The following is a 143,866-nucleotide window of genomic DNA, read 5'->3' on the forward strand; positions in this document are numbered from 1 at the left end:
TGATCCTGTCAACCTATGCAGAAAAAGCATTTGACAAAATTCAGCATCGTTTCTTAATAAAAACCCTCAATAAAGTCGGGATAGAAGGAACATACTTAAACATCATAAAAGCCATTTATGAAAAGCCCACAGCTAACATCATCTTCAATGGGGAAAAACTGAGACCTTTTTCCCTGAGATCAGCAACACAACAGGGATGTCCACTCTCAACACTGTTGTTTAACATAGTGTTGGAAGTTCTAACATCAGCACTCAGACAACAAAAGGAAATCAAAGGCATCAAAATTGGCAAAGATGAAGTCAAGCTTTCACTTTTTGCAGATGACATGATATTATGCATGGACAATCTGATAGACTCCACCAAAAGTCTGCTAGAACTGATACATGAATTCAGCAAAGTCGCAGGATACAAAATCAATGTACAGAAATCAGTTGTATTCTTATACACTAATAATGAAGCAACAGAAAGGCAAATAAAGAAACTGATCCCATTCACAATTGCACCAAGAAGCATAAAATACCTAGGAATAAACCTAACCAAAGATGTAAAAATCTGTATGCTGAAAACTATAGAAAGCTTATGAAGGAAATTGAAGAAGATATAAAGAGATGGAAAAACATTCTGTGCTCATGGATTGGAAGAATAAATATTGTTAAAATGTCAATACTACCCAAAGCAATCTACACATTCAATGCAATACCAATCAAAATTGCACCAGCATTCTTCTTGAAGCTAGAACAAGCAACCCTAAAATTTGTATGGAACCACAAAAGACCCCGAATAGCCAAAGTAATTTTGAAGATGAAGACCAAAGCAGGAGGCATCACAATCCTAGACTTTAACCTCTACTACAAAGCTGTAATCATCAAGACAGCATGGTATTGGCACAAAAACAGACACATAGACCAATGGAACAGAATAGAAACCCCAGAACTAGTGCCACAAATCTATGGCCAACTAATCTTCGACAAAGCAGGAAAGAATATCCAATGGGCAAAAAAAAGCAGTCACCAAAAAGAAGCCCCTTTAACTCAGACTTTATTAACAGAAGTCCAGGATCCAACAGGAAATAATACTCCAAACTCTCCAAATTGAACAGGAAACATGTAAAAGTATACGGCCAATTCTGGGGACTAGATTTAGGGGTGGGTATTGACCATGTGGCGTGTTCAGAGGCGTGTAGGAAAGAATATGGTGGAGGTGTGTAAAATAATTATAAATAAAATGGTGAAGGAACTTAATAAAAGTTTCAAGGTGAAGATACCTGGCAATTACACCGATTGGAAGAAATTTGCTATCTGTCTATCTGCAATGAAGGACATATTTTAGGGTTTCTTCACCACAAAGGAAAATCTAACTAAGGCATTCAAAAATGGAAAAGGGAACCCCAGCGAGAAGAGATAAGTTTGATGGAGAGCTTATAGCTGCATGGTTTTAACCACAAGCACAAAGAGGTCTGGTGCTTATGCAGGACAGTACCCAGACGGACTGCTGATGTACTTGGCTGCCTCACTAGTTTATGATTCTGGCCTCAGTCTAAGGGTGCATTATTTATGTGGACTTGAGAGCCAACTTTTTAAATCTTCCCCCTCTCCCCTCAACAGCATCTCCTCTATGAATCTGCTCCGATGCTTCGGTTTCCTGCTCTGAGCAATCACTCATTTGGGGTTTTATTAATTAGGTATTTGCCCCCTTTTGTGTTGTGTCATTTCATGAAGATCAAATGCAACATGAAAAGGGCAATTGCAAATGGTTCAACAAGAGCAGGAACAAAAACATATCAAAGAAAAAGTTGTTTCCCAAACTTCCAGTAAGCAGGAATCTCCCAGAAACTTGACAGATTCCACCCCAAATACTATCACAGAACTGTTGATGGTGCACATGTCCCAAATTCAGCTCAGCTGTTCGGCATGCTTGCCCACAACTCAGGATCTGTTCTTTCTAGCCCACACCTTCAGCTCAGGCCGGAAGGCAGAGTAAGGGCAGAAAACCTTGTTCCAACTCTGTGGTCTCTTGTTTGCTCACAAGAGTCAACAATTCTCATGGCTCTGCCCTTTCTGCAGGAGGCCTGATGTGGGTTTGAGACTGAGAGGAAAATGCCCTTGCTTCATCCTTGTCAGCCTATCATGAGGGCTCAGAGAGGTCTGGGCAGTGAGATCTCTCCTTGTCCCCCCCTGCCCCCTCTCCACGCCATTCTGCATACAGGGCTGGGGACATGGGCCCAACATTCCAGCTCTGTCCTGGGAGGGACCACAGCATTGTGTGACAGCAAAGGCCACAGTCGGCAGGCATGAGGTAAGAAATGATGGTGTGGAGATAGAAGGCAGTGTTGCAGCACATACTGGTAAATTTACAGTAAACAGTCTTGTTCTTATAATTTGAGGCAGTTCTGAGAAATGGACTGACATCAAATGTATATACACAGACTTCCTGGATATGCACACGAACAAAAACCCCACTGGATTATTTAAATAGAAAACAGATGTCACTGAACGAAGCTAAAAAATTCGCTGAACGAAGCTAAAAAAAAAAAAAAAAAGCAGGTTAGTCATACAAATAAAACTTTTGCAAGACTACTTGACCTGGGTCATTTCTTGCTTCTGCCTCTGGAAATCAAAAGCAAAACTTAAACTGTTACCTAAAACCGGTATTAGGGAACCAGTTACCAGTTTCCTACCATTTAAGAAAATTCTAATATTATAACCCACCACTTGAAGAATACACAGTCGCTGCCATCTGACTATACAAGTGACTTTACAACCACACACCCCGGAGCCTCATCCCACATTTGGTGTGAGTGTTCGTGGTTTGCACTTGTGCACAATAACCTTGTACTAATTATCACTTTGGCAATTCATTGGTTTTACTTCTGTGATTTCTGAGTTTTTAATATCTAATAAAGTCATGCAAACTTTGGTGAGTGATGGAGAACATGTGTAAGGACAAGATGTTAAATTGCCTATTTTGTGCCAAGAGGTAGACAAAACTGACTTAATTTAGCCTGAAATGTCTCCAACTCAACACTTCTCTGATGAACCCAGAAGACAAGGCTAGTGGGCTTTTATAGGCATTGCCCTGACAGACCCCTGGTCTGGTCACTACTTATGGTCTCCCATTAGGAATCACTAATCCTCTGAGCCCACCCTGAAGTGAGAGCCTCATGCCACCTGGCTCTCTACGAATCCAGTCAGTCCCAATGGGTTAGCGTGGGCTGGGGCTTACAATACAGAGTGAGCAGGGAGGCACACATGCTGAGATGTCAGTGGGAAAGTCCGACGCTGGAAAACCAGCAGCCCTGTGATGATGAAGACTCCTGATGTCACTACATGGTCATAATCAGCACTATGGCACCGCTCAAATGTGGTAAGACCTGATGTATTGGCAGGAAAGGGCAGAGATGATTCCAGAGGAAGACTAGGGAAAAAGTCCCATTATGTTCATGCAGGAGAACAAAGGTTTGGGAGTTCATACACTGCCCTTTGTTAGCATCTGCACAATTTCCTTGTTGAGATTCAAATTCCTGTCGTCTTGTGAGAGTGTTTCTAGTTGCCAGTGGGTCACACTTACAGGAAAAAGGGACTCTGCAACCACCTCTGAGCACCCTAGCCTAATGGCCTGCCTGCGTCCTGCAATTTCCTCCATCTCTTGGAAAAGAAATCATTGCTTAGTCTCCAGATTAAAGTAGCCTTTAAAGAAAATTCCTCCGTAGAGGAGCTCACTCAGAAAGGATAAAACCTAAAAGTAAAGGTTGGGAATGGGTCAGGTGCTGGCCACCATGTGTGTGTGTGTGTGTGTGTGTGTGTGTGTGTGTTATGTATTTTGGTTGGGGTACTATCTGAGGAGCAGCTTGGGCAGAGCCTTGGAATAGCCTTTCCAGAAGAGTCTATGCCTCTCTCTAATCTTTGTGAGCACCAGGACCCATCTGTTCTGGAACCTGTCAAGACTACAAGCCAGGATTAAGGGGAAGGGTGTTCTAGAAAGGTGGGGGACTTAGATTCCCTGATATAGGGGCTAAGGCACTGGTACACTGTGCAAGAGAGAAATGCAGTGAGGTGGGAGAGAGAGTGGCAGGCAACAGTGGGTGACATAGGGGTTGGGGAGTAAGAGGAATGAGAGAAGGGAGAGAAAAGAAAGAAGATAGAAGGAACTTCCTTGTTCTGGTTTCACTTCTTTAATTTAATCCACATTTACAATGTCAAGATTATGCAATTCAGATTTACCATGTATCTGTTGCACAAGAAACCATTATCACTGTAGGCCATCACTGTAGGTCAATGACCACATTGGAAGATGTGTTTTGGCCACATGTGATCGCTGATGCACTCCGGGAAGTGAAAAATGTTGGAGGAGGGAATTGTTTGGGGCAAGGAGGGAGAGGGCAAGTTAGAAATAGGCCAAATAGATCAATGTCTACAATTTCAGTGGATAATATTCAGACCCAAGATAGCAAGTTAGACTTGCACAGCTCATCTTTTTTGTAAGATGCTGCCCATCTGGGGCACCTGGGTGGCTCATTCCACTGAACGTCCAACGCTTGATTTTTGCTCAGGTCATGATCCCAGGGTGATGGGGTCAAGCCCCACATCAGGCTTTGCACTGAGCATGAAGCCTGCTTAAGATTCCCGCGCTCTGCTCTGCCCCTGTCCTCTCCTCTCCCCTCCCCTCCCCTCCCCTCCCCTCCCTCTCCTCTCCTCTCTTCTTCTCTCCTCTCCGTCTCTCAAATTAAAACAAACAAAAGAGATGCTGCCTCTCCAGTGCTATGGGTCACAGACTATACCAAACAAACCTTCTAGCTGGTGTCTGAGGATTTGAATCTTTAACTCTGCTTTGATCTGTATTTGGCTCTTTTGACCTTCTGAATCTCTCCCCATGTGTTGTTTCGTTTGCTTCACCCTATCCTGGGGAAAACCTTTACTCATAAGAGAAGAACGATATCTCAAGAGTAGTGGGTTGCAGGTGTGTGTTTGGACAGAGGGGAATTTCAGTTCCTTCAGATGACACCAGATAAGATGGTTCTCCACCCCCTCAGAGCACAGAGTTTGCCTCAGAAGCAGCAGCTTTGGTGCTTGTGGTTTCCTTTCACTAAACCAGAAAAGTTATTTTTCAGCCTTGGCAAAAACACCTTGAAACCAAGTTCTTTTCAAGACACAGTTGAACTCAGAATGAATTAGAAGTAAACATGAAAAGCTTTTGTGCAGAAGTTGTTGGTGAGGAAATAAAGGGCGGACAGGATCCTGAGTACAGGGGAAGGTGTCAGGAGACATACTGGGGCAAAGACTCCATGTGCTCACCTCCCAGGTCACATCCAGGGCTTCTCTCCAGTTTGCCTTAACCATAACTGTTCTGTTTTGGTGCACTAAGAGGGTGGGATGTAGCAAGGCAGAGGAAGTGAAGGAGGACCCCAATAAGAACACCCAAATGCAGATCATGGAACACACAACGAGGGACAGGTTTTTGAATCTATTCTTCACACAGCCAACAGTCACACACATCTGACTGTGGCCTGATTAAAACAATCCTGGAGTGATTTTCCATTTTTCGTAGGAGAATATTCAGGATCCAAACTTGATGACAAGTCCCCATATGAATTGAATCTTCTACCTCAAACTCCAGCCTCATTACCACACAGTCTGACTTCCTGTCTCTGGGTTCTAGACCTCCTGGCTTCCTTTGAATATCCGGGAGAATGCCATGCTGTCACTTGCCTTGGAATACCCTGTTTCTTTTTCTTTCAATCCCTCTAGTTTCTACTCACTCTTCAACTTCAGCTCATGTGATGTTAATTCTAAGAACTCTTTTCTGATTACCCCTCTCCCCTCAGTTTAGCTTCTCTCTTACATGCTCCCAAGCTACCTTGCATTCCCCTTAATAACACTCATAATGCTAAAATTTTTGTTCAATGTCAGGTTTGCCTAAGAAAGGAGGTAGTGATGGGGGAAAGATAGTGATGGTAAAAATATTATTCTCTTAAAAGATAGAACGATAATTCCTCTGGAATGGCATAAACTGTTCAGAAAAACAAGATGGCTGTCATGTTTGGAAGGAAGAGGGAAGCCCAAAACCTGATACAGCTGGAACCAGGGCAAAGGAGCAGCCGGTGAGCTGGAAAGACAGCCTAAAGTAGCTATTAGCAAATAGAATCCAGCAATACCTTAAGTGGAATGCAAAGAAGGTTTAATATTGGGAAATACTTTCATATAATTTAATGTATTATAAAGCCATGGGGCCATGTAATCTGATAATCCCTTTAGCTATTGAAAGGTAATTTGATAAAATTCAACATCTAATAACTGGTTATTTTTTTAGCATAATAAAATTTTCCATCTGAACCTCAAAACATATTGTTTAATGAGAAACATTGAAGTATTTCCACAAAAGTTAGGAATAAAACAAGGAGGCCTACTGTCATTGTGATTATTTGGCATTCTTCTAGATACCAGCCATGATAAAAGTGAACAAAATTGGAAGTTAAAAAGAAAATCCAAGAGGAAGAGGTAAAATGATCATTTGGGGCCCCATAAAGAACTTCTACAAATCAATATCAAAACGTTTAACAACAGAATTCAAACATGGGCAACAAATATATAAGACAGTAGTCAATAAAGAAAACGACAATTCTTACACATATGAAAAATTTTCATCCACATTCATATTGAGTAACGCATATAAAAATCACATTAAGGGGCACCTGAGTGGCTGACTCAGTTGAGCATCCAACTCTTGATTTTGGCTCAGGTCATGATCTCAGGGTCGTCGGATCAAGCCTTACATCAGGCTCTGTGCTGGGTGTGAAGCCTGCTTAATATTCTCTCTCTCAAGGGGAACCGTCTTGCACTGTTGGTGGGAATGCAAACTGGTGCAGCCGCTCTGGAAAACAGTATGGAGGTTCCTCAAAAAAAATAAAAAATAGAACTACCCTATGACCCAGCAATAGCACTACTTGGAATTTACCCAAGGGATACAGAAGTGCTGATGCAGAGGGGGATGTGTACCCCAATGTTTATAGCAGCGCTTTCAACAATAGCCAAATTATGGAAAGAGCCTAAATGTCCATCAACTAATGAATGGATAAAGAAGATGTGGTTTATATATACAATCGAATGTTACTTGGCAATGAGAAAGAATAAAATCATGCATTTGCAACAACATGGATGGAACTAGAAGGTATTATGCTGAGTGAAATAAGTCAGTCGAAGAAAGACAGATATCATATGTTTTCACTCATGTGTGGATCTTGAGAAGCTTAACAGAAGACCATGGGGGAAGGGAAGGGGAAAAAATACTTACAAACAGGGAGGGAGGGAGGCAAACCACAAGAGGCTCTTAAATATAGAGAACAAACTAAGGGTGGATGGGGGAGTGAGGGAGAGGGAAAATGGGTAATGGGCATTGAGGAGGGCACTTGTTGGGATGAACACTGGGTGTTGTACGTAAGCCAATTTGACAATAAATTATATTAAAAAAATAAAAAAAGATTCTTTCTCTCCCTCTCTGCCCTTCTCCCCCATTTATGCACTCTATCTCTCTAAAAATAAAAATTAAGAAGAAATTTTTAAAAAGAGGACATCACACTAAGATACAATTTTTCACTTATTAGATTGGCAGACAAAATTATGAGCACGGATATGGGGAAATAATAAAATGCTGATGTATGCAATTTGGTTAACATTTTGTTATAGGCAATCCAGTAATATCTATCAAAATTACAAGTACATGTACCAATTGTCTAGCAATGCCACTTCTAAGAATCTATATGGATGACCCAACTCTCTCTTGCTGTATAACAAACCACTCCAAAACTCAGTGCCATAAAACAACAATTTTATTAAGCTCATGATTTCGTGTGCCAGCAATTCAGGAGGAGACAGAGGGCACATGTTTCTCCTCCATGAAGACTGGGACTTCAATTGGTGTGACTGGAATGGCTTCAGGGAGCTGGGATCCAGCTAGATGAGAGCCACATGGTTGTGACTTCTTCATTGTCAACCGTGTTACGAGGTTCTTCTCCATGCTGTGCGTGCTGGGGCTGGAACATCAAAGATAGCTCCTCCACTCCTTTGCCAAGGTGACAGCACTCTTGACCTGGTTGTTTCAATTCCCTAGTTCCTCACACTGAGGTAAAGTCCAGAATTTAAAGGGATTATTGGTCAGCTTTAATCACTGAGAGGGGAGGGAGGTCAAAGAGCAGTCACAGTGGTTGTTCAGAGTGATTGAGATGGTGTGGGGGTGAACTGGTATAGGAGAGAGCAGAATGACCCATGCCTGAGACTTGTCTGTGTCCCATTCCAAGGAACTGAGAACTGTCTTCAAGTCATGGTACTTGATGCTCTGGAAGGGGATGATTGTGATCCATCCTATCAGATCATAGACAAAGCAATGGAATAAAATTCAAAATGGACATCTCTTTGCATTCCCTCACTTGCCAGCATACACCCTTGGTGATGAGATGCTGCTGGTAATCCCATAATCTAATTGAATGCTTCTGTTAATGTCTTTTGTATGACTTAAAATTTATTTAAAAAAAAATTTTTTTTGGTGGTGCCTGGGTGGTTCAGTCATTTGAGTGTCCGACTTCTGCTTAGGTCATGATCTCACTGCTCATGGGTTCGGGCCCCATGTAGGGCTCTGTGCTGACAGCTCAGAGCCTGGAGCCTGCCTCGGATTCTGTCTCCATCTCTCTGCCCCTCCCCTGCTCATGCTCTGTCTCTGTCTCTCTCTCTCTCTTTCTCTCAAAATATAAAATGAAACATTAAAAAATGTTTAGGGAGAGAGAGCAGGGGACAGGGGCAGAGGGAGAAAGAGAGAGAAGAGAGAGAGAGAGAGAGAGAGAGAGAGAGAGAGAGAGAGAATCCCAAGCAGCCTCCACACACAGCACAGAGCCTGAAGGAGGCTTGATCACATGACCCTGGGATCATGACCTGAGCTGAAATCAAGAGTCGGACACTCAACCAACTGAGCCACCCAGGTGTCCCTAAAATTTTTTAATTTAAAAGTTTAGTCATTAATTAAAAAAATTTTTTTTGAATATTTATTTTTGAGGGGGAAGGGGGAGAGAGAGAGGGTCACAGAATCTGAAGCAGGCTCCAGACTCTGAGCTGTCAGCACAGAGCATGACACGGGGCTGGAACCCATGGACCACAAGATCATGACCTGTACTGAAGTGGGATGCTTAACCAACTGAGGCACCCAGGTGCCCCTAGTCATTAATTTTTATACTATGAGACTGACCCTTCTTAAAACTTTGGGCATCAGTTCAAACCAGTTCCTTGGCAGCAAATCCTGTGCTATGTTAAGCTAACAATTCTTCACACTTTTCAATGGACAACCCTCTAAATCTAACCTCTTTTAAAAGATCCAAATTGGGAGTTCTTGTTTGTTTGTTTCTTTGTTTGTATGTTTGTTGTATTGTGTCTTTCCTTTGTTTTGCTTTGCACTCATCACTTCCATGAAACTTTGGAAGTCAGCAACCAACGACAGGTATGGATTGTTCCACACTCCCCACCCCCGCCTTTGCTAGTTCACCTCATGCACTCCCACTGCACTTCTTTATGAGTGTGCTGAGGTTGCTTCAGATCTGCTGTCTCAACAACTTTCAAAGGTACAATCCAGAATTATAACTATAGTTATCATGCTGTACCTTAGACCCCGGGACTTAGTCATCTTATAACTGAAGCCTTTTACCTTTGACCAGTATCTCCCCATCTCCCCGTGAGATCATGACCTGAGCCAAAACCAGGAACCGGATGCTTAACTGACTGGGTCACCCAGGTGCCCCCAAGTGTTTATTATTTTTTTAAATTATATATAAGTGCTTTACTGAATTTTATATATGATTTAGAAAATTGATAGGCTTTGGCTTGATGTATTATATTTACATTACATTTGTTTTACATATAAAACAATAGGAAATAGGTCTCTGTTACTGTTTTGACACAGAATATCTTATTTTTAGAAATAGATTACTGATATTAAGCAGGAGTTACCCACATTGTATTGTTCTTTAGCACACTTAAGGAACTGCATAGAAACGAATCTGGAAGAATACAAAGCAAGGTAATAATAGCGTGTGTAGCAAGGTAGTGATGTTCACCCAAATCCCACGGCTCCACTGCATTTCCCAGCCTTACTGTAGTGAGGCCAGGGTTGTGGGACTATTCCTCATCAGTGGGTTGGGAGAGAAAGCCACATGAGGTTACTGCAAATCTGAGATGAAGGCAATGTAAACTCCATATTCTCTCTCCCCTGCTGTGATGGCTGCCACATAAATAAGAAGAAAGAGCATTTGAACAATTTCAACTTTAACTCTTTGGTTTGTTCTTCCTGAATGTCCACACTCGAATTATTACTGTAGACACGACTAGATCTTTGATCCCCAGAAGTGCGTCCCCTGAAATTACAGACCTGTACAGAAATGAAAAGCCAGGGTGCCAGGAAAGCCATGAGTGGGTTATTTCAAAATGCTCTAAAAGTTAATGACTGCTAACTTCCAGTCTGACTCAGGAAGTGGGCTTCTCTCAGGTTCCTCTTCCTGCAAACTTCCGTCTCTGCACAGCACCCCATTAGAGGTGCCCCTTCCATGCTCTTGTCCTCCCCAGTCCACACTTGCCTTTAGAACAGTCGCTGCCACCAGTGAGAAAGAGGCTTAACTTCCGCAAGGGGCGGGGCTTTGCACTTGGGCAAACTTGAAACAGTGAGGACACAGCCCTGCAGAGAAGGGATCAAATCTGCCGCAGGCAGTCCTGCCTTTCTTTTCTGTCCAGCTGAAATCATTCGAACACTGGTGTTCCACTACTGGCAAGAAAACACGGTCCACCTGATAGCAAGTAACTACTGATTAAAATTTCCTATTTTAACTGTTTATTGTGTGCATTCGGCATAAATGAGAATGTCAGACACAGGCGCATGGTGGGGCTCTTTTGCAGCAGGGAGTCTCTGTGGAGATTGAGAAGAGGAAGAAGATAGACTGCGCTTTTGTTTTATTTTCTTTCTCTTTGAGCTGAGCTGGCAAGTCACAGGTTTTAACAAGGAGTCATCTGGGTTTTTGTTTTTTTGTTTTTGTTGTTTGTTGTTTGGTTGTGGTTTTTTTTTTTTACAGTAAATCAGATAAGCTCACATTCACGAAAAGCTCCTCAGTGTTGATTTCTACTTCCCAGGCTATGCTTGAAAAAAAAAAATTTTAAGAACAATTTTCCTGATTTTAAGGGAAACAATTTAGAGTGACTGCTTTGCCTGAAGTTTGGTCAGTTTACAGGAACTGTAAACATCGTATAGTTTAGTTTACATGTTACTGGCAAACAGAGCTTCCTTAACATAAAGTCAGTGAAAAGAATTTGGACATTCCCATGTGCTCATGAGTTTTCTGTGCCTTGTCACTTTGGTATATGCTGTGAGAAAAAGAGCTCTTTAAGCAAAAGAGAAAAACTATCTGATGAAACAAAGCAATGTATAGGAAAAGGGATAGACCCCAGGGCTTCTTCATGCTGTTGAGGAAAGAAGAAAATGCAAGTAATTGATGGATTGAATGAAATGTATTTCTGGATTCAAAGATAGTATACTTGATTCATGGAGTCTCTTGCAAGGACTGCAAGGCAGAGTGGTGGGGTTGGAGAGAGAGGAGAGGTAGGGAAGAAGGGAGCAAGGTGGGGAAAGGAGAGAAGGAAAGAAAAGACTGAACCTCACATCTGGGGAAGGCAGATTTAGAGAGGAAGATGAGAGAGGGAAAGGGTGAGGCCAAAGAGAGCAGGAGGGGCAGGAGGTCTTGGGAGGATGGAGGAAGTAGAGAAGAGGTAGATGTGGAGACCAGGAGCAGGTAGGTCTTACAAACTAAACCCACTTTTCAACTCACTGGGTGACTTTGGGCAAGGGACTCTATTTCTCTGTAAGACAGATTAATTATCTCCCCCATCAACTATGAGTAAACAAACGAGCCATGGGTATGACAGTGCTCTTGGAATACAAGAGTCTTTCATGATGCAGAACTAATAAACTAAAAACGTAAATATAAATGTAAGTATATAAATGTATAAATATAAATGTATAATATAACATATATTATACACATATACATTGTATATATAATATTTATAAACATATATAATATATATTTATAATAATATTTATATATATAATATATATATTATTGGTCTCTGGCCTCTCTGTCCTTCAGGAACAGCAATGGATCAACAGGAATGCAGTCATTCTGGTAAGAATGTGAATTCTTGTGTGTGTGTGATTATTTTACCATATTTTCTGCCTATTTTATATAAAAATCATTCTACCCTCTCTAAGCAAAGCATAAGCTATCAGATGCTTCTTCATTAGAGAGAAAAATTTTATGCTGCTCATTCCAGTATTTCCCTGGTCCAGCCATTTCACTAGTGGTCAAGAACACACCCCAGCCCAGAGAAGTCAGAGGAACCATCTCTGACCTTGGAACGGAGTCAAGTTACTTAACTGACTGTGAGATGGAACTCACAGTCTTGACTACACATCTCTGATCTTCAGAAAATGTGTACTTTAGACAGCCAGAACTAGGTGATTTGGGCAAGCCTTGCATGACAAGATATGTTTCTTTTCTTTTTTTTAACATTTATTCATTTTTGAGAGAAAGACAGAGCGTGAGCAGGGGTGCAGTGGGCGGGGGCAAAGACTGAAGGAGACACAGAATCCGAAGCAGGCTCCAGGCTCTGAGTTGTCAGCACAAAGTCCGATGCCGGGCTTGAACTCACAGACTGCAAGATCACGACTTGAGCTGAAGTCGGACACTTAACCAGCTGAGCCACCCAGGCACCCCATATGTTTCTAAATCTGTCTCGTCCCCTGAGTATGTTTTTCTAAGATCCAACGTGGCATTCCTAAAGAAACTGAGATGTTTTAAAAATCATTGTTTGTTTTATTTGATAATGGAGTTAGCTTCTGTTTTATCAATACAATGTATTGGAAGATTCTCTTTGCCCATAAGGTGGGAATATCTCCCATTGTTAAAAATATTCCATTGGCATAAGCAGTATATTCATGACACTGTAAACTTGCTCTACAGAACCATGTATGAAGAGCCAACGTGCCAGAGGATCAGAGCTGAGAATCATGCTGGTGGGCAAAACAGGAACCGGCAAAAGTGCTACAGGGAACAGCATCCTCAGGATGCAAGCATTTGAATCGCGGCTGAGTGCCCAGTCCATCACTAAGACTTGCAGTAAACATCAGGGAAGCTGGGGAGGGAGGGAGATGGTCATTATTGACACACCGGATATGTTTTCTGGGAAGGACCACTCTGATTCCTTGTACAAAGAGGTGTGGAGATGCTACTTACTCTCTGCACCAGGACCCCATGTGCTGCTCCTGGTGGCCCAGCTGGGCCGATTCACTGACCAGGACCAGCAGGCTGTGCAGAGGGTGAAGGAGATCTTTGGAGAAGATGCCATGAGACACACAATTGTCCTCTTCACCCACAAGGAAGACCTGGAGGGAGAATCCGTGACAGATTACATCCGCGACACAGATAATAAAGCCCTGTGCAAGGTGGTGGCAGCATGTGGGGGCAGAGTGTGTGCCTTTAACAACTGTGCTACAGGGAGTGAGCGGGATGGCCAAGTGAGGGAGCTAATGGATGTGATTGAGGACCTGGTGTTGGAGAAAAGGGGTGACCCCTACACCAATGGGCTCTACAGCCTAGTAACAGCGTCAGAATGTGGACCTGTGTGGTCAGAGGAAAGGTTCAAGGATTTCAAAAGAGATTTTGTGAAGTACGTGCAAATTCAGAGACGTTACTCAGCTGAAGCAAATGGCCTAAAACAAGGCCTAATCAAAACATTCGTCTTTATTTTATTTTGTATTCATTTGTTCGCCAAATTCCCTGTTCTGTTATTGTGTCCATTGTACAGAGTGTGCAACTTGTTTTACTGCTTTCTCGTTAGAATGTGCAGTTTGTTCTGTAGATTGCTGTTCATTATAGCTGGAATATTGATGACAATTTTGAGAAAGATCACTGGGCTGGAATGCATAACTCGTAGTGTATAGTTACAGGTCAGCAATTATTTACTCACTGCCATATATGGGGTGAATCCAAGTGCTTCCCCTGTAAAATGCAGTGCCTGACATCAGTAAATGTTTGAGATTCTGTAAAGTGTTTAAATCTTGACATTGCTTGGGGTACCTGGGTGGCTCAGTGGATTAAGTGTCTGACTTCAGCTCAGGTCATGATCTCACACTTCATAGATTCAAGCCCCACGTTGGGCTCTGTGCTGACAGATCAGAGCCTGGAGCCTGTTCAGATTCTGAGTCTCACTCTCTCTCTGCCCCTCTCCCACTCATACTCTCTCTACTTTCTCAATATGAATAAGTACACTTTAAAATAAATAAATAAACATTTTCAAAAAACAAAGAAATGAGGGAAGGAAAATGAAGCACACCCAAAACTTCTCCAATAAGAATAAAAGAATGAAAATTAATAAATTCAATTCTCACACCAAACAATACCCATGAAAATGAAGTAAACTAAAAGAAAGTATGGAAATAATAAAGATAAAAACAAAAATTAATGTGGTGGTGAATAAAACATACAGGGCCTAATTAATAAATTAAAACTCTGGTTTGTTGAAAAAAATTAAACTACTCATTATCTTTTTGGATAAGAAAAGGGGAAAGGGACACAAATAAAATTTTCAATATGATAAGAGGTAGTGACAACTAAATCAGAAGAAATTTTTAAAATTTAAGACTTCTTTGCAAATAAATGTCAAGATCTGGATGAAGGGGATAACTTTCCTGGGGAAATACAGATTAGCAAAACCATTTCCACTAGACAGATGAAGGTGAAATAGACCAATTTACATGGACGAGATTGAGAAAGCCATTCAGGGACCATACCACAAAGTAAGTACCAAGGCCAGATGGTTTTGCATGGGAGTTCTTCTGAACCTTCAACATTCAGATAGTCCCAGTGCTCTTTAAATTGTTGCAGAACATTGGAAATGAAGGGAAATTTCCCTAACTGCTTTTTCAAAAGAAGTATAGCATTGATACCTAAGCTTGATAAAGACCATACAAAAAGATGATACTATAAACCAATATCTGTCATGAGTATCAAAACAAAAATACCAAATAAAATACTAGCAAATAGACTCCACCACATTCTTAAACATAAATGAAAAATTGATTTGTTATTGGAAAATCTATTAATGTCATTCACCTTATCAATAGACTTAAGGAAAAATAATCATAAGGTTATTTCCATAGATGATTTGTGAAAGCCTTTGACAAAATTTAACAGCTATTCATGATAAATAATATAATAGCTATTCACTCAAGAAAAGAGTAGACAGGGGCACCTGGGTGGGTCAGTTGGTCTAAACGTCTGACTCAATTTCGGCTCAGGTCATGATCTCACAGTTCTTGGGATTGAGCAGCGCATCTGACTCTTTGGGACAGTGTGGAGCCTGCTTGGGATTCTCTCTTCCTCTCTCTGCCACTCCCCTGCTCACACATGCTCGCTCTCCCTCTCTCTCTCTCTTTCTCAAAATAAATTTTAAAAACTTTTATAAAAAGTGGAGAATACTTGTTTAAAATATTTATACACACACAAATACAAATTTGTGTATACAAATACAAACTACTGTAATCCAGTATCTCCCTTACTTAACTGGGAATCACTGAAGATATATTTAGGAACAAAGCAAGCCATGTCCATCCTTTACTATTCAACATCATGATAGACGTTTTAGCCAATGCAATGAGATAAGAGCAGTCAATTATGGGCATAAGACTAAATAAAAAAGAAGTGATAAACTGTGGTGCATCCATAAGATGGAATCCTAGTCAGCAATGAAAGAGGACAAGCTATGGACACACACCACATGGATGATTCTCAAAGTTTTTATGCTGAGTGAGTGAAGCCAGTCTCCAAAGGGACTTTGTTTTACTTACCTCTAAATTCTCAGCGTACTCTTTTGTTGTTGTTTTGTTTATTTATTTACTTTGAAACAGAGGAAAGGAGAGTGAGCACAAGCAGGGGAGGGGCAGAAAGAGAGGGAGGGAGAGAATCCCAAGCAGGCTCCAAGCTGTCAGTGTAGAGCCCGATGTGGGTCTCCAGCCCACCAATGGTGTGATCATGACCTGAGCTGAAATCAAAAGTCAGTCACTCAACTGACTGAGCCAGCCAGGTGCTCTTAGATTCTCATTGTAGTATTATGGTATAAAATCTACCCTGAAGTAAAACAATCAATGAATGTTAATGAATGGATACATAGATATAAACTCTTAAAGCTGGAGAGAAGTGAATGTGTCGCACATGTCATTCTCCTATTGTATGAACCACCATGTGTAATATCTATCAAGGACTTTCTACCTGCATTCTGCCATGGGGGACAAATGGGCATCACTGCTCTCAAGGTATTTCAATATTTTTTAATGTTTATTTTAGTTTTGAGAGAGAGAGAGAGAGAGACAGAGACAGAGCATGAGTTGGGGAGGGGCAGGGAGAGAGGGAGACACAGAATCTGAAGCAAGCTCCAGGCTCCAAGCCCTCAGCACAGAGCCCATGCAGGGCTCATACTCATGAACTGTGCGATCATCACCTGAGCTGAAGATGGACACTTACTTGACTGAACCCCTCAGGTGCCCCTCTCAGGGTATTTCACGTGGGACTCTCATCTCCCTAGTGCTTCTCAGGAGTAGAACCTTTGGCTTTGCCTCATCTACAGCATTAACCTGAATGCAAAGGTGACAATAATTGAATGTACTTACACAGGAAAGAATCGCTGCAGTTAAAGACATTTTTTTCAGATTAAACCTGTATTTACTTTTTATTGGGAGGTGTGTGTGTCTCTTTGTTTAAATATTTGCTCACAGAAGGTTATAATACAGTAAGATGTTAAATTCATAATGGAACTTTGGCTAAAATTCCAATAATGAAAACAGTAGATGCAAAGTGTATGCACATTCTACAGTGAAACCAAATCTATCTCAATCTGAGTGACTATTTCCTTTTTTTTTTTTGAAAATTATTACTTCTTTTTAAAATTTTCATTCCTTAGTTAGCATATAGTACAATAATTATTTCAGGAATAGAATCCAGTGACTCATCTCCTATATATAACACCCAGTGCTCATCCCAACAAGTGTCTTCCTTAATGCCCTTTACCCATTTAGCCCATACCCCCATCCACAACCCCTCCAGAAACCCTCTGTTTGTTCTCCATATTTAAGAGTCTCTTAGGTTTTGTCCCTCTCCCTGTTTTTATATTATTTTTTGCTTCCCTTCCCTTATGTTCATCTGTTTTATATCTTAAATTCCACATATGAGTGAAGTCATATGATATTTGTCTTTCTCTGGTTGACTAATTTGACTTAGCATAATACCCTCTAATTCCAACCATGTTGCTGCAAATGGCAAGATTTCATTCTTTTTGATCACTGAGCAGCACTCCATTGTGTATATATACATCTTCTTTACCCATTCATCTGTTGGTGGATGGACATTTGGACTCTTTCCATACTTTGTCTATTGTCGATAGTGCTGCTATGAATATTAGGGTGCATGTGTCTGAAATTTATCCCTTGGATAAATACCTAGTAGTGCAATTGCTAGGTCATAGGGTAGTTCTACTTTTAATTTTTTGAGGAACCTCCATACTGTTTTCCAAGTGGCTGCACCAGCTCGCATTCCCACCAGCAGTGCAAAAGGGATCCTCTTTCTCCTCATCCTCACCAACATCTGTTGCCTGAGTTATTAATTTTAGCCATTGTGACTGGTGGTATTTCATTGTGGTTTTGGTTTGCATTTCACTGATAATGAGTAATGTGGAGCATTTTTCCATTTGTTATCCATCTGGATGTCTTCTTTTAAACAATTTTTAACGTATATTTATTTCAGAGAGAGAGCGAGAGAGAGTGTGAGCAGGGGAGGAGCAAAGACAGAGAGGCAGACACAGAATCTGAAGAGGGCTCCTGGTTCTGAACTGTCAGGACAGAGCCTGACACGGGGCTCAAACTCATGAACCATGAAATCATGACCTGAACCAAAGTCGGACGCTTAACCAACTGAGCCATGCAGGCACCCCTTTTTAGATGTCTTCTTTAGAAAAGTGTCTATTCATGTCTTTTTCCCATTTCTTCAGTGAATTATTTCTTTTTTGGGTGTTGAGTTTGATAAGTTCTTTATACGTTTTGGATCCTAACCCTTTATCTGATATGTCATTTACAAATATCCTCACCCATTTTGTCAGTTGACTTTTAGTTTCGCTGATTGTTTCCTTTGCCGTGCAGAAGCTTTTTATCTTGATGAGGCCCCAATAGTTTATTTTTGTTTTTGTTTCCCTGCCTCCAGAGACACATTGAGTAAGAAGTTGCTGCGGCCAAGTTCAAAGAGGTTTTTGCCTGCTTTTTCCTCTAGGATTTTGATGGCTCCCTGTCTTATGTTTAGGTCTTTCATCCGTATTGAGTTTATTTTTGTGTATGATGTATAAAAGTGGTCCAGTTTCCCCAACACCATTTCCTGAGGAGACTGTCCTTATTCCATTGCGTATTCTTTCCTACTTTGTAAAATATTGGTTGGCCGTATGTTTGTGGGTTCATTTCTGGGTTCTCTATCCTATTCCATTAATCTAAGTGTCTGTTTTGTGCCAGTATCATACTGTCTTGATTATTACAGTTTTATAATACATCTTGAAATCTGGAATTGTGATGCCTCCAGCTTTGCTTTTCTTTCTCAAGATTGCTTTGGCTATTCGGGGTCTTTTATGTTTCCATACACATTTTAGGATTGTTTGTTCCAGCTTTGTAAAAATGCTTGTGTTATTTTGTTAGGGATTGCATTGAATATGTAGATTGTTGAGGTACTATCAACATTTTAACAATATTTGTTCTTCCAATGCATGAACATGGAATATTTTTCCATTTTTTGTGTCTTCTTCAATTTCTTTCATAAGCTTTCTATAATTTTCAGTGTATAGATTTATCACCTCTTTGGTTAGATTTATTCCTAGGTATTTTATGGGTTTTGGTGCAATTGTAAATGGGATCGATTCCTTGATTTCTCTTTCTGTTGCTTCATAACTGGTGTATAGATATGCAATCGATTTCTGTGCATTGATTTTATATCCTGTGACTTTTTTTTATGTTTATTTATTTATTTATTATTTTTTTAATATATGAAATTTACTGTCAAATTGGCTTCCATACAACACCCAGTGCTCATCCCAAAAGGTGTCCTCCTCAATACCCATCACCCACCCTACCCTCCCTCCCACCCCCCATCAACCCTCAGTTTGTTCTCAGTTTTTAACAGTCTCTTATGCTTTGGCTCTCTCCCACTCTAACCTCTTTTTTTTTTCCTTTCCCTCCCCCATGGGTTTCTGTTACGTTTCTCAGGATTGAACTGGAGAGTGTGATGCTAAGTGAAATAAGCCATACAGAGAAAGACAGATACCATATGGTTTCACTCTTATGTGGATCCTGAGAAACGTGACTTTTGAATTCATAGATAAGTCCTAAGAATTCTTTGGAGGAATCTTTTGGGTTTTCCATATAGAGTATCATATCATCTGCAAAGAGTGAAAGTTTGATTTCCTCCTTGCCAATTTGGATGCCTTTTATTCCTTTGTGTTGTCTGATTGCTAAGGTTAGGGCTTCCAATACTGTGTTGAATAACACTAGCAATAGTGGACATCCTTGCCCTTCTCCTGACCTTAGGGAGAAAGCTCTCAGTTTTTCACCATTGAGGATGATATCAGCAGTGGGTCTTTTGTATATGGCTTTTATGATCTTGAGGTATGATTCTTCTATCCCTACTTTCTTGAGGGTTCTTATAAAGAAAGGATGCTGTATTGTGTCAAATGTTTTCTCTGCATCTATTGAGAGGGTCATGTGACTGTTTTCCTTTCTTTTATTGATGTGATGTATCACATTGATTGGTTTGTGGATATTGAACAAGGCCTGCATCCCAGGTATAAATCCCATGGATCGTACTGAATAATTATTCTAAAGTATTGTTGGGTCCAGTTGGCTAGTATCTTGTTGGGAATTTTCGCATCCATATTCACCAGGGAAATTGGTCTGTAGTTCTCGTTTTAGTGGGATCTTTGTCTGGTTTGGGAATCAAGATAATGAGTTTGAGTTTGGAAGCTTTCCTTCCATTTCTATTTTTTAGAAAAGCTTCAAAAGAATAAGTGTTAACTCTTCTTTAAATGTTTGGTAGAATTCCCCTGGAAAGCCCTACAGCCCTGGACTCTTGTTTGTAGGGAGATTTTTGATTACTAATTCAATTTCTTTACTGGCTATGGGTCTGTTCAAATTTTCTATTTCTTCTTATTTCAGTCTTGGTAGTTTATATGTTTCTAGGAATTTGTCCATTTCTTCCAGATGGCCCAATTTATTGGCATATAATTGTTCCTAATATTCGCCTATTATTGTTTGTATTTCTGCTGTGTTGGTTGTGATCTCTCCTTTTTCATTCTTGATTTTATTTATTTGCATTTTTTCCTTTTTCTTTTTGATCAAACTGGCTAAAGGTTTATCAATTTTGTTAATTCTTTCAAAGAACCAGCTTCTGGTTTCATTGATCTGTTCTACTGTTTTTTGTTTTTGTTTTTCATAGCATTGATTTCTGCTTTGCTCTTTATTATTTCCCATCTCCTGCTGGTTTGGGGTTTATTTGCTGTTCTCTTTCCAGTTGTTTAAGGTATAAGGTTAGGTTGTGTACCTGAGACCTTTCTTGCTTCTTTAGGAAGGCCTGGATTGCTATATACTTCCCTCTTATAACCACATTTGTTGAGTTTCAGAGGTTTTGGGCTGTGGTGTTATGTTCATTGGCTTCCATGTACTTTTAATCTCCTCTTTAACTTCTTGGTTAAGCCATTCATTCTTTAGCAGGACGTTCTTTACTCTCCAAGTATGTGTTGTCTTTCCAAATTTTTCCTTGTGGTTGATTTCGAGTTTCATAGTGCCGTAGTCTGAAAATATGCACGGTATGATCTCGATCTTTTTGTACTTGTTGAGGGCTGATTTGTGTCCCATATGTGATCTATTCTGGAGCATGTTCCATGTGCACTTGAGAAGAATGTGTATTCTGCTGCTTTGGGATGACATGTTCTGAATATATCTGTTAAGTACACAGGTCCAGTGTGTCATTCAAAGCCACTGTTTCATTGGTTTTCTGCTTAGATGATCTGTTTATTGCTGTAAGTGGGGCGTTGAAGTCCCCTAATCTTATGGTATTATTATCAATGAGTTTCTTTATGGTTGTGATTAATTGGTTTCTATATTTGGGTGCTTTCATGGTGGAGGCACAAACGTTTACAATCGTTAGGTCTTCTTCGTGGATAGACCCCTTAATTACGATATAATGCCCTCCTTCATCTCTTGTTGCTGTCTTTATTTTGAAATCTAGATTGTCTGATATAAGGATGGCTACTCTGGCTTTCTTTTGTAGACCATTAGCATGATAGATGGTTCTCCATCCCCTTACTTTCTATCTGAAGGTTACTTTAGGTCTAAAATAGGTCTTTTGCAAACAGCATAAAGATGGATCTTGTTTTCTTATCCATTCTGTTACCCTATGTCTTTTGATTGGAACATTTAGACCACTGACATTTAGAGTGAGTACTGAAATTTATGAATTTATTGCCATTTTGTTGCCTGTAGAGTTTGAGTTTCTGGGGATGTTCTTTGGTCCTTTCTAGTCTTTGTTGCTTTTGGTCTTTTTTTGTTTTGGTTCATCTTTTCTCCCCTCAGATAATCCCACTTAAAATTTCTTGCAGGGCTGGTTTGGTAGTCGCAAACTTCTTTATTTTTCATTTGTCTGGGAAACTCTTTATCTCTCCTTCTATTTTGAATGACAGTCTTGCTGGATAAAGAATTCCTGGCTGCATATTTTTCTGATTCAGCACATCGAATATATCCTGCCACTCCTTATTGGCCTGCCAAGTTTCTGTGGATAAGTCTGCTGAGAACCACATCTGGCTTCCCATGTAGGTTAAGGACTTTTTTCCCTTGCTGATTTCATAATTCTTTCCTCGTCTGTGTATTTTGTGATTTGATTATGATAAGCCTTGTTGATCTTTGATTTTTGTTGAATCTAATGGGAGTTCTCTGTGCTTCCTGTATTTTGATGTCTGTGTCTTTCCCTAGGTTAGGAAAGTTTTCTGCAATGATTTGTTCACATAAATTTTCTACCCCTTTTTCTCTCTCATCTACTGGGGCCCCTATTATTCAGATGTTTTTCCTCTTTAATAAGTCTCTGAGTTCTCTAAATCTTATATCATACTCTTTTGCCTTCGTTTCCCTCTTTTTTTTTTTCCTGCTTCATTATTCAACAGAAGTTTGGCCTCTACATCGCTGATTTGCTACTCTGCTTCATCCATCCTTGCCGCCGTGGCAACCACTTGAGATGTATCTCAGTTCTAGCATTTTTAATTTAGTACTGACAAATTTTAATTCTTTTATCTCAACAGAAAGGGATTCTATGCTTTTTTAAGCTTCAGCTAGTATTCATACGATCAAGATTCTAAATTTTGGTTCAGACATTTTGCTTATATCCGTGTTAAGTCCCTGGCTGTCATTGTTTCCTGTTCTTTTTTGGGGGTGAATTCCTTTGTTTAGGAAGAAAAGGATTAATAAAAGAAAAACTAAAAATTAAAAACAATACAAAAATATCACATAAAGGATGTTAGGTCCTAAGTGTGTTTTGGTCTGATTGTTGAAAAGAGCTTGATGTAACAGAGGAAAAGGGGAAAGAAAAGAAAAGAAAAAGAAGGGGAAAAAAGTAGGAAACATTTGAAAATATTTTTTATAAAGAATACAATAAAATTGAATAAAATGAAATTATGAAAGTAAAATAGAATAAAAATTTACAAAAGAAGTAAAAAATGCAGTAGAAAATTTTAAGGAAAATATTTTTATAAAAATGGAAAATAAAAATAATTTTTTTCTTTCTATACTCAAGAACAAGAAAGGAAGAGAAAAAAATATTAAATAAATGGATCAGCAAACAGAATGAAATATGAATGAAATTACATCCAGTTTCCCCTAGAAGTTGAACTATGGAGCACTTTATAGTCCAGAGAATACACTAAGCAGGTGGAGAGACTTGTTGTAGTCCTCCAGAGCTTTGTTAGCGCAGTTGGATGGGGCTTGGTGTAATGGCTCTGTTCTCCACTGTATGGCGCTGCTAGGGTTACTGGTGTGGATCATTGTGGCATGTGTATGCGTGAATGCGCATGCATGGGAGAGGTGTAAATGGCGTCACCCAGGTACCCAGTCTCCAGCATCAGAACTCTGTGCTCTCACCCACGGGCAAACATGCAACCGTCCTTTGTCTCCAGCTTCCATCCACTCCCCACTTCTACACTATCCATGACCAAGCAATCAAGTGGCACCTCCCTTCTGAATTTTATCTCAGATAGAGCTGTGTTTCCAAACTCCTCACTTCTGAGGGCCCTGGGGCTTGAACCCACTCTGGTCCTCTGTGGAAGTGTCTTGCCAAGCAATGGCCAGGTGCTGGTGGCTCCTGGGAACGTTTGTGTGGTGGCGCTACTGCAGATGCCCAGAGACTACTACTGCCAACCTGCCCCACAAAATTTTCACGTGATCATGTAGCAGCAGCGTCTCAGAGATTATGGCAAATCACAACATACATGTGGTGCCAGACTTCACCACCCTTAACGCCCTTGTTCCAACACCAGCAAATAGCTGTTCTCTGAAGTCTGCTGGGACTTTTGACTGTGGGTAGGCCACACGGCCTCTACCAAATGTCCTCTTATCAAGGTAACCACCTCTCACCATGTGGCCTGAGGAGACCTCAGACCTCGCTGTCTGCTCCTAGGGATTCGCCCTCCCCACCACAGCATCGCCAAGTATTGAGCTGCAGAGTTTCCAACTCTGTGTTCCCCTGTTTATAGAGTCCCCCTTAATGGTATTGAAACTCTGCTTTATCCTTTCTGTTTCCTGGTCAGTCCCTTATGGGTGTTTCCACTCTTTCTCTTTCTCTCCAGCTGCTTTTGGGGGGAGTATTTTCCTGAACTCTACCCCCTGTATCTGTCCTTCTCTACACAAGCAAAAACAACTCCCTACCCTCCTTGGGTTCTCTCTCCCCAAATCACCTTTCTGTGCCTCGTACCTGCCAAGTTCTGTGGCTCAAGTTATGCAGATTGTTGTATTAATCCTCAGGTACATTTTCTGGGTGTGCAAAAATGCTTTGGTGCTTATCTACCTATATTTCAGGGTCAAGAGAAGCAGAAAACTTCCATGCTACCCTGCCATCTTGGCCCTTCTCCTGAGCGACTATTTCTAAAGGGATTGTGAGCTTCTTTGTGTTGTGCTTCTCTTATCCTCAAGATTAACTAAAAGTACAGTCTAAATCTATGTGTGTTGAGGAAAACTGGGAGAGATATATGTCCCTTCGGGAAAAATGGGTTTGGACATGGAGAAGCCAATTTCAAGATGGCAGAGCAAGGAGAGTTTCCATAAATGACATATGACTACTAGAACATATTGGTACAACATGTAAATGTGCTTTGGGAAATGCTATAATGGATTATGTGAGAAGGACCAAGTAGAAAAGTAGAAAAGGGATAAAGACCCTCCTACTGCTATCCATATATTAAAAGGAATTTTTGCTCTAGGAATACCAGAAAGGCCTCTGCAGCCTTGGTTACACATAATTTCTATCAGTGCATAATGAATGAATCCAAGGAGAATGTGGTGTTTGACTGGCAGAGGGTTTAAGGATGTGGCTGGGAACTTCCAAGGAAAAGGAGGAGAAATATCTTGAGGGTAGACCAAGACTAGTTCCAAAATCATCTTGAACTTTACCAAAAAGTGAAACTCACCCCTGTGTTCTTAGAATAGGTAGCAAAAGTGGATTGCCTGGGAGGCTCAGTCAGTTGAACATCCTACTCTTGGTTTCAGCTCTGGTCATGATCTCATGGTTTGTGGGTTCAACCCTGCATTGGGTTCTGCACTGATGTGTGGAGCCTGCTTTGGATTCTCTTGATCTCTGCCTCTCCCCTGCTAAAGCTCTCTCAAATAAATCAATAAATACATTTTAAAGAAAATAATAAAGAAAATTATAGCAAAGATGTTTTCCAAGAAAAAGAGCACTCCAATTTTATAGAAATATGAGAGAACAGAAAATTTTTATTATAACAACAACAAACAAATAATTCAACTGGGAGGGGGCGGTATGTGCAGTAAGTAATAAAGGTCTGAGGTGATGGAGGTGAAGTGGCAACAGTTAGTTTCACATGAAAAGGAGAGAACTGGTTATTCAGCAAATATGTTGCATTGAAGTCAGTCAAAGAGTTGCTGTAGATATATCTGAATACAGCAAACAGTTCTTTTCTGTGTTGAATCTCTGTCTTTCAACTGCTCTTTCTGGCATTTCACTTAGTTGAGTTCTGAGAGGTGTATTTTCCAAACAACTCTTTGTTCTTCAGTGGGCAGCTTATAAGGAACAATTTGAATCCTTCTGTAAAACTGTTACTAAATAAATTTCCATTCATCTGGAAAGAATTCTATAAGCCTCTCCATCAATAGATTATCCAACACAAAGAACTAATCTTTCTTTTTTTATTTTGTATTTATTTATTTAAATTTATTTATTTTTGAGAGACAGAGAGAGACAGAGCACAAGTGGGGGAGGGACAGAGAGAGAAGGAGACACAGAATCTGAAGCAGGCTCCAGGCTCTGAGCTGTCAGCACAGAGCCCCACGTGGGGCTCGAACTCACAACCATGAGATCATGACCTGATCTGAAGTCGGACACTTAACCGACTAAGCCAGGCAGGCACCCCAAAGAACCAATCTTTCTAAAAAACTGTATGGGGAAGGTGATCACTGTGTCCCAAAGGCAAAAACAAGTGAGTAGAAGTCACAGAGGGAGAGGGTACACCAATCTAGAAAGAATCTAGATTTTATTCAGGATAAATAGGTAAAGTTTGGGGTCATCTTCTTAGAAGAGGATCAATATGTTCTCTGGAGTTCCACAAATTGAGAATTTGTCCCTCCCCTGTTAAGTCAATCAAATATCTACCAATCGCCAACAGTGAACCTGATTATACCCCTTAGTCTTGAGAGTCTGAGAGACAGAAGGAAGAGTGCTCCAAGGTTGGTGAATGAGTTGGGGGATGAGGGGTTGGGGAGGGCCAGCACAAAATGGGTAGGAAATAAGGAGATCTTCTCATTCAAGTTAATCTTCCATAAACAGGTGAAAGAAAAAAAACAAAAGCCTTCTTCAGTGCTCCTATGATAAATTCAAGTAGTCAACATTGACTCTCAATTTGATAACTGGAATTTTGTTGCTTTAGGACATAGAAAACCTCTTTCTCTGCCAATTCTCTCTCCATGTTTTGCTTCATTTCTGTCACTCCAGTTTATCTTCCAGCTTTCTGGCTTTGTCTTCAAACTCCCTTCTTAGCTGCACCCTCTGTCTCTCTAGCTCTGCTCTGTAAAGTTTTTGCATCACTTGTATTTGTTTCTGAATTTCCTCTTCAGCTTTTTGGTACATCTTATTAGTGTAGCATCTTCCTTCATGCTCAGCCACCACTCACTGGACCAGGGCCAGCAGCTGGTTTCTCTGGGCCTCCTGCTCAGCTTCTGTCACCAGATTGTTGAAAATGCAGTAGCGATCACTAAACTTCCCCACCAGCTCTTGGATACCTTCTGGTGTTTCCTTTAAGTATTCATGGAAATTGATGCCATCCAAGTCATCTTTCCGGGTGAATAAGAGAATCATGTATCTCCTAGCTCTGAGTCCAAACATTTGCAGGATCTTTTCCATGGCCTTGTGCTCTTCCTGCATGTACCGGCCCAGCAGGACCACCAGGAGCAGAGCATGAGGCCCTGGGGAGGTCAGGAAGATGCAGGGAGCAATCTCCTTGCAGGTGTCAGCATCCTGTGCCTCGGTGTCAAAAATGACAGGCATATCCATGGCCACAATTTCTCTTCCCTGCCACCTGCTGCTCCCTTTGTTACAGGTCTTGGTGACTGATGCCGCAATGCTGGAATGAAACACTTTCTCTCTGAGGATGCTGTTGCCTGTGACACTTTTCCCTGCTCCAGTCTTACCCACTAAGACAAGTCTCAGCTGTGAAGCTCTTCCATCTTGGTCTCTAAGCCCTGGTACATCAAGAAACAAAAGCCATAGCATTAGGATGGACCTCCAGCTGCTTCCTTATAGGGCCCCCCATTTCACCTCACACACACCCCTCCTCTGTTGCCCCAGGGTCCCCTCCCATAAATGACTGCTGCACTCCCAGGAACTCTATAGAAGGCTTCTAAAGAAGCCTATTCGAAGTCTATAGAAAGCTTGAAGTTCTCTTGCAATACTTGGGGAATGCCCAAGTACTTTCCAGGATTTCCTGGAGCTTCTAACTCTTCCTGGGTAAGAGATTTTTCTGTGGGCTCTAAGTAGCTCACAGAAGAGGAAACAAAATATTGTAGTTTAAGAAGAGAATTCTGAGCTGCTGCTGCTGGTAGTTGTTCCTCATAAGAGCAATGCAGCAAGTAACACAAAATTTGACTTTGGGGCATCTCAGTGGGAGACCCCTGCCACACCATTTTTATTCAAAATGGAAATTTTCTTCTGCCATTAAGAAGCCAGCCAGGGGGGTTACACAGGCCAACACAACCTTGCAGGGTAAAAGGGATGCTTGTGTGGAAAGACAAAGTGTCTTTTTCTATTTCGTGTGTGCAACCACCCTGTCAGGGATTGTGACATGAGAGAGAACAATATAATTTATATTTAAAGTTAAAAACCTTCGCTTAGAATCCAGTGAAGCTTTTATATTCTAAATTAAGTCATTAAAGAATTATAGCCAGAAAATACCGACATTTCTCTAAGGTTATTACAAAATCTCTTGATACACAAAAAATTAAAGAAACGGAGCACCTGGGTGGCTCAGTCGATTGAGCATTGGACTCTTGATATCGGCTCAGGACATGATCCCAGAATTGTTGGGTTGAGTACCACATCAGGCTGCATGCTGAGCAGGAAGTCTGCTTAAGATTATCTCTCTCTTTCTCTCTTTGTCTCCCTCTTCCTCTCTTCTCCGTCTCTGTTTCTTAAAAATATGGAGGGGCACCTGGGTGGGTCTGTCGGTTGAGTGCTGGACTTCTACTCAGGTCATGATCCCGCTATTTATGGGTTCCAGTCTAGCTTTGGGCTCTGTGCTGACATCTCAGAGCCTGGTGCCTGTATCCAATTCTGCGTGTCCCTCTCCTTCTTTTTGCCCTTCCCATGCTCATTCTCTCTCTCTCTCTCTCTCTCTCTCTCTCTCTCTCTCACACACACACACACACACACACAAATGAATAATTTTTTTAATTTTTAATGAGAGAAAAAAAGGATACAGTTGAGTGCATTAGTAGAGTTATACTTTCTTAGCTTCACTAGATTAAGCATATTCTACTTCCTAGGACAGTTGACAGGTAATCCCAGCTCAGCATAACAATTCTCACATTTTTCAGAATAACTGTGCCTTAAGTTAAACAACAAATCATCTATATAGCTCTTCTGCATTTCTTTTCAGTAATTCATTGCATATCTCTTCACTGTCTCTATATGGTCCCCATCTTCAGGATTTATAAAGCACAGAACCACCCTCGACCCAGGTGGCAGATAAGAGTGAATCATATTTGAAAGCCTGTTTCTCCAAGGAGGCAGACCCTGCCAGAACAGCCCTTGAGTGAGGCTGATTCCTGAATGGGAATCCTGTATTATAGCCATCCATCTCTCCGTGAACATAATGCATATGTTATGACACTCACAACATTAGAGACACTACTATAAACTGCATTTATTTGTCAGAGACAGCAACAGCATTGATCCAGTCCCTTAGACCCAAAATCTAGCAACTGCCCTCGATTCTTCCCTTCCCTTCCCTTCCCTTCCCTTGCTCTCCCTTTCCTTTCCATATCAGCACATTCTCTGAGCTCCACCTGCAAATCTGTCTACTTTTCTCTCTCCACTTTGAAGGCCATCACACTAGCTCCCACTACAATCAGAATCCAGACCTCCAGAGTCTCCCAGCTGGTCTCTCTGCTTCCATTTGGTCCCCTTCCATCTACTCTGTCAATTGGAATACTCTTTTTAAAATGCCAATGGAGCAGAGAAGAGATATTGCAGAAGCTCCAGCTCTGGGTTCCACAAAATCTGTAGTTGGTCCCCACCTCCTTCCAAGGATTATTAGCAAAACCATCCCCAATGCAGAGTCCACACATGCTAACCAGATCCCTGGCCTGAGACAGGTAGATTTCCAGAAACCGAGAACACTGAATACAGAATGGCTAAGATTATCAAAGGAAACATGTGGATGGGAGTTCAGATTATTATTTAGTTAGAATCCCTATGCAAGACTCCAACTTTGGGACAGCCTGAGGGCATCTCCCTAGCGAGGAGGAGTAGGGAAATCACGGGAGGAGAACCAGAAAGGCGTTTTACCCAGAGAGAGTGGACAGGGTGGACAGGAAAGAAAAAGCAGAGAGATGAAGAGGAGATCAGATACTGGGGTGGAAACATTTTGCTCCAGCCGGATGAGGGCTGGCTGTCAGCACAAGAGAACCCCTCTACTCGCTGTCCTCCCCCAGCCCAGCCCGGAAGGACTGGATCTCACTGATCTCACCGCAGCTGTTCCTGGGGTCACCGGGGCTGCAGCACGGACCGCTGTTAGAGGTTGCCATTCAATGTGAATTCCTGCCATAGAGAAACATAATGTGTGGTTTTAGGGAGGTGGACGGTACTGGAAGCCTCAACCTCGTGTAGCCAACAGTTTCTTCTCTTCTGCACACTTGCCACTTGGTTTCCCTGCCCTATTTCCCAAGGCTTCTCTGCTCTCCACATTTGGGCTCATCTTCAGATTGTTCCCTTTTCTCCACACAATCATGCACTTCTGGTGGTCTGTTAGCACTCCTTCAGGGTGGCCTTCCCCTGGGATGCTGAGGATTTACTGACAGACCCCTTCCACTCCCCTTAAGAAGCCAGACTTGCCTAAACACGCATTCTTTGCTAATAAATTCCTTTCTTTGTCTTCTCATTTAATGCCCTCTCCCTGCCTTTAAAGACATTTCTTCTGTAGCTCAGTGGAGAGCCCCCCTATTTGCAAGATGAGATGCTGCCTGATTCATGAATCTTCCATAAAACCAATTTTCTTCCTGAATAGTGTTTCCTAACAAAATTACTGGAGAAAACTTTGACAAGGACAGGCTGAAAATGCTAGTTGTTCAGGACAGGCTCCTCTGATGGGAAGTTCTTGCATTCACATGACTCCTGAAACAGAATGCTACAGGCACCAGTGACTGTCACAACAAAGTTTATTGGAATGAGAGGCAAGGCCGACCGATCGGGACCAACACTCTTTATCAGAGTGCGGCTTTGAACAGCCGGGGTACAGAGTTTTTATAGCTGATTACATCGTTTTATCATCACCTGGGAACAAAACAGAGAAATAGTTCCCAGATGAGTTAGAAACAGTTCCCAGATGAGTTAGAAACAGTTCCCGGATGAGGTGATTATTTTAGACTTTCTGCCATTAAGTTGCAACCAGTGGATCTCCTTGACCCTACCTCTGATGCTCTTTTCTTTGAACTTTTGTTTCCTTCATTGGTGAAGCCTAATTTACAAGAGTAAAGCAAGGCTGTTATCTCTTAACTTTCAGTGTCAGAACAAAGCTGTTATTCTTCAAGCTACAGTGTCAACACAAAGCTGTTATCTCTCAAGCTACACGTTAGCCCTACACTACAATTTCACCCTTACAAAGTCATCAAAACAATGTACAACACTGTGAGCAAGACAGACTTCTCTTGTAAGAAGAGTTCTTTGTTTATCCTTTTAGAACAGGGAATAGGAAAGAGCTTTTTGTAAAGGGAGAAGAGAAATCACAGAATTTTTAAAAAGCATCTTTGGACACAAGTTGGTGTTGGTGATGGGTGTTAGGGAAGGGGAGGATAACAGAAATACCGAAACAAAAGTTATCTGGGTGTTTCTTAAGGTCCTTCTTCCAGCTTGTGGGCTCTCTATTCATTCTGGAGTGCTGTGCTGTGTATCCCAGCTCAGATGTCAAATCAAAAGACTGCACTTCTGGACATCCGGATGACCAACAGGCACATGAAAAGATGCTCAACGTCGCTCCTCATCAGGGAAATACAAATCAAAACCACACTCAGATATCACCTCACGCCAGTCAGAGTGGCCAAAATGAACAAATCAGGAGACTATAGATGCTGGCGAGGATGTGGAGAAACGGGAACCCTCTTGCACTGTTGGTGGGAATGCAAATTGGTGCAGCCACTCTGGAAAGCAGTGTGGAGGTTCCTCAGAAAATTAAAAATAGACATACCCTCTGACCCAGCAATAGCACTGCTAGGAATTTACCCAAGGAATACAGGAGTACTGATGCATAGGGGCACCTGTACCCCAATGTTTATAGCAGCATTCTCAACAGTAGCCAAATTATGGAAAGAGCCTAAATGTCCATCAACTGATGAATGGATAAAGAAATTGTGGTTTATATACACAATGGAGTACTACATGGCAATGAGAAAGAACGAAATATGGCCCTTTGTAGCAACGTGGATGGAACTGGAGAGTGTGATGCTAAGTGAAATAAGCCATACAGAGAAAGACAGATACCATATGGTTTCACTCTTATGTGGATCCTGAGAAACTTAACAGAAACCCATGGGGGAGGGGAAGGAAAAAAAAAAGAGGTTAGAGTGGGAGAGAGCCAAAGCATAAGAGACTCTTAAAAACTGAGAACAAACTGAGGGTTGATGAGGGGTGGGAGGGAGGGGAGGGTGGGTGATGGGTATTGAGGAGGGCACCTTTTGGGATGAGCACTGGGTGTTGTATGGAAACCAATTTGACAATAAATTTCATATATTGAAAAAAAAAAAGACTGCACTTCTGACAACACAAAGAAATAAAAGGCATCCAAATTGGCCAAGAGGAGGTCAAACTTACACTCTTCGCAGATGACATGATACTCTATATGGAAAACCCAAAAGATTCCATGAAAAAACTGCTAGAACTGATCGATGAATTCAGCTAAGTTGCAGGATATAAAATCAATGCACAGAAATTGGTTGCATTCCTATACACCAATAATGAAGAACAGAAAGAGAAATCAAGGAATTGATCCCATTTACCATTACACCAAAAACCATAAAATACCTAGGAATAAATCCAACCAAAGAGGTGAAAAATCTGTACACTGAAAACTAGAAAGTTTATGAAAAATGGAAAAAGATTCCATGCTCCTGGATAGGAAGAACAAATATTGTTGAAATGTCAATACTACCCAAAGCTATCTACATATTCAATTCAATACCTATTAAAATAACACCATCATTCCTCACAGAGCTAGAACAAACAATCCTAAAATTTGTATGGAACTAGAAAAGACCCTGAATAGCCAAATGAATCTTGAAAAAGAAAACCAAAGCTGGAGGCATCACACTCCCAGACTTCAAACTGTATTACAAACCTGTAATCATCAAGACAGTATGGTATTGGCACAAAAACAGACACTCAAATCAATGGAACAGAATAAAGAACCCAGAAATGGACCCACAAACGTATGGTCAACTAATCTTTGACAAAGCAGGAAAGAATATCCAATGGAATAAAGATAGCCTTGTCAGCAAGTGATACTGGGAAAACTGGACAGCGACATGCAGAAAAATGAACCTAGACCACTTTCTTACACCATACACAAAAGTAAACTCAAAATGTATGAGACCTAAATGTAAGACAGGAAACCATCAAAATACTCAAGGAGAATGCAGGCAAAAAAAAAAACCAAAAAAACAAAAAAACAAAAAAAAAAAAAAAAAAAAACACCTCTTTGACCTTGGCTGCAGCAACTTTACTCAACACGTCTCTAGAGGCAAGGGAAACAAAAGCAAAAGTGACCTATTAGGACCTCATCAAAATAAAAATCTTCTGCACAGCAAAGGAAACAATCAGCCAAAGTAAAAGGCAACTGACGGAACGGGAGAATATATTTGCAAATGACATATCAGATAAAGGGTTAGTATCCAAAATCTATAAAGAACTTATCAAATTCAACACCCAAAAAACAAATAATCCAGTGAATAAATGGACAAAAGACATGAATAGACACTTCTCCAAAGAAGACATCCAGATGGCCAGCTGACACATGAAAAAAAATGCTCAACATCACTCATCATTGGGAAAATACAAATCAAAACCACAGTGAGACAGCACCTCATACCTGTCAGAATGGCTAACATTAACAAATCAGGCAACAATAGATGTTGGTGAGGATGTGTAGAAAGAGGATCTCTTTTGCACTGCTGGTGGGAATGAAAACTGGTGCAGCCACTCTGGAAAACAGTATAGAGGTTCCTCAAAAAATTAAAAATAGAACTACCCTACGACCCAGCAGTTGCACTACTAGGTATTTAGCCAAGGGATACAGGTGTGCTGTTTTGAAGGGGCACATGCACACCAGTGTTTATAGCAGCACTATTAACAATAGCCAAAGTATGGAAAGAGCCCAAAGTATGGAAAGAGCCCATATCAATGGATGAATGGATAAAGAAGATGTGGTATATATATGCAATGGAGTATTACAAGCAATCAAAAAGAATGAAACCTTGTCATTTGCAACTATGTGGTTGGAGCTAGAGGGTATTCTGCTAGGTGAAATTAGTCAGAGAAAGACCAATATCATATGACTTCACTCATATGGGAACTTTAAGACACAAAAAAGATGAACATAAGGGAAGGGAAGCACAACTAATATAAAAACAGGGACGGGACAAAACATAAGAGACTCTTAAATATGGAGAACAAACAGAGGGTTCCTGGAGGGGTTGTGGGAGGGGAGATGGGCTAAATGGGTAAGGGGCATTAAGAAATCTACTCCGGAAAACATTGTTGTAAATATGCTAACTAAGAGGTAAATTAAAAAATAAATAAATCATTAAAAAGAAAGAAAGTAAGAAAGCATTCACACCTTAGCACATACTAAAACTGTAGCCCATCAAAGCAGAAAGACTATCTTAAAGGGAGTCAGAAAGAACAGACAGATGACATTTGAGGAAGGGATATTTGGAGTTATACTTTTTTTTTATTTAGAGAGATATAGCATGAGCTGGAAGGAGCAAAGAGAAAGAGAACCCCAAGCAGGCTCTGTGCTGTCAATGAAAAGCCCAATGTAGGGCTTGATCCCAAGAACTGTGAGATTATGACCTGAGCACAGAACAAGAGCTGAACGCTTAACTCACTGAGCCACCCTAGCACCCTTGATTTTTTTAAGTAAGCTCTACATCGAACATGGGGCTCGAACCCATGACCCTGAGAGCAGGAGTCAGGCACTATATCAACTGAGCCAGGCAGAGTAACAGAGGAAGCCAAGAAACAGTGGAGGCAGATTTTCAGTGTGCTGAGAGAAAACGACAGCCAACCTGAAATCCTAGACTCAGAATCACTGTCAAAAATAAGGACAAAATACATGCACACATTTCAGGTAACAGAGACTGAGAGTTCTTGCCAACAGCACAGTCTCATTAGAGGAACTTGTAAAGAATGTATCTGAAGCAAAAGGAAAGTAATCCAGATAGTAAGTCACAGAGAAAAAAAAGTAAGTTTAAACGAATGCAAACTATGTAAAATAATACTAATGCTTCATAAAGTTTAAAAGCGGGGGAAATTAGAAAATTAAATATTCAATAATAACAATATATAGATTGGGGTTAAGGGTGGGAATGGAATTAAAATGTTCTAATTTGTAGTATACGAAGAAGATTAAAATATAGATTTCTTGAGATTTTGAGAAGTTAAGAATGTATGTTGTAATCACTGGGCGATTTCAGGAAAAGCATAGATAATTTCCAAACCAGTAGAGAAAAACATAAAATGTGGGGGGAAAAAAACTAAATAATTCAAGTTAAACCACAAAGAGGAAGGGGAAGAAAGAGAAATATGGAACAGGTTGGACACATAGAAAGTAAAAAATAAAACTTCATGCATCCCAATAGGTCACAAGTTTTAATTATGATAAATGCACTAAAGTTTTCAGTTAAAAAAAAATAAAGAGTTTTGGAGGGGACTGAAGAAGAAATTCAAGTCAAAAACGTTAAGTGAGGGAAAACTTGAAAGCAACAGTATAGGTAAACCTACAAGCAAATTCTAAACAAATAAGAACAGAATATCAAACTACATAGAATTTTCGTTCAATAATTATCAAGAGCTTATCATGTGCCAGGCACTGTTCTGGGCAACTGAATACATCAGCAATGAGAGCTGGTAAGGATCCTTGCCTTTCTGAATCATTTAGTGGTCTTTGAAGGAGCAGAAAATGAACAAAAATTTGTAAATTACAAAAGATATGAGATGTTCCTTTGTATAAGAAGGAAAATCACAGAGGAGGGTAAAGAGGGGAGAGAGCAGAGAAGATGAGTTGAATGCACACCACGGTCTTGAAACACCTGCCCTGCTCATGTAACTAGTGTAAGTAGTCCCATTCATCAAGATAAAACACGGTTTTACAATGTTATGCACCACAAAGGGAGGCATCACATGTATGAAGGGAATAATCGAATCAGAAGAGGAAATAGACAAATCTCCATCATGGTGATAGATTTTAACACACATCTCTCATTTCTAGAACAGGAAGATAGAAAAAAATCAAAAAGTAGACAGAAGATTTAGGCAACATGATTAATAAGTCTGATCTAATGAGCATATGTAGACTATTTCAGAAAACTTCCAGCCAGCTGTTTTCAAGTACATAGGAAACATTTATTATCATTACTCTTACATTTATCCAAGAAGAAATGCTTAAAATTTTTATAGTATTAAAATAATATAGACAACATTTCCTCACCACAATGTAATTAAAAGAAAAGTAAATAAAATGTCATATGTTTAGCAATTGGAGAACACAGTTTTAAATAACTGATGGGTCAAAAGAGACAAAACAGAAACTGATCAATATTTGGAATGAAGTGTAATTAAATAACTGCATTTCAAAGTTATGAAAAATTAAAATTTAGCTTTCAGTGTGCCTATTAGGAAAGAGAAAGAATGAAAATTAATTAGCAAAATACATATCTGCTTCTGATTCTGTGTCTCCCTCTCTCTCTGCTGCTCCCCCACTCATGCTCTGTCTCTCCCTCTCTCTCTCTCTCTCTCTCAAAAATAAATAAGCACTTAAAAAAATTTTAGTTTCACTGAAGTGTAAAGCTTCTACTGTCCCTGGCATATGCCACTCCCTGAGAAGAACCTGCACTGTAGACAGGGCTCCTTAGAGCTCTCCACATCCTGCCCTTCTCCTCCTGTCCTTGCCTTGGCTCTGATTGCTCATGGGCTAGGGGAGAAGAAGCAGGAACACTGAAGACCAGTCAGGTGTAGTCTGGCCTTGGTGGGGGTGGGGGATGGTGGCAGCATACTTAGTGGCTCTTTCCCCGCCCAGGAGACCTTTAATGAGTCTTTAGAGAGTCTTCCCTGGGAATCTGCAATCACAAGTCCAACAAACAGCCACTCTCTCCCCTCCCGCCAGTTACTTCAATGTCTGTTCCTGGTGCCTGGACTTCCAGAGCTCTGGTCCACACAGAAGCTGTTGGGATCCCTGCTGGGCCCCTGGGCAAGTCCCCTTCAAACTGGCTTTGGCTGCCTCCCTACTGTGTGGCCCACATTTGATATGAGGAACCTAGCTTTTGCCACCCCCCGCCCCTTAGTGAAAGTTTTGACTGCTTCCAAGACAGCCACCACCGTGTGTACCCTGCTCCCTCCACAGAACACAGCAATAGCCTTCATGTATCCCATGGGACCAGCAGGGAGCAAAGCCAAACTCCAAAGGACACACATCAAGTCTCTTAACATACACCACCCACATCCCTCTGGCAGCATCAAAGTCCTGAGGCCACCTCACTAGCTTTCGGGAAGAGGGAACCTCCATCTTGCTGGACATGGCACGCAGAGAGGAGTCCCTGTGGGGCTTCCCTTATATAGTCACACGGTTTCACCTGGGTCACCTTCTGCACTGGGGAGATGGCTGGCTCAGTTGGAAGAGCATGCAACCCTTGACCTCATGGTCATGAGTTGGAGTCCCACATTGGATGTAGAGATTACTTAAATAAAACCTAAAAAAAAAAAAAGTCCTTTCTTCTTGACCCCTTCAAATATCTATCAAATTAGTTGAAGGAATAAATCTCACAAAACTGGTTTTCGCTTCTTCCTTTGGGCATCCTATGTGGATCTTCTGGCATATAGCTTTTGACTGTGGGGTATTGGCAATTAGAAAGATTCAGCTGAAATTGGAGATATTTATGTTAATATCCACCCACATTTACCCCAAGCCTTTCACATAACCTTCGGACCCAGATTTCAAGTTAATGCAGGTCATTTATATTGGACCCTACCTTTGACATCTGATATTCAACTTGTCACAAACCTAACTGAACGTTGTTGCTCCTGACTCTACCCTTCCCCTGAAAATCTTGCCTGTCACCCTGAACTTTCCTGTTTCTGAACAGAAGCATGATCATCCTACCCATCACCCACATGGACACATCCTACACATCCTTCACAGAAGACTTCACACCTAAATCCTTCCTCAGGTCTTCTTCTATAAATCCTTGTTTAAATGCCCCATCATGAGTCATGACTATCACATATTTCAACAACAGGGATCATGCACACATTAAACGCTGGAAATACCACAATCTTCAGCACTGAAATAGAACCATCTTCAGAGAAAACTGGGACATAAAATATGTTAAGAGAAGTGAGTGAGCAATATTTCAATTGTCAAGTGAAGAGATAATGATTTATTTGATTTACTCGTTTTTTCTCTGGGTATGTGTTACCTTCCAAAATAGAACCTAAGGTTGGGAAAAAAAGAAATTAGCTCACGTAAGCTGCACATTCAAACAGCCCTCGCACAGGTTAATTGTATTAAGAATGCTTCTGCATATCTCTGAGGGAAAATATCCTTTAAATGGTTCCTAAATGAAAAACCTCAAGACAGGGCATGAATACTTTGCTCCCTAAAGATACTATCACACAGATGAGTCACTTACAAGGAAGTACTTTTGAAAATAAGAATTGCATGATGGCAGAGAGTACTTTGGTCTTGCTCTATCATTTGACACATGTTTTCTCATAAGAGGATTTTTCTTCCGTGTTGTTTTTACTGCATTCTGAATACTTCTGATGAATCTTAGAAAGAACAGGTGTTTAGAATCTTATGTTTTCCAGATTCAATCTCTAATCTGTCTCCCTAATATTCACTCATTGGTAAATATTCTCAGTCATGTTCACGGACAAAAAAAAAAAAAAAAGGACGACTGTAAAAATTCTAATAATTTGGATTTGGAGTGTCTGCAATCCTCATGAGTGACAGAAAGTCACCCATCTAACTGAATTTTCTCTATGATTTTAGCAAGACAGAACCTTTCATCTACTCACTGCAAATGTCACACCATGGAAGGGTAAGGAGAGATATTTCTGGTGGAAGAAAACAAACACTACAGGGAATTTTAAGCCATCAACAACAATAAAGACGTTCTGAAAGAGAAGTGGGCATCATAAGATTTATGAATCAGATTCTAGCAAGAAAAAGGTGGTCTTCTCTCATTAGGTACTTGGAGAAAGTTTAGAGAAAGGGCAACTTACAAGCTGTAGACACAGGGAATTTGCAAATCACAAGGGACATTACTAGTATCGGTGAAAAATTACAACCCAACCCTGAGAGAGTGAACAAAGACTGGAACACAGAAGGAGAGTTGGGTACAAAGGCCACCAAGGGAGGAGCTATGACCTTTGGCATAGGACTGCAGCTAGTCAGAGATGGCCCTGCAGAGATAGAGGTGGGAGAATGGATACCCCAGCCTTGCTTTTCTACTTCCACAGGGTCTCTGACTTGGACTTCCCATTGGCCAGCCAGGCAGAAGTCAGAGAGCAAGAGATCCCACTAATGTAGTGCATATATATCAGCCTCATGGGGCAAAGAGCTAAGGTGAAGTGTGATTCTACAGAGGCAAATGAAAAATATGTGGCCCAGATGGGGATTTTTCGAATACAATTGGAGACATCTTAAGTTAGGATGGTACCTAAAAAAAGAAAAGAGAGAAACACAGTAAAAGAAACCTGTGACTTTCAGATCTCCATGAATCACAGTACAATCTTTCCAGAGGAACCAAATACCTCCCTAACATAGGACTTGTGGCCATGCGGTGCAACGACAAATGTGACCAGTGGTTCAGACACTTAACGTGTGCAGGATTTCTGATTTGAATTTTCCTGAGTCTTTGAACTCTATATGCCATTGCCTGATTATGCCAACTTTGTGTGAAGAGGGACAGGTGGGAAGGGGAGGCACTGGGGACTGAGAGCTGGGAAGAGGCTTCATTCTGGTTAGTTCTCGCTGCATAACAAACCATTCTGAAGCTCAGTGGTTAAAAACAAAAACCATCATTTATTTGTTCTCATAAAGCTGCCTTTTGGGCAGGACTCAGCGGGAATGGATCATCTTTGCTTTCTGCAACTTCGTCTGAGATGGCGGGGCAGCCGGAGGGCCCGCTTCTGTGTTGCCTCACTTGCATGGCAGGCAAGTTGGTGTGAGTCACAAATGAAAGGTGAGCTGGGAAGTGGGCCAGTGACTTCAGGCCCTCTGCATGGGGGCCTCTCAAGAGGCAGCCTGGGCTTTCTCACAACATGACAGTCAAGTTCCAAGGGTAAGAACCCCAACAGGGCAAGGAAGCATTGCCCATATGTAACCTTAGAGTCACAAGGTGTTGCTTCAACCATCTGCTATTAATTAAAACAGTCCCAGATCTGCCCAGTTCCAAGGTAGAGGACACAGGCCCCGCAACTCAGTGGCAGGAGTAACAGGGTCAGGTTATAGGAAGAATAAGTAGAAGCTATTGTCACAGCTGTCTATGGAAACTACAATCTACCACTATCGCAAATCATCGTAAATTCAGAAGAAAAAATGAAATGGTCTTTACTACCAAAACATATACCATATTTTTGGAAGCACCCACATAATCATATTTAAAACATGTTCAAATATGCCCTTCTCAGCTTCTTCCCTGATATTTTTTGTTTCTTCAGCATACTTCCTTTTTAGACATTTTATTTTTTCCTCCCGTTCTTCCTGTGATTTATCAGCATATTCCTTTTCTACTAGTTTAATTTCATTATTTAATTGATCGGTGTAGATCTTCTTCAGGTCTTCTTCCCGTTGCTTCAGCCTCTTCTCTGTGTCCTCGTAAATGGCATCGGTAAAGTAAGCCCCTCCATTGCTCTTCACCATCTCCTCTATCAGCTCCACCAGCTCCTGCACTTGAGCTTCCTTCTCGGCCTCTGAGGCTCTGTTGTTGAAGGCACAGTAGCGGTTCCCACACTCGCTGATGATGTTTCTTAGTTTCACATCTGCATCTGCTAAGAAGTCACTCAGGCTCTGCTCCTCCAAGTTATCTTTGCGAGTGAACAATATGATCATGTGCTTCAAGGCTGGCTTCCCAAAGAGAGCCTTGATCAATGCCATGGTCTTCTGCTCTTCATCCGTGTAGCGGCCCAGCTGGAGGACCAAGACAATGGCGTGGGGCCCAGGACAGGAATAGAGGACACACTGGCTGATTTCCCTGCATGTGGTATCCAGGGTCTCCTTGGTGTCAAAGAGCCCTGGGGTGTCAACAACAACAATTTTCCTCCCCTTCCATTCCTGGGATGCTCTTTGACAGCTGGAGGTGACAGCATGGGGAGCAACTCTAGACTCAAAGACTCTACTCCCCAGGATGGTGTTTGCCGTTGCGCTCTTCCCACTTCCAGTTTTCCCCACTAGTACAATCCTCAGAGTGTTGTCCTGAGGGTCTGCCATGTCACTACCAGGAGTCTCTGTGGTGTAAAGCAAAGGAAGGAGAAGAAAAAGAGTCAAAGAAGGTAAATGGAAACCATCACCTCGCTCCTATGACCTATGTGTTCCTCCCTGAAATCCTGCAGTAGTCTACTATCCATGTTGGTCCCATAAAGACAGAAAGATGAGACAATTCAATCACCATGGAAAAACAAAGTAGTTAAAGAGTTCCCCTACAAAAGAGTACCAGGTCCAGATGGATTCATGGGGATCTCACTTAACCTTTCTTAAACTATTCCTGATGGCTTAAAACAGAAGGAAACCTTTCCAATTCTTTCTATGACACAAGTGTGATATTGATCCCAAAGGTTAACAAAGATTTAACCAATAAATAAAGCTACAGACATGTCTCATTTGCGAATACTAATGCAAAAATCCCAAATAAATTGTCAGACACTAAAAAGTAATACCCCACAATTACATGTGATTTATTTCAGAAATACGAGGGTGGTTCAATATGAGAAAATGGATTGTTACAACACATCTCTAGTAGTACACTAAGAAGAAAAATACCTCGATGCAGAAGAGACAATTCCCCAAATTCAACACTGATTTAATAGATACTTCTTTAACGTGATTTTATATAAATATAAGTTAAAAATTTTTGTCACCACTTTTTTCCCTGCAGCTAAAATAGTTGACTATTACATTCATTTGGATGACTGAAGAAAGAAAATTAGCCTGTACAGTCAAAAAAGAAAAGAACGATGAGGGAGGACTAGCTCTACCAGATAGTAAAATATTTTAGCCCCTATAATTAAGGCAGTAGGACGTGTGTGTGAACAGAGACAGAACGGAAAACAAAAACAGACAATTCAGAAATAGACCAAATTGGTGTACTATATTCATGAGTATCCACTTCAATTGTAGTACGTTACATTTATCTTCCGTAAGGCGGCATCTCACAGCAATGGGGAGAAAGATGGACTAATAACCAGCATTGGGATAAGTACAAAACCACACAGAAAAAGACAAAACTGCACCCACGTCTTCATGCCATTCGCATACTAAATACATTAGAAATATAAACACTAAAAATCAATCCACATAAATACTAGAAGAAACTCAGACATATCCTTTGTAACCTAGGGGCGGGGCAACTCTTTCTAAGATTTGAAAGATTGTAAGGAAAAGGATTCATACATCTGACTACATAAAGATCTAAAAGACAGTGGGAGACAATGAACACCACAGACAATTAAAATATGAATGTCAGACTATATCAAAGAGGGTTAATTCTCCTCTTATACAAAGAATACCTAAAAGTAGAAAGACAAATGTCCAATAACTCGATAGAAAATGGAGCAAGACATAGGAATAAACAGTTGAAAGAAAAAAAAGAAATGTCAATGCTCCTCAACTATGTAAAAATATATGAACACTCATTTAAAGTAGAGGAAAATAAATCCAACATAGGAAAATAAAAAAAACTAAATATAACAAATTAAAGTTACACTGAGATACTATCTCTCCACTTACAGATTTGGCAAAAGTCCAAAAATTTGCTGCTATAATCAGTCGGTAAAGGTTTAGAGGAAACAGGTTTTCTCCTCCATGGCTAATGAGAATAGAAAAACAGTCTAAAACCTACAAAGGAGAAATTAGCAATATCACACAAATTACATATACATTTATTATTGGATTGTGAGTCCCAATTTTAGGATTTATGCCTATAGCAGACAAGGACAGGTCATCCCTAAACGTGCAACTTTGGCATACTGACTATTTCATACAAAAGTAACTTAAGATACAGCCTGTGTGGCAAGATTACTAAGACCCTCTTCTGCCCCCTGCAAGCAGGAAACAAATCTCCCGTGTAAAAGGTGCCCTTCCTGTCCCAGGAGGTAAAGAGACACCCTTATGACCAGGGATGGGAGATTTAGAGCCAAGAAGACTGTATAAACAGCCCGCTACTTTCTACAAATTTACTATCCCAGCCCAAAGTCTCTTTAGAATTCCTGCCTAACAGATGCTCCCAAAGTTAACTTTTCCTTGTTTTGTCAATCCCTCACAGATCCATCGTCTCTTTGCCTAAAAACTATAAAAACTGCCTGCCTTGGTCATTTCTCTTGGTTTTAGTTTCATTACTGAGCATCTGTGCACACTGCTTTTTTTTTCTCTTGTTAATCTGCCTCAAGTAAAAGTAATTCTTAGTGCAGCTGGAAGACCTTGAAGGGTAGAGGAAGAAGTTTCCCTTCCTTATATCCCACAGCTACACTGACAAAAACATAGGAAAAGATTAGGCATACGTTTATTCTCCACATCACTATTTGTGATAGCAAAAGACCAAAAATCTACCAAATGCCCAATAGTAGGGGTCTGATTGAATAAACCAAGGTACATACACACAGCGATGTACTATCCAACTGTAGAAAGGAATAAGAAATACCTCTCTATGCCAGGATGGAGAGATCTCCAGGATATTTCATTAAGCAAAAAAAAAGGCAAAGTGAAGAAAGTAATATTTAGTTTACTGTCATTTCTCTAATGGGGAGGAACATGAACTGTAGGTACAAAATACAACATATATTTCATGCACATGAAAAAGCAATGGCAGATCATCTGAACCATCACCAAAGAAGTTACTGACAGAGGGATGGGAGGAATAAGGCCGGGACAGGGTAGAAGCTGGAAACTACTTTGAATATACTTCGATTTCATAGATTTGTCTTGAAGGCATGTACTTCCTTCTTTTTGAGAGTTTGAATTACAGCTCTTTTCCTTTATGAAAGACCTACATGTGTACCTGCTGTTGCTGGCTGACATAAATTCAAAGAGGATTTTTCATTTGTACAAAAAAAAGCTGAACACGAATACAGCATTCCGCATTTGTTTCACAGCCAGTTGAGCTAATGGAGAGGCCGAGTGGGCCGTTGTCCACGCCAGCTGCCAATCACCTTCCCTGGGAACCTCACACAGGGGTTCACCAACCATCCACCAGAACTGTGAGCCAGATGAGCACATGGGCTTTCTCTCAATTGAATGTGTGCATCTGTTAACAAGTTGTGTCTAAAAGTATCAGAAACACATAAGGGAGGTTATTTGGGGGAGATCTGGGAATGCGCACCCTTTTTCCATGTACATTGATGGTAATTGCTTCTCTCCTTTATGTCATTTTGTTTCATAAAAGATTTCATAGGAACGTTCTGCTTGCGGATAGTGAGGAACATCTGTAAATAGCTTCATAATTATAAACAAAAACTATATTTTCAGATAACTAGTAAAAATCAAAAGCAAATGCAATACATAGTATTTGGTGTAATAGACAAACCACACAAAGAATTGGTCCAAGAAACTTGAAAATGCAGTTGCTTCATTGGCTATTGTCCTAATGGGATAGAGTGTAAGGCCAAATAGGGGGAAAAAACGTCAAGAAAATCTTAAATTGCTTTCAGGAATCCTGTCCTATTCTTAGGTTTTTGTGCACATGTGTAGTTTTGAAGCCCAAGGACAAGCCCAGTGGCAATGAGCACGCTTAGTGCCCATACTTTGCTCTTCAAATGCCATTTCCCACCAAAAACATTAGGACTCTTAGGAGAAGGTACTGATTCCATTTCTGGGCCAAGAAATGTGCAAGTGGATCTTAGACTATCTAGTCATACTAGAAAGCGAGGATGCTATCAAAAAGTACTCGAACCGTGAGACGCCTGGCTATCTCAGTCAATACAGCATGCATCTCTTGATCCCACGTTCATGAGTTCTAGCCCCACATTGGGTGCACAGATCACTTTCAAAAAAAAATGTTTGGATCTTACCAAAAGGACTACAGAGCCACTTGAAGAGGCTGACTGGACAGATGGGGTAATTTGAATATTAATGAGAATAATAATTTCAATGGATTAAAATTCATCAAATATGTTGAAGTTCATGAATTCATAACAATACCAACATTCCAAAAGAAGTGAAGTGTTCTCTTTGGGGTATGCTAGGAAATGATGTCATCAGTCTGAACATGGACAAAAAAGAATCAAACATTCCTTTTGTCTTATTAACTACACCTTATGGAAATGAAAGTATGATTCAGGGGAAGTTTCTTTTTATAGGATTATGCCATCCAATCAATGAAGAAAGATTGATAGAATTATAATACTATAATTTGCGACTGTTAATGAAACAAAGTTAGTCTAGGCTATCATTACTGTCTGCTACATTACAGAAAGAGACAGAAGAATATATAAGGTGCCTTCTCATGGACGTTTACAACTGCACCTATGAAATATTGCCACCCAAATAACCAGGCAAGCCTTCATATGATCAAGCCTCTCCTTAAATTTAAACTTATACAAAACACTGAAACTAGAAGAACATGTCATATGACATCTTGAGGATTTAAAGAACAAAATGTACACTGTCCAATTCTATTGGACAAAGGACCAACCGTTTCTTAAACAGAAACATTTTACAAAAAGAAACAGGAAGGTGAAAACTTATTTATCAAATTAAACTTAAGAGATATGAAAGAAATGCACTTGATGAACCATATATGGACCTGATTTCAATTTTAAAATGTATGAGACAATCTGGGGATTGGAATACACCTGATAATGTTTTTTAAATTCTAAATGCTTTTTACATGGATGGAACTGGAGAGTGTGATGCTAAGTGAAATAAGCCATACAGAGAAAGACAGATACCATATGGTTTCACTCTTATGTGGATCCTGAGAAACATAACAGAAACCCATGGGGGAGGGGAAGGAAAAAAAAAAAAAAAAAGAGGTTAGAGTGGGAGAGAGCCAAAGCATTAGAGACTGTTAAAAACTGAGAACAAACTGAGGGTTGATGGGGGGGGAGGGAGGGCAGGGTGGGAGGGAGGGCAGGGTGGGTGATGGGTATTGAGGAGGGCACCTTTTGGGATGAGCACTGGGTGTTGTATGGAAACCAATTTGACAGTAAATTTCATATATTAAAAAAAAAAAAAAAAAAAAAAAAACAAAAGGATCCAACACAAAATATTACAATAAAGATATCTAAATTCCTAAAAAAAAAAAAAAAAAAAATTCTAAATGCTTTTTGAAGTCTGATTATGGTATCTTTTAATGACCTTTATCTTCCAGACATAGATATGTAAGTATTTACTGATAAAGTGACAAAATTTTTAGTATTCTAGTAATTTAATACTTTTTAGTATTCTAATGTTTAAAGTGTATGTATGTATGTATGTATGTATGTATTTAATCTCTACACCCAGCATGGGGCTTGAACTCACAACCCTGAGATCAAGAGTCCCATGCTCTTCCCACTGAGCCAGATAGGCGCCCCCACTCTAATTTTTGAAATGAGGAGATTGATGTGGCTCAGAAATGCTGAGAAAGTTGACCAAGGTCACTGTGCTAATGGGCTTTGGGCAGAGAAGGGATCCAATGCAAAGTATGTCTGACCTCTACACTAATGCATAACCCTTGCATGCTCTGGTCTCTTCTTGGTTCCTTCTCAGGCCCTTGATTCTACATTTCTCTTTACATTGGATCAGAAATAGATCATGGGAGGCCAGGAGAGGTAGATCACTCTCTGTCCAGAAACATGAACTGGTAGCAACCCTGGAATTAAGGAAGGCAACCAAAGGGCTTCACGCACACTTGTTTTCTATAGAATAGCTCATTCTCTCCCCATGACATCCCTCCCTTACCTCCTCTGTTACACTGTCGATCACACCATTTCTCTCTTACATGTTGGAAAGGACACAGCCAGCTGAATTCTAGACTTCTTGTCCCATTTGTGACCTGGGTATCCCGGGGAATTTGATAAAACCACACACACACCATCTGGGATTCAGATTTTCTTTCAGGAAAAAAGAGGGACTGGGACAGACTGGTCTCTAAATTGCCTTCCAGCTCTAAAGACCTGCCTTGAGGACACTAGTTTCCCACTAAGGGAAATGGATGGGGTGTCAGGCACCACTCACTCTGTCATGACAGCAACTGATGGAAGATATGCTGTTCAGCAAGTTTGTCCTGCTAAATAGGAGACATGTGGACATGGGCCACTCAATCCCCTTACTCCCACTCTTCCTCCCCCGGGACCCCTGTGGCAGCATCCTGTTTGCTGGGCTGCTGGCACGGTACTTGGTCCCCTCTCAGACCAGAACCCACACCCATGCACAGCCCTGTGTCCTGCTGCCCCTCCCGGCTCCATTGCCCTAGGCCAGGCTCACCTTCTTTCGAATGAGCTGATGAGTTCCTGAGTGTTCTCCAAAGAAGCTGTTTGAGCTGGTGCTTTAGTTTAACTGAGAGGAAAAAGTGTTTGCACCCTTTAAACCTCTGAGGCAGGAAGCTCAGATTGGGTGGACCTAGTGAAGGAACTCTTCGTCTTTAAAGAGACAGAAATATTACCCTATAATTTGGGGAATGCTTTAGTTTTACCAAGGTGTAAGCTTTTTCTCCATGTGCCTGCTATCACACAAAATTCCCAAAGCTATATTTGTTGTTTGGGGTTATAGTGGTGGATCCCAAAAGCCCTTATAAGTGACACAAATCATGCACACAGAGCCAGGCGTGCTCTCTGATCATCTTCTCTGGATGGAGTGGGAGATGCTGGGTTGATTCTGGGTGAAAGGAACTCAGATATGTGGCTAGATGTGTCCAAATTTAGAGCCTGGGATACTTCCCAGTGATTGCATCATATGGGCTTTCATGATGGTCTTTCATGAAGCTCTCAAGTTACTCATTAAAAATTTAACAGCACTCAGGTACAAAGCCAAAAGAGTCTAAACCATTGAGAACCAAGAGTAAAAGAGGAAGATGTAGCCTGGAAAAAGTCATCCAATGACCACACACCTTCTCTAGTTTTCTTCATATGGTTCTCTCAAGCCCAAAAATATGCATGACCTGACAAGAAAAGATGGACCCAGGGAGGAGAATCATCTTTCCCCTAAACCTTCCTACCTTCCCCTACCCCAGACCCAGGCAGAGATAGACTTTTTCAGATTTAGCCAGTACACCCATTCCAACCTGCTCTGGAAACTATGAGATGAGAGGCAGATGGTCAAAGCTCTCATGGTTGACCAGCTGTTCCAATTATTTGTTGCATCACCATAAAATTATTATGGTTTTGATTATATATTTTTGTTCATTACTTTGAGACATGGGATTAGTCAATGCTGAAGCTTAAATGTGGGTACTAAGAAGACTAAATGTGGCAGGAAGTAATGTATAATGGGGTGACAACCAATGGAAGGAAGTAGCTACATTTTGAAATTACCGTGTTAATGAGTATATTATTGGTCAATATCATTGGACCACTTATTGGTGTTAATGACTTGGAGGGCCCCAGGTAACTGTTTTCCAACTTGCAATAAAGACACAGACCAGGACCAGCTATGTAATTTACAAGGTCTGGCACAAAATAAAAATGCCAGGCCCTTTGTCAAAGAGAATCAAACAAACAAACACACATAAACACACACACACACACATACACACAAACACACACACAAAACTTAAGAATTTCAAGATGACATCACAGGGTCCTTTACATACCCATGAAGTAGGTCTTGATGAGGCTACATACATAGAAGTCTAGAGGGGAGCCAGAACACTATGTCCTACTCAAAATATCTCTACCTCTGCCTAGTTTCATTTCAATCTATATATTCCTTGAGTGAAACGTGTCCAGCCAGAGCCACCTTGGATGTTTTCCTGGTCAGCTAATTGCTTCTCCAGGTATTATCCTCAGGTATGCTGGTAAGTTCCCTAGTGGGAACGGGAGAGTAGTTGACACAGAATTCATGGATGCCACAGGAAATCAGATGTAGGTCTCAAATGGTAACAGCCTTGCGATCATTGGTTAAAGAGGAGCATGTGGCTCTTATCAGTCCCATGCTGAGCCCTAAGTTACGAGTGATCTCCTTCTAGAAGATATTTGATAAAAGTAGTCTTGCCCCATATCTGTATTGCTCACTTAGCCACGCTCCTCATCATTGAGGGCTTCCTTCCACTTCCCTTTTTTATGTTTTCCTTTTATTATTTCAATCTCACACACACAAAGCAATGTGGATATAATGAATTTGTAAAAAGTTGTGGGGTCATTAAAAGACATTCTTTAAATTCTACAGGAGTCTTCTTGTGGGAATCAGGGAGTTTTCTTCTGCTTAGATCTAGATGGCCTCAAAGCTCAACTTATTAAAACATTGCAGAGATAATAACAGGAGATGAAAAAGAATGGTTCCCTACATTGTCCTGGTTCTTCTACATATCATCTCTATAACCTGGTAAATCAGTTTTCTATTGTTGCCATAACAAGCTATCAAAACTTTAGTAGCCTAAAACAATATAAAATTAATCTCCAACAATACTGGAAGACAAGAATATGAAATTAGTCTTATGGACATAAAATCAAGGTCCTGCAGAGCTGGTTCTATCTGGAGGCTCTAGGAGACAATCCATTCCTTGCCTCTTTCATCTTCCAGAAGCTGCCTGCTCTCCTGGGCTTGTGGCCACATCACACCAATCTCTGCTGCCCTCATCACAATGCCTTCGTACCTCTTCCTTAGAAGGACATTTCTGATTACATCTTGGGTCCACTCAGATAATTCAGAATTATCTTATCTCAAAATCATTAACTTAATAACATCTGCAAAATCCTTATGGAATACGGTAACATTCACAGACTCTGGGGATTAGGGTGTGGACACCTGTCTGGGGCCACCATTCAACCTGCCACATTTGGGTAAATTAAACTATCTGCAACTCACTTTCCTAATCATTAAAATGGAGTACTTACTTCAGAAGGTCATTGTGAAACCAGACAAAGTCATACACATGAAGTGGTTCTCAGACCATAGTGATCAACAGGTAGTACTTAGTAGTAATAATACAACCCTCAACGCTAGTCTCATAGATTACCATTCTGAGGCTCATCTACACATCGTAGATGCTGTCTTAGTTGGCGTGGACCGCCATAATACCACAGCCTGGGAGCAGGAACAACAGGAATTAATCTCTCACAGTTCTGGATACTGGGCAGCCCAATCCCAATGTGCCAGCCAACTTGTATCCCTGGGGAGGGCTCACTTCCTGATTTGTGGATGACACAGTCTCACTGTGTCCATACATGATGGAACGAGGAAGCAACTCTCTGCTATCTCTTCTTACAAGGGCACTAATCCCGTCAAGATGACCCCAGATTCATGAACTCATGGAAACCCACTTACCTTATCCCCAAATACCATCATGTTGGGGGTTAGGGATTCTGGAGCCTTCTCTCTTGTTGCCAAAAAAAAAAAAAACTTGTCACTTCTACTTTGTAACAATATCCCTTAAGTGAATTGTTGGATATCACTCAAGGTTTCCTGGTTTCTCCCCACTCACTCCACCCCCAAAGGGCACTGCATGAAAAGGAAGACTCAGCACCTCCACAGCCTGTCTACCAGGATAAGGGATATGGATTATCTACACCCCTGCTCTCACATGCCTTTAATGAAATGGTCTTCTGGATCCACGGATGTGCAAGAAGAGCTGCCTCTTGCAGCCTCACGGCAGTCGTGTCACAAAAGAGGTAGAGGTGTTAGGTGTGACAGTGCACTTGGGGCTGAATCCCTCAAAGGAAACATTGACCAAACCCTCATGAAATAAAGACCATGCCCCCCAAAGAGCCTTTTACTGTCTTCCACGATGTTATATTCGGTTATGAACCACAACCATTCAGTCCTGTTCTCAAACAGGTCTCTGCATCCTCCTAAGGCTTCTCCGAAGATCTGCCAAAAGTGACTACTCAGAATTTGTGTCTTCACCAGAGGGTCACAGTCTTGGAGCTTCAGGGGAAAAACTGTAGGACGTACTCTGAACTACTGTTGCCTCAAAGAGACTCTTCAGAACAGGTTTCCAAGATGGCAGCACTGACTCAATGCACAGACTGTGCCAGTGAGCAAAGCCAGGACTACTGGGACTCTCAGTCTGGAAGCATATGTACCTCATGAAATCAGACGACTGACTCAAGATCCATCAGAGTGAGAAGTAATGACATAGGACTGAGTGAACGGATTCAAGGTGTGCCATTGTGGTTATTTGTTTGGAATATTGATGGCATTCTGTTTGATGTTCTACTTGTATGGCTATTTGTGGAAACATTATTTCTTTCTCCTTAAACGAATTAGTAGACTGTGTATTTGTAAATCCACAACAACCGTCTTTAAACATTACCTCATCTTCACCTACCCTCAAAATTCAGAAAAAAATGCTTCTACTGAGTTTCATTCACTTTCATGATGATAGAACCATTTGCATAGGTTTAATAAAACTCTGTCCTCTTGTTTACAAAGATACCATTGGAAAAATCGATTCTGCAGCAAGGCCATATATACAGGGTGATATCTGAGAGTGACTGTTTTTAATCAAAGACCATCAGACCACTACTAAGGAGCAATTGTTGGTGTTACATGTGGAGCTAATGTCTCCAAAACCTTCATAAGAAAACTAATATGATATCTGGCATCCAGGATCCCAGTCTCTCAGGTATTAAGGAAGTCCACTCCCTGGTAGTCCAGAAACCTAAGCAAATTTTGGAGACCTCAGGAAGAGGGAAATTCACTGAGATTTATGGGTACAGCATGCAAAGTTTATTGGAGAAAGTGTTTGGGCCTTGGTTTCCTACTCCTAGGGTAGAAGAAAGGCAGGGGCTTTGAGAAGTCTGATTCAAAATTCATGTTGAAAATTTCCAAAGGAAGCTTATCCTTTGGAATTGATACTTGCTTAATATGATTAGGATCTAGATTTCCCGAGCAAACTCAAGGACGCTTTTCCGGTTAATTAAGATTCTTGCTGCATTGTATAAATAATCAGGCCATGCAAAGTAAAAACAATCTACTAGGATCAACAACACTTGTTGGAGACTGCTTATGATCACAAAGTAGAGAACGCTATGAAAATGATCCAAAACTTAGAAATAGGGAAGAGAGATTACTGGAGTGTTCTATTGTTCTGTGTGGTGCTGTGCTTGATGATCACCCGTGATATTTTACAACACTTTAAAGGCAGAGAGTGTTTTTGCACATCTCTGCCTTATAGATACTCAGCGAATTTTCTGTCTGGTGGAATATAGAACTCAAAAATTACATTTTGCTACTCTCTTGAACACATCAATCCTTGATTTCAAATGAAGTTTGTGTTTCTGTTTGTTTGTGTTTTTTGTTTTATTCTTTGCTTATTTGTTTTTAACTAGGTTTCACACCCAGCATGGAGCCCAAACTCAAGACCCTAAGGTCAAGCCCTGAGCTGAGATCAAGAGTCAGACGCTAAAGTGATTGAGCCACTCAAAGGAACTTTGATGCAATTATACTATCATACTGGTTCTCTAGTCAAGCCATGAGTTGAGCAAAATCTTTGATGTGTTTATACTTGCCCAAGAGGCATGATTTTGCTTTTTTTCAAAACTGCACTCAGACAAGAAAGAGAGGGAGAAATAGCATGATTCAAGCCTTAGAGGTGGAAATATACTGGACAGAGGCAGAGAACAGCTAACAATTTGGAGTGCAGGAATCATTACCAGCCTTTACTGAGGGCCCACTGTGTCCCAGGCACTGGCCTCTCCCTCATTATCACCTTCGTTCCTTACAAAAGTGTAAACAGATATTAACGGGAACAGTGATATCAAGAAGAATCTCATTCTTGGAAGAGAAGTTGAGACTGATTATAACGACTGTTGAATACCAGGCCAAGGAATGTGGATTCTAAGCCCTAGGCAGTAGAAGATTTCCAAGAAGCAGAGACCTAAGAAAACTATCCCAATGGGTTAACCTGGTAACTGCAACGAGGACTGGAGAGGAAGAGATCAGGGGTACTGTACCCTCACACTGCACACACTGTCCCTCTCTTACCATCCATCCTAGGTTGAATTGTGTCCTTCTAAAGAAGTCCTAACTCCTGGTACCTGAGAATGTGACCTACTTTGGAGCACGGTCTCTGAGATGTCATGTCATGAAGTTAAGGTTGAGTCCTACTCCAATGCTTGGAATCGTTTAATTCACAGTGAGGGAAGTTTACACAGAGATACACAGGGAGAACACCATGTGACAAAAGAGGCAGAGATTGGAGTGAAGCATCTAGAAGGCAAATAACAAAACAGGCCAGCCAGCACCAGAAGCTAAGAAGCAGCAAAGAAGGATCCTTCCCCGGAGACTTCATGGAGAGTATGGCCCTGGGAACGTCTCGGTTTGGCACTTGTAGCCTGTGCCAGTGAGACAGTAGCCATAACAATGAGACAGTAAGTTTCTGCTCTTTAAGCAACAGTTTGTGGTCATTTGCTACAGCAGCTCCTGGGGGAACTAATATAGATTTTAAGGCCAAAAAATACGGTCCTGCTCTGGTAATTGAATAACATGTAGGAGTCGTTTTGAAATTGAGTAATGCATGGAGGCTCGAAGAATTCTAAGGTACATGATAAAAAAAGGCCTAGATTGCCCTTAGAGTATGTCAGTGGTAGGATGAACATCAAGGTCACTTTCTGGTGAGGTCCCAGAGAGGGGTGGGGACCACGCTGCTGGACATTGGAGGGACGATGGCACTTGCTATAAAATGGCAGGGGGCAGGGGGCAGAGGGCAGGGAGGCACAGAAAGGGATTATATGCTTTTTCAATCCCAGATAATATTTATATTATCCAGACTCTAAATTCTGGTTGAAACATTTTGCTTATTTGTCTGAAGCATTTCCTCCTGTTCTTTCTTTTGGAGTGAATTCCTTCATTTCTTCATTTTGGATGAAAAAGAAATAATGAAAAAATAAAGATTAAAAGTTAAAAATTTAAAACAACACAAAAAAAAGTCAAATAATGGACGCTAGTTCCTAGGTGTGTTCTGGTCTGGTTGCTGAAAGAAACTCAGTAGAATAGAGAAAAAAGGGAAAGAAAGGGGGGGAAAGGGAATAAAAAGAAAATGTTTGATAATTAAAAAAATGAATACAATAAAACAGAATAGAGTGAAATGCTGAAAGTAAAATGGAATAAAAAAATTCACAAGAAACTAAAAAATACAGTAGATATAATTTAAAGAAAAATATTTTTTATAAAATTCAAAATATAAAAATAAATTTTTTCTCTTTCTATATTCAAGTATAAGAAAAGAAGAAGAAAAAAGAATGAATGGATGGACTAGCGAACAGAATGAAATATGAGTGAAATTATATCCAGTTTCCACTAGAAGTCAAACTATGAAGAAATCTATAGTCTGTAAACTAAGGTGGTGGAGAGACTCATGTTCCTCTAGAGCTTGGTTGGCACAGTTGGATAGGGCTTGGTGTGATGGCTCCGTTTACACTAGATGGCACTGCTTAGATTACTGGGGTAGATCATTGTGGCGCCTGTATCCATGAATGCACATGGGTGGGAGAGATGTAAACGGTATCACCTACCTACCCAGTCTCTAGAATCAGAACTCTGTGCTCTCACTGACTGGCAATCATGCACCCCTCCTTTGTCCCTGGCTTCTGTCCACTCCCTGCTTCTACACTATCCAGAACCAAGTCAACAGCCTGCCAGGTGGTACCTCCCTTCTGAATTTTATGTCAGATGAGGCTGTGATTCCAAACCCCTCATTTCTGAGGGCCCTGTGGCTTGGACACACTCTGACCCTCTCAGGGAGTGTCTTGCCAAGACTTGCTTGGGTGCTGGCTGCCCTTGCCCCCAGGAAAATTTGCATGACCATGTTGCTGCTGAAGCCCAGAGATTATGGCCAGGTGCCAACATTCCCAGAAAAAAATCATGCAATCTTGTAGCAGCAGCATGTAAGAGATTATGGTAAATCACACCACACATCTGGCATCAGGTTTCACTGCTTCCTAACACCCTTGCTCAACACCAGCAAATGGCTGTTCTCTAGGGTCTGCTGGGACCTTTGCCTGTGGGGAAGCTGCATAGCCTCTACCAAATGTCCTCTTAACTGGGGAACCACCTCTCCCCATGTGGCCAGAGACCCCTCACCCTTGGACTTTGCTGTCTATTCCTGGGGATTTGCCCTTCCCACCAGAACACCACCAGGCATTGAGCTGTATAACTTCAAACCCTGTGCTCCCATGTTTATAGAGTGGCATTGAACTTTCTTCTTTCTCCTTTCTCTCTTTCTTGTTCAGTCCCTTATGTGTGTTTCCACTCTTTCCCTTTCTCTCCAGCTGCTTCCAGGAAGAATTTTTACTGTACTCTCCCCCCTGTCTCAATCTTCTTTCCACAAGCAAAAATAGTTCCCTAACATCTGAGCCTTCTCTCTCCACCAGTTCACCTCTCCATGCTGCATACCTGTGAAGTTCTGTGGCTCAAGTTATGAAGATTGTTGTGTTAATCCTCAGATACATTTTCTAGGTGTTAAAAATGCTTTGGTGCTGACCTAGCTGAAATTCAGGGATGAAAGAAGCAGAAAACTTCCAAAACTCTGCCATCTTGGCCCCTTCTCCTAAGTGACTATTTCTAAAAGGATTGTGAGCTTCTTGGTGTTGTGCTTCTCTAATGCTTGAGATTAATTAAAAGTTCAGTCTACACCGGGACTTCTTGGTAGAACATGGAAATGTGCTTTGGGAAACCTTAGAATGGATAATGTGAAAAGTACCCAGGAGAAAAGTAGAAAAGGAGTAGAGACACCTCTTATTGTTATACGTATATTAAAGACAATTTTTGTTCCAGGAAAACCAGAAAGGTCTCTGAAGCCTTGGTTACACATAACATTTATCAGTGAATAATTAATCAATCCAAGGAAAAGGTAGTGTTTGACTGGCAGAGGGGTTGAGAATGTGGCTGGGAATTTCCAAGGAAAAAGAGGAGAGATGTGCTGAGGGTAAACCAAAACTAGCTCCAAAATCATCTTGAACTTTTACCAAAAAGTAAAATTCAGTGTTCTTAGAAGAAATAACAAAGGGGGTCACCTGAGTGGCTCAGTCCATTGAGCATCTGACTCTTGGTTTCGGCTCAGGTCATGATCTCATAGCTCATAGGTTTGAGCCCTGCATCGGGTTCTGCACTGATGTGTGGAGTCTGCTTGGGATTCTTTCTCTCTCTGCCTCTCCCCTGTTCATGCTCTCTCTCTCTCTTGCTCTCAAAGTAAATAATTAACTAATTTTAAATTAAGTAATAAAAAAACAGGAAAGTTATTTTCCAAGAAAAAGTGGACTCCAATCTTATAGAAATATGAGAGAAGAGAAGATTTTTATTTTAATAACAAGCAAACAATTCAACTGCGAGGCGGTGTAAGTAATGAAGGTCTGAGGTGATGGAGGTGAAGTGGCAACAGTTAGTTTCACATGAAAAGAAGAGAACTGGTTATTCACAAATATATTGCATTGAGGTTAAAGAGTTGCTATACATACATCTGAATACAGCAAACAGTTGTTCTCTTCTGTGTTGAATCTCCGTCTTTCAACTGCTCTTTCTGGCATTTCACTTAGTTGAGTTCTTAGAGGTCTATTTTCCAAAAAACTCTTTGTCCTTCAGTAGACAGCTGATAAGGAACAATTTGAATGCTTCTGTAAAACTCTTACTACATAAATGTCCATTCATCTGGAAAGAATTCTATAAACATCTCCACCGATAGATTACCCAACACGAAGAACAAATCTTTCTAACAAATCATAGGGGGAAGGTGATCACTGTGTCCTAAAGGAAAAATAAGTGAGTAGAAGCAACAGAGGGAGAAGATCCACCAATCTAGAAAGAAACCAGATTTTTCTCGGGATAAATAGACAAAGTTTGGGGCCACCTTTATACCTTCTACTCTGGAGTTCCACAAATTGAGAATTCGTCCCTCCCCTGTTAAGTCAATCAAACATCTACCAATCTCCAACACTGAATCTGATTATACCCCTTAGTCCTGAGAGTCTGAGAGACAGAAGCGAGAGTGCTCCAAGGTTGGCGAATGAGTTCAGGGGTGCGGGGGCTGGGTTGGGGGGGGGGGGTGGCAGACAGTGGGCAGGGCCAGCGGGAAATATGCAGGAAATAGGGAGATCTTTTCATTCAGGTAAATCTTACATAAACAGGTGAGAGAAAACAGGAAAAACTATCTGCAGTGCTTCCATGATCAATTCAAGGTTCCTGCAATGAGTCTCACCTTCATATCTGGCGTTCTGCTGCTTTAGGGCATAGAAAGCCTCTTTCCCTGCCAATTCTCTCCATTTGTTCCTTTCATTTCTGCCGCTCCAGTTTATCCTCCAGCTTCCTGATTTTTTCTCCAAACTCCTCTCTTACCTGCACTCTCTGTCTCTCTAGCTGTGCTCCATAAAATTCTTGCATCTCTTGGATTTGTTTCTGAATCTCCTCTTTGGCCTTTTGGTACATCTTCTTAGTGTAGCATCGTCCTTCATTCTATGCCACAATGCGCTAGACCAGGGCCAGGAGCTGGCTTCTCTGGGCCTCCTGCTCAGCTCCTGTCGCACCATTCTTGTACACGCAGTAGTGATCACGGAACTAGCCCTCCAGCCCTCAGATGCCTTCGGGTGCTTCCTCTAAGTGATCATGGAAATTGATGCCATCCAAGTCATCTTTCCGGGTGAATAAGAGAATCATGTATCTCCTAGCTCTGAGTCCAAATATTTACTGGATCTTTTCCATGGCGTTGTGCTCTTCCTGCATGTACGGGACCAGCTGTCCCATCAGGGGCAGGGTGTGAGGTCCTGGGGAGATCAGGAAGATGTAGCGAGTAAACTCTTTGCAGGTGTCAGCATCCTGTGCCTCGGTGTCAAAAATGCCTGGTGTATCCACGACTCAATTTCTCTTACCTGCCATCTGCTGCTCCCTTTCTTACAGGTCTTGGTGGCATATGTTGTGGCAGTGCTAGAAGGAAACACTTTCTCTCCAAGGGTGCTGTTGCCCATGGCACTTTTCCCTGCTCCGATCTTACCCACTAAGATGAGTCTCAACTGTGAATCTCTGCCATCTTGGTTTCTAAGCCCTGGGACATCAGGAAACAAAAGCCACAGCATTAGGAGGTAATCCCACTGCTTCCTCTCTACAGCCTCCCATTTCCCCTCACACACAACCCTCCTCTGTTGCCCCAGGGTCCCCTCCCATAAGTGACGGCTGCATTCCCAGGAACTCTATAGAAGACCCTTTTGGAGAAACCTATTCAAAGTCTATAGGAAGCCTGAAGTTCTCTTGCAATACTTGGGGAATGCCCAAGTACTTTCCAGGATTTCCTGGAGCTTCTTACTATTACTTTTTGTACCTAAGTAGCCCACAGAAGAGGAAACAAAATATTGTAGTTTACAAAGAGAATTCTGAGCTGCTGCTGCTGCTGGTAGCTATTCCTCATAAGAGCAATGCAGCAAGTAACACAAAATCTGTCTTTGGGGCATCTCAGTAGGAGATTCCCCTCCCCCATTTATATTCAGAATGGAACTTTTCTTCTCCCATTAAGAAGCCAGCTAGGCAGGTTACACAAGCCAACTCATCCTTGTAGGGTACAAAAGGGTACAAAGGGGTACAAAAGGCTACAAAAGGGTACAAAAGCGATCTGTGTGGAAAGACCAAGTGTCTTTTTCTATTTCGTGTGTGCAACCATCCTGTCAGGGGTTGTGACATGAGAGAGAACAATATAATTTAACTTTAAAGTTTAAAAGCTTAGCCTAGAATCCAGTGAAGTTTTTATATTCTAAAATAAGACATTACAGAATTATAGTCATAAATTACTGACATTTCTCCAAAGTTATTATAAAATCCCTTGATACTAAAAAAAATGAAAGAAAAAGAGTACCTGGGTGGCTCAATTGATTGAGTGTTGGACTCTTGATATTCGCTCTGGTCATGATCCCAGAGTCGTGGGATTGAGTCCCACATAGGCTACACGCTGAGCATGGAGTCTCCTTAAGATTCTCTCTCTCTCCCTCTCTCTCTTAATCTCTCTCCCTCTGTCCCTCTCCCTTTCTATCTCTCTCTTAAAAAAATGAGGGGCTCCTGCGTGGCTCCGTCAGTTGAGCATCCAACTTCACCTCAGGTCATGAACTCACAGTTCATAAGTTCGAGCACCAAATCAGGTTCTGTGCTGACATCTCAGAGCCTGGAGCCTGCTTGGGATTCTGTGTCTCTCTCTTTCTCTACCAAACCCCTGCTCTAGCTCTGTCTCTCTCTGACTCAAAAGTAAATAAGTATTAAAAATTTTATTAAAAACTTTTTTTAAAAAATGATCATATGATTCAGTAATGCCACTTCTGGGTATTTATCCCAAGGAAAAAACACTAACTGGAAAAGTTATCTGCATTCCCATGTTTATTGCAGCATTATCTACAATAGCCAGGATATGGAAACAATCTAAGTGTCCAGTGATGGATAAATGGACCGAGAAATCATGGCATATATACACAATTGGATATTAGTCATCCATTAAAAAAAACCCAAATCTTGCCATTTGCAACAGCATGGATGGATGTCAAGGGAATTATGCTCAGTGAAATAAGTCAGACAGAGAAAAACAAGTACTCCACCATCTCCCTTATATATGGAATGTAAAAAAGAAAAAAACAAGACAAGCTCATAGTTACAGAGAACAGGTTGATGGTTCCCAGGTTGAGGGGATTGGTGAAACCTGGGAAGGGATCAAAAGATAAAAGATAAAATAAAATGAATATATGTTATGACAACATACACATATATAGGCTAGTGGGAAATATCAAGACTTATTGGATATATTTTTCAATTGATGATTAAATCTACTGAAAGGAGATGAATTTTATTTTATGTAAATTAAAATTCAATAAAGCTGAAAAATTGCAGCACTTTAGTACAATTGGATGCATTTAGGATAATCCGTCATGGTAGATTTACATGATTTTTTTTAAGTTTATTCATTTATTTTCAGAGAGAGAGAAAGAGAGCATGAGCAGGAAGGGGCAGAGAGAGGGAGAGAAAGAATCTCAAACAGTCTCCAGGTTGTAGGGTGCAGAGCCCAACACAGGGCTTGAACTCACAACCCATCAGATCATCACCTGGGCCAAAATCAAGAGTTTAAATTTAAAATCAAGACATCTAACGCACTGAGCCACCGGGCGCCCCAACATGATTTACAATCATCTAAAACTGGCTACAAGCTGTCATCCTACCTGTGTCCGTGCCCCGTTACGATATGAATTTGTATCTTTTCTCATCCACAGATGGAGTCTATTTCTGCATCTTTTGGAGCTCAAAGCCTCAAAGGTTTTGCAGTTTGCCTTTTGACAATGTCTGCTTCTTTATGCATTTCTTGTCTCTGTTTTATAATTTGACACTTTTTTTCAACCCATGTCCTCCCTCTCATGAATTTAAAAATATCTGTAACACTTTATTAGAAATGACATAGTAAAGAGAAGAAAGGATGATTCCTATGCACCTCACAGCTCAGTTCCCAGAAAGTCTGTAGTCTACAAACAACATTGGCCCAGATCCCAGAACTTTCTCACAAGAACAAGCACGGTTGTTGTCAGTTTACCGGTGCACAGCCACACTTCTTTCTTGTCTTCACCACAATCATTTCCTGCTGCATCTCCTTCTGTTTTTGTCTTCCGGTGACAAAGGGTTGTGAGCACCTCACAGCACACAAGGCTGAGGTGCAAGGTCCATGCCCCCTACCCAGCCCTGCAGTGGAAGCCTGCAGCATTTTGGTACAATTGGATGCAATTAGCGTGATCAGTTGTAGTAGATTTACATGATTTTTCAAAGTTAATCATTTATTTTGAGAGAGAGAAAGAGGGAGAGATACCGTGAGCAGGAAGAGGCAGAGAGAGCAATCTACAAACTGGGAGAAAATTTTTGTGAGTCACATATCAGATAAAGAAAGAACTTGTGTATATACTTGATACACATCTGGCAAAGAATAGAATGTGTCAAGAACTCTGAAAATTCATTAATACAAAGACAGTCCAATTTAAAATAGAAAATACAAACATTTTCAACATAATTAAAGTATGTATACACCAGTGAAACCATCATAACAAGCAAGATAGCGAATGTACCCGTCAGCCAAAAAAGTTCTTCATGCACCGCTCACCTGCCCCTGTCCCTTAGGCACCATTTATGTGCTCTGCACAATATGCACAGCAAACTGTTCCTCATGTGAACATTTGAGTGGCCCGACCTAGATTCAGAGCTTCAGGTCCTTAAGAAGAAGGTTTTCTTACCATCAATGCCACCTTCTGCAACATGGTAATTGTTGATCCCAAACCCCAGAGAATGCAGTCCACCTTAGGAAGAATTTCAGATAATCAAGATACTTCTTAACAGGAAGAAAGAACTTCAGAACAATTGCCTCAGATATTCCATTTTGTATTTTTGTTCATAAACATAGACGAGGCCGAAAATAAATAAATAAAATAAAATAAACATAGATAGACCACTGTTTTAAAAACATACCAGAAATTATGCAACCTTACATCCACATTCACAAATGATTACAAATGCACTCTGGGTTGTTGTTCATGGACTATGTGCACAGCACTTTGGCAAATGATCGCTGCCTCTGGAACATGCATCTTCAGGGCTCATCACTCGCAACGTCTCTGAACCTCCCTCAGCAGAGTCCTCTTCAGAGTTAAAGGCGACAATGGAAGACAAGTCTCTAAAGTGTAGATTCTTTTTGCTTCCAAACACTAGCATGCTTTGGTCACTCAACCCCAATCTTGAAAGACAGATTCAGTCTTTCAAAAATGAAATTCATTCTCAAAAGGCCAAGTTGTGGCCTCTAAGTGTACTCAGAAATTTAGCCCCAGCCACGCCACAAGCTTGCCAGCAAAATCACCCACACAGATGTAAAGATCATGTCCATTCGCTGCTGTGCTCTTGACCGCCTGTCCTCTCCTCGGACACAAGGATGTGGACACTCCTTGGCACAGATTTTTAGCTGGTCAAGTCTTGGGTCTGATTGACCTTGAATAAGTAAGGCCCAGGGCCCAGAGGGACCCTGACCCACCTGAGATATTGGAGGCCCTACTCCACCTCTCTGAATCTCTAGATTCTCTGTGATTTACACATAAATGTCCCTCCCTGGTGGGATGTGGGAACTTCCTGTCAGTTCTCTGCATGAGCAAAGTGCCTGTCACCTGGATTCCCAGTGATACACTCATAGGAAACACACACCTCAGTTACAGGAATTAGGATCGGCAAGATCTTGGGGTTCTTCTCTACTGGAATCTCCTCTCCATCAAAGTCCTCCTGTGTGCAACTATGTGATTAAATAAGAGGGATGTCACAAGGACAGGGAGAGAAGACACTTATTCTTTCCTCCCATCGGCCCTTCAAAATGGCTCCATCCGTGCCACCTGAAGGAAAACTTACACAGGTTCTGCCTTAAGCAAAAAACCTCTCCAATCACTATTGGTCACATTCATGTACTCAAATCATCTAGTGTAATAATCACACTCTCAATTTCACTGAGGGGTGGGGCGCCTGGGTGACTCACTCAGCTGAGCATCTGACTTCAGCTCAGGTCATGATCTCGAGGTCCAAGGGTTTGAGCCCCACGTTGGGCTGTATGCTGACAGTTTGGAGCCTGGAGACTGCTTCAGATTCTGTGTCTCCCTCTCTCTCTGCCCCGACTCTGCTCATGCTCTCTCTCTCACACAAATAAATAAACACTTGAAAAAATTTCAGAAGGAGTTAACATGGCAGAGAAGTAAGGGAATCTGAAGTTCCCTCGTCCCTCAAACACAGAAGTATTGAGGCAAGAAGGCTTGAAATTCCAGGAATCCAGGCTACAGAGTGACAGAAACATCTTCAGGGGCCCATGGGGACAATGTGATGGGCCACAGATGCATGATTTCAAACTGGGAGAGATAAAAAAGGCAGCGTAGGAACGGAGGGGAGGGATCCCCTTCTGCAGAAAGACAAAAGAAAGCGAAAGAGACGTTGCAGAAGTGGAAGGTTGTATTTGGACAAGAGAAAAAACTTGGGTTGGGGAACAGAAAAAAATGGAGAAAGAACCAATTTTTAACTGCAGGGCTTTCTCCGGCCTCTTTGTGTACCTGGGGAGGAGGGAGCCGGCCCGAGCTCTGTAGCCCGCTCCCAGGCACAGTTGGAGAGAGCAATCCCCTCCCTGAGTGCTGTGGGAAGAAGGCAAATAGCCATTCCAAGGACAAAGGACACTGCAGGACCCCCCACCACCCAGAGGCCCTTTGTGACCATACCCTGGAGTGACAGTACGCCAGAACTGGGGCACGTGGAGCAGGATCCTTTAAGACATTGGGGTTTGAATCCCAGCCGACTGCCTGGGAGACCCAGGATCCTGAAGCAGAACAGACTGCCCACTCGTGCTCCTTTGGCACTGTGAGGACGACCTGAACAGAGTGGTCTAGGATGCCTGGTCTGGGGAGGAGAGACTGGGGTGTCACCATTTTACTCCCCATCACCAACAAGGTGGGGCTTCAGGGAACAGACAATGGATCCACAGTGGAGGTGGACCTGCTCACACCAAAGCATGCCCCTCTGCACCTGGTAACTGTGTGTCTAACAGAGCAAGACTCAACACTGACTGAACCAGACAGTCCCTCCTCCAGACCAGCACAGGCACTGGTTACAAGGCACCATCAGGTATTGGTCCAGTAGTTTTGCATTCTCTGATTTGATTCTTGGTCAATTTTTATTTTATGTATATATATATATATATATATATATATACACACACACACATATATATATTTCTTCTTCTTCTTCTTCTTCTTCTTCTTCTTCTTCTTCTTCTCTTCTTCTTTCATCTTTCATCGTTCTTCTTCTTCTTCTTCCTCTTATTTCTTCCCTTCTCTAGGTTGGTTATTCTGGTTGTTGGTTTGTTTAAGCAGACATTTTTAATCTATTCTCTTTATGCCTCTTCTGTATCTCCTTTATTTTCCTCTCTATCTCTCTCTATGGAGTAAGCCATAAAGTTTCTCTGATCTCTGGTCAATTTTTTTTTCTTTTCCTTTTCCCTGCCCCTGTCATTTCTCTCTTTGTATGATATAAGGCCTCCTCCACCACCACCCCCATTAAAATTTTTTTTTTCCAGGCATACTTCAACAAACAAATCAAAGCACTCCTGGTGGAAGGTCGAAACCACCACCACGAATAGGGAGATAAAGTAATCAGAGTCTCAACAACAAAGAGCACAAAGCACACTCCAAAAATACCTCTTGAAGGGCCAGGCCCTGGACAACATTATGACCACCTGTTTTAATATAATAGTCCTCACAGGAGCAAGACCCATAAGAAGCTATACATAAGGGACAGAAAACTAGGCAAAATGATGAAACGGAAGAATTCTCCTCAAAAGAAATTCCAGGAGGAAATGACACCTAGAGAATTGCTCAAAACAGATATAAGCAACATAACTGAGCAAGAATTTAGAATAATAGTCATATTAGTGGGCTTGAAAGAAGCATAGAAGACAGACGAGGATCTATTCCCACAGAGATCAAGGAACTAAGAAATAGTCACAACGAATTAAGAAATGCTGTAATGAGGTGCAAAATAAACTAGATGCAGTGACAGCAAGGATGAAGGAGGCAAAGGGTAGATTAAGTGAAATAGAAGATAAAATTATGGAAAATGATGAAGCCAAGAAAAAGAGAGATAAGAACATACTAGACCCTGAGGGGAGAAATAGACAATGAGAAGATTCAATGAAACATAATAATATTCATAAGAGTTCCAGAAGAAGAAGAAGAAAAGAGAGAGAAAAAGGGAAGAAGGTGTTACTTGAACAAATTATAGCTGTGAACTTCCCTTATCTGGGGAAGGAAATGGACATCCAAATCCAGGAGACAAAGAGAACTCCTTTCAGATTTAACAAGAATAGATCTTCTCCACAGAATATCATAGTGAAACTAGCAAAATACAAACATAAGGAGAAAATTCTGAAAGCATCCAAGGACAAAGGGGCCTTAACTTACAAGAGTAGACACATAAGGGTAGTAGCAGACCTATCCACTGAAACTTGGCAGGCAAGAAGGGAGTGGCAGGAAATATTCAATGTGCTGAATAGGAAAAATATGCAGCCAAGAATCCTTTATCCAGCAAAGCTGTCATTCAGGATAGAAGGAAAGATAAAGGTTATCCCAGACAAACAAAACCTGAAGGAATTCATGAACACTAAACAATTTCTGCAAGAGATCCTTAGGGGGACTCTGTGAGTGGAATGCTGCAAAGACTACAAAGGACCAGAGACATCACCACAAGCATGAAACCTACAGGTAACACAATGACACTAAATCCATATCTTTCAATAATCACTCTGAAGGTAAATGGACTAAATGCCCCAAACAAACACATAACATATCAGAATGGATAAAAAAAAAAACCAAGATCCATCTATATGCTGCTACAAGAAGTCCATTTTAGACCTGAGGACACATTCAGATTGAAAGTGAGGGGATGGAGAACCATCTATCATACTACTGGAAGTCAAAAGAAAGCTGGGGTAGCCATACTTATATCACACGAACTAGATATTAATCTAAAGGCTGCAACAAGACCTGAAGAAGGGCAATATATCATAATTACAGGGTCTATACATCAAGAAGAGCTAACAATTGTAAATGTTTATGCTCCCAACTTGATTGCACCCAAATACATAAATCAGTTAATCACAAACATAAGTGATCTTATCGATAGAAATTCTGTAATTGGAGGAAACTTTAATTCTCCACTTACAACAATGGACAGATCGTCTGGGCAAAAAAAAAATCAATGAAGAAACAATGGCTTTGAATGATACAGTGGACCAGATGGACTTGACAGATATATCCAGAACTTTTCATCCAAAAGCAGCAGAATTCTTTTCGAGTGCACATGGAACATTCTCCAAAATAGATCACATCCTACGTCACAAAACAGCCCTCAACAAAAATAAAAGAACCGAGATCATACCGTGCATATTTTCAGACAACAATGCTATGAAACTTGAAGTCAACCACAAGAAAAAATTTGGAAAGCCTCCAAATGCATGGAGACTAAAGAACATCCTACTAATGAATGAATGGGTCAACCAGGCAATTAAAGAAGAAATTAAAACGTATATGAAAGCAAGTGAAAATGAAAACATGACAGTCCGAATCCTTTGGGATGCCGCAAAGGCAGTTCTAAGAGGAAAATACATTGCAATCCAGGCCTATCTCAAGAAATAAGAAAAATCCCAAATACAAAATCTAATAGCACACCTAAAGGAAGTAGAAGCAGAACAGCAAAGAAACACCAAACCCAGCAGAACAGCAGAAGAGAAATAATAAAGATTAGAGCAGAAATAAAAAATGTAGAACCCCCCCTGCCAAAAAAAAAAAAAAATACAGTAGAACAGATCAATGAATCTAATAGCTAGTTTTTTCTTTTCTGGAAAAAAACAAAGAAAATTGATAAACCCCTAGTCGGGCTTCTCAAAAAGAAAAGAGAGAGGACCCAAATAGATAAAAATCACAAATAAAAGTGGACAGAACACAACTAACATCACAGAAATACAATTATCAGGGAATACTATGAAAAATTACATGCCAACAAACTGGGCAGCCTGGAGGAAATGGACAAATTTCTAGACACCCACACCCTACCAAAACTCAAACAGGAAGAAATAGAAAAGTTGAACACACCCATAACCAGTGAAGAAATTGAATCAGTTATCAAATCTAACAACAGATAAGAGTCCTGGGCCACATGGCTTCCTAGGGGAATTCTACCAGACATTTAAAACAGAGTTAATCCTTATCCTTCTCAAGCTGTTCCAAAAAATAGACATGGAAGAAAGCTTCCGGACTCATTCTGTGAAGCTACCATTACCTTGATTCCCAAACCAGACTCAGACCCCCTAAAAAGGAGAATTACAGACCAATATCCCTGATTAACATAAATGCAAAAATTCCCAACAAAATACTAGCAGATAAAATTCAACAGCATCTCAAAAGAATTATTCACCACGATTAAGTGGGATTCATTTCTGGGCTGCATGGCTGGTTCAATATTCTCAAATCAATTAATGTGACAGAAGAAAGGATAAGAACCATATGATCCTGTCAATAGATGCAGAAAAAGCATTTGACAAAATATAGCATCCTTTCTTAATAAAAGCCCTCAAGAAAGTCGGGATAGAAGGAACCTACCTTAACTTCATAAGAGCCATATATTAAAAGCCCACAGCTAATACCATCCTCGTGGAAACAAAGTAAGAGCTTTCCCCCAACATCAGGAACATGGCAGGGATGTCCACTCTCATGGCTGTTGTTTAACATCATATTGGAAGGCCTAGCCTCAGCAAACAGACAACAAAATGAAATAAAATGGACCCAAATTGGCGAAGAAGTCAAACTTTCACTTTCCGCAGATGACATGATACTCTACATGGAAAACCTGAAAGACTCCACCAAAAAGCTGCTAGAACTGATACATGAATTCAGCACAGTCACAGGATACGAAACCAATGTACAGAAATCAGTTGCCTTTCTATATACCAATAATGAAGCAACAGACTACTTTCTTACACCATACACAAAATTAAACTCAAAATTGATGAAAGACATAAATGTGAGAGAGAAAACCATTAAAACCCTAGAGGAGAAAACAGGCCATAACCTCTTTGACCTGAGCCCCAGCAATTTCTTGCTCGACCCGTCTCCAAAGGCAAGGGAAATAAAAGAAAAAATGAACTCTTGGGACCTCATCAAGATAAAAACCTTCTGCACTGCAAAGGAAACAATCAACAAAACAAAAAGGCAACCAATGCAATGGGAGAAGATATTTAAAAGTGACATACCAAATAAAGGGTTAGTATCCAAAATCTATAAAGAACTTACCAACCTCAACACCCAAAAAACAAATAACCCAGTGAAGAAATGGGCAGACAACATGAATAGACACTTTTCCAAAAAAGACATCCAAATGGCCAACAGACACATGAAAAGATGTTCAACGTCACTCATCATCAGGGAAATACAAATCAAAACCACATGGAGATGCCACCTTACACCGGCCAGAGTGGCTAAAATTAACAACTCAGGAAACAAAAGATGTTGGCGAGGATGTGGAGAAACGGTAACTCTCTTGACTGTTGGTGGGAATGCAAACTGGTGCAGCCGCTCTGGAAAACATTATGGAGGTTCCCCCCAAAATTAAAATGGAACATCCCTACAACCCAGCAATAGCACTACTAAGAATTTATCCAAAGGATACAGGAGGGCTGATTCACAGGGGAACATGTACCCCAATATTTATAGTAGCACTTTCAACAATAGCCAAATTATGGAAAGAGCCCAAATGTCCATCAACAGAAGAATGGGTAAAGATGTGATTTATATATACAATGGAATACTACTTGGCAATGAGAAAGAATGAAATCCTGCGTTTTACAACAACATGGATGGAACTGGAGGGTATTATGCTAAGTGAAATAAGTCAGTCAGAGAAAGAAAGATGCCATATGTTTTCTCTCATATGTGGAGCTTAGGAAACTTAACAAAAGACCATGGGGGAAGGGAAGGGAAGAAATAATTTCAACCAGAGAGGGAGGCAAACCATAAGAGACTCTTAAATACAGAGAACGAACTGAGGGTTGATGGGGGGGTGGGGGGTTGGGGAAAATGCGTGATGGGTTTGAGGAGGGCACTTGTTGGGATGAGGACTGGATGCTGTATGTAAGTGACAAATCATAGGAATCTGCCCCCAAAACCAAGAGGACACTGTATACACTGTATGTTAGCTAACTTGACAATTTATTGACAATAAATTGTCAAGTTAGCTATATATATATGTATATACATATATATATATTTACAAAAACTTTAAAAAAATATTACTGAAGGGTAAATCTTCTACTGTCCCTGGCATCCCTGGCATGTGCCTGCTCCCAGAGAAGAACCTGCAGTGTAGACAGGGCTGCTTAGAGCTCCCCCCACGCTGCCATTCTCCTCCTGCCCTTGCCTTGGCTCTGATTCTTCATGGGCTGGAGGAGAAGAGGCAGAAACACTGAAGATGAGTCAAGTGTAGTCTGGCCCTGGTGGGGGGACAGTGGCAGCATTCTTAGTGGCTCTTTTCCCCATGGAACACTGTTAATAGCCTTCAGCGTCTCCTCTGGGAATCTGAAATCATAAGCCCAACAGAAGGCCACTCTCTCCTCTCCCATCACTTGCTTCAACGTCTGTTCCTAGTGCCGGACTTCCAGAACTCTGATGCACATACAAGCTGCTGGGATCCCTGCTGGGCCCCTGGGCAAGTCCCCTTCAAACTGGCTTTGGGTGCCTCCCTCCCATGTGGCCCCATTTCATATATGAAGAACACATACTTTTGCCCCCCTGTTAGTGAAAGTTCTGACTGCGTCCAAGACCTCCACCACCATGTGTACGCTGCTCCCTCCACAGAGCAAAGCAACAGCCTTCATGTATCCCATGACCACCAGGCAGCAGAGCCAAACTCCGAAGGACACACAACAAGTCTCTTAATGTACACCGCCCACACCCGTCTGGCAGTATCAAACTCCAGAGGCCGCCTCACTAGGTTTCAGGAGAGAGAGAACCTCCATCTCTCTGGACATGGCACGCAGAGACGACTCCCTGTGGGGCCTCCCTTACATAGTCACACGGTTACACCTGGGCCACCTTCTGCCCTGGGGAGACGATTCTGCCGCAGATGAACTCCAAGAATTGACCAATACTAATTTGTCATTGTCCCTATAAATTAAATGTTCTCGTTTAAAAAGTCCTTTCCTCTTGGGATGCCTGGCTGGATCATTTGGAAGAACATGCGACCCTTGATCTCATGGTCATGAGTTGGAGCCCCATGTTGGGTGTAGAGATTACTTAAATGCTAAAACCTAACAGAAAAGGTCCTTTCCTCTTGACCCCTTCAAATATCTATCAAATTAGTTGAAGGACTAAACCGCACAAAACTGGTTCTTGCTTCTTCCTTTGGACATCCTATATGGATCTTCTAGCATATAGCTTTGGACTGCGGGGTATTGGCAATTAGTAAACATTCAACTGATATTAAGGGAGATATTTATGTTACCCCGAACCTTTCATATAGCTTTCTGACCCAGATTTCAAGTTAATACAGGTCATTTACATTGGACCCTAACTTTGACATTTGATATTGAACTTGTCACAAACCTAACTGAACGCTATTGCCCCTGAATCGATCCTTCCCCTGAAAATCTTACCTGTCACCCTGAACTTTCCTGTTTCTAAATATAAGCATGACCATTGTACCCATCACCCACATGGACACATCCTACACATCCTTCACAGTAGACTTCATACCCTAAATCTTTCCTCAGTTCTTCCTCTATAAATCCTAGTGTAAATTCCCCATCATGAGTCGTGACTATCACATATTTCAACAACAGAGATCATGCACACATTAAACGCTGGAAATTCCACAGTCTTCACCACTGAAATAGAACCACATTCAGAGAAAACTGGAATATAAAATACGGTAAGAGAAGTGAGTGAGCAATATTTCGATTGTCAAGTGAAGAGATAATGATTTATTTGATTTACTCGTTTTTTCTCTGGTTATCTCTTACCTTCTGAAATGGAATCTAAGGTTGGGAGAAAAGAAATCAGCTTACATAAGCTGCACATTCAAGTGGCCTGAACACAGGTTAATTGTATTAAGAATGCTTCTACATATCTCTGGGGGAAAATATCTTTTAAACGGTTCTGAAATGAAAAAGGACAGGGTGCGAATACTTTGCTCTCTAATCATACTAGAGTCACTTACAAGGAAGTAGTTTTGAACATAAGAAGTGCATGATGGCAGAGAGTACTTTGGTCTCACTTTGTCATTTGACACATGTTTTCTCATGAGAGGATTTTTTCTTCCGTGTTTTTACTGCATTCTGAATACTTATGATGAATCTTAAAATGAGCGGGTATTTAGAATCTTAAATTTTCCAGACTTAATCTCTAATCCGTCTCCCGAAAAGTCACTGATATGGTAAATACTCTCAGTCATGTTCACAGACAAAACAAAGGACAAATAAAAATTCTAATAATTTGGATTTGGGATGGCTGCAATCCTTGTGAGTGACTGAGAGTCACCCATCTAACTTTGAAGTTTCTCTATTATTTTAGCAAGACAGAACCTTTCATCTACTTACTGCAAATGTCACAGCAGGGAAGGGTAAGGAGAGATTTTTCTGGTGTCAGGAAACGAGCACTAGAGGGAATGAAAAACCATCAACAACAATAAAGATGCTCTGAAAGAGAACTGGGTACCATAAGATTTTTCAATCAGATTCTCACAGGAAAAAGATAGTCTGCTCTCATTAGGTACTTGGAGAAAGTTTAGAGAAGGGGCCTCTTACACACTGTGGACACAGGGAATTTGGAAACCACAGGGACGTTGATAGTATTGATAAGAAAATTGAGTCCCACCTGAAGGGGTGAACAAAGACTGGAATGCAGAAAAAGAGTTGGGTAGAAAGGCCACCAAGAGAGGAGCTGTGACCTTTGGCGTAGGGTTGCAGTTAGTCAGAGATGGCCCTGCAGAGATAGAGGTGGGGGAATGGACACCCCAGCCTTGCTTTTCTACTTCCACAGGGCCTATGACTTGGACTTCCCATTGGCCAGCCAGGCAGAAGTCAGAGAGCAAGAGATCCCACCAATGTAGTGCAACTAGATCAGCCTCAGGGGGCAAAGAGCTAGGGTGAAGTGTGATTCTGCAGAGGCAAATGAAGACTATGTGGCCCAGATGGGATTTTTCAGATACAAGTGGAGACATTTTAAGTTAGGATGGTCCCTAAAAAAGAAAAGAGAGAAACACAATAAGAGAATCCTGTGACTTTCAGATCTTCATGAACCACAGAACAATCTTTCCAGAGAAACCCGATACCTCCCTAACATACTACTTGTGGCCATGCGGTGCAACGACGCATGTGACCAGTGGTTCAGACACTTAACATGTGCAGGATTTCTGATTTGAATTTTCCTGAGTCTTTGAACTCTATATGCCATTGCCTGATTATGCCAACTTTGTGTGAAGAGGGACAGGTGGCAAGGGAGGGAGCGGTGGGGACTGAGAGCTGGGAAGAGGTTTCATTCTGGTTAGTTCTCGCTGCATAACAAACCATTCTGAAGCTCAGTGGTTAAAAACAAAAGCTATCATTTATTTGTTCTCATAAAGCTGCAATTTGGGCAGGACTCAGCGGGAATGAATCATCTTTGCTTTCTGCAACTTCGTCTGAGATGGCGGGGCAGCCGGAGGGCCCGCTTCTGTGTTGCCTCACTTGCATGGCGGGCAAGTTGGTCTGAGTCATAAATGAAAGGTGAGCTGGGAAGTGGGCCAGTGACTTCAGGCCCTCTGCATGGGGGCCTCTCAAGAGGCAGCCTGGGCTTCCTCACAACATGACAGTCAAGTTCCAAGGGCAAGAACCCCAACAGGGCAAGGAAGCATTGTCCACATGTAACCTTAGAGTCACAAGGTGTTGCTTCAACCATCTGCTATTAATTGAAATGGTCCCAGATCTGCCCAGTTCCAAGGTAGAGGACACAGGCCCCACAACTCAGTGGCAGGAGTAACAGGGTCAGGTTATAGGAAGAATGAGTAGAAGCTACTGTCACAGCTATCTATGGAAACTACAATCTACCACTATGGCAAATCATCGTAAATTCAAAAGAAAAAATGAAATGGTCTTTACTACCAGAACATATGCCATATTTGTGAAGCACCCTCATAATCCCATTTGAACCATCTCTAAATAATCCCATCTCAGCTTCTTTCCTGATGTTTTTTATTTGTTCAGCATACTTCATCTTTAGCCATTTTATTTTTTCCTCCCGTTCTTCCTGTGATTTATGAGCATATTCCTTTTCTACTAGTTTAATTTCATTATTTAATTGATCGGTGTAGATCTTCTTCAGGTCTTCTTCCCGTTGCTTCAGCCTCTTCTCCGTGTCCTCGTAAATGGCATCGGTAAAGTAAGCCCCTCCATTGCTCTGCACCATCTTCTCTATCAGCTCCACCAGCTCCTGCACTTGAGCTTCCTTCTCGGCCTCTGAGGCTCTGTTGTTGAAGGCACAGTAGCGGTTCCCACACTCGCTGATGATGTTTCTTAGCTTCACATCTGAATGTGCCAAGAAGTGACTCAGGCTCTTCTCCTCCAAGTTTTCTTTGTGAGTGAACAACACGATCATGTGCTTCAACGCTGGCTTCCCAAAGGCAGCCTTGATCAATGCCACGGTCTTCTGCTCTTCATCCGTGTAGCGGCCCACCTGGAGGACCAAGACGATGGCGTGGGGCCCAGGACAGGAGTAGAGGACACACCGGCTGAATTCCCCACATGTGGTATCCAGCATCTCCTTGTTGTCAAAGAGCCCTGGGGTGTCAACAACAACAAGTTTCCTCCCCTTCCATTCCTTGGATGCTTTTTGACACTTGGGAGTGACAGCATGGGGAGCAATTTTAGACTCAAAGACTCTACTCCCCAGGATGGTGTTGGCCGTTGCGCTCTTCCCACTTCCAGTTTTCCCCACCAGAATAATCCTCAGAGTGTTGTCCTGAGGGTCGGCCATTTCACTACCAGGAGTCTCTGTGGTGTAAAGCAAAGGAAGGAGAAGAAAAAGAGTCAAAGAAGGTAAATGGAAACCATCACCTCGCTCCTATGACCTATGTGTTCCTCCATGAAATCCTGCAGTAGTCTACTATCCATGTTGGTCCCATAAAGACAGAAAGATGAGACAATTCAATCACCATGGAAAAACAACAAAGTAGTTAAACAGTTCCCCTACAAAAGAGTACCAGGTCCACATGGTTTCATGGGGATCTCACTTAACCTTTCTTAAACTATTCCTGATGACTTAAAACAGAAGGAAATCTTTCCAGTTCTTTCTATGACATAAGTATGATATTGATCCCAAAAGCCAACAAAGATTTCACCAATAAATAAAGCTACAGACATGTCTCATTTGTGAATACTAATGCCAAAATCCCAAATAAATTGTCAGACCCTAAAAAGTAATACCCCACAATTAAAGGTGATTTATTTCAGAAATACTAGGGTGGTTCAATATGAGAAAATGGATTCTTAAAACACATTCCATTTAGTAGATTTAAGAAGAAAAATACCTTGATGCAGAACAGACATTTGCCCAAATTCAACACTGTTTTAATAGATACTTCTTTAATGTGATTTTATAGAAATATAAATTTTAAAAAATTTGTCACCAATTTTTTCTCTGCAGCTAAATAGTTGACTATAAATTTCATTTGGATGAATGAAGAAAGGAAATTAGCCTGTACAGTCAAAAAAGAGAAGAACGATGAGGGAGGGCCAGCTCTACCAGATAGTAAAATATTTTAGCCCCTATAATTAAGGCAATAGGACGTGTGTGTAAACAGAGACAGATCAGAAAACAAAAACAGACAATTCAGAAATAGACCAAATTGGTCGACTATATTCATGAGTATCCAGTTCAATTGTATCATGTTACATTTATCGTCCATAAGGCAGCATCTCACAGCAACGGGAGAAAGGTGGACTAATAACCAGCATTGGGATAACTACAAAACCACACAGAAAAAGACAAAACTGCACCCACATCTTCATGCCATTCACATGCTAAATACGTTAGAAATGTAAACACTAAAAATCAATCCACATAAATACTAGAAGAAACTCAGACATATCCTTTGTAACCTAGGGGCAGGGCAACCCTTTCTAAGATTTGAAAGATTGTAAGGAAAAGGATTCATACATCTGACTAGGTAAAGATCCAAAAGACAATGGGAGACAAGGAACACCACAGACAATTAAAATACGAATGTCAGACTATATCAAAGAGGGTTAATTCTCCTCTTATACAAAGAATACCTAAAAATAGAGAGACAAATATCCAACAGCTTGATAGAAAATGGAGCAAGAGATATGAATAAACAGTTCAAAGAAAAAAAAGAAATGTCAATGCTCCTCAACTATGTAAAAATATATGAACACTCACGTAAAGTAGAGAAAAATAAATCCAACATAGGAAAAGAAAAAAACTAAATATAACAAATTAAAATTACACTGAGATACTATTTCTCCACTTATGGATTTGGGAAAAATCGAAAAATTTGCTGGTATAATCTATCAATAAAAGTTTAGAGGAAACAAGTTCTCTTCTCCGTGGCTAATGAGAATAGAAAAACAGTCTAAAACCTTCAGAAGAGAAATTAGCAATATCATATAAATTACATATACATTTATTCTTGGATTGTGAGTCCAGTTTAGGATTTATGCCTGTAGTGGTCAAGGGCAGATCACCCCTAAACCTGCAACTTTGGCATACTGACTATTTCAGATAAAAGTACCTTAAGATACAGCCTGTGTGGGAAGATTACTAAGACCCTAGTCTGTCCCCCTGCAAGCAGGAAACAAATCTCCCGTGTAAAAGGTGCCCTTCCTGTCCCAGGAGGTAAAGAGACACTCTCATGACCAGGGATGGGAGATTTAGAGCCAAGAAGACTGTATAAACAGCCCACTACTTTCTACTAATTTACTACGCCAGCCCAAAGTCTCTTTAGAATTCCTCCCTAACAGATGCTCCCAAAGTTAAGTTTTCCTTGTCTTGTCAATCCCTCACAGATCCATCATCTCTTTGCCTAAAAAGTATAAAAACTGCCTACCTTGGTCATTTCTCTTGGTTTTAGTTTCATTACTGAGCATCTGTGCACACTGCTTTTTTTTTTCTCTTATTAATCTGCCTCAAGTGAATGTAATTCGTAGGGCAGCTGGAAGACCTTGAAGGGTAGAGGAAGAAGTTCCCCTTCCTTATGTCCCAGAGCTACACTGACAAAAACATAGGAAAAGATTAGGCATATGTTTATTCTCTGCGTCACTATTTGTAATAATTAAAGACCAGAATCTACCAAATGCCCACTAGTAGAGGTCTGATTGAATGAACCAAGGTACATACACACAGCGATGTATTATCCAAATGTAGAAAGGTATAAGAAATACCTCTCTATGCTGTGATTCAGAGATCTCCAGGATATTTCATAAAGCAAAAAAATAAAAGGCAAAGTGAAGAAAATAACATTTACTTTACTGTCATTTCTCTAGTGGGGAGGAACATGAACTGCAGGTACAAAATACAACATATATTTCATGCACATGAAAAAGCAATGGCAGATCATCTGAACCATCACCAAAGAAGTTACTAACAGAGGGATGGGAGGAATAAGGCGGGGGACAGGGTAGAGGCTGGGAACTACTTTGAGTATACTTAGATTTCATAGATTTGTCTTGAAAGCATGTATTTCCATCTTTTAGAGAGTTTGAATTACAGCTCTTTTCCTTTATGAAAGACCTACATGTGTACCTGCTGTTGCTGGCTGACATAAATTCAAAGAGGATTTTTCATTTGTACAAAAAAAAAGCTGAACACGAATACAGTGTTCCGCATTTGTTTCACAGCCAGTTGAGCTAACAGAGAGGCCGAGTGGGCCGTTGTCCACGCCAGCTGCCAATCACCTTCCCCGGGAACCTCACACAGGGGTTCACCATCCATCCACCAGAACTGTGAGCCAGATGAGCACGTGGGCTTTCTCTCAATTGAATTTGTGCATCTGTTAACAAGTTGTGTCTAAAAGTATCAGAAACACATAAGGGAGGTTATTTGGGGGAGATCTGGGAATGCGCACCCTTTTTCCATGTACATTGATGGTAATTGCTTCTCTCCTTTATGTCATTTTGTTTCATAAAAGATTTCATAGGAACATTCTGCTTGTGGATAGTGAAGAACATCTGTAAATAGCTTACATAATTATACAACAAAAACTATATTTTCAGATAACTAGTAAAAATCAAAAGCAAATGCAATACATAGTATTTGGTGTAATAGACAAACCACACAAAGAATTGGTCCAAGAAACTTGAAAATGCAGTTGCTTCATTGGCTATTGTCCTAATGGGATAGAGTGTAAGGCCAAATAGGGGGAAAAAACGTCAAGAAAATCTTAAATTGTTTTCAGGAATCCTGTCCTATTCTTAGCTTTTTGTGCACATGTGTAGTTTTGAAGCCCAAGGACAAGCCCAGTGGCAATGAACACTCTTAGTGCCCATACTGTGCCCTTCAAATGCCATTTCCCACCAAACATTAAGAATCTTAGGAGAACGTACCGATTCCAGATCTGGGCCAAGAAACATGCAAGTGGATCCTAGACTATCTAGTCATACTAGTAATCGAGGATTCTATCAAAAACTATTCAGACCGTGGGATGCCTGGCTAGCTCTGTCAATACAGCATGCATCTCTTGATCCCACGTTCATGAGTTCTAGCCCCACATTGGGTGCAGAGATCACTTTCAAAACAAATGTTTGAGGGGAGCCTGGGTGGCTCAGTTGGTTAAGCAGCTGACTTCGGCTTAGGTCATGATGTCACAGTTCGTGAGTTCGAGCCCCACGTCGGGCTCTGTGCTGACAGCTCAGAGCCTGGACCCTGTTTCAGATCCTGTGTCTCCCTCTCTCTGAGCCTCCCTTGTTCATGCTCGGTCTCTCTCTGTCTCAAAAATAAATAAGTGTTAAAAAAAATTAAAAAAAAAATGTTTGGATCTTACCGAAAGGACTACAGGGCCAACTTGAAGAGGCAAGATGGACAGAGATGGGGTAATTTGAGTATCAATGAGAATAATAATTTCAATGGATTAAAATTCATCAAATATGTTGAAGTTCATGAATTCATAACAATACCAACATTCCGAAAGAAGTGAAGTGTTCTCTTTGGGGTATGCTAGGAAATGAAGTCATCGGTCTGAACATGGACAAAAAAGAATCAAGCATTCCTTTTGTCTTATTAACTACACCTTATGGAAATGAAAGTATGATTCAGGGGAACTTTCTTTTTAAAGGATTATGCCATCCAATCAATGAAGAAAGAATGATAGAATTATAATATTATAATTTGCCACCATTAATGAAACAAAGTTAGTCTAGGCTATCATTACTGTCTGCTACATTACAGAAAGAGACAGAAGAATATATAAGGTGCCTTCTCATGGACGTTTACAACTGCACCTATGAAATATTGCCACCCAAATAACCAGGCAAGCCTTCATATGATCAAGCCTCTCCTTAAATTTAAACTTATACAAAACACGGAAACTGGAAGAACATGTCATATGACGTCTTGAGAATTTAATGAGCAAAAAGTACACTGTCAATTCTCTTGGAAAAAGGACCAACCATTTCTTAACCAAAAACATTTTACAAAAAGAAACTGGAAGGTGAAAACTTATTTATCAAATTAAACTTAAGAGATATGAAAGAATCGAAATTTATGAACCGTATTTGGAGCTGATTTCAGTTTTAAATTCTAGGAGACGATCTGGGAATTGGACTACACCTGGTAATTTTTTTAAAATTCTAATTGCTTTTTGAACTCTGATTATGGTATATTTTAATGACCTTTATCTTCCAGACATACATATGTAAATGATTACTGATGAAGTGATAAAATTTTTAGTATTCTACTAAATTAATAGTTTTTAGTATTCTAATGTTTAAAGTTTATGTATGTATGTATGTACGTATGTATGTATTTAATCTCTACACCCAGCATGAGGCTCAAACTCACAACCCTGAGATCAAGAGTCCCATGCTCTTCCCACTGAGCCAGATAGGCGCCGCCACTCTAATTTTTGAAATGAGGAGATTGATGTGGCTCAGAAATGCTGAGAAAGTTGCCCAAGGTCACTGCGCTAATGGGCTTTGGGCAGAGAAGGGATCCAATGCAAATTATGTCTACCGTACCCTCATGCATAACCCTTGCACACTCTGGTCTCTTCTTGGTTCCTTCTCAGGCCCTTGATTCTACATTTCTCTTTACATTGGATCAGAAATAGATCATGGGAGGCCAGGAGAGGTAGATCACTCTCTGTCCAGAAACATGAACTGGTAGCAACCCTGGAATTAGGGAAGGCAACCAAAGGGCTTCACACACATTTGTTTTCTACAGAATAGTTCATTCTCTCCCCATGGCACCCCTTCCTTACCTCCTCTGTTACACTGTCGATCACACCATTTCTCTCTTACATGTTGGAAAGGACACAGCCAGCTGAATTCTAGACTTCTTGTCCCATTTGTGACCTGGGTATCCCGGGGAATTTGATAAAACCACACACACACCATCTGGGATTCAGATTTTCTTTCAGGAAAAAAGAGGGATTGGGACAGACTGGTCTCTAAATTGCCTTCCAGCTCTAAAGACCTGCCTTGAGGGCACTAGTTTCCCACTAAGGGAAATGGATGGGGTGTCAGGCACCACTCACTCTGTCATGACAGCAACTGATGGAAGATATGCTGTTCAGCAAGTTTGTCCTGTTAAATAGGAGACAGGTGGACATAGGCCACTCTCTTTCCTTAGCCCCACCCTACCTTCTACTGAGACTCCTGTGGCAACATCCTCATTGCTGGGCTGCTGGTACAGTACCTGCTCCCTTCTAGGAGCAGAACCCACACCCATGCACACCCCTATTTCCAGCTGCCCCTCATGGCTCCATTGCTCTCAGGCCAGGCTCACCTTCTTTTGAAGGAGCTGAGTTCCCCATTGTTCTCCAAAGAATCTGTTTGAGCTGCTGCTTTTGCTTTCACTGTGAGGAAAATGTGTTTCACCCTTTAAACCTCTGAGGCAGGAAGCTCAGATTGGGTGGAGCTAGTGAAGGAACTATTTGGCTTTAAAGAGACAGAAATATTGCCCCATACTTGGAGGAGTGCTTGAGTTTTACCAAGGTGTAAGCTTTTTCTCCATGTGCCTGCACTCACACCAAATTTTCCAAACCTATATTTGTTGTTTGGGGTTATACTGGTGGATCCCAAAGGCCCTTATTACATGACACAAATCATGCACACAGAGCCAGGCATGGTGTTGGGTCATCTTCCCTGCATGGAGTGGGTGACTCTGGCGTGATTCTAGGAAGAAGAAACTCAAATAGGTGGCTAGATGTGTCCAAATTTAGAGCCTGAGATACTTCCCAGTGATTCTATCATATGGGTTTTCATGATAGTCTTTCATGAAGGTCTCAAGTTACTCATTAAAAATTTACCAGCCTTGAGGTACAAAGCCAAGAGTCTAAACCATTGGGAGCCAAGAGAAAAAAAAGGAAGATGTGGCCTGGAAAAAGTCTTCCAATGACCATACACCTTCTCTAGTTTTCTTCATATGGTTCTTTCAAGCCCTAAAATATGCATGACCTGACAACAAAAGATGCACCCAGGGTGGAGATCAAACTTTCCCCTACAACCTTCCTACTTTCCTCTACCCCAGACCCAGGCACTGGTAGATTTTCCCAGATTTAGCCAGTGCACCCATTCCAACCTGCTCTGGAAACTTTGAGATGATAGGCAGATGGTCAAACCTCTCATGGTTGACCAGCTGTTCCAATTGTCTCCTGCATCATCATAAAATTATAATGTTTTTGATTATATATTTTTGTTCACTACATTGAGACATGGGATTACTTGATGCTCACACTTGAAGGTGGGTACTAAGAGAACTAAATGTGGCAGGAAGTAGTGGCCAATGGGGAGGCAACCCATGGAGGGAAGCAGCTAGATTTGGAAATTATTGTATTAATACTATATTATTGGTCCATATCATTAGACCAGTTATTGGTGCTAATGACTTGGAGGGCCCCAGGTAACTGTTTTCCAACTTGCAATAAAGACAGAGACCGGGCGGGACCAGCTATGTAATTTGCAAAGTCTGGCACAAAAGGAATATGCCAGGCCCTTTGTCAAAAACAAACAAAAAAAATTAAGAATTTCAAGATGACATCAATAGAACAGTAAACCCTTCTAAGTACAGGGCCCTGTGCAACCGCACAGGTCACATACCCATGAACTTGGTCTTGATGAGGCTGAATACATAAAAGTCTAGAGGAGAGCTAGAATCATATTTCCTGCTCAAAATATCTCTACCATTTCCTAGTTTCATTTCAAGCTACATATTCCTTGAGTGAAACTTGTCCTTGGATGTTTTCATGGTCAGCTAATTGCTTCTCCAGGTATTATGCTCAGGTATGCTGTTAAGTTCCCTAGAGGGAACAGGAGACTAGTTGACACAGAATCCATGGATGCCACAAGAAATCAGATGTGAGTCTCAAATGGTAACAGCCTTGTGATCATTGGTCAAAAAGGAGCATGTGGCCCCCATCAGTCCCATACTGAGCCCTAAGTTAGGAGTGATCTCCTTCTACAAGATTCTGGATAGAAGCAGTGTAGCCCCATATCTGTCTTGTTCAATTAGCCACGCTCCTGATCATTGAGGGCTTCCTTCCACTTGCACCTATGCTGTGAGCCACAGGACTCTCCACCGCTTGTCTCCAACTGCAACCCCGGAAACAGAACTTTCCACCCAGGATCTTGCTCCTTCCACATAGTCAGAAGCAGAATGATAAATGTGGACAAAGCCACAGCTTCCTTTTTTATGTTTTCCTTTCATTCTTTCCATTTCACACACACACAGAAATGTGGATATAATGAATTTTCAAAAGGTGTGGGGTCATTAAGAGACATTCTTTGAATTCTATAGGAGTCTTCTTGTGGGGCTCAGGGTGTTTTCTGCTGCTCAGATCTAGATAATCTCACAGCTCAACTTATTAAAATAGTGCAGAAATAATAACAGTAGTTTAAAAGAATTGTTCCCCCATTGTCCTGTTTCTTCTACATATCGTCTTTGTAACCTTGGTGGATCCGTCTCCTATTGCCTCCATAACAAATTCCTAAAACATTAGTAGCTTAAAACAATATAAACTTCATCTTCTACAGTTATGGAGGATAAGAGCATGGAATTAGTCTTATGGAGATAAAACCAAGGTCCTGCAGAGCTGGTTCTTTCTGGAGGCTCCAGGAGAGAATCCATCCCTTGCCTCTTACATCTTCTAGAAGCTGCCAGCTGACCTGGGCTTGTGGCCACATCACACCAATCTCTGCTGCCTTCATCACATTGCCTTCTTGCCTCTCCTTAGAAGGACCTTTCTGATTACATCGGGGGCCCACCCAGGTAATCTGGAATAATCTCCCCATCTCAAAGTCATTAACTTAATCACACCTGCAAAGATGCTTATGGAATAAGGTAACATTCACAGGCTCTGGGGATTAGAGTGTGGCCTCTCTGCAACTCACTTTTCTAATCTTTAAAATGGAATACTTACTTCAGACGGTCAAGGTGAAACCAGATAAATTTGTACACATGAAGTGGTACTCAAACCATAGCGATCAATAGGTATTAGTTAGAAGTAGTAATAGAACCTTCTATGCTAGTCTCATAGATTACCCTTCTAAGGCTCACCTACACATCAGAGATGCTGTCTTAATCAGCTTGCACAAACATAATACCACAGCCTGGGAGCAGAAACAACAGGAATTCATTTCTCACAGTTCTGGAGACTGGGCAGCCCAAGCCCAATGTGCCAGCCAACTTGTTTCCCTGGGGAGGGCTCACTTCCTGATTTGTGGATGGCGCCATTTCACTGTGTCCATACATGAAGGAGCGAGGAAGCAACTCTCTGCTATCTCTTCTTACAAGGGCACTAATCCTGTCAAGAGGACCCCAGATTCATGAACTGATGGAAACCCACTTACCTTATCCCCAAATACCATCATGTTGAGGGTTAGGGATTCTGGAGCCTTCTCTCCTGGTGCCAAATAAAACTAGTCACTTCTCCTTTGTAACAATCTCTTTTAAGTGGATATCACTCAAGGTTTCCTGGTTTCTCCCCACTCACTCCACCCCCAAAGGGCACTGCATGAAAAGGAAGACTCAGCACTTCCACAGCCTGTCTACCAGGATAAGGGATCTGGATTATCTATACCCCTGCTCTCACATGTCTTTAATGAAATTGTCTTCTGGCTCCACGGATGTGCAAGAAGAGCTGCCTCTTACACGATAATGGCAGCCATGTCACAAAAGAGATATAGGTGTTAGGTGTGACAGTGCACTTGGGGCTGAATCCCTCAAAGGAAACATTGACCAACCCTCATGAAATAAGGACCATGCCCCCCAAAGAGCCTTTTACTGACTTCCACGATGTTATATTCGGTTATGAACCACAACCATTCAGTCCTGTTCCCAAATAGGTCTCTGCTTCCTCCTAAGGCTTCTCCAAAGATCTGCCAAAAGTGACCACTCAGAATTTGTGTCTTCACCAGAGGGTCACAGTCTTGGAGCTTCAGGGGAAAAACTGTAGGACGTACTCTGAACTACTGTTGCCTCAAAGAGACTCTTCAGAGCAGGTTTCCAAGATGGCAGCACTGACTCAATGCTCAGACTCTGCCAGTGAGCAAAGCCAGGACTACTGGGACTCTCAGTCTGGAAGCATATGTACCTCAGGAAATCAGACGACTGACTCAATATCCAGCAGAGTGAGAAGTAATGACATAGGACTGAGTGAACGGATTCAAGATGTGCCATTGTGGTTATTTGTTTGCAATATTGATGGCATTCTGTTTGATGTTCTACTTGTATGGCTATTTGTGGAAACCTTATTTCTTTCTCCTTAAACAAATTAGTAGACTGTGTATTTGTAAACTCACAACAACCATTTTTAAACACTGCCTCATCTTCACCTACCCTCAAAATTGAGAAACAAATGCTTCTACTGAGTTTCATTCACTTTCATGATGATAGAACCATTTGCATAAGTTTAATAAAAATCTGTCCTCTTGTTGACAGATACCATTGGAAAAATCGATTCTGCAGCAAGGCCATATGTACAGGGTGATATCTGAGAGTGATTGTTGTTTAATCAAAGACCATCAGACCACTGCTAAGGAGCAATTGTTGGTGTTACATGTGGAGCTAATGTCTCCAAAACCTTCATAAGAAAACTAATATGATGTCTGGCTTCCAGGATCCCAATCTCTAGGAGTAAGGAAGTCCAATCCCAGGTAGTACAGAAACCCAGGCAAATTTTGGAGACCTCAGGAAGAAGGAAATTCACTGAGATTTAAGGGTACAGCATGCAAAGTTTACTGGAGAAAGTGTTTGGGCCTTGGTTTCCTACTCCTAGGATAGAAGAATGGCAGGGGCTTTGAAAAGTCTGATTCAAAATTCATATTGAAAATTTCCAAAGGAAGTTTATCCTTTGAAATTGATAGTTGCTTAATATGATTAGGCTCTAGATTTCCCGAGCAAACTCAAGGAGGCTTTTCCAGTTAATTAAGATTCTTGCTGCATCTGTATAAATAATCAGGCCATGCATAGCAAAAACAATCTACTAGGATCAACAATACTTGTTGGAGACTGTTTATGATCACAAAGTAGAGAACGCTATGAAAATGTTGCAACTTAGAAATAGGCAAGAGAGATTACTGGAGTGTTCCATTGTTCGGTGTGGTGCTGTGCTTGATGATCCGCTGTGATATTTTACAACACTTTAAGGACAGAGAGGATTTTCGCACATCTCTGCCTTGGAGATACTCAGCGAATTTTCTGTCTGGTGGAATATCCAACTCAAAAATTACATTTTGCTACTCTCTTGAACACATCAACCCTTGATTTCAAATGAACTTTGTGCTTCTGTTTGTTTGTGTGTTTTTTTGTTTTATTCTTTGCTTATTTGTTTGTTTTTAACTAGGTTTCACACCCAGCATGGAGCCCAAACTCAAGACCCTAAGGTCAAGCCCTGAGCTGAGATCAAGAGTCAGACGCTAAAGTGATTGAGCCACTCAAAGGAACTTTGATGCAATTATACTATCATACTGGTTCTCTAGTCAAGCCATGAGTTGAGCAAAATCTTTGATGTGTTTATACTTGCCCAAGAGGCATGATTTTGCTTTTTTTCAAAACTGCACTCAGACAAGAAAGAGAGGGAGAAATAGCATGATCCAAGCCTTGGAGGTGGAAATAACATTGGACACAGGCAGAGAACAGCTAACAATTTGGAGTACAGGAATCATTACCAGCCTTTACTGAGGGCCTACTGTGTCCCAGGCACTTGCCTCTCCATCATTATCACCTTCGATCCTTACAAAAGTGTAAACAGATATTAATGGGAACAACGATATCTAGAAGAATCTCATTCTTGGAAGAGAAGTTGAGACTGATTATAATGACTGTTGAATACCAGGCCAAGGAATGTGGATTCTAAGCCCTAGACAGTACAAGATTTCCAAGAAGCAGAGACCTAAGAAAACTATCCCAATGGGCTTAACCTGGTAACTGCAACGAGGACTGGAGAGGAAGAGATCAGGGGTACTGTACCCTCACACTGCACACACTGTCCCTCTCTTACCATCCATCCTAGGTTGAATTGTGTCCTCCTAAAGAAGTGCTAACCCATGGTACCTGAGAATGTGACCCTTTTTGGAGCACGGTCTCTGTGATGTCATGTCATGAAGTTAAGGTTGAGCCCTACTCCGATGCCTGGAATCATTTAATTCACAGTGAGGGAAGTTTACACAGAGATACACAGAGAGAACACCATGTGATAAAAGAGGCAGAGATTGAACTGAAGCACCTAGAAGGCAAAGAACAAAGCAGGCCAGCCAGCACCAGAAGCTAAGAAGCAGCAAAGAAGGACCCTTCCCCAGAGACTTCATGGAGAGTATGGCCCTGGGAACGTCTCGGTTTGGCGCTTGTAGCCTGTGCCAGTGAGACAGAAGCCATAACAATGAGAAAGTAATTTTCTGCCCTTTAAGCAACAGTTTGTGGTCATTTGTTACAGCAGCTCCTGGGGGAATTAATATAGATTTTAAAGCCAAGAAGTAGGGTCCTGCTCTGGTAATTACCTAAAATGTAGGAGTCGTTTTCAAATTGAGTAATGCATGGAGGCTCGAAGAATTCTGAGGTACATGATAAAAAGAAAGGCCTAAGAGGATGTCGGTGGTAGGATGAACATCCAGGTCACTTTCTGGTGAGGTCTCAGAGAGAGGTGGGGACCATGCTGCTGGACATTGGAGGGATGATGGCACTTGCTATAAAATGGCAGGGGGCAGGGGCAGGGAGGCAGCGAAAGGGATTGTATGCTTTTTCAATCCCTGATAATATTTATATTATCCAGACTCTAAATTCTGGTTGAAACATTTTGCTTATTTGTCTGAAGCATTTCCTCCTGTTCTTTCTTTTGGAGTGAATTCCTTCATTTCTTGATTTTGGATGAAAAAGAAATAATAAAAAAATAAAGATTAAAATTTAAAAATTTAAAACAACAAATAAAAAATCAAATGAAGGATGCTAGTTCCTAGGTGTGTTCTGGTCTGGTTGTTGAAAGAAACTCGATAGAATAGAGAAAAAAGGGTAAGAAAGGGGGGAAAAGGGAATAAAAAGAAAATGTTTGATTATTAAAAAAACGAATACAATAAAATAGAATAGAGTGAAATGCTGAAAGTAAAATGGAATAAAAAATTTTACAAGAAAGTAGAAAAATACAGTAGATACAATTTGAAGAAAGATATTTTTTATAAAATCAGAAAATAAAAATAAATTTTTTCTCTTTCTATATTCAAGTATAAGAAAAGAAGAAGAAAAAAGAATGAATGGATGGACTAGCGAACAGAATGAAATATGAGTGAAATTATATCCAGTTTCCACTAGAAGTCAAACTATGGAGAAATCTATAGTCTGTAAACTAAGGTGGCGGAGAGACTCATGTTCCTCTAGAGCTTGATTGGCACAGTTGGATAGGGCTTGGTGTGACGACTCCGTTTACACTAGATGGCACTGCTTAGATTACTGGGGTAGATCACTGTGGCGCCTGTATCCATGAATGCACATGGGTGGGAGAGGTGTAAATGGTATCACCTACCTACCCAGTCTCTAGCATCAGAACTCTGTGCTCTCACTGACTGGCAATCATGCACCCCTCCTTTGTCCCTGGCTTCTGTCCACTCCCTGCCTCTACACTATCCAGAACCAAGTCAACAGCCTGCCAGGTGGTACCTCCCTTCTGAATTTTATCTCAGATGAGGCTGTGATTCCAAACCCCTCATTTCTGAGGGCCCTGTGGCTTGGACATACTCTGACCCCTCAGGGAGTGTCTTGCCAAGACTTGCTTGGGTGCTGGCTGCCCTTGCCCCCAGGAAAATTTGCATGACCATGTTGCTGCTGAAGCCCAGAGACTATGGCCAGGTGCCAACATTCCCAGAAAAAATTCACTCAATCTTGTAGCAGCAGCATGTAAGAGATTATGGTAAATCACACCACACATCTGGCATCAGGTTTCACTGCTTCCTAACACCCTTGCTCAACACCAGCAAATGGCTGTTCTCTAGGGTCTGCTGGGACCTTTGCCTGTGGGGAAGCTGCATAGCCTCTACCAAATGTCATCTTATCTGGGGAACCACATCTCCCCATGTGGCCAGAGACCCCTCACCCTTGGACCTTGCTGTCTATTCCTGGGGATTTGCCCTTCCCACCAGAACACCACCAGGCATTGAGCTGTATAACTTCAAACTCTGTGCTCCCATGTTTATAGAGTGGCATTGAACTTTCTTCTTTCTCCTTTCTCTCTTTCTTGTTCAGTCCCTTATGTGTGTTTCCACTCTTTCTCTTTCTCTCCAGCTGCTTTCAGGAAGAATTTTTTCCTGTACTCTGCCCCCTGTCTCAATCCTCTTTCCACAAGCAAAAATAGTTCCCTAACATCTGAGCCTTCTCTCTCCACCAGTTCACCTCTCCATGCTGCATACCTGTGAAGTTCTGTGGCTCAAGTTATGAAGATTGTTGTGTTAATCCTCAGATACATTTTCTAGGTGTAAAAATGCTTTGGTGCTGATCTAGTTGAACTTCCGGGATGACAGAAGCAGAAAACTTCCAAAACTCTGCCATCTTGGCCCCTTCTCCTAAGTGACTATTTCTAAAAGGATTGTGAGCTTCTTGGTGTTGTGCTTCTCTAATGCTTGAGATTAATTAAAAGTTCAGTCTACACCAGGACTTCTTGGTAGAACATGGAAATGTGCTTTGGGAAACCTTAGAATGGATAATGTGAAAAGTACCCAGGAGAAAAGTAGAAAAGGGGTAGAGACACCTCTTATTGTTATACATATATTAAAGACAATTTTTGTTCCAGGAAAACCAGAAAGGTCTCTGAAGCCTTGGTTACACATAATATCTATCAGTGAATAATTAATGAATCCAAGGAAAAAGCAGTGTTTAACTGGCAGGGGGTTGAGAATTTGGCTGGGAATTTCCAAGGAAAAGGAGGAGAGATGTGCTGAGGATAAACCAAAACTAGCTCCAAAATCATCTCGAACTTTTACCAAAAAGTAAAACTCAGTGTTCTTAGAAGAAATAACAAAGGGGGTCACCCGAGTGGCTCAGTCCATTGAGCATCTGACTCTTGGTTTCGGCTCAGGTCATGATCTCACAGTTCATAGGTTTGAGCCCTGCATCGGGTTCTGCACTGATGTGTGGAGTCTGCTTGGGATTCTTTCTCTCTCTGCCTCTCCCCTGTTCATGCTCTCTCTCTCTCTTACTCTCAAAGTAAATAATTAACTAATTTTAAATTAAGTAATAAAAAAACAGGAAAGTTATTTCCAAGAAAAAGTGGACTCCAATCTTATAGAAATATGAGAGAAGAGAAGATTTTTATTTTAATAACAAGCAAACAATTCAACTGCGAGGCGGTGTAAGTAATGAAAGTCTGAGGTGATGGAGGTGAAGTGGCAACAGTTAGTTTCACATGAAAAGAAGAGAACTGGTTATTCACAAATATATTGCATTGAGGTCAGTCAAAGAGTTGCTATCATACATCTGAATACAGCAAACAGTTGTTCTCTTCTGTGTTGAATCTCCGTCTTTCAACTGCTCTTTCTGGCATTTCACTTAGTTGAGTTCTTAGAGGTCTATTTTCCAAAAAACTCTTTGTCCTTCAGTAGGCAGCTGATAAGGAACAATTTGAATGCTTCTGTAAAACTCTTACTACATAAATGTCCATTCATCTGGAAAGAATTCTATAAACATCTCCACCGATAGATTACCCAACACGAAGAACAAATCTTTCTAACAAATCATAGGGGGAAGGTGATCACTGTGTCCTAAAGGAAAAATAAGTGAGTAGAAGCAACAGAGGGAGAAGATCCACCAATCTAGAAAGAAACCAGATTTTTCTCGGGATAAATAGACAAAGTTTGGGGCCACCTTTATACCTTCTACTCTGGAGTTCCACAAATTGAGAATTCGTCCCTCCCCTGTTAAGTCAATCAAACATCTACCAATCTCCAACACTGAATCTGATTATACCCCTTAGTCCTGAGAGTCTGAGAGACAGAAGCGAGAGTGCTCCAAGGTTGGTGAATGAGTTCAGGGGTGCGGGGGCTGGGTGGGGGGTGGCAGACAGTGGGCAGGGCCAGCGGGAAATATGCAGGAAATAGGGAGATCTTTTCATTCAGGTAAATCTTACATAAACAGGTGAGAGAAAACAGGAAAAACTATCTGCAGTGCTTCCATGATCAATTCAAGGTTCCTGCAATGAGTCTCACCTTCATATCTGGCGTTCTGCTGCTTTAGGGCATAGAAAGCCTCTTTCCCTGCCAATTCTCTCCATTTGTTCCTTTCATTTCTGCCGCTCCAGTTTATCCTCCAGCTTCCTGATTTTTTCTCCAAACTCCTCTCTTACCTGCACTCTCTGTCTCTCTAGCTGTGCTCCATAAAATTCTTGCATCTCTTGGATTTGTTTCTGAATCTCCTCTTTGGCCTTTTGGTACATCTTCTTAGTGTAGCATCGTCCTTCATTCTACGCCACAATGCGCTAGACCAGGGCCAGGAGCTGGCTTCTCTGGGCCTCCTGCTCAGCTCCTGTCGCACCATTCTTGTACACGCAGTAGTGATCACGGAACTAGCCCTCCAGCCCTCAGATGCCTTCGGGTGCTTCCTCTAAGTGATCATGGAAATTGATGCCATCCAAGTCATCTTTCCGGGTGAATAAGAGAATCATGTATCTCCTAGCTCTGAGTCCAAATATTTACTGGATCTTTTCCATGGCGTTGTGCTCTTCCTGCATGTACGGGACCAGCTGTCCCATCAGGGGCAGGGTGTGAGGTCCTGGGGAGATCAGGAAGATGTAGCGAGTAAACTCTTTGCAGGTGTCAGCATCCTGTGCCTCGGTGTCAAAAATGCCTGGTGTATCCACGACTCAATTTCTCTTACCTGCCATCTGCTGCTCCCTTTCTTACAGGTCTTGGTGGCATATGTTGTGGCAGTGCTAGAAGGAAACACTTTCTCTCCAAGGGTGCTGTTGCCCATGGCACTTTTCCCTGCTCCGATCTTACCCACTAAGATGAGTCTCAACTGTGAATCTCTGCCATCTTGGTTTCTAAGCCCTGGGACATCAGGAAACAAAAGCCACAGCATTAGGAGGTAATCCCACTGCTTCCTCTCTACAGCCTCCCATTTCCCCTCACACACAACCCTCCTCTGTTGCCCCAGGGTCCCCTCCCATAAGTGACGGCTGCATTCCCAGGAACTCTATAGAAGACCCTTTTGGAGAAACCTATTCAAAGTCTATAGGAAGCCTGAAGTTCTCTTGCAATACTTGGGGAATGCCCAAGTACTTTCCAGGATTTCCTGGAGCTTCTTACTATTACTTTTTGTACCTAAGTAGCCCACAGAAGAGGAAACAAAATATTGTAGTTTACAAAGAGAATTCTGAGCTGCTGCTGCTGCTGGTAGCTATTCCTCATAAGAGCAATGCAGCAAGTAACACAAAATCTGTCTTTGGGGCATCTCAGTAGGAGATTCCCTTCCCCCATTTATATTCAGAATGGAACTTTTCTTCTCCCATTAAGAAGCCAGCTAGGCAGGTTACACAAGCCAACTCATCCTTGTAGGGTACAAAAGGGTACAAAGGGGTACAAAAGGCTACAAAAGGGTACAAAAGCGATCTGTGTGGAAAGACCAAGTGTCTTTTTCTATTTCGTGTGTGCAACCATCCTGTCAGGGGTTGTGACATGAGAGAGAACAATATAATTTAACTTTAAAGTTTAAAAGCTTAGCCTAGAATCCAGTGAAGTTTTTATATTCTAAAATAAGACATTACAGAATTATAGTCATAAATTACTGACATTTCTCCAAAGTTATTATAAAATCCCTTGATACTAAAAAAAATGAAAGAAAAAGAGTACCTGGGTGGCTCAATTGATTGAGTGTTGGACTCTTGATATTCGCTCTGGTCATGATCCCAGAGTCGTGGGATTGAGTCCCACATAGGCTACACGCTGAGCATGGAGTCTCCTTAAGATTCTCTCTCTCTCCCTCTCTCTCTTAATCTCTCTCCCTCTGTCCCTCTCCCTTTCTATCTCTCTCTTAAAAAAATGAGGGGCTCCTGCGTGGCTCCGTCAGTTGAGCATCCAACTTCACCTCAGGTCATGAACTCACAGTTCATAAGTTCGAGCACCAAATCAGGTTCTGTGCTGACATCTCAGAGCCTGGAGCCTGCTTGGGATTCTGTGTCTCTCTCTTTCTCTACCAAACCCCTGCTCTAGCTCTGTCTCTCTCTGACTCAAAAGTAAATAAGTATTAAAAATTTTATTAAAAACTTTTTTTAAAAAATGATCATATGATTCAGTAATGCCACTTCTGGGTATTTATCCCAAGGAAAAAACACTAACTGGAAAAGTTATCTGCATTCCCATGTTTATTGCAGCATTATCTACAATAGCCAGGATATGGAAACAATCTAAGTGTCCAGTGATGGATAAATGGACCGAGAAATCATGGCATATATACACAATTGGATATTAGTCATCCATTAAAAAAAACCCAAATCTTGCCATTTGCAACAGCATGGATGGATGTCAAGGGAATTATGCTCAGTGAAATAAGTCAGACAGAGAAAAACAAGTACTCCACCATCTCCCTTATATATGGAATGTAAAAAAGAAAAAAACAAGACAAGCTCATAGTTACAGAGAACAGGTTGATGGTTCCCAGGTTGAGGGGATTGGTGAAACCTGGGAAGGGATCAAAAGATAAAAGATAAAATAAAATGAATATATGTTATGACAACATACACATATATAGGCTAGTGGGAAATATCAAGACTTATTGGATATATTTTTCAATTGATGATTAAATCTACTGAAAGGAGATGAATTTTATTTTATGTAAATTAAAATTCAATAAAGCTGAAAAATTGCAGCACTTTAGTACAATTGGATGCATTTAGGATAATCCGTCATGGTAGATTTACATGATTTTTTTTAAGTTTATTCATTTATTTTCAGAGAGAGAGAAAGAGAGCATGAGCAGGAAGGGGCAGAGAGAGGGAGAGAAAGAATCTCAAACAGTCTCCAGGTTGTAGGGTGCAGAGCCCAACACAGGGCTTGAACTCACAACCCATCAGATCATCACCTGGGCCAAAATCAAGAGTTTAAATTTAAAATCAAGACATCTAACGCACTGAGCCACCGGGCGCCCCAACATGATTTACAATCATCTAAAACTGGCTACAAGCTGTCATCCTACCTGTGTCCGTGCCCCGTTACGATATGAATTTGTATCTTTTCTCATCCACAGATGGAGTCTATTTCTGCATCTTTTGGAGCTCAAAGCCTCAAAGGTTTTGCAGTTTGCCTTTTGACAATGTCTGCTTCTTTATGCATTTCTTGTCTCTGTTTTATAATTTGACACTTTTTTTCAACCCATGTCCTCCCTCTCATGAATTTAAAAATATCTGTAACACTTTATTAGAAATGACATAGTAAAGAGAAGAAAGGATGATTCCTATGCACCTCACAGCTCAGTTCCCAGAAAGTCTGTAGTCTACAAACAACATTGGCCCAGATCCCAGAACTTTCTCACAAGAACAAGCACGGTTGTTGTCAGTTTACCGGTGCACAGCCACACTTCTTTCTTGTCTTCACCACAATCATTTCCTGCTGCATCTCCTTCTGTTTTTGTCTTCCGGTGACAAAGGGTTGTGAGCACCTCACAGCACACAAGGCTGAGGTGCAAGGTCCATGCCCCCTACCCAGCCCTGCAGTGGAAGCCTGCAGCATTTTGGTACAATTGGATGCAATTAGCGTGATCAGTTGTAGTAGATTTACATGATTTTTCAAAGTTAATCATTTATTTTGAGAGAGAGAAAGAGGGAGAGATACCGTGAGCAGGAAGAGGCAGAGAGAGCAATCTACAAACTGGGAGAAAATTTTTGTGAGTCACATATCAGATAAAGAAAGAACTTGTGTATATACTTGATACACATCTGGCAAAGAATAGAATGTGTCAAGAACTCTGAAAATTCATTAATACAAAGACAGTCCAATTTAAAATAGAAAATACAAACATTTTCAACATAATTAAAGTATGTATACACCAGTGAAACCATCATAACAAGCAAGATAGCGAATGTACCCGTCAGCCAAAAAAGTTCTTCATGCACCGCTCACCTGCCCCTGTCCCTTAGGCACCATTTATGTGCTCTGCACAATATGCACAGCAAACTGTTCCTCATGTGAACATTTGAGTGGCCCGACCTAGATTCAGAGCTTCAGGTCCTTAAGAAGAAGGTTTTCTTACCATCAATGCCACCTTCTGCAACATGGTAATTGTTGATCCCAAACCCCAGAGAATGCAGTCCACCTTAGGAAGAATTTCAGATAATCAAGATACTTCTTAACAGGAAGAAAGAACTTCAGAACAATTGCCTCAGATATTCCATTTTGTATTTTTGTTCATAAACATAGACGAGGCCGAAAATAAATAAATAAAATAAAATAAACATAGATAGACCACTGTTTTAAAAACATACCAGAAATTATGCAACCTTACATCCACATTCACAAATGATTACAAATGCACTCTGGGTTGTTGTTCATGGACTATGTGCACAGCACTTTGGCAAATGATCGCTGCCTCTGGAACATGCATCTTCAGGGCTCATCACTCGCAACGTCTCTAAACCTCCCTCAGCAGAGTCCTCTTCAGAGTTAAAGGCGACAATGGAAGACAAGTCTCTAAAGTGTAGATTCTTTTTGCTTCCAAACACTAGCATGCTTTGGTCACTCAACCCCAATCTTGAAAGACAGATTCAGTCTTTCAAAAATGAAATTCATTCTCAAAAGGCCAAGTTGTGGCCTCTAAGTGTACTCAGAAATTTAGCCCCAGCCACGCCACAAGCTTGCCAGCAAAATCACCCACACAGATGTAAAGATCATGTCCATTCGCTGCTGTGCTCTTGACCGCCTGTCCTCTCCTCGGACACAAGGATGTGGACACTCCTTGGCACAGATTTTTAGCTGGTCAAGTCTTGGGTCTGATTGACCTTGAATAAGTAAGGCCCAGGGCCCAGAGGGACCCTGACCCACCTGAGATATTGGAGGCCCTACTCCACCTCTCTGAATCTCTAGATTCTCTGTGATTTACACATAAATGTCCCTCCCTGGTGGGATGTGGGAACTTCCTGTCAGTTCTCTGCATGAGCAAAGTGCCTGTCACCTGGATTCCCAGTGATACACTCATAGGAAACACACACCTCAGTTACAGGAATTAGGATCGGCAAGATCTTGGGGTTCTTCTCTACTGGAATCTCCTCTCCATCAAAGTCCTCCTGTGTGCAACTATGTGATTAAATAAGAGGGATGTCACAAGGACAGGGAGAGAAGACACTTATTCTTTCCTCCCATCGGCCCTTCAAAATGGCTCCATCCGTGCCACCTGAAGGAAAACTTACACAGGTTCTGCCTTAAGCAAAAAACCTCTCCAATCACTATTGGTCACATTCATGTACTCAAATCATCTAGTGTAATAATCACACTCTCAATTTCACTGAGGGGTGGGGCGCCTGGGTGACTCACTCAGCTGAGCATCTGACTTCAGCTCAGGTCATGATCTCGAGGTCCAAGGGTTTGAGCCCCACGTTGGGCTGTATGCTGACAGTTTGGAGCCTGGAGACTGCTTCAGATTCTGTGTCTCCCTCTCTCTCTGCCCCGACTCTGCTCATGCTCTCTCTCTCACACAAATAAATAAACACTTGAAAAAATTTCAGAAGGAGTTAACATGGCAGAGAAGTAAGGGAATCTGAAGTTCCCTCGTCCCTCAAACACAGAAGTATTGAGGCAAGAAGGCTTGAAATTCCAGGAATCCAGGCTACAGAGTGACAGAAACATCTTCAGGGGCCCATGGGGACAATGTGATGGGCCACAGATGCATGATTTCAAACTGGGAGAGATAAAAAAGGCAGCGTAGGAACGGAGGGGAGGGATCCCCTTCTGCAGAAAGACAAAAGAAAGCGAAAGAGACGTTGCAGAAGTGGAAGGTTGTATTTGGACAAGAGAAAAAACTTGGGTTGGGGAACAGAAAAAAATGGAGAAAGAACCAATTTTTAACTGCAGGGCTTTCTCCGGCCTCTTTGTGTACCTGGGGAGGAGGGAGCCGGCCCGAGCTCTGTAGCCCGCTCCCAGGCACAGTTGGAGAGAGCAATCCCCTCCCTGAGTGCTGTGGGAAGAAGGCAAATAGCCATTCCAAGGACAAAGGACACTGCAGGACCCCCCACCACCCAGAGGCCCTTTGTGACCATACCCTGGAGTGACAGTACGCCAGAACTGGGGCACGTGGAGCAGGATCCTTTAAGACATTGGGGTTTGAATCCCAGCCGACTGCCTGGGAGACCCAGGATCCTGAAGCAGAACAGACTGCCCACTCGTGCTCCTTTGGCACTGTGAGGACGACCTGAACAGAGTGGTCTAGGATGCCTGGTCTGGGGAGGAGAGACTGGGGTGTCACCATTTTACTCCCCATCACCAACAAGGTGGGGCTTCAGGGAACAGACAATGGATCCACAGTGGAGGTGGACCTGCTCACACCAAAGCATGCCCCTCTGCACCTGGTAACTGTGTGTCTAACAGAGCAAGACTCAACACTGACTGAACCAGACAGTCCCTCCTCCAGACCAGCACAGGCACTGGTTACAAGGCACCATCAGGTATTGGTCCAGTAGTTTTGCATTCTCTGATTTGATTCTTGGTCAATTTTTATTTTATGTATATATATATATATATATATATATATATATATATACACACACACACATATATATATTTCTTCTTCTTCTTCTTCTTCTTCTTCTTCTTCTTCTTCTTCTCTTCTTCTTTCATCTTTCATCGTTCTTCTTCTTCTTCTTCCTCTTATTTCTTCCCTTCTCTAGGTTGGTTATTCTGGTTGTTGGTTTGTTTAAGCAGACATTTTTAATCTATTCTCTTTATGCCTCTTCTGTATCTCCTTTATTTTCCTCTCTATCTCTCTCTATGGAGTAAGCCATAAAGTTTCTCTGATCTCTGGTCAATTTTTTTTTCTTTTCCTTTTCCCTGCCCCTGTCATTTCTCTCTTTGTATGATATAAGGCCTCCTCCACCACCACCCCCATTAAAATTTTTTTTTTCCAGGCATACTTCAACAAACAAATCAAAGCACTCCTGGTGGAAGGTCGAAACCACCACCACGAATAGGGAGATAAAGTAATCAGAGTCTCAACAACAAAGAGCACAAAGCACACTCCAAAAATACCTCTTGAAGGGCCAGGCCCTGGACAACATTATGACCACCTGTTTTAATATAATAGTCCTCACAGGAGCAAGACCCATAAGAAGCTATACATAAGGGACAGAAAACTAGGCAAAATGATGAAACGGAAGAATTCTCCTCAAAAGAAATTCCAGGAGGAAATGACACCTAGAGAATTGCTCAAAACAGATATAAGCAACATAACTGAGCAAGAATTTAGAATAATAGTCATATTAGTGGGCTTGAAAGAAGCATAGAAGACAGACGAGGATCTATTCCCACAGAGATCAAGGAACTAAGAAATAGTCACAACGAATTAAGAAATGCTGTAATGAGGTGCAAAATAAACTAGATGCAGTGACAGCAAGGATGAAGGAGGCAAAGGGTAGATTAAGTGAAATAGAAGATAAAATTATGGAAAATGATGAAGCCAAGAAAAAGAGAGATAAGAACATACTAGACCCTGAGGGGAGAAATAGACAATGAGAAGATTCAATGAAACATAATAATATTCATAAGAGTTCCAGAAGAAGAAGAAGAAAAGAGAGAGAAAAAGGGAAGAAGGTGTTACTTGAACAAATTATAGCTGTGAACTTCCCTTATCTGGGGAAGGAAATGGACATCCAAATCCAGGAGACAAAGAGAACTCCTTTCAGATTTAACAAGAATAGATCTTCTCCACAGAATATCATAGTGAAACTAGCAAAATACAAACATAAGGAGAAAATTCTGAAAGCATCCAAGGACAAAGGGGCCTTAACTTACAAGAGTAGACACATAAGGGTAGTAGCAGACCTATCCACTGAAACTTGGCAGGCAAGAAGGGAGTGGCAGGAAATATTCAATGTGCTGAATAGGAAAAATATGCAGCCAAGAATCCTTTATCCAGCAAAGCTGTCATTCAGGATAGAAGGAAAGATAAAGGTTATCCCAGACAAACAAAACCTGAAGGAATTCATGAACACTAAACAATTTCTGCAAGAGATCCTTAGGGGGACTCTGTGAGTGGAATGCTGCAAAGACTACAAAGGACCAGAGACATCACCACAAGCATGAAACCTACAGGTAACACAATGACACTAAATCCATATCTTTCAATAATCACTCTGAAGGTAAATGGACTAAATGCCCCAAACAAACACATAACATATCAGAATGGATAAAAAAAAAAACCAAGATCCATCTATATGCTGCTACAAGAAGTCCATTTTAGACCTGAGGACACATTCAGATTGAAAGTGAGGGGATGGAGAACCATCTATCATACTACTGGAAGTCAAAAGAAAGCTGGGGTAGCCATACTTATATCACACGAACTAGATATTAATCTAAAGGCTGCAACAAGACCTGAAGAAGGGCAATATATCATAATTACAGGGTCTATACATCAAGAAGAGCTAACAATTGTAAATGTTTATGCTCCCAACTTGATTGCACCCAAATACATAAATCAGTTAATCACAAACATAAGTGATCTTATCGATAGAAATTCTGTAATTGGAGGAAACTTTAATTCTCCACTTACAACAATGGACAGATCGTCTGGGCAAAAAAAAAATCAATGAAGAAACAATGGCTTTGAATGATACAGTGGACCAGATGGACTTGACAGATATATCCAGAACTTTTCATCCAAAAGCAGCAGAATTCTTTTCGAGTGCACATGGAACATTCTCCAAAATAGATCACATCCTACGTCACAAAACAGCCCTCAACAAAAATAAAAGAACCGAGATCATACCGTGCATATTTTCAGACAACAATGCTATGAAACTTGAAGTCAACCACAAGAAAAAATTTGGAAAGCCTCCAAATGCATGGAGACTAAAGAACATCCTACTAATGAATGAATGGGTCAACCAGGCAATTAAAGAAGAAATTAAAACGTATATGAAAGCAAGTGAAAATGAAAACATGACAGTCCGAATCCTTTGGGATGCCGCAAAGGCAGTTCTAAGAGGAAAATACATTGCAATCCAGGCCTATCTCAAGAAATAAGAAAAATCCCAAATACAAAATCTAATAGCACACCTAAAGGAAGTAGAAGCAGAACAGCAAAGAAACACCAAACCCAGCAGAACAGCAGAAGAGAAATAATAAAGATTAGAGCAGAAATAAAAAATGTAGAACCCCCCCTGCCAAAAAAAAAAAAAAAAATACAGTAGAACAGATCAATGAATCTAATAGCTAGTTTTTTCTTTTCTGGAAAAAAACAAAGAAAATTGATAAACCCCTAGTCGGGCTTCTCAAAAAGAAAAGAGAGAGGACCCAAATAGATAAAAATCACAAATAAAAGTGGACAGAACACAACTAACATCACAGAAATACAATTATCAGGGAATACTATGAAAAATTACATGCCAACAAACTGGGCAGCCTGGAGGAAATGGACAAATTTCTAGACACCCACACCCTACCAAAACTCAAACAGGAAGAAATAGAAAAGTTGAACACACCCATAACCAGTGAAGAAATTGAATCAGTTATCAAATCTAACAACAGATAAGAGTCCTGGGCCACATGGCTTCCTAGGGGAATTCTACCAGACATTTAAAACAGAGTTAATCCTTATCCTTCTCAAGCTGTTCCAAAAAATAGACATGGAAGAAAGCTTCCGGACTCATTCTGTGAAGCTACCATTACCTTGATTCCCAAACCAGACTCAGACCCCCTAAAAAGGAGAATTACAGACCAATATCCCTGATTAACATAAATGCAAAAATTCCCAACAAAATACTAGCAGATAAAATTCAACAGCATCTCAAAAGAATTATTCACCACGATTAAGTGGGATTCATTTCTGGGCTGCATGGCTGGTTCAATATTCTCAAATCAATTAATGTGACAGAAGAAAGGATAAGAACCATATGATCCTGTCAATAGATGCAGAAAAAGCATTTGACAAAATATAGCATCCTTTCTTAATAAAAGCCCTCAAGAAAGTCGGGATAGAAGGAACCTACCTTAACTTCATAAGAGCCATATATTAAAAGCCCACAGCTAATACCATCCTCGTGGAAACAAAGTAAGAGCTTTCCCCCAACATCAGGAACATGGCAGGGATGTCCACTCTCATGGCTGTTGTTTAACATCATATTGGAAGGCCTAGCCTCAGCAAACAGACAACAAAATGAAATAAAATGGACCCAAATTGGCGAAGAAGTCAAACTTTCACTTTCCGCAGATGACATGATACTCTACATGGAAAACCTGAAAGACTCCACCAAAAAGCTGCTAGAACTGATACATGAATTCAGCACAGTCACAGGATACGAAACCAATGTACAGAAATCAGTTGCCTTTCTATATACCAATAATGAAGCAACAGACTACTTTCTTACACCATACACAAAATTAAACTCAAAATTGATGAAAGACATAAATGTGAGAGAGAAAACCATTAAAACCCTAGAGGAGAAAACAGGCCATAACCTCTTTGACCTGAGCCCCAGCAATTTCTTGCTCGACCCGTCTCCAAAGGCAAGGGAAATAAAAGAAAAAATGAACTCTTGGGACCTCATCAAGATAAAAACCTTCTGCACTGCAAAGGAAACAATCAACAAAACAAAAAGGCAACCAATGCAATGGGAGAAGATATTTAAAAGTGACATACCAAATAAAGGGTTAGTATCCAAAATCTATAAAGAACTTACCAACCTCAACACCCAAAAAACAAATAACCCAGTGAAGAAATGGGCAGACAACATGAATAGACACTTTTCCAAAAAAGACATCCAAATGGCCAACAGACACATGAAAAGATGTTCAACGTCACTCATCATCAGGGAAATACAAATCAAAACCACATGGAGATGCCACCTTACACCGGCCAGAGTGGCTAAAATTAACAACTCAGGAAACAAAAGATGTTGGCGAGGATGTGGAGAAACGGTAACTCTCTTGACTGTTGGTGGGAATGCAAACTGGTGCAGCCGCTCTGGAAAACATTATGGAGGTTCCCCCCAAAATTAAAATGGAACATCCCTACAACCCAGCAATAGCACTACTAAGAATTTATCCAAAGGATACAGGAGGGCTGATTCACAGGGGAACATGTACCCCAATATTTATAGTAGCACTTTCAACAATAGCCAAATTATGGAAAGAGCCCAAATGTCCATCAACAGAAGAATGGGTAAAGATGTGATTTATATATACAATGGAATACTACTTGGCAATGAGAAAGAATGAAATCCTGCGTTTTACAACAACATGGATGGAACTGGAGGGTATTATGCTAAGTGAAATAAGTCAGTCAGAGAAAGAAAGATGCCATATGTTTTCTCTCATATGTGGAGCTTAGGAAACTTAACAAAAGACCATGGGGGAAGGGAAGGGAAGAAATAATTTCAACCAGAGAGGGAGGCAAACCATAAGAGACTCTTAAATACAGAGAACGAACTGAGGGTTGATGGGGGGGTGGGGGGTTGGGGAAAATGCGTGATGGGTTTGAGGAGGGCACTTGTTGGGATGAGGACTGGATGCTGTATGTAAGTGACAAATCATAGGAATCTGCCCCCAAAACCAAGAGGACACTGTATACACTGTATGTTAGCTAACTTGACAATTTATTGACAATAAATTGTCAAGTTAGCTATATATATATGTATATACATATATATATATTTACAAAAACTTTAAAAAAATATTACTGAAGGGTAAATCTTCTACTGTCCCTGGCATCCCTGGCATGTGCCTGCTCCCAGAGAAGAACCTGCAGTGTAGACAGGGCTGCTTAGAGCTCCCCCCACGCTGCCATTCTCCTCCTGCCCTTGCCTTGGCTCTGATTCTTCATGGGCTGGAGGAGAAGAGGCAGAAACACTGAAGATGAGTCAAGTGTAGTCTGGCCCTGGTGGGGGGACAGTGGCAGCATTCTTAGTGGCTCTTTTCCCCATGGAACACTGTTAATAGCCTTCAGCGTCTCCTCTGGGAATCTGAAATCATAAGCCCAACAGAAGGCCACTCTCTCCTCTCCCATCACTTGCTTCAACGTCTGTTCCTAGTGCCGGACTTCCAGAACTCTGATGCACATACAAGCTGCTGGGATCCCTGCTGGGCCCCTGGGCAAGTCCCCTTCAAACTGGCTTTGGGTGCCTCCCTCCCATGTGGCCCCATTTCATATATGAAGAACACATACTTTTGCCCCCCTGTTAGTGAAAGTTCTGACTGCGTCCAAGACCTCCACCACCATGTGTACGCTGCTCCCTCCACAGAGCAAAGCAACAGCCTTCATGTATCCCATGACCACCAGGCAGCAGAGCCAAACTCCGAAGGACACACAACAAGTCTCTTAATGTACACCGCCCACACCCGTCTGGCAGTATCAAACTCCAGAGGCCGCCTCACTAGGTTTCAGGAGAGAGAGAACCTCCATCTCTCTGGACATGGCACGCAGAGACGACTCCCTGTGGGGCCTCCCTTACATAGTCACACGGTTACACCTGGGCCACCTTCTGCCCTGGGGAGACGATTCTGCCGCAGATGAACTCCAAGAATTGACCAATACTAATTTGTCATTGTCCCTATAAATTAAATGTTCTCGTTTAAAAAGTCCTTTCCTCTTGGGATGCCTGGCTGGATCATTTGGAAGAACATGCGACCCTTGATCTCATGGTCATGAGTTGGAGCCCCATGTTGGGTGTAGAGATTACTTAAATGCTAAAACCTAACAGAAAAGGTCCTTTCCTCTTGACCCCTTCAAATATCTATCAAATTAGTTGAAGGACTAAACCGCACAAAACTGGTTCTTGCTTCTTCCTTTGGACATCCTATATGGATCTTCTAGCATATAGCTTTGGACTGCGGGGTATTGGCAATTAGTAAACATTCAACTGATATTAAGGGAGATATTTATGTTACCCCGAACCTTTCATATAGCTTTCTGACCCAGATTTCAAGTTAATACAGGTCATTTACATTGGACCCTAACTTTGACATTTGATATTGAACTTGTCACAAACCTAACTGAACGCTATTGCCCCTGAATCGATCCTTCCCCTGAAAATCTTACCTGTCACCCTGAACTTTCCTGTTTCTAAATATAAGCATGACCATTGTACCCATCACCCACATGGACACATCCTACACATCCTTCACAGTAGACTTCATACCCTAAATCTTTCCTCAGTTCTTCCTCTATAAATCCTAGTGTAAATTCCCCATCATGAGTCGTGACTATCACATATTTCAACAACAGAGATCATGCACACATTAAACGCTGGAAATTCCACAGTCTTCACCACTGAAATAGAACCACATTCAGAGAAAACTGGAATATAAAATACGGTAAGAGAAGTGAGTGAGCAATATTTCGATTGTCAAGTGAAGAGATAATGATTTATTTGATTTACTCGTTTTTTCTCTGGTTATCTCTTACCTTCTGAAATGGAATCTAAGGTTGGGAGAAAAGAAATCAGCTTACATAAGCTGCACATTCAAGTGGCCTGAACACAGGTTAATTGTATTAAGAATGCTTCTACATATCTCTGGGGGAAAATATCTTTTAAACGGTTCTGAAATGAAAAAGGACAGGGTGCGAATACTTTGCTCTCTAATCATACTAGAGTCACTTACAAGGAAGTAGTTTTGAACATAAGAAGTGCATGATGGCAGAGAGTACTTTGGTCTCACTTTGTCATTTGACACATGTTTTCTCATGAGAGGATTTTTTCTTCCGTGTTTTTACTGCATTCTGAATACTTATGATGAATCTTAAAATGAGCGGGTATTTAGAATCTTAAATTTTCCAGACTTAATCTCTAATCCGTCTCCCGAAAAGTCACTGATATGGTAAATACTCTCAGTCATGTTCACAGACAAAACAAAGGACAAATAAAAATTCTAATAATTTGGATTTGGGATGGCTGCAATCCTTGTGAGTGACTGAGAGTCACCCATCTAACTTTGAAGTTTCTCTATTATTTTAGCAAGACAGAACCTTTCATCTACTTACTGCAAATGTCACAGCAGGGAAGGGTAAGGAGAGATTTTTCTGGTGTCAGGAAACGAGCACTAGAGGGAATGAAAAACCATCAACAACAATAAAGATGCTCTGAAAGAGAACTGGGTACCATAAGATTTTTCAATCAGATTCTCACAGGAAAAAGATAGTCTGCTCTCATTAGGTACTTGGAGAAAGTTTAGAGAAGGGGCCTCTTACACACTGTGGACACAGGGAATTTGGAAACCACAGGGACGTTGATAGTATTCATAAGAAAATTGAGTCCCACCTGAAGGGGTGAACAAAGACTGGAATGCAGAAAAAGAGTTGGGTAGAAAGGCCACCAAGAGAGGAGCTGTGACCTTTGGCGTAGGGTTGCAGTTAGTCAGAGATGGCCCTGCAGAGATAGAGGTGGGGGAATGGACACCCCAGCCTTGCTTTTCTACTTCCACAGGGCCTATGACTTGGACTTCCCATTGGCCAGCCAGGCAGAAGTCAGAGAGCAAGAGATCCCACCAATGTAGTGCAACTAGATCAGCCTCAGGGGGCAAAGAGCTAGGGTGAAGTGTGATTCTGCAGAGGCAAATGAAGACTATGTGGCCCAGATGGGATTTTTCAGATACAAGTGGAGACATTTTAAGTTAGGATGGTCCCTAAAAAAGAAAAGAGAGAAACACAATAAGAGAATCCTGTGACTTTCAGATCTTCATGAACCACAGAACAATCTTTCCAGAGAAACCCGATACCTCCCTAACATACTACTTGTGGCCATGCGGTGCAACGACGCATGTGACCAGTGGTTCAGACACTTAACATGTGCAGGATTTCTGATTTGAATTTTCCTGAGTCTTTGAACTCTATATGCCATTGCCTGATTATGCCAACTTTGTGTGAAGAGGGACAGGTGGCAAGGGAGGGAGCGGTGGGGACTGAGAGCTGGGAAGAGGTTTCATTCTGGTTAGTTCTCGCTGCATAACAAACCATTCTGAAGCTCAGTGGTTAAAAACAAAAGCTATCATTTATTTGTTCTCATAAAGCTGCAATTTGGGCAGGACTCAGCGGGAATGAATCATCTTTGCTTTCTGCAACTTCGTCTGAGATGGCGGGGCAGCCGGAGGGCCCGCTTCTGTGTTGCCTCACTTGCATGGCGGGCAAGTTGGTCTGAGTCATAAATGAAAGGTGAGCTGGGAAGTGGGCCAGTGACTTCAGGCCCTCTGCATGGGGGCCTCTCAAGAGGCAGCCTGGGCTTCCTCACAACATGACAGTCAAGTTCCAAGGGCAAGAACCCCAACAGGGCAAGGAAGCATTGTCCACATGTAACCTTAGAGTCACAAGGTGTTGCTTCAACCATCTGCTATTAATTGAAATGGTCCCAGATCTGCCCAGTTCCAAGGTAGAGGACACAGGCCCCACAACTCAGTGGCAGGAGTAACAGGGTCAGGTTATAGGAAGAATGAGTAGAAGCTACTGTCACAGCTATCTATGGAAACTACAATCTACCACTATGGCAAATCATCGTAAATTCAAAAGAAAAAATGAAATGGTCTTTACTACCAGAACATATGCCATATTTGTGAAAGCACCCTCATAATCCCATTTGAACCATCTCTAAATAATCCCATCTCAGCTTCTTTCCTGATGTTTTTTATTTGTTCAGCATACTTCATCTTTAGCCATTTTATTTTTTCCTCCCGTTCTTCCTGTGATTTATCAGCATATTCCTTTTCTACTAGTTTAATTTCATTATTTAATTGATCGGTGTAGATCTTCTTCAGGTCTTCTTCCCGTTGCTTCAGCCTCTTCTCCGTGTCCTCGTAAATGGCATTGGTAAAGTAAGCCCCTCCGTTGCTCTGCACCATCTTCTCTATCAGCTCCACCAGCTCCTGCACTTGAGCTTCCTTCTCGGCCTCTGAGGCTCTGTTGTTGAAGGCACAGTAGCGGTTCCCACACTCGCTGATGATGTTTCTTAGCTTCACATCTGAATGTGCCAAGAAGTCACTCAGGCTCTTCTCCTCCAAGTTATCTTTGCGAGTGAACAACACGATCATGTGCTTCAAGGCTGGCTTCCCAAAGGCAGCCTTGATCAATGCCACGGTCTTCTGCTCTTCATCCGTGTAGCGGCCCACCTGGAGGACCAAGACGATGGCGTGGGGCCCAGGACAGGAGTAGAGGACACACCGGCTGAATTCGCCACATGTGGTATCCAGCATCTCCTTGTTGTCAAAGAGCCCTGGGGTGTCAACAACAACAAGTTTCCTCCCCTTCCATTCCTTGGATGCTTTTTGACACCTGGAGAAGACACCATGGGAAGCAACTCTAGACTCAAAGACTCTACTCCCCAGGATGGTGTTGGCCGTTGCGCTCTTCCCACTTCCAGTTTTCCCCACCAGAATAATCCTCAGAGTGTTGTCCTGAGGGTCAGCCATTTCACTACCAGGAGTCTCTGTGGTGTAAAGCAAAGGAAGGAGAAGAAAAAGAGTCAAAGAAGGTAAATGGAAACCATCACCTCGCTCCTATGACCTATGTGTTCCTCCCTGAAATCCTGCAGTAGTCTACTATCCATGTTGGTCCCATAAAGACAGAAAGATGAGACAATTCAATCACCATGGAAAAACAACAAAGTAGTTAAACAGTTCCCCTACAAAAGAGTACCAGGTCCACATGGTTTCATGGGGATCTCACTTAACCTTTCTTAAACTATTCCTGATGACTTAAAACAGAAGGAAATCTTTCCAGTTCTTTCTATGACATAAGTATGATATTGATCCCAAAAGCCAACAAAGATTTCACCAATAAATAAAGCTACAGACATGTCTCATTTGCGAATACTAATGCCAAAATCCCAAATAAATTGTCAGACCCTAAAAAGTAATACCCCACAATTAAAGGTGATTTATTTCAGAAATACTAGGGTGGTTCAATATGAGAAAATGGATTCTTAAAACACATTCCATTTAGTAGATTTAAGAAGAAAAATACCTTGATGCAGAACAGACGTTTGCCCAAATTCAACACTGTTTTAATAGATACTTCTTTAATGTGATTTTATAGAAATATAAATTTTAAAAAATTTGTCACCAATTTTTTCTCTGCAGCTAAATAGTTGACTATAAATTTCATTTGGATGAATGAAGAAAGGAAATTAGCCTGTACAGTCAAAAAAGAGAAGAACGATGAGGGAGGGCCAGCTCTACCAGATAGTAAAATATTTTAGCCCCTATACTTAAGGCAATAGGACGTGTGTGTAAACAGAGACAGATCAGAAAACAAAAACGGACAATTCAGAAATAGACCAAATTGGTCGACTATATTCATGAGTATCCAGTTCAATTGTATCGTGTTACATTTATCTTCCATAAGGCAGCATCTCACAGCAATGGGGAGACAGATGGACTAATAACCAGCATTTGGATAACTACAAAACCACACAGAAAAAGACAAAACTGCATCCACGTCTTCATGCCATTCACATGCTAAATACATTAGAAATATAAACAATAAAAATCAATCCACATAAATACTGGAAGAAACTCAGACATATCCTTTGTAACCTAGGGGCGGGGCAACTCTTTCTAAGATTTGAAAGATTGTAAGGAAAAGGATTCATACATCTGACTACATAAACATCTAAAAGACAGTGGGAGACAACGAACACCACGGACAATTAAAATACGAATGTGAGACTATATCAAAGAGGGTTAATTCTCCTCTTATACAAAGAATACCTAAAGGTACAGAGACAAATGTCCAATAGCTCGATAGAAAATGGAGCAAGATACATGAATAAACCGTTGAAAGAAAAAAAAGAAATGTCAATGCTCCTCAACTATGTAAAAATATATGAACACTCACTTAAAGTAGAGAAAAATAAATTGAACATAGGAAAATAAAAAAACTAAATATAACAAATTAAAATTACACTGAGATACTATTTCTCCACTTACAGATTTGGCAAAAGTGCAAAAATTTGCTGCTATAATCAGTCGGTAAAGGTTTAGAGGAAACAGGTTCTCTTCTCCACGGCTAATGAAATTGAAAAACAGTCTAAAACCTACAGGGGAGAAATTAGCAATATCATACAAATTACATATACATTTATTCTTGGATTGTGAGTCCCAATTTTAGGATTTATGCCTGTAGTGGTCAAGGGCAGGTCACCCCTAAACGTGCAATGTTGGCATACTGACCATTTCATACAAAAGTAACATAAGATACAGCCTGTGTGGGAAGATTGCTAAGACCCTCTTCTGTCCCCCTGCAAGCAGGAAACAAATCTCCCATGTAAAAGGTGCCCTTCCTGTCCCAGGAGGTAAAGAGACACTCTCATGACCAGGGATGGGAGATTTAGAGCCAAGAAGACTGTATAAACAGCCCACTACTTTCTACTAATTTACTACCCCAGCCCAAAGTCTCTTTAGAATTCCTCCCTAACAGATGGTCCCAAAGTTAAGTTTTCCTTGTCTTGTCAATCCCTCACAGATCCATCGTCTCTTTGTCTAAAAACTATAAAAACTGCCTGCCTTGGTCATTTCTCTTGGTTTTAGTTTCATTACTGAGCATCTGTGCACACTGCTTTTTTTTTTCTCTTGTTAATCTGCCTCAAGTGAATGTAACTCTTAGTACAGCTGGAAGACCTTGAAGGGTAGAGGAAGAAGTTCCCCTTCCTTATGTCCCAGAGCTACACTGAGAAAAACACAGGAAAATATTGGCATATATTTATTCTCTGTGTCACTATTTGTAATAATTAAAGACCAAGAATCTACCAAATGCCCACTAGTAGGGGGCTGATTGAATGAACCAAGGTACATACACACAGCGATGTATTATCCAACTGTAGAAAGGAATAAGAAATACCTCTCTATGCCGGGATGGAGAGTTCTCCAGGATATTTCATAAAGCAAAAAAAAAAAAAAAAAAAAAAAGGCAAAGTGAAGAAAATAATATTTACTTTACTGTCATTTCTCTAGTGGGGAGGAACATGAACTGTAGGTACAAAGTACAACATATATTTCATGCACATGAAAAAGCAATGGCAGATCATCTGAACTGTCACCAAAGAAGTTACTGACAGAAGGATGGGAGGAATAAGGTGGGGGACAGGTTAGAAGTTGGAAACTGCTTTGAATATACTTCGATTTCATAGATTTGTCTTGAAAGCGTGTACTTCCTTCTTTTTGAGAGTTCGAACCACAGCTCTTTTCCTTTATGAAAGACCTACATGTGTACCTGCTGTTGCTGGCTGACATAAATTCAAAGAGGATTTTTCATTTGTACAAAAAAAAAGCTGAACACGAATACAGCGTTCCGCATTTGTTTCACAGCCAGTTGAGCTAACAGAGAGGCCGAGTGGGCCGTTGTCCACGCCAGCTGCCAATCACCTTCCCCGGGAACCTCACACAGGGGTTCACCATCCATCCACCAGAACTGTGAGCCAGATGAGCACGTGGGCTTTCTCTCAATTGAATTTGTGCATCTGTTAACAAGTTGTGTCTAAAAGTATCAGAAACACATAAGGGAGGTTATTTGGGGGAGATCTGGGAATGCGCACCCTTTTTCCATGTACATTGATGGTAATTGCTTCTCTCCTTTATGTCATTTTGTTTCATAAAAGATTTCATAGGAACATTCTGCTTGTGGATAGTGAGGAACATCTGTAAATAGCTTACATAATTATACAACAAAAACTATATTTTCAGATAACTAGTAAAAATCAAAAGCAAATGCAATACATAGTATTTGGTGTAATAGACAAACCACACAAAGAATTGGTCCAAGAAACTTGAAAATGCAGTTGCTTCATTGGCTATTGTCCTAATGGGATAGAGTGTAAGGCCAAATAGGGGGAAAAAACGTCAAGAAAATCTTAAATTGTTTTCAGGAATCCTGTCCTATTCTTAGCTTTTTGTGCACATGTGTAGTTTTGAAGCCCAAGGACAAGCCCAGTGGCAATGAACACTCTTAGTGCCCATACTGTGCCCTTCAAATGCCATTTCCCACCAAACATTAAGAATCTTAGGAGAACGTACCGATTCCAGATCTGGGCCAAGAAACATGCAAGTGGATCCTAGACTATCTAGTCATACTAGTAATCGAGGATTCTATCAAAAACTATTCAGACCGTGGGATGCCTGGCTAGCTCTGTCAATACAGCATGCATCTCTTGATCCCACGTTCATGAGTTCTAGCCCCACATTGGGTGCAGAGATCACTTTCAAAACAAATGTTTGAGGGGAGCCTGGGTGGCTCAGTTGGTTAAGCAGCTGACTTCGGCTTAGGTCATGATCTCACAGTTCGTGAGTTCGAGCCCCACGTCGGGCTCTGTGCTGACAGCTCAGAGCCTGGACCCTGTTTCAGATCCTGTGTCTCCCTCTCTCTGAGCCTCCCTTGTTCATGCTCGGTCTCTCTCTGTCTCAAAAATAAATAAGTGTTAAAAAAAATTAAAAAAAAAATGTTTGGATCTTACCGAAAGGACTACAGGGCCAACTTGAAGAGGCAAGATGGACAGAGATGGGGTAATTTGAGTATCAATGAGAATAATAATTTCAATGGATTAAAATTTATCAAATATGTTGAAGTTCATGAATTCATAACAATACCAACATTCCGAAAGAAGTGAAGTGTTCTCTTTGGGGTATGCTAGGAAATGAAGTCATCGGTCTGAACATGGACAAAAAAGAATCAAGCATTCCTTTTGTCTTATTAACTACACCTTATGGAAATGAAAGTATGATTCAGGGGAACTTTCTTTTTAAAGGATTATGCCATCCAATCAATGAAGAAAGAATGATAGAATTATAATATTATGATTTGCCACCTTTAATGAAACAAAGTTAGTCTAGGCTATCATTACTGTCTGCTACATTACAGAAAGAGACAGAAGAATATATAAGGTGCCTTCTCATGGACGTTTACAACTGCACCTATGAAATATTGCCACCCAAATAACCAGGCAAGCCTTCATATGATCAAGCCTCTCCTTAAATTTAAACTTATACAAAACATGGAAACTGGAAGAACATGTCATATGACGTCTTGAGAATTTAATGAGCAAAAAGTACACTGTCAATTCTCTTGGAAAAAGGACCAACCATTTCTTAACCAAAAACATTTTACAAAAAGAAACTGGAAGGTGAAAACTTATCAAATTAAACTTAAGAGATATGAAAGAATCGAAATTTATGAACCGTATTTGGAGCTGATTTCAGTTTTAAATTCTAGGAGACGATCTGGGAATTGGACTACACCTGGTAATTTTTTTAAAATTCTAATTGCTTTTTGAACTCTGATTATGGTATATTTTAATGACCTTTATCTTCCAGACATACATATGTAAATGATTACTGATGAAGTGATAAAATTTTTAGTATTCTACTAAATTAATAGTTTTTAGTATTCTAATGTTTAAAGTGTATGTATGTATGTATGTATATATTTAATCTCTACACCCAGCATGAGGCTCAAACTCACAACCCTGAGATCAAGAGTCCCATGCTCTTCCCACTGAGCCAGATAGGCGCCCCCACTCTAATTTTTGAAATGAGGAGATTGATGTGGCTCAGAAATGCTGAGAAAGTTGCCCAAGGTCACTGCGCTTATGGGCTTTGGGCAGAGAAGGGATCCAATGCAAATTATGTCTACCGTACCCTCATGCATAACCCTTGCACACTCTGGTCTCTTCTTGGTTCCTTCTCAGGCCCTTGATTCTACATTTCTCTTTACATTGGATCAGAAATAGATCATGGGAGGCCAGGAGAGGTAGATCACTCTCCGTCCAGAAACATGAACTGGTAGCAACCCTGGAATTAGGGAAGGCAACCAAAGGGCTTCACACACATTTGTTTTCTACAGAATAGTTCATTCTCTCCCCATGGCACCCCTTCCTTACCTCCTCTGTTACACTGTCGATCACACCATTTCTCTCTTACATGTTGGAAAGGACACAGCCAGCTGAATTCTAGACTTCTTGTCCCATTTGTGACCTGGGTATCCCGGGGAATTTCATAAAACCACACACACACCATCTGGGATTCAGATTTTCTTTCAGGAAAAGAGAGGGATTGGGACAGACTGGTCTCTAAATTGCCTTCCAGCTCTAAAGACCTGCCTTGAGGACACTAGTTTCCCACTAAGGGAAATAGATGGGGTGTCAGGCACCACTCACTCTGTCATGACAGCAACTGATGGAAGATATGCTGTTCAGCAAGTTTGTCCTGTTAAATAGGAGACATGTGGACATAGGCCATTCTCTTTCCTTAGCCCCACCCTACCTTCTACTGAGACTCCTGTGGCAGCATCCTCATTGCTGGGCTGCTGGTACAGTACCTGCTCCCTTCTAGGAGCAGAACCCACACCCATGCACACCCCTATTTCCTGCTGCCCCTCATGGCTCCATTGCTCTCAGGCCAGGCTCACCTTCTTTTGAAGGAGCTGAGTTCCCCATTGTTCTCCAAAGAATCTGTTTGAGCTGCTGCTTTTGCTTTCACTGTGAGGAAAATGTGTTTCACCCTTTAAACCTCTGAGGCAGGAAGCTCAGATTGGGTGGAGCTAGTGAAGGAACTATTTGGCTTTAAAGAGACAGAAATATTGCCCTATACTTGGAGGAGTGCTTGAGTTTTACCAAGGTGTAAGCTTTTTCTCCATGTGCCTGCTCTCACACGAAATTTTCCAAACCTATATTTGTTGTTTGGGGTTATACTGGTGGATCCCAAAGGCCCTTATTACATGACACAAATCATGCACACAGAGCCAGGCATGGTGTTGGATCATCTTCCCTGCATGGAGTGGGTGACTCTGGCGTGATTCTAGGAAGAAGAAACTCAAATAGGTGGCTAGATGTGTCCAAATTTAGAGCCTGAGATACTTCCCAGTGATTCTATCATATGGGTTTTCATGAGAGTCTTTCATGAAGGTCTCAAGTTACTCATTAAGAATTTACCAGCCTTCAGGTACAAAGCCAAGAGTCTAAACCATTGGGAGCCAAGAGAAAAAAAAGGAAGATGTGGCCTGGAAAAAGTCTTCCAATGACCATACACCTTCTCTAGTTTTCTTCATATGGTTCTTTCAAATCCCAAAATATGCATGACCTGACAAGAAAAGATGCATCCAGGGAGGAGATCAAACTTTCCCCTACAACCTTCCTACTTTCCTCTACCCCAGACCCAGGCACTGGTAGATTTTCCCAGATTTAGCCAGTGCATCCATTCCAACCTGCTCTGGAAACTTTGAGATGATAGGCAGATGGTCAAACCTCTCATGGTTGACCAGCTATTCCAGTTGTCTGTTGCATCATCATAAAATTATAATGTTTTTGATTATATATTTCTGTTCACTACATTGAGACATGGGATTAGTTGATGTTCACACTTGAAGGTGATTACTAAGAGAACTAAATGTGGCAGGAAGTAGTGGCCAATGGGGTGGCAACCCATGGAGGGAAGCAGCCAGATTTGGAAATTATTGTATTAATACTATATTATTGGTCCATATCATTAGACCAGTTATTGGTGCTAATGACTTGGAAGGCCCCAGGTAACTGTTTTCCAACTTGCAATAAAGACACAGACCAGGAGGCACCAGCTATGTAATTTGCAAAGTCTGGCACAAAAGGAATATGCCAGGCCCTTTGTCAAAAACAAACAAAAAAAATTAAGAATTTCAAGATGACATCAATAGAACAGTAAACCCTTCTAAGTACAGGGCCCTGTGCAACCACACAGGTCACATACCCATGAACTTGGTCTTGATGAGGCTGAATACATAAAAGTCTAGAGGAGAGCTAGAATCATATTTCCTGCTCAAAATATCTCTACCATTTCCTAGTTTCATTTCAAGCTACATATTCCTTGAGTGAAACTTGTCCTTGGATGTTTTCATGGTCAGCTAATTGCTTCTCCAGGCATTATGCTCAGGTATGCTGTTATGTTCCCTAGAGGGAACAGGAGACTAGTTGACACAGAATCCATGGATGCCACAAGAAATCAGATGTGAGTCTCAAATGGTAACAGCCTTGTGATCATTGGTCAAAAAAGGAGCATGTGGCCCCCATCAGTCCCATACTGAGCCCTAAGTTAGGAGTGATCTCCTTCTACAAGATTCTGGATAGAAGCAGTGTTGCCCCATATCTGTCTTGTTCAATTAGCCACGCTCCTGATCATTGAGGGCTTCCTTCCACTTGCACCTATGCTGTGAGCCACAGGCCTCTCCACCGCTTGTCTCCACCTGCAACCCCGGAAACACAACTTTCCACCCAGGATCTTGCTCCTTCCACATAGTCAGAAGCAGAATGATAAATGTGGACAAAGCCACAGCTTCCTTTTTTATGTTTTCCTTTCATTCTTTCCATTTCACACACACACAGAAATGTGGATATAATGAATTTTCAAAAGGTGTGGGGTCATTAAGAGACATTCTTTGAATTCTATAGGAGTCTTCTTGTGGGGCTCGGTGTTTTCTGCTGCTCAGATCTAGATAATCTCACAGCTCAACTTATTAAAATAGTGCAGAAATAATAACAGTAGTTTAAAAGAATTGTTCCCCCATTGTCCTGTTTCTTCTACATATCGTCTTTGTAACCTTGGTGGATCCGTCTCCTATTGCCTCCATAACAAATTCCTAAAACATTAGTAGCTTAAAACAATATAAACTTCATCTTCTACAGTTATGGAGGATAAGAGCATGGAATTAGTCTTATGGAGATAAAACCAAGGTCCTGCAGAGCTGGTTCTTTCTGGAGGCTCCAGGAGAGAATCCATCCCTTGCCTCTTACATCTTCTAGAAGCTGCCAGCTGACCTGGGCTTGTGGCCACATCACACCAATCTCTGCTGCCTTCATCACATTGCCTTCTTGCCTCTCCTTAGAAGGACCTTTCTGATTACATCGGGGGCCCACCCAGGTAATCTGGAATAATCTCCCCATCTCAAAGTCATTAACTTAATCACACCTGCAAAGATGCTTATGGAATAAGGTAACATTCACAGGCTCTGGGGATTAGAGTGTGGCCTCTCTGCAACTCACTTTTCTAATCTTTAAAATGGAATACTTACTTCAGACGGTCAAGGTGAAACCAGATAAATTTGTACACATGAAGTGGTACTCAAACCATAGTGATCAATAGATATTAGTTAGAAGTAGTAATAGAACCTTCTATGCTAGTCTCATAGATTACCCTTCTAAGGCTCACTTACACATCAGAGATGCTGTCTTAATCAGCTTGCACAAACATAACACCACAGCCTGGGAGCAGAAACAACAGGAATTCATTTCTCACAGTTCTGGAGACTGGGCAGCCCAAGCCCAATGTGCCAGCCAACTTGTTTCCCTGGGGAGGGCTCACTTCCTGATTTGTGGACGGCGCCATCTCACTGTGTCCATACATGATGGAGTGAGGAAGCAACTCTCTGCTATCTCTTCTTACAAGGGCACTAATCCCATCAAGAGGATCCCAGATTCATGAACTCATGGAAACCCACTTACCTTATCCCCAAATACCATCATGTTGGGGGTTAGGGATTCTGGAGCCTTCTCTCCTGGTGCCAAATAAAACTAGTCACTTCTCCTTTGTAACTATCTCTTTTAAGTGGATATCACTCAAGGTTTCCTGGTTTCTCCCCACTCACTCCACCCCCAAAGGGCACTGCATGAAAAGGAAGACTCAGCACTTCCACAGCCTGTCTACCAGGATAAGGGATCTGGATTATCTATACCCCTGCACTCACATGTCTTTAATGAAATGGTCTTCTGGCTCCACGGATGTGCAAGAAGAGCTGCCTCTTACACAATAATGGCAGCCATGTCACAAAAGAGATATAGGTGTTAGGTGTGACAGTGCACTTGGGGCTGAATCCCTCAAAGGAAACATTGACCAAACCCTCATGAAATAAAGACCATGCCCCCCAAAGAGCCTTTTACTGTCTTCCACGATGTTATATTCGGTTATGAACCACAACCTTTCAGTCCTTCTCTCAAACAGGTCTCTGCTTCCTCCGAAGGCTTCTCTGAAGATCTGCCAAAAGTGACCAATCAGAATTTGTGTCTTCACCAGAGGGTCACAGTCTTGGAGCTTCAGGGGAAAAACTGTAGGACGTGCTCTGAACTACTGTTGCCTCAAAGAGACTCTTCAGAGCAGGTTTCCCAGATGGCAGTACTGACTCAATGATCAGACTGTGCCAGTGAGCAAAGCCAGGGCTACTGGGACTCTCAGTCTGGAAGCATATCTACCTCATGAAATCAGACGACTGACTCAAGATCCAGCAGATTGAGAAGTAATGACATAGGACTGAGTGAACGGATTCAAGGTGTGCCATTGTGGTTATTTGTTTGGAATATTGATGGCATTCTGTTTGATGTTCTACTTGTATGGCTATTTGTGGAAACCTTATTTCTTTCTCCTTAAACGAATTAGTAGACTGTGTATTTGTAAACCCACAACAACTGTCTTTAAATATTACCTCATCTTCACCTACCCTCAAAATTGAGAAACAAATGCTTCTACTGACTTTCATTCACTTTCATGATGATAGAACCATTTGCATAGGTTTAATAAAAATCTGTCCTCTTGTTTACAAAGATACCATTGGAAAAATCGATTCTGCAGCAAGGCCATATGTACAGTATGATATCTGAGAGTGACTGTTGTTTAATCAAAGACCATCAGACCACTGCTAAGGAGCAATTGTTGGTGTTACATGTGGAGCTAATGTCTCCAAAACCTTCATAAGAAAACTAATATGATGTCTAGCTTCCAGGATCCCAATCTCTGGAAGTAAGGAAGTCCAGTCCCAGGTAGTCCAGAAACCCAGGCAAATTTTGGAGACCTCAGGAAGAGAGAAATTCACTGAGATTTATGGGTACAGCATGCAAAGTTTACTGGAGAAAGTGTTTGGGCCTTGGTTTCCTACTCCTAGGATAGAAGAATGGCAGGGGCTTTGAAAAGTCTGATTCAAAATTCATGTTGAAATTTTCCAAAGGAAGCTTATGCTTTGGAATTGATACTTGCTTAATATGATTAGGCTCTAGAGTTCCCGAGCAAACTCAAGGAGGCTTTTCCAGTTAATTAAGATTCTTGCTGCATCTGTATAAATAATCAGGCCATGCATAGTAAAAACAATCTTCTAGGATCAACAATACTTGTTGGAGACTGTTTATGATCACAAAGTAGAGAACGCTATGAAAATGATCCAAAACTTAGAAATAGGCAAGAGAGATTACAGGAGTGTTCTATTCTGTGTGGTGCTGTGCTTGATGATCCGCTGTGATATTTTACAACACTTTAAGGACAGAGAGAATTTTTGCACATCTCTGCCTTGGAGATACTCAGCGAATTTTCTGTCTGGTGGAATATCCAACTCAAAAATTACATGTTACTACTCTCTTGAACACATCAACCCTTGATTTCAAATGAACTTTGTGTTTCTGTTTGTTTATGTTTTTTGTTTTATTCTTTGCTTATTTGCTTGTTTTTAACTAGGTTTCACACCCAGCATGGAGCCCAAACTCAAGACCCTAAGGTCAAGACCTGAACTGAGATCATGAGTCAGACGCTTAACTGATTGAGCCACCCAAAGGAACTTTGAACCAATTATAGAATCAAACTGGTTCTCTAGTTAAGCCATGAGTTGAGCCAAATCTTTGATGTGTTTATACTTACCCAGGAGTCATGAGTTTGCTTTTTTTGAAAACTGCAGATAAAAAGAGAGGGAGAAATAACATGATCCAAGCCTTGGAGGTGGAAATAACACTGGACACAGGCAGAGAACAGCTAACCATTTGGAGTGCAGGAATCATTACCAGCCTTTACTGAGGGCCTACTGCGTCCCAGGCACTGACCTCCATATCATTATCACCTTCGTTTCTTACAAAAGTATAAAATGGATATTAACGGGAACAATCATATCTAGAAAAATCTCATTCTTGGAAGAGGAGTTGAGACTGATTATAATGACTGTTGAATACCAGGCCAAGGAATGTGGATTCTAAGCCCTAGGCAGTAGATTTCCAAGAAGCAGAGACCTAAGAAAACTATCCCAATGGGCTTAACCTGGTAACTGCAACGAGGACTGGAGAGGAAGAGATCAGGGGTACTGTACCCTCACACTGCACACACTGTCCCTCTCTTACCATATTGTAGGTTGAATTGTGTCCTTCTAAAGAAGGGCTAACCTCTGGTACCTGAGAATGTGACCTTCTTTGGAGCATGGTCTCTGTGATGTCATGTCTTTAAGTTAAGGTTGAGCCCTACTCCAATGCCTGGAATTGTTTCATTCAGAGTGAGGGAAGTTTACACAGAGATACACACAGAGAACACTGTGTGACAAAAGAGGCAGAGATTGGAGTGAAGCACCTAGAAGGCAAAGAACAAAGCACGACAGCCAGCACCAGAAGCTAAGACACAGCAAAGAAGGATCCTTCCCCAGAGACTTCATGGAGAGTATGGCCCTGGGAACGTCTTGGTTTGGCACTTGTAGCCTGTGCCAGTGAGACAGTAGCCATAACAATGAGACAGTAAGTTTCTGCTCTTTAAGCAACAGTTTGTGGTCATTTGTTACAGCAGCTCCTGGGGGAACTAATATAGATTTTAAGGCCAAGAAGCAGGGTCCTGCTCTGGTAATTACTTAAAATGTAGGAGTCGTTTCAAAATTGAGTAATGCATGGAGGCTCGAAGAATTCTGAGGTACTTGATAAAAAAGGCTTAGATTGCCCTTAGAGGATGTCGGTGGTAGGATGAACATCAAGGTCACTTTCTGGTGAGGTCCCAGAGAGAGGTGGGGACCACGCTGCTGGACATTGGAGGGACGATGGCACTTGCTATAAATGGAAGGGGGCAGGGGGCAGGGGGCAGGGAGGCAGGCTAAACTGAGGTGGGCTGCTGGGTGGAGAGTAGACCATGTAAGTGATGAACTTGAATATTTAGCTGAGGAGAATTCCGAGAACAGTGTGGAAGGTGTGGCCTGGTTTCTCCTTGCTGCTTCTAATGAAATGCGTGAGGAAAGAGAGTGGTGGCTTATCGCCAGCCAAAGAGCACCAAGATGGCCAGCTGCCAGCAGAGCCCAGGAAGAAGCAAGCAAGGTCCTCCCCTCAAGGCTTCAGAGAGCGCACGCCTCTGCGGGCATCTTGACTTTGGACTCCAAGAGCTACCACACAATCCATGTCTCAGCTTTTTCAACTGGAGTTTGGACGACCTGTCGTGCAGTGCTAGGCATCCAGTATGTCCCCTCCACCTTGCCCCTGCCTGCTTTCTTGTCCCATCCTCTGAGAAACCCAAAGGTCTCCCCTTCTGTGGCACGGTGTGAACAGGGCAAATCTTCTACACTACGTTCTTCCTCATTCCCGCCACATTTCTGGCCCAGATAGACCCCAGGTCTCCCTGATGAGAGAGAGCTTGGGGCTTTCTCAGAATTTAGATTTCAGTCCTCTAAAGAATTTTCTTTTTGGAAACAATTATACAACACCAAAACAAAAACTAACAATTGTTTCTTTTAAAGAGACACCAGGAATTTAAGGCCTGGGAGTGCGGTTAAGGCCTCCTGAACTCTTAAGGCAAACAGGCAGACTGTCAGGGCGCCACGAGCTGGGGGGTCACAGGTAAAAGCAGACCCCAGTCCCAGCAGCAAGAATCAATTCCTCACTCTTACAGAATACCAACACCGTACAAAAGGACTATTTTGTCTTAATCAGCAAAAATGTCTCCTTAATATATGAAAATCAGTCAGAGGAAAAGTGTGTGGGCCTGATTCTGCCTCGATCAAGATCTATGGCTTGGAGAAAACCCAAACACAAACAGACCCCACAAAACCGCAATCCCCATGTGCCCCAGTATCTTTATGTATAAGAAGTCCCAGATTGTCTCAGTCAATGCCTCCTACAGAACAGCATCATGCGAGACTATCTGGGCCTCTCCCAGTGAGGACGAATCCCAAGACTCTGCGCCCCTCCCCCCCCCGGCATGATTCATGAGCCTGGGCCCACTTACCCACACAACTTCTCAGGTGTTGGTTGGCTGTAGGTATAAATCTCCAGGTGGAACAGGGGCCTGTGGCCCCCAAAGGGAGACCCTGAGGAGGGCCGAGTCCCAAGACTCCCGGCTGGAGGACCCAGGTGTGAATACGAGTATGGACCTTCTTTCCCAGGGCTTTGGTGTCCCTGGGCCATCAGAGTAATGGACACTTACAGATGGTTATGGACATCACCTTTATTTACCAGCCAGCACCAACAGCCATGAACACAAGAAGCAAAGGCACAGGCATGTTTCACCCCGAGTTCTCTGCTACTCTCCACACACACAGCATCCTTCCTCACTCATCCGCCTAGACTTTCCAGTCCCACGCCTCCAAACCCCACAGCCTTTGCTTGGATGGCCCCTGGATTCTTAGCCATTCCTCGGTACCAATGGTGGAAGAGGCGGCTTGGGAGAATGGGGGTCAGGGAAAGAACTCACAGGCTGCCAGGACCAGCTGACAGCATTCAGTGATCTGCCCTCTCTGGGATTTACAACAAAGTTGGCACGGTTTCTGCTGTTACCTTCATTTCTTTCTTTGGGTTTCAACTTGACATCTTTTACTGCTTCACTCATATCTTTGTGGAGTGTCTCGAGTGCTTTATTACAAATGATAAACACGGTAAGTAAATCTTTAACGAGGGATAAAGGAAAGACTGTTATATTTATGGCACCATATCACAGCACAGTTTTTTCTGTTATTGTTTCCCACAGTCCCTTGCATTTTCAAGAAATGGGCAACAGGGTGATTTCTCGTAAATTCACTCATGCACAGAAAAACATACATCTTACTTCAACCCCAGCAATTTCCTGCCTCACCTCTCCCGAGTCTGTCTTCCTCATCAGGCCACAAAGGCAAGGCCACAGGTTCATGTCTTCTCATTTGTGGCTGCTCATGTGCTCAAAAGGGACTGGGGCAGGAAGGCAGGGCCAAGGAGGAACCCCACCATGGAGATCTCACTGGCCTCTGCACAGGATACTTTTCCCATCTCTCCCCAGGCTGGTGCTGGCCTGAGGATGAGGTGGACATCTTCCTGGGGATCTCCAACCAGGACCCATTCAAAGCAAGCACAGCAGCTAGATCTTTTGACCCTGACGTGGGCTGAACAAGTCAGTTCTGCTCTTTATTAGAACAGGTGCACACGGATGCTGCTATCTTCCAAAATTTTGACCAATTTTTCTACTGGTTGTTTGTTCATTGAATGATTGATTGATTGATTGATTGATTAAAGTTTATTTATTAATTTTGAGAGAGAGAGAGTGAGGAGGGGAGGGACAGATAAAGAGGGAGAGAGATCATCCCAAGCACACTCCCTGCCAGCACAGAGCCCGACACAGGGCTTGAACTCACAAACAGTGAGATCATGACCTGGACTGAAACCAGGAGTCAGATGCTCAAGCAAATGAGCCACCCAGGTCCTCCCAACTTTTAAAAAATTTTTCGCTCAAAACATAAATAACTAACAAACAACCGAGCAGCCTTATTATTTTGACTATTATTTATTTATCAGGAAGATATAGAACGTGAAAGTTGCACTGAAATGACTCATGTCCAAGCTGTGAAAGAATATAAACGACTCTTTGGAAATACAGGGAGAGGCCAGCGTCTCTCTCACCCTCTGCAAGTTCACCATATCTGTAATTAGTAGGACAGCGGGACTCCGTTTAAAGACGGCTGTCTGTAAGACGGTGGTAACTGCTGCCTGACTCCCTTTTGACGCTGTTTCGTTTAACTATAATAAGACACCACAAGGGGAAGGCAAAACGAGGCAAACTCCAGGCAGCCAGCAGGAAGGAAGAAGGGGAGTGTTGGCAATGTGGCCAGAGTTTGACCCAAAACTAGGACAGGCTTCCATATGCCCTGGAGGAACCCTACAGACCTAGTACTGGTGGGACAGCCATAAGTGGTGCAACGTACATATTTTTTAAAATATATTAAAGTCTCTTAAAGTTGTTCTAAGATCATTCAGCAAATGAAGAAAGACTATTTCAAAAAAACAAAACGTCTACTAAATAGTAGTAAGAACTGCATTCTGGCAGGTATGGCTAAGAAGCTGGGACTCCCTATTCCCTCAGCCTTCCAGCAAGAGAGCAGTATCTTAGGAGGAATCAGCTGGCGGTCAGTAGGTTTAACCGCTGGGCATAGTATGAACAGACAGAGTGGTTAGGGAAAGACGCACACAGTGGGGCTAAGACTACTGTGCAGACCCAGGCTGCACCCTCTGAGGACAGACACCAGAGGTTTCACCCTGCAGGGGAAGCAGACTTCACCAGGAGAGTCCAGCCAAACACGCAAACCCCCTGCACAAAGTTGCAGTGAAGCGACCAGAGCAGATATCCTTGTCTTATCTCTGATCACTGGGGCAAAGCTCTCAGTCTTTCATCAAGTATGGTACCAGTGGTGGAAGTTTTCACAGACGCCCTTCACTGAGTTATGGGCATTTCTTTCCATTTCTAGTTTGTTGAGGGGTTTTATTATGAAAGGGTGTCAGGTTTGTCAAATGTCATTTTTGAATCAATGGTGATGAGATATTGTCTCTGTAGCCTTTTTTACTTCTCTAAGTGTGATTTCCTTTAGTTCTTTCAATATAGAATTCCTGCTTGGAAGCCCTGTCTTTTAATTCAATATCCAGGGCCTCTGCCAGGCAATTCCTGTGGCCTGAGTTTTTCCACTATATGGGTCACACCTTCCGGTTTTGTTGTACGTCTTTCAGTTCTTATTAAAAACTGGGCATTTTAGGTAACATGGGTAGTGAATCTGGATACTGATTCCTTTTCTGCCTTTCTAGGCCTTGATTTGCTGCTGTCTGTGTGTCCATAAGAATACAGAAATTGCTTTTTTAAACAACAAAATAGAAATTCTGCAGCTGAAAAATATAATAACAAATGAAAATTTGACTAGTGGGGCTCAACGATAGATTTGAATGGTTAGAACAAAGATTCAGTGAATTTGAAAATGTAATAATTATAAACACACATGAACTTCACAGTTGAGCCCCAAAACACAGGAAGCAAAAAATAACAGACGTCAAGAAGAAATAGACAATTCAACAACAAGCTGTAGACTTCAATGTCCATGTTGAACAATGCGTACCACAGCTAATCAGAAGGTCAAAACAGAAACAGAAGATGTGACCCATAGATAAACCAACTAGACCTAACACTAGAGCACTTTACCCAACGAAATAGAATATGCATTCTTTTCAGGTACACAAAGAACGTTCTCCTAAATATAACCAGTAGGCCATAAAATTAGTCTCAGTAAATCTAAGAGGCTTGAAATCCTAGAGTACCATAGGGGGTAAGCTCCTTTACATCAGTCTTGGCAATACTTTTTTGGATTTGACCCCAAAAGCAAAGGCAATGAAAGACAAAATGAGCAAGTGAGACTACATCAAACTAAAAAGCTTCTGCCTAGCAAAAGAAACCATCAACAATACAAAAAGGCAACCCACTGAATGGGAGAAAATATTTGCAAATCATATATTCGATAAATATCCAAAATATATAAAGAACTCATATAATTCAATAGCAAATAATGATCAATTCAATTAAAAAAGGACAGAGGAACTAAATAGGCATTTTTGCAAAGACATACATATGGCGTATAGGTACATGAAGACATGCTCAGTGTCACCATCATCAGGGGAAATGCAAATCAAAACCACAATGACGTGTCACTTCACACCTGTTAGAATGGCTATCATCAAGAAAACAAGAGGTAACAAGCATTAGGGAGGATGTGGAGAAAAGGGAAGCCTTGTGCACTGTTTATGGGAATGCAAATTGGCACAGCCACTGTGGAAAACAGTAAGGAGGGTCCTTCAAAAATTACAGGTAAAATTACCATGTGATCCAGCAATCCCACTTCTGGGTATTATTCCAAAGGAAAGGGAAGCAGGATCTCAAAGAAATATCTACACTCACAAGCTCCCTGCAGCATTGCTCACAATAGCCAAGATATGTAAACAAGCTAAGTGTCCACCTATGGATGAATGGTTAAAAAAGATATATATATATATGTATATATGCACATATATATGTATATATGCACATATATACATATATATGATATGCACATATATGTGAACTTGATATGGAACTTGAGGGCATTATCGTAAGCAAAATAGGTAGGACAGAGAGAAGCAAATACTGTATGATATCACTTTTACATGGAATTTTATAAAGCCAAACTGATAGAAATGGAGAGAGAAATCAAGAGTAGAATGGTGGTGACCAGGGGCTGGAGGATGGGGGGATGGGGAGACATTGGTCAAAGAGTACAAAGTTCCAGTTATAAGACAAATAAATTCTGAGGATCTAATGTGCAGCACAGTGATTATAGTTCATACCACTGTATCATATATTAATAGTTACTAAGAGAGTAGATGATCTTAAATGTTCTCACTCAAAAAAAGAGTAATGGTAAAGATGTGATGTGATACAGGTGTTAGCTAATAATACTATAGTGGCAATCATTTTGCAATATAGAAGTGAATCAAATCAACACATTGCACCTTTTAAACTTAAACAGTGTTGCATTTCAAGTAAATCTCAATAAATCTGGGTAAGGTAGGGGGTGGGGATAAGGTGAAGGGCCGTGAGTTAGGTATCTTCACTAGAGTGTTTAACTGGCAAGACTGGGTAAAAATCAGACCCCCGAACATTAGCTTTAGATTAAATGAACCCCCTCACTACACACAAGGAGAGTTGACTCCAGAAACTGTAAGTGAGTTAGGCAGATCACAGAGTTGACTACTGACCTAACCAGGTCCAGGGCCCATAGCACCGTACCTTGTTGTAACCTTTTCTCCACATAATATCTAGCTATTTTACTCACCTCTCTCATGACCCTCCAGAGAGGAGAAACAGAAACTTGGGTCAGAGATACCAACTGAGGCTAGACTAAGCCTTGTATGAAAATTTCATCCTCTTCCTGCCATCTAATCTTTAATAGCTGAAAAGACCTCCTTTTCTTTAAGAATGTTAAGACTGGCAGAAGGGCATAATTCTCAGTCATATGGGATCTACCCTCTTGACTGACTCACCTTCCAAAGGCCCCAGCTCCTAAAACCATCCTCTTGGGCACGAAATTTTCAATATATGAAATATGTTGGGGGACACAAACATTCAGACCAAAGCAGACACTGACCCTCCTTAATACTGTCCTAGTTCTTATACCCAGCTAGATCTAGCCCTTTGTGACCCTTGGATGTTTTATTATCACCAGTGAAAGTGATGTCAGGGTCATACATATTAATGTCTACTTCTGATACATCAGTTTATTTCCTTTACAATAATTTACTGCCAAAAAAGAGAAATAACTATAGTGAAAATAACACAGTTCCCAAGTTTCTAGCATTTATTATGGCTGATGTCTTTCCAAAGTGAAGTCGAAATTTGGGTAATGTCTTCATTGTGCTTCTCAAATAGATTACTATGCAAAAAAAACAAAACAAACAAACTAAACAAAACAAAACCCAGAGGTCGTCTCACACAATGGAGAAAGAGGGAGCCACAGGTGCACTGGTGGAAAGCCTCAGACCCCGACATTCCACTGCTATGGTGGTCCCATGGAGTTCAATGGGGGAAGGCCAGCCCATGAAAGTGCTTGACCGCCACATCATTAGAAAATCAGATGCCATCCTTAGGTTGTGTAACCAAACCCAAAGGGTTTCCTTATTGCTCTGTCAGAATGTGACAAAACACTTTCAAGGAAGTTGGCTCCTCTCTTCAAATCAGCCATGCTCTAGTCCGGAGGTGTGGTTGCAACAGGAGGCACCTACTCACCTGGCCCAGGGTTCAGGGGCTGGAAGGAAGGTGGTGTTGGCGGGAAGTGGGGGGCAGCTCCACGTGGAGAAGGTGGGGGACCCCTAGGGCCATCCCAGTTCCACGTGGATTAGAAGGGCCCGCGCACGACTGTGCTTAGATGCCACTAGTTCCTGGGGCGCCAGAGGGGGGGTGGCACGTTGGACTTCGGGGTTGTGGTGAGCTGGGTCAGGAGGTCTGAGGGCCCCGGTGGCCCTTGCAGTGAGCTGGGCTCGGTGAAGTGCCTCTGGGCGGAAGTCCGCCATTAATCGCCGTCTTTAGGGTCCTCAGCAGCCCTGCAGGGCTCACATGGGGGCTCTGAGCCATGCGGGATCCCTTCGGTAACCCGGCAACTCGGGAACCCGCAGGGCAGCAGGGAGGGGGCCGGGGATGGGGGGACGGCCGCTGTCCCCAGCTCTGCCTCCAGGGCTGCGTGTGCATGAGCACTCACTGTGGGGCTGACTTTAACCCGTCATTCTTTCATTTCACGTTGTCTTGTGCACACGTGTCCACACACGCCCTCCAATTGTTGTTTGTTTCTGTCTTGTTTGCATATAGAAATGAGTTTTAAAGTAAATATAAGTATTAATGGCTTTTAAATTCGCATACGGAAATGTATGCTTAAATCAAAGGAAGGCTTCGACACCCACGGGTAAAAAGCCCTACTTGGGACATCGCGAGGGCGTGTTAGAAGGAGTAGCAGAGAGAGCAGGGTGTGGCACGTGGCACCGGACTTGTGTCTGTCTCAGAGCCATCCCTATGCACCTGCTCCAAGAGGTGGGGCCAAAAGGGGTTCCGTTTCTTTATTGACATGATCACATTAATGTTCATCTTGATAGCTTTCGTGTATGATGAAATAATATGATGAAACCACTTTGTAGGTTAAATTCCATAAAACTGTGATACAGAATCATCAAATCCAAGAGGTAACTTTTAGTAATAGTAAATACTCATGAATTAAAAAAAAAGATTTCATAAACAGATACATTTCACACTCATACATACTCCACAGGTATTATTCACAATAATAAATACTGCACATTATTGTGTGTATATTCCTGGGAGCTAGTGGAACTATAAGGTAGGATATGATTAGATGCCAGATACAAAGTGCAAATGTGGAAAGATTTTGATCTATATCTATGGATATCTATATACTAATAGTGTATTGAGGAACCTACAACGTATGTGAAAGTCAGGCATATGACAACACCCAGGAGACAGAAGTTGTAAGTACACTAGTGTAAGTTCCTTAAACGACATGTGAAGTGGTCTAATACTACTTCCATGTAGACTGTGATAAATGGTCTAAACATCCCAGAATAAAAAGCAGGGACTGTAAGATTGGATTAAAAAGCAAGGCCAACACATGCTATTTAAAAGAAACTCACTATAAATATAACAAGTGCATTACTTTTTTATCGGTGCCTAACAAATGACCTCCAACTTAGCAACTTGAAACAACATACGCTTATTGGCTCCGTCTCTGGGGGTCTGGAGTCTAGGCAAGGCCTGACTGGGTCCTGTGCTCAGAGTTGCTCGAAGCTTCAGTCATGGAGTCAACTGCTCAGTGGTGTCCTCTGTGGAGTTCAGGGCCTTTTTCCAAATTCATTCAAGTTGGTGGCAGCATTGAGTTGCTTGTGGTTGTAGGACTGAGTTCTTCCTCCCAGAGGGTCACCCTGGCTGCCCCTCTTGATAGGCAGTTCTCAATATGGATATTCAATATGGATATTCTCTCCAGTGGGAGAATCTCTTGCTTTTGAATATTTTTTGATTAGGCAGGCCCACCTGGTATAATCCCACCCCACCCCCTTTTTTCTAAAGTTTATTTAGAGAGAGACAGAGTGCGAGTGAGGGAGGGCAGAGAGTGAGAGAATCCCAAGAAGACTCTGCACTGTCAACGCTGAGCCAGATGGGAGGCTCCAACTCATGAAACCATGTGATCGTGACCTGAGTTGAAACCAAGAGTCAGACGCTTAACAGACTGAGCCACCCGGGCTCCCCTATAATCCCCCTTTGACTAACCCAAAGCCAACAGATTAGGAACCTTAATCACATGACAGAATGCCTTCACCTCTGCCATGTAAAGTGACATCCGTCCTATTCACAGGTCTGCCCATGCTCAAGGGGAGGGGATAGTCCCGGTCTTGTGCTCCAGTAGCAGGGGCATCTTGGGGCCCATCTTAGAATTCTTTCTACCACAACAATATAGATGTGTTAAAAGCAAAAGGATGGGGAAAGAAATACCATGAAAACACTAATGAAAAGAAAGCTGAATCACTATATCAATAGAAAGGTAGGCTACAAACAAAGAATACTATTAAAGATAAAGACAGACATTATAGAAGGATAAATATGTCAATTTACCAGGAAGACATAACAGTCCTAAAAACACATGCACCTAAAACTTCAAAATACATGAAGCAAAGGCGACACAAATCAAAAGGACAGACAAATCCAAAAGTATACTTGGAGACTTTAACCTCCTTTCTTACTATTGGGTAAAACACATAGACAGAAAGTCAGTAAGAATACAGAAGGCGAGGGGCGCCTGGGTGGCGCAGTCGGTTAAGCGTCCGACTTCAGCCAGGTCACGATCTCGCGGTCCGTGAGTTCGAGCCCCGCGTCAGGCTCTGGGCTGATGGCTCGGAGCCTGGAGCCTGTTTCCGATTCTGTGTCTCCCTCTCTCTCTGCCCCTCCCCCATTCATGCTCTGTCTCTCTCTGTCCCAAAAATAAATAAAAAACGTTGAAAAAAAAATTTAAAAAAAAAAAAAAAGAATACAGAAGGCGTAAGACTGGATACTTTCCCATTAAGGTGAGGAAAAGGCCAGTATGTCCCTCCTTATTATTCCAGTTCATCATCATACTGGACATCCAGCCAGTGAACCAAGGCAAGGAAAAGAAATGTGATAAAAACTGGAAGGGAAGTAATAAAGCTCTCTTTCATCAGAGATGATGTGATTATCTATGCAGAAAATCCCAAAGAGGGGAAAAAAAATATTCTAGGACTAATGAATCAGCTTAGCAAGGTATGATAATGCAAGATCAATGTGCAAAGACTGATTATATTTCTGTGTACTAGCAATGAACAATTGGAAATTAGAATTAAATAATCAGTACTATTGTAATAGCATTAGAAACCATGAACTACTTTGGGATAAACCTAAGATTTTTATGCTGAAAACTATGTTGGTGAGAAAAATCACAGAAGACCTAAATAAATGGGGAGATATCTCGTTTGTGGATAAGAAAATTCAGTATCATTAAGATGTCAATTCTCCCCAATTTCATCTATAGAGCAATACAATCCTGATCAAAATCTGAGTGGGATTTTTTTGTTCACGAGCTGCTTCTAAAATTTATATGAAAAAACAAAGAACAAAAACTATTTTGAATAAGAAAAAGTTGGAGGATTCACACTCTCTGATTGCAGGATTTGCTATAAATCTATACGCATCATAACTGCAAGGTATTAGTAAAGGTTACCATACATATGGATCAGTGGGACAGAATAGAGTCCAGAAACAGACCAATGGAAATATGACCAATAAATTCTTGGCAATTTTTACAAAAATTGAGAGAGAAAGAGAAAGAGATAGGATAATCTTTTCAAGACATGGGGATGGATGGCATCGATTTGAAATAAAAAATAATCTTGATGCATACTTTACACTGTATAGTAAAATTAACCATGTGATTTTGTGAGTGGCATTCCTCTACTCTGGGCATCAGTCTCCTTATCTGTAAAATGAAAGGGAAGAAAAGAAGAAGAAAAACTTCTGGATGAGCTCTGAGATCTTTCTAGCTCTCACCTCCCATGGCTGTCTTTCTTGCCTTCTGTCTACACAGAACTTATTCACTGCGTTAAACTTGCAGATGAAAAAATGTATACATGCACGTCTCCCCAAGGCTAATGGCAGCAGAGGCTGTGGGTGTCAGAAATACACAAGCTATGGCCTCTCATGACTTCTTATGTTGTCACTGAACTGTTTCTAGCACCTCTTGTGCAAATCAACCCCCTTTACCACCCCCCACAGAGGAATCGGTTTTGCATTTACTTTTTACCTTACCCAGTGCTGTGCTTCCTATTATCTGAAGGATGGATTGGAGAAGTTTACTTTCCCTTTGGATAAAGGCAATTAGCTAACAGGTGGTCCTCCAAATTACCAGGTGAATTTAGGGTGAACTGTGTCTAACAAATAATACAGTCAAGTCTTCTTACTTGAGGAATAGTTACAGTTTATCCTGACCACATATGCAGTGGGCTGCATCTGCTTGGCTACATAGCAGGCTACAATTTCCTTGTCTTTGCAATCTCTTTGAGGATCGCCTGTGATGCACATCACCTTCTGGTTTAATGCCTGTTCCAAGATAAAACTGTTTTCTTTCTCTTCTCTTTTGATGGAGAGGTTTTCTGAATTAGCAAGAGATTCTTTCAAACTATATTCCCCCCCAAATCTCAGGCAATGATTATTAGGTGACGCTAAGCCTAACTTCAAATATGAGCAGAAAGGAATCTGGAGATTCTCTAGGATAAGACTGGGCTCTGCTTAAACATGTATCATGCTCTGATCTTTCTTTGCAACATAATTGTTTTTGATTGATTGGTTGATTTTAATTTCAGTATAGTTAATATACAGTGTTGTGTTAGTTTCAGGTGTATATACAGCAATTCAACAATTCCATATATCACTCAATGCTCATCATGATAAGTGTACTCTTAATCCCCATCACCTATTTCACCCATTCCCCCCACTTCCCCTCTACTAAACCACCAGTGTGTTCTCTATAGTTAAGAGTCTGTTTCTTGGGTTGTCTCTTTTTCTTTGTTCGTTTGTTTTCTTTCTTAAATTCCACATATGAGTGAAATCATGTTATTTGTCTTTCTCTGACTTCACTTACTGTTATACACCCTAAAGCCATCCATGTTGCAAATAGCAAAATTTTGTTCTTTTTATGGCTGAGTAGTATTCCATTGTATATATACACCACATCGTCTTTATGCATTCATCTATTGATGGACACATAGGTTGCTTTCATAGTTTGGTTATTGTAAATAATGCTGCAATAAACATAAGGATGCAAGTATCCCTTGGAATTAGTGTTTTTTTGTAATTTGGGGGGTAAATACTCAGTAGTGCAATTACCAGATCATGGGGTAGTTCTAGTGTTAATTTCTTGAGGAACCTCCATACTGTTTTCCACAGTGGCTGCACCAGTTTGCATTCCCACCAGTAGCGCACAAGGGTTTCCCTTTTGTTCCACAACCTCACCAACACTTGTTGATTCTTGAGGGTTTTTTTAATGTTTATTTATTTTTGAGAGAGACAGAGCATCAGCGGGAGAAGGGCAGAGAGAGAGCAAGACACAGAATCTGAAGCAGGCTCCAGGCTCTGAGCTGTCAGCACAGAGCCCTATGTGGGGCTCAAACTCACAAACCGTGAGATGATGACCTGAGCCAAAGTCGAATGCTTAGCGGACTGAGCCACCCAGGCACCCTGCTCCTTGAGTTTTTTCCTTTAGCCATTCGGACGGGTGTGAGGTAATATCTCAGTGTGGTTTTGATTTCCATTTCCCTGATGATGAGTAATGTTGAGCATCTTTTCATGTGTCTGTTGGCCATCTGGATGTCTTCTTTGGAGAAATGTCTGCTCCTGTCTTCTGCCCATTTCTTCACTGTGTTATTTGGGTTTTGTTGTTGAGCCATATAAGTTCTTTATGTATTTTGGATACTAACCCTTTATCAGATATGTCATTTGCAAATATCTTCTTCCATTCACTAGGCTGTCTTTTAGTTTTGTTGATTGTTTTCTTTGCTGTACAGAAGCTTTTTATTTTGATATAGCCCCAATAGTTTCCTGAGGCAAGAGAACCAAATGCAAAGTAATTGTTTTATATTCATTACTCTAGTCTGAAATGTGCAATCAGTTGACAAATAGAAGAGCCACAGCCTCCCAAACCTGCCCCAGGAATCAATGGGCACGTAAGCGCCAAACCCCATTAAGCCCCTTAAGACTGGCTTGTCAGAGGACAGGCAAGGGGTAGCCAGCACGCGGGGTCTGGAAAGCCCTTGAAATCACGTCCTTAGAGTTGTTCTTTCAGCCCCTCTGTGGACCAGCACAGCCTTTCCGTCCCTGATAAGCAGAAGCATTCTAGAAACAGGAGTCTGGGTACCATCGGTGCTGAGGGGAATGCCCCACTGGGCCCTTCCTGGGTCACTGGAGGTGTTTCTTAACCTGGGGGTCCTCCACAGTCTTCAGAGCCTCTACCTCCAAATTCCATTTATTCTAACAAGTCCTAAAAAGGAAATGGGAGGATGTCTTCTTTAGAGAAGTGTCTATTCATGTTTTCTGCCCATTTCTTTACTGGATTATTTGTTTTTCAGGTGTGGAGTTTGGTGAGTTCTTTATAGATTTTGGATACTAGCCTTTTGTCTGACATGTCATTTGCAAATATATTTTCCCAGTCTGTCGGTTGCCTTTTAGTTTTGTTGATTGTTTCCTTTGCAGTGCAGAAGCTTTTTATCTTCATGAGGTCCCAAGACATCCTGATGGTCAACAGACACATGAAAACATGCTCAACGTTGCTCCTCATCAGGGAAATACAGATCAAAACCACACTGAGATACGACCTCACGCCGGTCAGAGTGGCTAAAATGAACAAATCAGGAGACTATAGATGCTGAAGAGGATGTGGAGAAACAGGAACCCTCTTGCACTGTTGGTGGGAATGCAAACTGGTGCAGCTGCTCCGGAAAACTGTGGAGGTTCCTCAAAAAATTAAAAATAGAACTACCCTATGACCCAGCAATAGCACTGCTAGGAATTTACCCAAAGGGTACAGGAGTGCCGATACATAGGAGCACTTGTACCCCAATGTTTATAGCAGCACTTTCAACAATAGCCAAATTATGGAAAGAGCCTAAATGTCCATCAGCTGATGAATGGATAAAGAAATTGTGGCTTATATACACAATGGAACACTACTTGGCAATGAGAAAGAATGAAATATGGCCTTTTGTAGCAACGCGGATGGAACTGGAGAGTGTTATGCTAAGTGAAATAAGTCATACAAAGACAGATACCATATGTTTTCACTCCTATGTGGATCCTGAGAAACTTAACAGAAGACCATGGAGGAGGGGAAGGAAAAAACAAAAAAAAAACCTGGAGAGGGAGGGAGCCAAACCATAAGAGACTCTTAAAAACAGAACAAACTGAGGGTTGATGGGGGGTGGGAGGAAGGGGAGGGTGGGTGATGGGCATTGAGGAAGGCACCTGTTGGGGTGAGCACTGGGTGTTGTATGGAAACCAATTTGACAATAAATTTCATATTATAAAATAAAATAAAGTGAAGTGAAATGAAATGAAATAAAATAAAATAAAATAGTAAAATAAAATAAAATAAAATAAAATAAAATAATATTGGGTGGGGAAGGCAATGGGAGGAGGCATGGCGACCCCAGCAGGCTCAAACAGGAATTGTCCCTTTATGGAAGCCACACGGCCACCCACTCGCTCGCCGCTCTCCAGGTGCTGCGGACCCCAAGGGACCGTCCCTGTCTGGGCCGGCGGGGGCCAGGCTCCCTGATCCCCTTTGCCTTCTGGAGCCAAGGCCGAGCCCTGGAGCCCGCGGCCTCCCCCGCGGTTCCTCCCTAAATGCACCCGCCCCGCTTCCTGCTGCGCCCTCATCGCCCTGAGAGCCGCCCACGTCCCCGCCCTCACCCCACCCCCCATCCCCGGGAGCCACCCGCGTCCCCGCCGCCCGGAGAGACGCCCCGAAAGCCGCCCGAGAGCCGCCCCGAAAGCCGCCCGAGAGCCACGGGCCCCCGAGAGCCTCCTGCTGCCGCGTCCCCGCCACCGCGAGAGCCACGTCGAGCACGCAGCCCGCAGCGCCGCTCCTGGTAAGGGGACGGTCCCAAAGTCTTTAGGGGGTCTGAGGGCCCAAGGTTTAGTCCCACCCAGTTCTGGTGTGATCTCACCCAGAGTGCAGGACTTGTGGGTTCGCCCCTCAGTGAACCGGGATGGTGATGGTGGGAGTTACGGGCTCAGGGGATTCGGGGTGGCTGGAAACAGGCTTGGAACCACTCAGCCTGCGCTCACAACCCAGCACATTTCATGGCGCCACAGGCCAGTTGTCCACTTCCTGGCCCTTGTGATCCTCGTGAGCCTCGCAGGGTTTCTTAAAGCAGGACTATTGTCCTCCCCTTTGACAGATGAGAAAACTCAAACGCCCCAGGTACCCTAGCCAGGTAGGGACACACGTCCAGTTTCAATCCCTTAACCTCCCCACCACCCTCAATCCCTGACTTGTGCCAAGGCCCAGAAAGGTCTGGGAGAAGAGGACGCATTCCTAGCGTTGCAAAGGGCAAATGTGGGATTATTATTCCCTCACCCCCACGCACACCAGTCCCATGGGCCAGGTGTTCCAAAAAGACCCCTCAGGGGACATTGTCCCATGACTTTGATCAGAAGCCATTCCATTCTCCCCCAAATACCCCCCCCCCCATCTTTTGTATGACACAATATAGGTAGGACTCTATTCTAGGGCAAACATACTATGCTCAGGGCATATGGGAACAATCCTTTTGTCTGCTAACCCTTGGTGGGAGTTGTGTCACAACCTCACAGTGACAGAAGTACAGAACAAGTGAGCCAAACCAGGAAATAAAGGGACTGGGCAGATGAGTGAAGGAGATATTTGTGAACTAGGCAAGAAATATTTTTTATCTTTCCCAGAACAGCATTAGAGAGCCTGCTTTCTCATGGTTTGATAAAATGAAGTAGCATCATGATAAAATCAGGCTCATACAATTTTAAAATCAGAATGTACATTATGTTTGCTTTCAATTCCTACCTAGGCTAGATCCTCCTACCATCCCAGTCTGATTCTGTCATTTCTGCTTACATGCTGCCTGCCACTCTCTCATGATACCTCGTCCCATTTTGGAGAAGGTTAGCAGAATTTTCCTTTTGGAGAAGAAATCTGCCTTAGTTCCCAAATCACTCACTTTTGCCTATGCTGAGGTTGACACATACCACATTCTTTCAGGTATTCAGTGCTTCCCCAGCCTTTTCCGAGGCTTTATTCCATCCTGTTAATATTTTGTCTGTGACTCATTTTAACATTTCTGTCAATATCCTTCAGACTTGCCTCTGGACCCTTTCTTATTTGTTAATATCTGCCTAAAAATCCATCCCTCAGGGGGAGGTATGTCTCCCCCCGCAGCCTGACCCACTCAGAAGATAGTTCAGAAGAACCACTATACTGCATTTCCACTAATGTAACCTGAGTTGATTGGCCTTTTGAGACAGCCACACTGCACCATTTGGGTCACACTTAATCAAGTCAAGCAAAAACACCAGATTATTTTAAACGAAACTACTTCAATTCAGAGCAACTCCTGCCTCCTGCAAATTTTTTTGAACATATATATATATATATATATATATATATATATATATATTTTTTTTTTTTTTTTTTTTTTTTTAAGAACATGCGCTCAAGATTTTGCAATAGGGGCGCCTGGGTGGCTCAGTCAGTTAAGCATCCAACTTCAGCTCAGGTCATGATCTTGAGGTCCGTGGGTTCAAGCCCCGAGTCGGACTCTGTGCTGACAGCTCAGAGTCTGGATCCTGCTTTGGATTTTGTGTCTCCTCTCTCTGCCCCTCCCCAACTCACATAGTGTCTCATGCTGTCTCTCAAAAATAAATAAATGTAAAAGAAAAATTTTAAAGATTTTACAATACAATTCTCCATGTTGATTCTAAGGCAGACATCCAGCCTGTCAACACCAGTTGATGTTCTGACTGTGGGATGCTAACATTGTATGCAGTGTTCCAAGATGATGGTGGACTTGTTTGGAATAATCTCTTTTACCCCCTGTGGAATCAAGGAGGATATGCAAGCAAAAGGGGCCTTTTTTATATAGCTTAGCTCCATGGCAGTTGGGTGACCTTGGGCAAGTCATCTGATGCTCAATTTCCTAATATTTTAATAGAAATTTCAAGACTATTTGATCACATCACAGGGAATTTATTTCTTTATTTTTTTGTTTTTATTTTGAGAGAGAAAGAGAGAGAGAGGGAGGGAGGGAGGGGCAGAGAGAGAGAGAGACAGAGAGAGAATCCCAAGCAGACTCCATGCTCAGCATGGAGCCTGACGGGCTCAATCCCACCACCGTGAGATCACAATCTGAGCTGATATCAACAGTTGGACATGTAACCGACAGCCACCCAGGCACCCCTCACATCACAGGGAACTTAGAAGAACAGTTAGAATCGTGGACATGAAAGAATTCTGAAGGTTATAGATGGCTGCACAGAGGATGTTCACAATGATGAAACCCATCATCAACATCCTCACCCCTATCATCATCGTCTTTACCGAATCAGTAGATTGATTCCAGCATGTTTTATGAGGTTCCCAAACCTCAGAAAATGTCATCTAAAAATACGAAAGATGTCAGAGAACTTGAGGAGTTTTAGCAAAAGCTGTAATATAATTTACTAAAAGCAAAGGACAGCATGTGAAAGATGGTGAGGCAAATGGTCTTCTCTGGGCTTAAAGAAGGGAGGGGAGGAAAAGGAAAGAGAAGGAAAGGAAGAAGGGAAAAGCAGGAAATTGTCTTAATATATTCTGATAATGTGGAAGAGGATGGTTTCCCCTAAGGAGGGCCAAACAAAACAAAACAAAACAAAACCAAAAACAAACAAAAAAAACACATCCACTGCATGAGTAGAAAAGCATGCAGAAGTTATTTCCATATGACAGAAGCCACCTGAATAGCCAATGAGCTATGAAAAACACTTTTGATTCTATGGCAATTAGTAAAATTCGAGTTTAAACCAATTAAGATATCCTTATTTATGCCCAGAAGAGCGACAAAAAATTAAGTCTAATATCACCAAATGCCAGTGAAGGTTTGGGAATTCTCATACGTGGCTTGTGCCAATGTGAGTTAGCACAACCATCCTGGGGGCATAATTAGCAATACCTAGTCAGATGGCAGCTGTTTATCCCAGGTAAATTGCTGCACGTGTGCACAAGAGGACATACATGGGGATTCTTTTGCAGCATTGTTGATGGTACAAGCACATAGCTTGAAACAGCTCAAAGTTTGTTGATAATTGATAAAATCTTCCATAAACAAGGTCATCTACATAAAAAGCTTAAAATACAAAACCAGTACTATACATTATCTATAGAGACATGTGTATGCAGAAGTATAAATAGGCAAACGAGAATGATCCACAAAATCCTCAGAATATTGTCTTTCAGAGGACAGAGGGAGGGGCAATAAGACTGGGGAGCCAAACAATGTTAATGAAACTACATGTGTAATGTTTGACTTTTCAAACAGAATAGCTCCAGTAAAAATGCCCAAATATTTACATTTGTTCATTGCAAATGGTAGCTACTTCATGCATTTCTCCACTTAAAAAATGTGTTTCAAAACCGCATAATCTTTAAACCTGGATAAAGACATAGCTCCAGTAAAAATGCCCAAATATTTACATTTGTTCATTGCAAATGGTAGCTACTTCATGCATTTCTCCACTTAAAAAATGTGTTTCAAAACCGCATAATCTTTAAACCTGGATAAAGACAAAGAACCTCAGAGTTCATCTTCATTATATTGCATGTCTCGTGCCTGCCTTATCTAATGCTTACTTACCTTTCCTAATACCAAGAAGAATGACCCAATAATCTGCCTCATTTGAAGGAAACATTTATGCCAATCCTGGTGCCGATTTCTGATTAAATCCGCTGAGATACAAAAATGGAGATTATCTGGGGACCAGGACCTCAGAACCCACCAGGAAAGAAGTTGGATTAAGATCTGAGCAGGCAATGAGTTTATCTTGAATTTGTCCTGAATGTTGATTCTGTCCCTTCAGTCATGGCACCACCTTCTCTCCACCAAACTCCCTGGCGTGGGGCAAGGTGGGGGATGGGGTGGTAAGGAAGGTGCTGGGGCTCAGCCCTCTACAACTACTTCCTCTGCTGTCAGTGCCTGAAGGTAACCTTGTTCCCATCCCGCTCTCCCACTGGAAGGAACATTGTGCTTTCCTCTTTGCCAATGGAGTATCTGACACAGTTTCTGGGAGCAAAAACTCTCAGTACTTCAAACAAATCAGTGTTATTTACACAAAGGCAGGGTTGTTGTTTTTTTTCTCTGTATCCTAGCAAGTTTGCCTACTTTGATTCCAACTAATAATAATGCCCCACTCCTGGTTCCATAGAAGAATGCTTTCTTCATTTCATGCCTTTTCAAGTTGGAGAAAGAAAAACCAACTGATTCCATTTTAAAAATCTTTCCTAATTTCCTATAAGTTAAAAAAAAAAAAAAGCAACAGTGCATTGCGTTAACATAACCTAACTTAACTTTGCCTGGCTTGCATAAAGTTATTCATAGATGTTTGGAAGTATAATATGAGTTAGAAAATTAGCAATGGAAATGGCTCATCCTAGGATAATTATTCTTAGTTGTCTGAATTGAAAGTGTTCTCAGGCCTTAGCAACTCCCATATGGACACTTGCTTTCATTCCTTTCCTGTTTTTTATTCCAGAAGAGAATGGAAGGGCTTCAGAGAAGCAGATATGGAACCATGACTGAAGGTAAGAAAGCCTTGGTGTTTGCAGGAGCTCCAGGCACCCAGGAGCATCACTGTTCTGTCTCCACCGACTCTCACCTCAAACACGGGGACAGAAACCCAGTTACTTTGAACTGAGAAGGTGCCTGGGTGGCACTCTTTGGTGCAACACACTGTCCAGAGAATGAAAAAATATAAGCTACAGACTGGGAGAAAATATTGGAAAAATCCATACCTAATTATGGTATATTCAAAAAAGAAATCTTCATGGGGCGCCTGGGTGGCTCAGTCGGTTGAGCGTCCGACTTCAGCCCAGGTCATGATCTCGCGGTCCGTGAGTTCGAGCCCCGCGTCGGGCTCTGTGATGATGGCTCGGAGCTTGGAGCCTGTTTCAGATTCTGTGTCTCCCTCTCTCTCTGACCCTCCCCTGTTCATGCTCTGTCTCTCTCTGTCTCAAAAATAAATAGACATTTAAAAAAAAAAAGAAATCTTCAAACTTAATACTAAGACATCAAAAATGAAATAAATAATAAATTAAAAATGGGTGATATGAAGAAACATATCACCAAAGACAATACACATAAAGAAGCACCTGGGTGGCTCAGTCAGGTAAGCATTCAACTCTTGACTTCGGCTCAGGTCATGATCTCATGGTTTGTGAGATCCAGCCCTGCCACAGGCTCTGTACTGACAGAGCGGAGGCTGCTTGGGATTCTCTCTCTCTCTGCCCCTCCCTTGCTCGCGCTTTCTTCCTCTCACAAAATAAGTAAACATAAAAAAAAATAAGCTGAAGAAGAAAGAGACAACTGTCACCTGTTCTTCCCCTTCCCTGTCATCATCATGCCCAGCACACTCTCGCCTGCACATGATTGGTGGGAAATGTGGAGGTGAAACTTCACGTCAGGGTTTGGAGGATTTGGAACCAGGCTGTGAAAACGATTTCTCTTTCCTTGTCTGCTCCCAACTGGAAAGAGGAAGAGTTCCCGTAGAGATTTAGTAACCCTGCATGCTCCAAATGCTTCAGGAGAGGAGGAACCAACACTGAGTAGAAGGAATCAAATAACAGATTTTAGGAGCCTGAAATGGCCTTAATTCATTTGAACTCATAAAGACTCTAAAAAGTCCTCGGGTTCTCACCCCCCTCCAACCCTTGAAGATTTTAGCTCTTGGCTCGTGTCACCCCACCTCCAACACCTCCCTGTGCAGTTCACTCAGCCAGTTTCCTGTGTAGTTCACTCAGCCAGATATCTCCAACACATGTGCTTCTAATGTCCTTTCTTCCACTTTTCTTCAGCCTCCCATCCAGGGGCATCTCCCAGACTTTGTCCTTGACGTTAACGACCTTCTGTCATCTCAGTTTCAAGCCTCCAACTGCCCACCCACAGAGCAGACATCCAGGGACATTCAGCTAGTCCTTGGCAGGAGGTCACCGAAGCTCTGACAGCTGAGATGCACTTTACGCCTGAGGTTCCTATGTGTGCATTGAGCCTGGGGATTTGTGGGTGGAAAAGAGGTGATAATGTTTTCTCATTCGTGGCTTCTCATCCTCTGCCTCCTTCTAATCTCACATTTATCTAGCATGAAATTGACCAAAGCACCATCTATGGAAAAGCCCTGGGATCACATTCCTTTAAAAAAAAGCTGTATTTTCCCTGCTGTAGATGAAGTGCTTAGAGCATTCTTCTCAGTGGAGCGGTCCCTCCCTTGGCTGTGGGTCCAAGCTTCTAATTTCTAACATAGGCTTTCTATGATCCAAGAACATCCTAAAGGATACGAACTTTCGGGGCGCCTGGGTGGCTTGTCAGTTAAGCGTCCGACTTCAGCTCAGGTCATGATCTCACGGTCCGTGGGTTCAAGCCCCGTGTTGGGCTCTGTGCTGACAGCTCAGAGCCTGGAGCCTGTTTCAGATTCTGTGTCTCCCTCTCTCTCTGACCCTCCCCTGTTCATGCTCTGTCTCTCTCTGTCTCAAAAATAAATAAACGTTAAAAAAAGTATATTTAAAAAAAAGGATACGAACTTTCATATGTATTTAGATGTGACTGTTTTGGCCACAGGAAGGTCCACGAGTTTTCATGCGATTCCATGAAGGTCCCTGCCCTGGAAATCTTAATCGCTAACTTAGTAAGACACACACAAATTGGTTTTTTTATAGGCAGAGGGGAAGATAACTGGTTTGCAACATCGTCCTCACTGAGGATCATCCTGGTGGGCAAGACAGGCAGCGGGAAGAGTGCCACAGGGAACAGCATCCTCTGCCAGCCAGTGTTCGAGTCCAAGCTGAGAAGCCAGCCTGTGACCAGAAAGTGCCAGGCAGAGACAGGGACCTGGGATGGAAGGAACATCCTGGTGGTTGACACACCCCCCATCTTCGAGGCAGGGGCTCAGACCCAGGACACGTACAAGGACATCGGGGATTGCTACCTGCTCTCTGCCCCGGGGCCCCACGTGCTGCTGCTGGTGACCCAGCTGGGGCGCTTCACCGCCCAGGACACGGTGGCGGTGAGGAGGGTGATGGAGATCTTCGGGGAAGAAGCCATGAAATACATGGTGGTCCTCTTCACCCACAAGGAGGACTTGATGGGCGAGTCCTTGGACAATTACGTCGCAAACACGGACAACCATAGCCTGAGGAGCGTGGTCCAGGAGTGCAGCAAGAGGTACTGTGCCTTCAACAACAAGGCCACCGGGGAGGAGCAGGGGGAGCAGCGGGCCCAGCTGATGGCCGTGGTCGAGAGGCTGGAGAGGGAGAACCAGGGCGCCTTCCACACCAACAGCCTCTTCTTTGAAGCCCAGATGCTGCTGCAAGACGGGGGCAGTGCCCACGGGGAAGAGCACAGGCGCTTCCTGACCAAGGTGCAGGAGTATGTGGGAAAGCAACAGCGAGCCCTGAAAGAGAGAGGCAGTAACTGGGCCTCCAGGGTGCTCCTCAGAGTCAAAAACTGGGTGTTTTCTAACCCTGGGATATCTGCCTTCCTTGTTATATGCTTTCTGATTTTTCTTGCCGTTTTAATTAACTTGTGTATTACTCATGCACACTGAGCGTTTTCAGATGACTTCTGCAGTCAGCTATATTATTTTTTGAGTCCCCGTCTCTGTCTGTGTCAGATTCTTTATATGCTTTTTTACATAATTTCACTTCAGTTTCTCCTCCTTGCATTAGACATGCCACCTTTTCTTTTTTTTTTTTTTTTCAAGTGCTTTTAGGTAAATAAAATCCAAAGGAAAAAATTTTTTTTGTTTTTGTTAAAAATTGTAGCAGTAAGAACAAAAAGGATGAGAAACTAACCGTCACAGGATGTCTGCAGGAAGGAAGGTGGTGGACTGTGAAGCTGTGCGGATGTCCTACCTCTGGGCCCTATTTTGTGCAACGATGCTGTCGAGGGGAGACACGTGTTACATTAAAAGCCGGTGGCAGAATTCTCTATTTTATTCAGAAACATGCTCTGATTTCATTGGAGTTGGTCATAAAAGACGCCCATCCCCATCCCCACACCTTCGAGAGAGGATGATGAGGTTGTTGAGGGGACTTGGGGGGACTTTCCAAGGCAAGAAGAGGTCCGGGACGGAATGCACAAGAGGGGTCTGGCATGATGAAGGAGAGAAAAGGGGTCACCACAGCGGGGTGGGGCTGAGCCTTAGGAAAAGCAGTCGCTGAGAAATTCCAGTGACGGGGAAATGAAGGAACTGTAATGTCTTAAAGCAGGGGTTGGCAGGGCCAGATAGTGAATATTTTAGGCTTAAAAATGGTTTATAGTCTGCTCAGCTCTGCCCTGGCCGCCACAGGCAATGCGAGGCTACATTCCTATAAAACTTAATGAACAGGGACATCTGAATGTCATGTAACTTTCCTATGTGGCCATGAAACATAATTCTTCCTTTTTTTTTTAATTTTTTTAATGTTTTTGTTTATTTTTGAGAAAGAGAGAGATAGAGCATGAGCAGGGGAGGGGCAGAGTGAGAGGGAGACACAGAATCTGAAGCAGGCTCCAGGCTCTGAGCTGTCAGCACAGAGCCCAACACGGGGCTCGAACTCACAGACTGTGAGATCATGACCTGAGCTGAAGTCGGATGCTCAACCGACTGAGCCACCCAGGCGCCCCTAATTCTTCCTTTGATTTCTTCAACCATTTTAAAATGTGAAGGCTTCTCTTCCCTCACAGGACGTATGAAACACACAGCAGGCCAGAGTGGGTCCATCTTATGGTATATTTCCTGTTGCTGGTCGAGCTGTGTTATAATGCAACATCTTAACCTCAAACCCAGGAAAGGCCAGTTCAATCATGTGTGTTGTCCGTGGGACTTTGGGAAAAGGGTCGTGTCCAACTGTTCGATGGTAGTAAAGAGAAGAGGGCAGACACTGGGGTGGAATCTGAGCAGAGGTCATGAATTCAGCAGAAACAGGAAATCAGATGAGGGCGTGTCTGGTGGCCCCTCCCCTGCCATCTTGTTGATAGCTGCCCCTCCTTCTGTGCTCCTTTGTACCTGTGAGGGACCTGCAGTCACCCTGGGCAGCCTGCGACTGGATGTGGGGTGAGTCTCAGGAACTCGATGTGATACCCAAGCATCATTCTCCAAGCCTGTATTGGTAATAAAGGTGCCATATTGAACCTTACAACTGTATCACGTAACTGACTCCAGACATGTTCCACGAGTGTTAAGTTTAAGCTCCTCAAGCCCTGGACACACTAAGGAACTTTGAGTTTTCAGGCCAAGGACCACCTCCTGAAGGCAGTAGTCCCAATTTGGCCAGCCTTACTCGGTCTCTCCTTCCTTGAGTTAATCTGGTCCAGCTCCACATGCGTTTACTACGTGAGTACTGAGTGCCGGGTTCTATGTGGGCACCAGGGATAGAACATAAACGGTACATGGCTCCTGCTTCACGCACGTGACTGCGTGGTGGAAGGATGAAAGGCACATGGAAGTGGGTCTAAGGGAAATTTACTGGAGAAATAAGGTGTCCACCAAAAGGAGAGTACACAGGCTCCCTAGATAGGCTGCCGTGCGCTGTCTAGGAACATGCTGGCCTCTCTGGGCAGTCACTTTGGGTTGGGGGAGGCCACTGTCAAGGACGAAGAGGTGAATCAACATGCGGGAGGCTTGGGGCAGGGAGAGACAGGGCTGAGGGGGGTCCTGGGCATCACCTCCAGGGCTCCATGGCTGTCTCCTACAGAAAGGAAGTCACTGGAGGCTTTTAAAGAGCTTAGTATATTTTAAGAAGTTCCCGTAGCAGCAACGTGGTGGTTGGATTATATAAATGTAAGCCCGGGGGCAGGGACAACATTTAGAAGAGAAGATTTCCATCTCAGCCGTCAGGGCCTGAGCTGTAGCAAAAGAAATGGATGGAAAGGAGAGGATGTCCATGGGCAACACTGAGGAGGGGCAGAATCAACACCAGGTGGTCCTAGACAGCAACACAGGCTGTCTGCTTTTTCCAAAAGCAGGACATTCCTAGGAAACCTTTTGAAAGCCAACATGGCATAAAGCAAAGAAACAATTACTGTTAATTTATATGAAAATTTTTTGAGCATTCCCAGACCCACAAAATAACCATTCTTCAGGCACATGTTGCTAACAGGTGCACAAAATCAGTTGAGATAAAGCCCAGAGCTCGGGAGGCTGGATGCTGAGACGCTGTGTGGAGCTCCAGGGGAAAGCACTGACAGGGCCGCCCTCACTGCCTGGGGTGCATCTGCCCCTCCAAAGTCTCATTGCAAAACCAACGCTGAAATCTATTTTCACTTTTTGCTGTTTGTCATAAAAATGAAAATCCTCTTCAGATTTCTTTCACTAAGCAAAACAGGTACTAATGTAAGTCTTTCATAAAAAATCTTTTTAATGTTTATTTACTTTTGAAAGAGACAGAGACAGAATGCAAGTGGGTTGGGGCAGAGAAAGAGGGAGGCACAGAATCTGAAGCAAGCTCCAGGCTCCGAGCTGTCAGCACAGAGCCTGACGTGGGGCTCGAACTCACGAGCTGTGAGATCATGACCTGAGCCGAAGTCAGACACTCAACTGACTGAGCCACCCAGGCGCCTCTGTAAGTCTTTTATAAAAGCAAAGTGGCGTACCATGAACTTTCAAAAGAAGGAGATTCCTGTATCAATCAGGGAGGGAACCAGATTTCTGTCTGGGCCACCCTGTGACATGTAGCTCCCTTCACTGCCCTGCACCTTCAGAGGGAGAGTGGTTTGAGCAGAGCAAGGTGAAGACTTTGGATCTGAATGTGCCAACCTTGAAGCCTTCTGAGACATCAGTACAGATCCAGGAGACAGTGGATGATCTGGCCTCCCTTCAGGAAGGCATCTGGATGAGGCATAAACAGCCCAAGAAAGTGTCGGCTGCAGCAGGGTTACAGGAGAA

The 143,866-nt window shown here is 41.9% G+C and overlaps 5 protein-coding genes and 3 pseudogenes across 14 annotated transcripts; 2 read left to right on the forward strand and 6 right to left on the reverse strand.

Annotated features, from left to right (window-relative positions):
* The first annotated feature begins 10,688 nt into the window (after positions 1-10,688).
* Positions 10,689-14,215, forward strand: GIMAP2 (GTPase, IMAP family member 2). 2 transcript variants are annotated; one of them, XM_042927048.1, is made up of 3 exons: positions 10,689-10,824; positions 12,144-12,203; positions 13,041-14,215. In XM_042927048.1, exons 2-3 carry the CDS (start codon positions 12,176-12,178, stop codon positions 14,018-14,020), a joined length of 1,008 nt encoding a protein of 335 aa, XP_042782982.1. In that variant the 5' UTR covers positions 10,689-10,824; positions 12,144-12,175; the 3' UTR covers positions 14,021-14,215. The 2 variants fall into 2 exon arrangements, with proteins under 2 accessions (XP_042782982.1, XP_042782981.1); XM_042927047.1 differs by having other exon boundaries at positions 12,168-12,203.
* An 11,537-nt stretch (positions 14,216-25,752) lies between these two features.
* Positions 25,753-47,087, reverse strand: LOC122212992 (annotated as a pseudogene).
* LOC122212995 (GTPase IMAP family member 7-like) lies at positions 38,308-47,108 on the reverse strand. 2 transcript variants are annotated; one of them, XM_042927054.1, is made up of 2 exons: positions 47,035-47,108; positions 38,308-40,862 (listed from the first exon to the last, which is right to left on the reverse strand). In XM_042927054.1, exon 2 carries the CDS (start codon positions 40,843-40,845, stop codon positions 39,970-39,972), a length of 876 nt encoding a protein of 291 aa, XP_042782988.1. In that variant the 5' UTR covers positions 40,846-40,862; positions 47,035-47,108; the 3' UTR covers positions 38,308-39,969. The 2 variants fall into 2 exon arrangements, with proteins under 2 accessions (XP_042782988.1, XP_042782987.1); XM_042927053.1 differs by lacking the exon at positions 47,035-47,108 and adding an exon at positions 43,628-45,261.
* A 9,648-nt stretch (positions 47,109-56,756) lies between these two features.
* LOC122213243 lies at positions 56,757-62,141 on the reverse strand (annotated as a pseudogene).
* Positions 62,142-70,662: 8,521 nt separating this feature from the next.
* LOC122212994 (GTPase IMAP family member 7-like) lies at positions 70,663-82,547 on the reverse strand. Of its 3 annotated transcripts, XM_042927052.1 has the most exons (3): positions 79,257-79,313; positions 78,730-78,823; positions 70,663-73,288 (listed from the first exon to the last, which is right to left on the reverse strand). In XM_042927052.1, the coding sequence occupies exon 3, from the start codon at positions 73,269-73,271 to the stop codon at positions 72,336-72,338; it is 936 nt and encodes a 311-aa protein (XP_042782986.1). In that variant the 5' UTR covers positions 73,272-73,288; positions 78,730-78,823; positions 79,257-79,313; the 3' UTR covers positions 70,663-72,335. The 3 variants fall into 3 exon arrangements, with proteins under 3 accessions (XP_042782986.1, XP_042782985.1, XP_042782984.1); XM_042927051.1 differs by lacking the exons at positions 78,730-78,823; positions 79,257-79,313 and adding an exon at positions 82,319-82,547; XM_042927050.1 differs by lacking the exon at positions 78,730-78,823 and having other exon boundaries at positions 70,664-73,288; positions 79,257-79,349.
* Positions 82,548-89,009: 6,462 nt separating this feature from the next.
* On the reverse strand, positions 89,010-90,023 carry LOC122213244 (annotated as a pseudogene).
* Positions 90,024-103,420: 13,397 nt separating this feature from the next.
* Positions 103,421-114,820, reverse strand: LOC122212989 (GTPase IMAP family member 7-like). Of its 5 annotated transcripts, XM_042927046.1 has the most exons (3): positions 111,522-111,573; positions 110,995-111,088; positions 103,423-105,552 (listed from the first exon to the last, which is right to left on the reverse strand). In XM_042927046.1, exon 3 carries the CDS (start codon positions 105,533-105,535, stop codon positions 104,660-104,662), a length of 876 nt encoding a protein of 291 aa, XP_042782980.1. In that variant the 5' UTR covers positions 105,536-105,552; positions 110,995-111,088; positions 111,522-111,573; the 3' UTR covers positions 103,423-104,659. The 5 variants fall into 5 exon arrangements, with proteins under 5 accessions (XP_042782976.1, XP_042782977.1, XP_042782980.1 ...); XM_042927042.1 differs by lacking the exon at positions 111,522-111,573 and having other exon boundaries at positions 103,421-105,552; positions 110,995-111,146; XM_042927043.1 differs by lacking the exons at positions 110,995-111,088; positions 111,522-111,573 and adding an exon at positions 111,377-111,512 and having other exon boundaries at positions 103,422-105,552.
* A 17,869-nt stretch (positions 114,821-132,689) lies between these two features.
* On the forward strand, positions 132,690-141,445 carry GIMAP5 (GTPase, IMAP family member 5). Of its 2 annotated transcripts, none has more exons than XM_042927056.1 (3): positions 132,690-132,813; positions 137,483-137,531; positions 139,659-141,445. In XM_042927056.1, exons 2-3 carry the CDS (start codon positions 137,489-137,491, stop codon positions 140,543-140,545), a joined length of 930 nt encoding a protein of 309 aa, XP_042782990.1. In that variant the 5' UTR covers positions 132,690-132,813; positions 137,483-137,488; the 3' UTR covers positions 140,546-141,445. The 2 variants fall into 2 exon arrangements, with proteins under 2 accessions (XP_042782990.1, XP_042782989.1); XM_042927055.1 differs by having other exon boundaries at positions 132,752-132,813; positions 137,486-137,531.
* The last annotated feature ends 2,421 nt before the right edge of the window (positions 141,446-143,866 follow it).

Source organism: Panthera leo, chromosome A2 (genome assembly GCF_018350215.1).
Source record: "Panthera leo isolate Ple1 chromosome A2, P.leo_Ple1_pat1.1, whole genome shotgun sequence".
Taxonomy (NCBI): Eukaryota; Metazoa; Chordata; class Mammalia; order Carnivora; family Felidae; genus Panthera; species Panthera leo.

Bases quoted from the DNA above. Each gene is read 5' to 3' on its own strand.
- GIMAP2 (XM_042927048.1), top strand. From the start codon at position 12,176: ATGGATCAACAGGAATGCAGTCATTCTG. The intron at 12,204-13,040 runs GTAAGAATGTGA...CTTGCTCTACAG, and splicing joins ACAGGAATGCAGTCATTCTG to AACCATGTATGAAGAGCCAA.
- LOC122212995 (XM_042927053.1), bottom strand. From the start codon at position 43,703: ATGCTGTATTCGTGTTCAGCTTTTTTTTGTACAAATGAAAAATCCTCT. The intron at 40,863-43,627 runs GTACACATGTAG...TTTACACCACAG, and splicing joins ATGTCAGCCAGCAACAGCAG to AGACTCCTGGTAGTGACATG.
- LOC122212994 (XM_042927050.1), bottom strand. From the start codon at position 79,284: ATGGGGAACTCAGCTCCTTCAAAAGAAG. The intron at 73,289-79,256 runs GTGAGCCTGGCC...TTTACACCACAG, and splicing joins CTCAGCTCCTTCAAAAGAAG to AGACTCCTGGTAGTGAAATG.
- LOC122212989 (XM_042927042.1), bottom strand. From the start codon at position 111,130: ATGGTGTGTGTGTGGTTTTATGAAATTCCCCGGGATACCCAGGTCACA. The intron at 105,553-110,994 runs GTAAGGAAGGGG...TTTACACCACAG, and splicing joins TCGACAGTGTAACAGAGGAG to AGACTCCTGGTAGTGAAATG.
- GIMAP5 (XM_042927056.1), top strand. From the start codon at position 137,489: ATGGAAGGGCTTCAGAGAAGCAGATATGGAACCATGACTGAAG. The intron at 137,532-139,658 runs GTAAGAAAGCCT...GTTTTTTTATAG, and splicing joins ATATGGAACCATGACTGAAG to GCAGAGGGGAAGATAACTGG.